At 51.4% G+C, this 120941-nt stretch overlaps 8 protein-coding genes and 2 long non-coding RNA genes across 33 annotated transcripts; 6 read left to right on the forward strand and 4 right to left on the reverse strand.

The window, feature by feature from the left end:
• Window positions 1-1998: 1998 nt before the first annotated feature.
• Window positions 1999-7879, reverse strand: LAG3 (lymphocyte activating 3). Its single transcript, XM_057556454.1, has 8 exons — window positions 7293-7879; window positions 6841-6988; window positions 6196-6455; window positions 5280-5543; window positions 4608-4883; window positions 2836-3078; window positions 2420-2547; window positions 1999-2139 (listed from the first exon to the last, which is right to left on the reverse strand). Exons 1-8 carry the CDS (start codon window positions 7348-7350, stop codon window positions 1999-2001), a joined length of 1518 nt encoding a protein of 505 aa, XP_057412437.1. The 5' UTR covers window positions 7351-7879.
• Window positions 7880-9096: 1217 nt separating this feature from the next.
• PTMS (parathymosin) lies at window positions 9097-13798 on the reverse strand. The gene is made up of 5 exons (XM_057556455.1): window positions 13279-13798; window positions 10263-10334; window positions 10019-10094; window positions 9817-9878; window positions 9097-9652 (listed from the first exon to the last, which is right to left on the reverse strand). Exons 1-5 carry the CDS (start codon window positions 13321-13323, stop codon window positions 9602-9604), a joined length of 306 nt encoding a protein of 101 aa, XP_057412438.1. The 5' UTR covers window positions 13324-13798; the 3' UTR covers window positions 9097-9601.
• LOC103009466 (uncharacterized) lies at window positions 10289-22336 on the forward strand. Its single transcript, XR_009009704.1, has 3 exons — window positions 10289-10576; window positions 11377-11465; window positions 21331-22336. It is a non-coding gene; the product is annotated as an uncharacterized LOC103009466 (long non-coding RNA).
• A 736-nt stretch (window positions 22337-23072) lies between these two features.
• On the forward strand, window positions 23073-27757 carry MLF2 (myeloid leukemia factor 2). Its single transcript, XM_007170142.3, has 9 exons — window positions 23073-23273; window positions 23852-23929; window positions 24180-24306; window positions 24560-24595; window positions 25230-25283; window positions 25679-25807; window positions 25972-26131; window positions 26760-26972; window positions 27215-27757. Exons 2-8 carry the CDS (start codon window positions 23880-23882, stop codon window positions 26945-26947), a joined length of 744 nt encoding a protein of 247 aa, XP_007170204.2. The 5' UTR covers window positions 23073-23273; window positions 23852-23879; the 3' UTR covers window positions 26948-26972; window positions 27215-27757.
• A 14045-nt stretch (window positions 27758-41802) lies between these two features.
• Window positions 41803-77410, reverse strand: COPS7A (COP9 signalosome subunit 7A). 5 transcript variants are annotated; one of them, XM_057556935.1, is made up of 8 exons: window positions 77393-77410; window positions 47285-47489; window positions 45540-45615; window positions 45216-45304; window positions 43598-43800; window positions 42529-42634; window positions 42215-42366; window positions 41803-42051 (listed from the first exon to the last, which is right to left on the reverse strand). In XM_057556935.1, exons 2-8 carry the CDS (start codon window positions 47444-47446, stop codon window positions 42012-42014), a joined length of 828 nt encoding a protein of 275 aa, XP_057412918.1. In that variant the 5' UTR covers window positions 47447-47489; window positions 77393-77410; the 3' UTR covers window positions 41803-42011. The 5 variants fall into 5 exon arrangements, with proteins under 5 accessions (XP_057412918.1, XP_007170212.3, XP_057412916.1 ...); XM_007170150.3 differs by lacking the exon at window positions 77393-77410 and adding an exon at window positions 47971-48105; XM_057556933.1 differs by lacking the exon at window positions 77393-77410 and adding an exon at window positions 47944-48072.
• Window positions 69190-75691, forward strand: PIANP (PILR alpha associated neural protein). 2 transcript variants are annotated; one of them, XM_007170151.2, is made up of 6 exons: window positions 69190-69329; window positions 71500-71559; window positions 71804-72315; window positions 73077-73158; window positions 73934-74155; window positions 74471-75691. In XM_007170151.2, the coding sequence occupies exons 2-6, from the start codon at window positions 71543-71545 to the stop codon at window positions 74490-74492; spliced, it is 855 nt and encodes a 284-aa protein (XP_007170213.2). In that variant the 5' UTR covers window positions 69190-69329; window positions 71500-71542; the 3' UTR covers window positions 74493-75691. The 2 variants fall into 2 exon arrangements, with proteins under 2 accessions (XP_007170213.2, XP_007170214.2); XM_007170152.3 differs by lacking the exon at window positions 69190-69329 and adding an exon at window positions 69361-69811.
• Window positions 77411-79636: 2226 nt separating the features above from the next.
• Window positions 79637-99114, forward strand: ZNF384 (zinc finger protein 384). 14 transcript variants are annotated; one of them, XM_057556848.1, is made up of 15 exons: window positions 79637-79841; window positions 80042-80103; window positions 81016-81075; window positions 85892-85979; window positions 86487-86538; window positions 87484-87554; window positions 87843-88080; window positions 88316-88363; window positions 88566-88899; window positions 89745-89837; window positions 93339-93563; window positions 94264-94446; window positions 95935-96013; window positions 96802-96960; window positions 97523-99114. In XM_057556848.1, exons 6-15 carry the CDS (start codon window positions 87489-87491, stop codon window positions 97892-97894), a joined length of 1797 nt encoding a protein of 598 aa, XP_057412831.1. In that variant the 5' UTR covers window positions 79637-79841; window positions 80042-80103; window positions 81016-81075; window positions 85892-85979; window positions 86487-86538; window positions 87484-87488; the 3' UTR covers window positions 97895-99114. The 14 variants fall into 14 exon arrangements, with proteins under 14 accessions (XP_057412831.1, XP_057412830.1, XP_057412837.1 ...); XM_057556847.1 differs by lacking the exon at window positions 80042-80103; XM_057556845.1 differs by lacking the exon at window positions 79637-79841 and having other exon boundaries at window positions 79849-80103.
• Window positions 99115-101411: 2297 nt separating this feature from the next.
• Window positions 101412-109175, forward strand: ING4 (inhibitor of growth family member 4). 6 transcript variants are annotated; one of them, XR_449991.2, is made up of 9 exons: window positions 101418-101474; window positions 105175-105246; window positions 106963-107129; window positions 107310-107424; window positions 107594-107702; window positions 107952-108099; window positions 108380-108441; window positions 108546-108674; window positions 109012-109175. XR_449991.2 is itself a non-coding variant. In XM_007170163.2 (8 exons), the coding sequence occupies exons 1-8, from the start codon at window positions 101438-101440 to the stop codon at window positions 108583-108585; spliced, it is 750 nt and encodes a 249-aa protein (XP_007170225.1). In that variant the 5' UTR covers window positions 101412-101437; the 3' UTR covers window positions 108586-109175. The 6 variants fall into 6 exon arrangements, 4 of the variants coding, with proteins under 4 accessions (XP_007170225.1, XP_007170226.1, XP_007170227.1 ...); XM_007170163.2 differs by having other exon boundaries at window positions 101412-101474; window positions 108546-109175; XR_009009794.1 differs by having other exon boundaries at window positions 108061-108099; window positions 108546-109175.
• Window positions 105695-109934, reverse strand: LOC103013769 (uncharacterized). Its single transcript, XR_449990.2, has 3 exons — window positions 109657-109934; window positions 106519-106658; window positions 105695-106376 (listed from the first exon to the last, which is right to left on the reverse strand). It is a non-coding gene; the product is annotated as an uncharacterized LOC103013769 (long non-coding RNA).
• Window positions 109935-110036: 102 nt separating this feature from the next.
• On the forward strand, window positions 110037-117892 carry ACRBP (acrosin binding protein). Its single transcript, XM_057557600.1, has 10 exons — window positions 110037-110131; window positions 110371-110589; window positions 110792-110886; window positions 111353-111470; window positions 112142-112559; window positions 113031-113163; window positions 115481-115660; window positions 115750-115917; window positions 116943-117026; window positions 117589-117892. The coding sequence occupies exons 1-10, from the start codon at window positions 110089-110091 to the stop codon at window positions 117709-117711; spliced, it is 1581 nt and encodes a 526-aa protein (XP_057413583.1). The 5' UTR covers window positions 110037-110088; the 3' UTR covers window positions 117712-117892.
• The last annotated feature ends 3049 nt before the right edge of the window (window positions 117893-120941 follow it).

A 120941-nucleotide genomic window follows, 5' to 3' on the forward strand; every position in this document is an offset into this window, starting at 1 on the left:
CCTCCCTGTCCCCTTTGTGCAGGAGCGCGGGGACGTCCCTGCACAGAGCCTGTGAATCCTCAGTGACTCCTCTCAGAAGCCCAAAGGGCAGAGGGTGTCACCTCGTAGAGAGGAAGAATGTCACCCACGGAACTTTCCAGGAAACCCCTGCTCCATTAAAGCCTGGTGGCTTCCACCACGGCCGGCCGTGGAGAGCAGGTTGTGGGCAGAGCCGAGGAGTCTCCTTGGCAGCGCCCCTAGCCCACAGCAAAGGGGGGAGATGGTGCTTTGAAGGCCGCTCCAAGGGGCTTCAGGCCTCTCCTTACAGTGTGACCGTCCCTGGCGAGCCCCCAGAGCCTCCTTTCTGCGCCCCTGTGTCCCTGCCTGTGGCGAGACAAGGGTCACCACCGTCCTACGGCTGGGAACCTCAGAGGGCCTCAAATGGGTCATTATTCAGGCCCCTCCCCACCAGGGCTCTGCACGGAACGAAGGTGCTCGTCTCCCCATTCTGTCCCCAAGTCTCTGGCCATTGTGTCTCCACAGGGCAGGTCTTCAGCTTCATGGTTTGTGTCTGTGTCACTGCACACAGCACACAGGCTCGGGGGACAGTGGCAGGGCCTTTGCCACATCCTGTGTCTGTGCACCACCCCTTGGCGCCTGTAGACCAGCTCCCACCCGCTTGCAACGTGTTCTCCCTCCACTCCAGGGTGACAGCTCCCTCAGCCCAAGTCCAGAGCCCTGCAAACACTGCAGGCGGAGGGCTGGGTCCCTCTGTGTGTGTGTGTGTGTGTGTGTGTGTGTGAGTGTGTGTGTGTGTGTGTGTGTGTGTGCTCTGCTAAAGCACCGTCTACCCCGCCCAGAGAAATGTTCCCTCCTAGAGAGACAGACAGACAGAGCAAGGAGGCAGTCAGGCTCGTGGGTCTTCTCCTCCTTCACGACTGGATGCTCAGCACCATCACAGGTTTCAAAGCCCTTGTATTATCCAGTATCTGCACAACCCCTTTGGGTGCAGTATCATCCTTGCCCCATTTAATAGATGAGGAAACTGAGGCTCAAGGAGACTAGCTCTGGTCACATCAGCACAGCCAGGATCAGAAGCCAGGGTTCTGGACTCCTGAGGCTCTAGCAGCAGCCAGAGTCTGGTCGTCTGTTCTCTTCCCCACGTGGGGGGACTTTGTCCCCAGGACTCCCCTGTGTCAGACTTGGATCATAACTTTGCCAGGGCCAGGGTGATCTGTCCTGAGGGTGTACAGGGCGGGAGACAGTCGCTGGGTGCGCGCTCGTGCGCGGACCACGGAGAGTGCAGTCACAAAGGTAGAGCCAGCCCACGGGGCATCTGAGCTGCCTGGTCCCCGGTCCCCACACTGCTAATCTGCCTCAGCCTGCCCTGTGGCCTCCGGTGGTGTGTGACAAACAGAGACCACTGGGGGGCAGTGTGCTCTCGTTACTGGGACCAGACAGGTCGCCCAGGGCTGCGGAATGTAGGGGTGAGGCGGAGGCTGCCACCCAGAAAGGCTGCGAGACCCCATCTCCGGGAGGACTCGACCCGGCAGGGCTGAGTGTGTGTGTGAGTGTGTGTGTGTGTGTGTGTGTGCGCGCGCGCGCTGCCACCAGAGGGCCAAGGACCGTGCTGAGGTATGGCGCATGTGGGGTGGGCCAGAGGAGCAAAATAGAAAGGAAAGCGGGCAGCCAGAGCAACGTGAGCAGGACGGAGGAGAGGGTTGGAGGGGTGAGGGGTGAGGGCTGCTCGGACCTTCAGGAAAACGACTCCCCAGGAGAAAGAAAGAGCAAGAGAGAGACCAGGAAGAGAGAATCACGAAGAAACCAGGAACGGAAAAGGGGAAGATGCAAGACTGCCTGGGGAAAGTAGGTCAGAAGGCCAGGGTGTGAGAAGGGAGCCCCAGAGGCTGGGGAGAGACAGAACCTTCCCTCGGCAAGAAGGGGCCAGACTCAGGCTTGCTGCTGACGGGGAGTTTATTTGCACTGAACTGCGGAGATGCAGGGCTGCCCGGCTCCAGCTCAGGGCTGCTTCAGCTGCGGCTGCGGCTCGGGCTCGGGCTCCGGCTCGGGCTCCGGCTCGGGCTCCGGATCCTCTATCTTGCTCTGAGCCTGAGGTGGGTGAGTCCCATGCTCTAAGGCAGAGAATCTTCTTGGTCGCCACTGTGGGAAGCCAGACACGGAGGGTAGGAGAAAGAGGAGGGGGAAGGGAAAGGGAATAAGCTGTTCCTTCCCAGGCCCCTCCCTGCCCATATGGTCCCAGGCCTTCTCTCAGCCCCTCCGAGCCTCCTTTGGTTCCTTCAGGTACAAGGGGTCCCTGGAGTGCAGAGGCTCATGGAGAGGGGGCTCTGAGGGCAAGTTCAGGGGTCAACCTTGCTCATCTACCTGAGGAAGGGGTGCCAGACAGCACACCGAGGACTGGGGAGGGGGGCTCCCGGCTCACCCGTCTTCTCCAAAGGTGAAAGCTAAAGGCTCCAGTCACCAACACGAGCAGGAAGAGGATACCAAGGATGAGGAGAGGGAGGTGGCCTGTTTTCCGGGCCCCCGGGGCTCTCCCGGAACGTTGGGCACCTACGGAGAGAGGTCAGGATTGCAACAGCCATAGGGTCATGGCTGGAAGGACACCTTGCCATACCCCCATATGTTACCAACAATGAGACCCAGAGAGTTTAAGGGACTTGTCCAGGGTCACTCAGCTAATTATTGGCAGAAGTGGGTCAGGCCTAGACAAGAGCTGGAGGTCAGCTCCCTGGCTGGAGAGAAAGAGCGGGGATGGGGCGTGGTGTGGGGAGGAGGTCTGGAAGTGGGATGGAGGTGACTGGTCTGGAGTTGGGGCTATGGCGCTGTGGGGTCTCGGACCTGGGCGAGACAGCTCAGCGAGGTATACCGCGGTCCCGAGAAGCCTCTGCCCCTGGTACAGGTGGCACTGCCAGGGCTGAGAAAGGAGCCTGGCCTCCGGCATCAGCAGCCAGGGGCCTGGAGAGGTCCTGCGAGACCGCTCGTCCAGGGGGCTCCACACAAAGTGTTCTTGTCCGGACGCTGGAGTCACCTCACAAAGCAGTTTTCTCAGGCTGCCAGGTAATCCATGGGATTTGGGAGTCACTGAAAAAATTAGAGGGAAGAGATCTTTTGGGGCCCCGACCCTCTTACATGAAAGCATAGGCTCAACTCCCAAGTCTCAATCGCCTTGACTCACCTGGGCTCTGATTGGGTGAGATTGAGGGGAGGAGATCAGGGTCATGGCCAAATTAATCTTATCAAGACAAAGCTCTGGTCAGATCACTCTGCTGCCCCCAAACTTTCCAGGCTCCCTACTGCCTTCGGGGGACTGTTCAAACTCAAACTGGCCGGAATGATCACATGACAAATATTTCAGATTCGTTTCCATGACTTTCTACTTAAACGCTCAGAACCCCCATCGTTCAGGTGAGTTGGCCCCCCGGAGACCTTGCACTTTTCCTGCTTCCATGCTGTGGCTCACATCTGTGTCCCCCAAATGAATTCTATCCCCATTTCTGAATGTCTAGAGAACAGATCAACCGATCTAGAGACAGATCATCTCGAAGCTGTGCGGTGGGGATGGGCAGGAGGAGACAATTGATGAATGGCCTGGAGCTGAGCATGGTGTACAAGCCCCTGAAGGTTTGCTGGCACAGACACCTGAGTTTAGCCCCAAGTCTGGCACTTCCCAGCTCTGTGACTTTGGGAAAGTTCCTTCTCTGTAAAACAGGGACAACAATCTCTCTCCCGTTGAGCTGTCATGCAGATAGCTTGGAAAACTGACTCAAGACAGTGGACCCTCAAGAAAACCTTGGACAGAAAGAATTGGTAGGCTGTGCTAACTGACTGGGAAGGAGGAAGCTGAGGATGAGTAGGACATGAGTGGAGTTACTGACGGGAAGGTGACTTAGCAAGAGGATTGGGTGCGAGGAAAAGATGGGGCTGAGAGTGAGACAGGCGTGGGTACCATATCTATGTAGAGATACGTGGGAAGCAAGTGGAAATCCAGCACTGGTCTTCAGGAGATGTGTTGTTGGTAGGTTCATTTATTCATTCAACCAATATACATTATTAAGCGCCTACTGTGTGGTGCTACTATTTAGTGGCATAGGTGAGTACGGCAGACACAACCAAGCGGTGATAGCTACCAAACAATCAACCCATATTTTCTGAGTTTGTTTGGTTTTTTCTTCTATGTTTGTTTTATACTATCTTGAAAAGCCCTCGCTCAGTAAATATTTGCTGACTAAGGGACGGATTTATTCATTCCTCCCCAGTCCAGGCCACTTCCCGCAACTTTAACCCAGGCCCTGGCTCCAAAGTGGGCAAGGATTCTTGAACTATATTCCACTTCTCTTGAACCATTCAAACTTTTGCCACCTCTCCTTCTAACTTCTCTGACCCTCCCCCCAATTCAGAGCAGGGGAGTCCCTTACAGAAGAGTGGAACATTCATCCAGTGACTCAGGGGAGATTTTCAGTTTCTGTTCGTTATATGGGGGCGAGAAAAGAGGAGGCCACAAGGGGCATCCCCCTGCAACTTGTGCCCAGTGGCCTGGCATCATGAGGCGGACTTGCCCAGTCTTTGCCCAGCTAGCCTTCCCTTCCTGTCCTTTCCCACCTGGGGCTGACCTGTGATGACTGCCAAAGTGACAGTGGCACTGAGCTGCTGCCCCTGCAGGTGGACGCGGCAGGTGTAGGTCCCAGCCTGGGCCTGGCCCACAGCCTCTAGTAGAAGGGTAAAGTTGCCATGGTCTCCAGCCACCAGGAGGTCAGGGCCTCCCCCAGGAGGGGCCCACGTGGCAGTGAGGGAAGACTGGGTCTCCACACCCGGAGGCAGGCGGCAGGGCAGCTCCACCCTGGAACCGGCTCCAGCGTACACTGTCAGAGGGACTGGGGGCTCCAGGCCTGCAAAGAAAAGGGAGCCCCAAGTTACAAAGGGGTTGGAGCGCTAGGTCTGCAGGGAAGGGAGGAGGAAGGGTGGAGGAGGTGGTCCAGCTCTGAAGAGTGCTAAGGAGCAGAATAAGGTGGATGAACTGAGGATACTCAGAACCCCCGAGTGCGCGTGGGCCAGCAGGGGACCAAAGGCTGGCAAGTGAGGCCGGATGACCAAGGGAAACGCTGGAAGGGAGAAGCCGCTGAGAGGCTGCAAAGGGAAAGAGAAAGGAGTGGGACAGCGAGGCCCAGAGCAATCACAGGTGCCGTCAGCTTGGTTTGGGGGCTCATAAGTACGGGGGAGGTGACGGGAGGCAGGGGGGCAGGAAGGGATTGTGGTCAAGTGTGAAGGCAGACTGGAGGAGTTACCCAGAACAGTGAGGCTGTACGTGGTGGAGACATTGAAGCCATCTCTGTAGGTGAGGGTGCAGCCCCAGGTCCCAGAGTCCAAGGGGCTGACATGGGGCAGGAAGAGGAAGTTTCCGGCTAAGAGGTGATGGGGGGACTCCTGAACGGGGACTCTGCCTGGGCCCCGGAACCAGTGCACAGAGGCTGGGAGATCAGGGCGGCTGAAGGAGCAGTTCAAGATGACGGAACTGGAGGTCCACAGAGACCCGAGGGGGTTGGCAGTCACTGGGCAAGGACAGAGAAGGTTGATCAGGCCCACTTTCCCAACACATCAGGCCAACTAAGCTGGACGCTCCTGGAAACAGGCACCTGGCTGTAGATCTCTTTGTCTTCTCTCTCCCAACCCTCCTCCCACCCAACCAGCCCAGGGCCTGGCCCCTGGAGGTGCTTAAAATGCATGCCCAGGAGTCCCCTGCCTACTTCCCCTGCCCCCTGCCTCCAGTTCACTGGGCTTGGTCTACGCTTCCCCTTCTCCAGGCCTTGCTTGAGGATCCCCACTAAGCCCACCCCCTGAGCTACAGACTACAGATGTCTGAACGGAGTCACTCCAGCCCCGCACTCTCCCCTGGAACGGGTGCCTCCCCTCCTCCACCCTGGCACTCCCGCTGTGGGTCGGGGAAGGAGAGCTCAAGGGGTGATACGATCTCTCTACCGGGCCCTCCCCCGACACACGTGCTTCTCCGGGGGCACCTTCCACCCCGCAGGCAGGCTCGCCGGCCCCTTCCGCCCCTCGGGGCTCTCCATCAGGGCCTGGGGCGCATCCTTAGAAGCACAGCCAGCCTCTGCCCAGCCCTTCCTGCCTCCGGGGCGGCGGGATATGGGGCGCCCTCCTCCTAGCCCCGCTTCTCCCCACCCCGTCCCCCCACCCCACACCTACCCGCCGCCTGGCCCACGCGCAGACGGAGGCGGCAGGCGAGAGCGCGGTCCCCGAGGCGCACAGCGGCGTGGTACTCGCCGGCGTCGGCGCGTCGGGCCGGGCGCAGCCACAGCGAGAAGTCCCCGCGCTGGAGGCCGCGCTCATCCAGCTGCACGCGGGGCTGCAGGGGCGGCCTCCCGACGCGCAGGCCTCCGGGAGCCAGCCTCAGCACCGTGTAGCGGCGGGGCCCCGGGCCCCGGGGGGAGAGCGCTGCGGGCTCACTGGGCAGGAGAGAGATGGCACTGAGAAATCCGAGGGGAAGAAACCCCGGGGAAGAGGCCGTCCAACCACACTTTGAGGATGAGGAAGCCCACCCAAAGGGAAGATGTCTGGACTGCTAACCGTCCCGTTCCCCGCTCCGGTTGGCCAGCACCATCCACCACCGGAGAGAGGCAGGCGTGCTGGGGGATGCAGGTGTGAGGGGGGCAGGCTGCGGAGGAAGGGCAGGGGTGGGGGCTGCGCGGCAGGGGAGGCTGAGCCACTGGCTTCTGAGGGACTGACAGCTCCGGGGAGAACACAGAGGGCTGGCGTGGGCCTGGGACTGGAAGTCTGGATGCCTTTACTGCTGGATCTGGGGGTCTTGTTGCTGCAGTTTGGGGTGCATACCTGTCTGGTAGATGCTGCCAAGTGACTTGTCTTGTTCGCAGAAGGCTGAGATCCTGGAGGGGGATTGTGGGGCTGCAGGGGAGCTGGGCAGGAGCCCCCTCCTGGGCCCACACCACCGGGACCTCTGCCCCAGGGTCTGGAGCCTCCACTGGGGAGGAAAAGAGAGGCCAAGGGGAGGGGCCATGAGCCAAGAGACTTCAGAGCAGAGAAGGAGCCTCAGTGTTTTCTGAGGGAGAAACAGGGCTGAGGGAGACCTTGGGTTTCTGCCCCTTCCCTGCCAAGGGGGAGACCTAAGAGAGGCTTTGGGGGCTGAAGGACTGCCCCAAGAAAGGCGTTAGAAGAATCCACCCAATCTAAGGACCTTGGCATCTGTGTGGTCATCGAGAAATCCCTCCTCACCCCCTGCTGTGGGTCTGGAGGTCAACCCTCCCAGAGGGTGGTCCCCACCTTACCTGCAGCTGCCCACAGCAGTTGCAGAAGCAGCCAGGCCGGGAACCGAGCCTCCCGCATCTCCTCTGAGGCCTGGGCCACACAGCCCTCCAAAGGGAAGAGGTCAGAAAGTGGGGAAGGACTGATGTTCAAAAGAGAGGTTCTGCAAAGAGGGTGTTGGAGAAAGAGAATCTAGAAAAAGAGGAATGGAGTCCTGGAGAGAGAGGGAGGAACCAATGACCAGGGGCTGGTATCTAGAGGAAAGCCCGGCAGATCGGGCAGCCAGAGGGTGCAGTCAGGGTGGGGTGGGGGTCCCGGGGGACGGGGCAGGGCGCTGGCAGAGAGCAGAGTGGAGGTAAGGTGGCTGTCTTGAGCTAGAGGCCGTTCTGTTGCTCCCAGGGCCCTGGCCCCTGTCCTTCTGTCTTCCCTCCACCTTCTGCACTTCCCCTCCCCGTTGCCCCCCCCCCCCCCAGCACCCCAGAGCTCACGGTTTCGCTTCGCAGTGGAAAGTCTGAGGGGGCTGATTCCCAGCAGCATTACCTCCACCCCTGTGGTGGCGCTCCCCTTGTTTATTTCCTCAGTCCTGGGTGTCCCCGCCACCCTCTCCACTCCTCCCCCACCCTCTTGACTGTTCTCTTTCCCCAGGAACTTCTGCCCTTCTCTGCCTTGAACTACCCACTTGCCCATCTCTGAGCTGCCTCCCCAGGCCCGTCATACTTTCTTGGCAAGCCCTTTCCTTGGTACTCATCCCCTCCCTTATTCCCTTACCTTCCCAGAACTTCATTACCTTCATCTACCTGTCTCCCCACCCATCCAATGACTCCTAGAAGCTCTACTGTACCCTAAAAGATGGTAGGTCTGAAGGGCACCCCACACACAGGGAAAAGAATAGCTACACTGTATTGTGCCTTCATTATGTGCTGGGCATTGTAGTGGGCACTTTGTGTACAGTAACTCATGAAATCTAATATTATCCCCCATTGTACACATGAGGAAACTGAGGCAGGCTCAGAGATTTAAGGTCAGGTAGGGAGTGTGAAGACAAAAGCTGTATATGTGTCTGTGTGTGTGATCCTGACCCCAGGTGAGTTACAGGTGTCTTCTCATCTTTGGGGATGAATGGTATCAATGAATCACACACACCCCTCTACAGCTCAGGCCTCTGTGTAATCAGCAGGCTCTCCCAATCCAGAGGCTCTGAACTAAGAGAGGGCAAGGGTGATACGGAAAAATGCAGAAATCTTGCAGCAGGGATCTTCCCTCAGGAAAAACTGAGGCAGAACTAAGGAAGGAAGCCTGAGAAGGCCAGGGGGGAACCCCTGCTCCCCCCGCCACCCAGCCTGCGGAGCCAGAACTTGCAGCAGGCCTGGAACCCCAAGAGGTCCTGGAGTTCTCCCTGCTTGACCAGGAGTTCACTGCTCAGTGCCAGGCAACTCTCACTCCATCCAAAGAGGCTGAGACCCAGGTCTCCTGCCCTCTCCCACTTCAGGGGCGGGACTTCCTGTTTCTGAGGCTGTTTCTTTGCCTGGTTCAGCACAATAGGGCTGGTAGCTTTCCACTGGGCTCAGTAGTGTCTAGCCTGGTGTGGGTTAGCAGGGAAGGGTGTGTGTATGGCTGGGAGGAGCATCCCCAAGAATCCAAAACCAGGACGCGAGTCAGCTCTCAAAGACACCGCGTCCCCCCGTCCACCCGGAGCGTAGCTGCTCTTGTCTTCTCGCGGGGTGGGTGGTAGGAGGGTGCCGCTGATTTTTTTATAGAGGGGAGGGGTCCAGATAGAATGTGCCATCGGCCACCCTCCTCGCTCTGCCCGGGAAAGCAGGAGACAGGTTAAAAACAGAAGCGCGACCGTTTCTTTATTAAATTATACAAAAAGGGGAGGGGAGGGGGGCAGCTGTGGGGCTCGGCCCCAACCCTGTTCCCACCCCGGCCTGGCGCTGTCTGAGAGAAGGGGATCTGAGGGAGACCCAGGGATCAGGCAGGGTAGGGATGGGCAGGACGTGAGGCTGGGATGCAGAGGTTAGGAAGGAGAGGCTCCCAGAGGAGGGCGGGGTTGGCTGCGGGGATGGAGGAAGAGAGGAGGGAGAGGGAGGGGGCCACCGGGGACCAGCTGGGGAGCTCAGATGGAGCAGGTCAGGAGGTGGAAGATGGCAGTGAGGATGGAGGGGGCAGTGTGTGGAGGGGCGGCATGAGAAGGCTGGGGAGAGAGAGGGCGGCAGCTCTGGCGCGGGGCCCAGAGCAGGGAGCCAGGTGAAGAGCGGCTGTGCTCGGCTGTCCCTACCCTCACCTCCAGGCCCCCGAGGGGCCTCCCACCCCCAGCCCACTGGCAGGGGGCTCATGCCGACGCCCCATTTTCTGTCTTCTGCCGCTTGGGATCCGCTTCATCCTGTGGAGAGGGAAAGAGCTGGGGTAGCTGTCGCCTGGGAGAGGGACCGCCCTCTGTGCTGCTCCAGCCCCCGCCCTGCACCACCGGGATCTAGGTCCAAATCCAAAGGGCTCCCGGCCCTGCTGCATCCCTGACAGCCCCTCAGCCCACAACCCAGCCCAAACCTCCTCTTCAGCAGCTCTCTTCAGCGCGGGCCCTTCGTCCTCATCTTCTTCTTCTTCCTCATCTGAGGAGCCAGAAATGGGTCATTGGGGAAGGGCTGGAAGCTCCAGCAGAGACCCCCTGTGGCGGCCCTCAGCCCTGCTTCAGCTCTTCAAACCCACCCTGACGGTTCCTTTGAGCCCAGCCTTCCCTGCCCCTCCCCACCTTCCTCGTCTCCTTCATCTTCCTCCTCGCCATCCTCGGCAGTTTCTTCTTCCTCCTCAGCTCCGTTCTCCTCCTCCTGCGGACCGGGAGAGGGAGGTGTCAGGGTGGCCCTGTGCCTCCACCCACCGTCACCGCCAAGGGTAAGGGGCCAGAGGGCAGGGCGGAGAGGATGGGAGGGGTCAGGGAAAGGCGGGGCCCCCAGGAAGGGAGCTGGGGGCACGGTGGGCAGGTGACCCCTCCGCACCTCCACCACTTCTTTCTTTCGCTCTTTCCGGCTTGCCTTCTCCTCCACCTTCTCTTTCTTCTCCTTTAGGTCCTGCAAGAGAGAGGTCACCTTCCTCTCACCACAAACGATCTGCAGCCCTTAAGTCCCTCCAGGCCCGGTTCTCCCTCTGCAGTGACTTTAGAGGAGTGGGAGATGGAGAAAGTGGGCAGTGCGGCTTAGAGACTGAACAGAGGTCCCAGGGTCCTCACAGCCACAGAGGGGCTGAGACCAGACACCTTCCCCAAGACTCGAGGGAGGAGAAAAGTGACCAAGCCCGGGAAGAGGCAGCCAAGGTAAGCGCTCATCACCCCCACCAAGTTCTGCCCAACCTCACCGGCTGAAGAGTTCAGCTCAGCAAAGCAAATCCCCTCCATCTGCTCGCAGCCCTGACGCCCCACCCCCTCTGGAGGTCCCTCCTTCGCCTGCCCCCTCCCTCTGCCGGCCCTGCTCTGCCTTTTGTCTACCTCTGGGGCCTTTTCCTGAGTACTCTCTCCTGGGCATCCCTCCCAGCTTCCCTCTCAGCTGCGAAAGCCTTTGTTTCTGCCTTTGTGCCCCCCTAATCCTCAGGCTCGTACCTGGCCCAAGGCTACAGGAATAGGAAGGGCCCCTTAGCACCTGCCCACTCCTGCCCCGAGACAGTGCAGGTGGTTTCCTCCTCCCGACCACCCATGGTGCGTGCACCAGCACGGTGTGGGCCCTGGTGTGGCGTGTGCACTGGTGTGGTGTGTGCACTGGTGTGGCGTGTGCACTGGTGTGGCAGAAGGGTAGGAGTCACCGTTGCCAGCGGGGATGTAGGGGAAGCAGGATAAGGGAAACGTGGAAGGGAAACACTCTGGGACCTGGTAGACGTAGACGAAGAGACAGACAAGGTCTGTGTGGGCGGGATGGGAAAGTAGAGGGAAGGCCCCTGTGCAGAGTCCCCTCCCGCCACACGGCCCCTCTCCTTCCCAAGACCCCAGCAGGCACACCTTTGATGTCTTGTCCTGATGTGATGTGGCCCAGGGAGGTGCTCACAAGAGTCCCCTCTCTCGGGACACCACACCGGCCCTTCCAATTGAGATTCCAGTCCTCTCTCTACCCCACCCCTTGGCAGGCACTGTGGTGTCTCTGTGTGATCGGATCGGATCTGGTGTTGGTGTGCAACTCTGTGTATCCGATTCCACGGGGATGGAAGTTTTCTGGGTGAGTAGATCACCCTGGGAAGGTGTGTCCTTTCTGGAACAGGGTTGGGACAGGAGAGAGGTTTGGTGCTGGGTGGTTGGCCTGGAGAGACGCTCAATTCCCTTCTCCCTTTATGGGGAGTGCACAACGCTTGCCCCTCTCACTCCAGCTAGGTTTCTTCATGCCACTTCGCTGTCCTCATTTCTCTGCCACATGGTCGGCATGGCATTTCTACTACCTGGTGGGCTTTCCCCTACATCCTGGGCCTGGAGAGCCAGGGGATCGTCAGCTTCTCTCTGGGGGCCCCAGCGCCAGGTCTGCACGGCCCTGGCCTGAGTTTCTCATCGGGGCTGATGGAGGGAAGGAGAGTGAGTGCCAGGGAGGGAGGGAGTCTACCAGAGGCCAAAGTCCAAGGGGCCGGGCCCTCTCCTCCCCTATCTGGTCCTGTCCTCCTGGTCACTGTCCTTCCGTGATCCCTTTTCCAGGAGGGTATGTGACCTAGGTCTTGTGCTAGGCTGCTCTCTGGCCTCATTTGCTCAACACGGGCACACACACTGACACGGGCTGACACTGATTCACACACACGGCTACAGAGGGGCACCCACGCGATCCGGGGACACACGGCCCGGTGTTTGGGCATTCTGGCACACACACTCTTGAGACAGCACAAGAGCACAGTGGAGGCACTCGGCACTCACAAAGCAGCAACACGGTTCCAGAACAGCTACGTCTCCACACGCACACATGTAACTGACACGGGCAGTTCCCACACACTCGCTGGATTTCAGACATACAAAGACACCTACTCAGGGAAGTCACATGCCACCGCACAGCCCACCGGAGGGCCGCTCAGCACACCTTGTCAGAGCTCACACGGAGCCCCTGTCTCCCACTGCCTCGAATCCCATTGGTTCCTCCTTTCACTTCACCGGCCTCCAGGAGACCTCTGTGACCTCCTCAGCAACCACCCCCCACCCAAGGTCGGGCTCCCAGCCCCCAAACCCTGGCCGAATTAATTTCCCCAAGCGACACTCAGCAGGTTCCCTAGGGAAATTAGAGAAAGGCTGGAAGAGAGGCAAGGCCGAAGGGATGGGGCCAGGGAGGGAGCTGACGGGAGCAAGGGCAGCGCGATGCAATACCATGCAATGCTGGGCCCCAGCTTTTTCGAAGGCTGTTCCCGGCCCCCTTCTGGTTTTTAGGAATTCAAGATTCTTTAAGCGTGGGGGGAGACGCTGGAGGAGGGCTATGGAGACTAAGAGAGCTGAAGGCCAGTGGACGAAGGATGGAAGGAAAGGAGGGAAGGAGAAAATAGAGGCAGTAGCTGTCGGAGGAGAGAAGCAAGAGACTGTCGGGCCTCGAGGGGAGGGGCCGAGAGGAGCAGCCTCCCAGGAGAGTCCTGTTTACACCGGAGGCTCTCAAACCGCTTAGCGGAGGAAAGGTGAGGTCAGACTGGAAGGGAAGACAGGGGACGGGGCGCCGGAGAGGGGCGCGGGGGAGGGGGCAGGGTAGATGAGACGCGCAGAGCTCCGACGGTCACCGGCCGGGGTGGAGGCGCGCGAGCCGGGGCCGGAGAGGGGTGGGGACGGCGCGGGGCCGGAGCGGCCAGGCCGGGAGCCGGGCGCACGGCGCTCGGGAAGCTAGAGGGCGCTGGAGCGAGCCGCGCGAAGCGGGGCAGGCAGCGCCAGGCTGGGGCGCGGGGGGAGGGCGGAGCGGGGTCCGCCGGGACCCCGCACCCGGGCAGCAGCTTGGGGCCGTCGGGGGCGGCCTGGGGCGCACGACTGCGCGGAGCCCGGGGGGCGTGCGGGGGCCGGGCCGCCGCCGGCCCCGCCCGTACCTTGGCGCTCAACTCGGCCGCTGCCTCCACGCTCTTCTCCGACATGGTGCCGGGGCCGGGGCCGGGGCTGGCGGGGAGTCGGGGTCCCGGGGCCGGGACGGAAGGGCCCTGGACGGCGGAGGGTGGCCGCGGCCGGAACCTGGCGCGGTGGCGGCGGCGGCGGCGACAGCGGCAGCGGCGGCCGCTCGGCAAGCTGGGGCTCAGGAAGAGGCGGCAGAGGCGCGCGGGGTGGGGCGGGGGTGGGTCTGGAGCGGAGACCCGCAGGGCTGCGGCCGTCCGGAGGGCGGGCGGAAGGGCGGTGCGGGCGGTGGCCGGCGCGCTCCGGCCGCGGTCGCTCGGTCCTCGGCTCGCCGCCCCCGCACCCGCAGAGCTGCCGCCGACCAGCCGCTGCCGCCCCCGGCCAGGGAACCCGCTTATAAAGCGGCGCTGCCCGACGGGAGGGGCTTCCCAGGGGTGGGGCAGGCGGGAGCGGGGAGGAGAGGAGAGGGGAGGAGGATGAAAGCGGAGGTTGGAGAGGTGGGGATAGGAGGATGAAAGCGAGGGGAGGGAGCGCGCGAGAGGCGGGAGGGAGGACTACACCAGGAGGGGGAAATGGAGAGACTACGGTCGCGGCGAAAGGAGTGGGGCGAGGAGGTGGGAAGGGGTGGGGCTCCTGCGGGGAGGGACCTCTCCGAGTCCCGACCTACTGCCGGCGAATGTGGAGTGTGTCTTTTGGGGGAGGGCTGGAGGGATGGCCTGGATCCTACAGACACCCCACCAATAGCCTCGAAATTTTTGCCAAGGGGTGGGGTGGGGGGAAGCAGATGGAAAGGCCGGGCAGGTATTTGAGAAACCAAAAGCTTTAAAGAGGAGGAAGAGGGCTGGAGCTACTTCCACATCTCGCTGGATTTCCCCTCTCCTGCAGCATCTGCGTTCCCTGGGTGGCCTTGGGAGGGGTTGAGAGAGCAGAAAGGGCCGCCCACCCTCCATCCTGCCCTAGGCTGACTTTTGTGACCCCTGCTGGGTTCCTCCCTTCCGGGTTCTCGCTTGTGATCTGAGGGGAGTCAGAGGCCCTCCAATCTCCTTTCCCCTTTTCCATCTTCGACCTTTCTTCTTTGCCCATCCCACCTCACTTTTCTTTGCCTGGTCCTATCTTCATCCCTCCTCATCCATTTCTGTCTCACATCTCTCTTCTTCTGTTGCCCCTTCTCCACTTCTCACTTGCCCTCTTCTACCTTCCATCTCTGCCTTCCCTCTCTCTCCAGACAACACTGTTCTTGTCTCATCTGAGTCTGTCACCCGGCCCTACATCCTTAGCTGATTTTCCTCAACTCCTCTTCATGTCCTTATTTCCCACATTTTCCCTCTCTTGGTCTTTCTCATTCCTCTGCTGCCATCTTCCCCAGCCTTTCTGGATGATATCTGCTTCTTTTGCAGGGGGTTCCAGCCCACACTGTTCCACACACCCTCAGCTCCTCTCCCTCAGTCTCGGTATCTTTGGGTCATTTTGAGAAGCTTGGGGTTTCAGGAGGGGACAGGAGGCCTGGGGTGTGTAGCAAAGGTCAGGAAGGTGGATGGAATGGAAGGCTAGGGTTTGGAAAAAGATATCTTTGGTGTATGTGCACTCCTGTATTTGTCTATCATTAGTCTTCATCTTTTTATCATTTTCATTTTCTTAATAAAAAAAGACATAACTGACCAATCATCACCATTTAGTCTTTGAGTGCTTAAGTACCCCATCTTTTGGTCCCTTGGTGTCCACACCTCCTAATTGCTCTTTCGACTCTTCTATCAGTTTCTCAGTCTCTGTCTCCTCAAAAATCTTGGAGCCCCACCCAGGTTTCTCCTTGCCGACTTCTGTCCATCTTTCTCTGAGATCTTTCCATCTCTGTCTCTGTTTCTCTTGACATACTCGCTGATGTCTTTAGCGATCTCTGACCCTCTCCATCTCTCTACTCTCTTGCTTCATTTATCTCCCTCTCCCCCCTCCTCCCGGCCCCCCCCCCGCCCAGTCTCCCAGTCTCGCTCCCTCCCCGTCAGTCTCTTTCCTCTCCCTCCCACCCTCCTTTCCTCTTCCCCCCTTCTCCACCTAGCAGCCCCGCCTGCTGTCTCGGACACCCTGCTGGGCTCTTACCCTGTTGCCCTGGTAACCGCCCCCCACTCCGGTCATCTCCACTCCCCTCCCCCCCTCCAATCACCGCCACCAACAACCTCCATCCACCTTCCTCCTATTTTTCCTGAGAGCCAATAGAAACTCTGTTGCCAGGTGGAATGCTCATTTGAATTAGCCAATCCAGGAGCCTAACTGCTTGCCCTGCCTTATATGGGGATTTGAGGAGGGCCACTCCCCCCACTCCAGCCCCACAGGGGACCAGCCCCTCCACTGTCCTTTATCCCCGCCCTGGAGAGAGCCTGGGACCCTCCCTCTCACCCTTTTATAAGGGTCTGGCTTCCCATTTCCCTAACTGGGACCACCGGGGTTAGTGTGGGCTGTGGGTTGGACTGTGGGCTGGGCCTGAGGGCCGGGGGTGGGAATGAGGTGTGATTAGGGAAGGGGAGGCGGAGGGAGCCGGGAATTTTGCCCAGGGAGGGGTGTCTGGGAGCGGAGGCAGCTGCAGTGGAAAATTCCAGGGAGATGGAGAGGCAGAGAATGGGAATCCTGCCCCAAGGCCCAAGGGAGAGCCTTGAGAATCTAAGAGTTTGGACTCTAGGGTCCGCAGGGACCAAAGGAAAAAGTAGGAAGCAGGAGGCCTGGATCTAATTCCTTCCTGCATGGGAGAAGCACCCCTTAGCCCTCGCTCTCTGGTTGGACAACACATGTCTCCTGAAGTCTTGGCTTCCTAAGAAGAAAGCTACACACTTAGGAAGAATTTGGAATGAGTGGGATGCTGAAAGCCCACCCCCTATTCCTTGGGGTTGGTCTCTGGGCCTCTGGGGCCAAGACTGTTAAATGATGCCAGCCTGTGTTTACTACTTTCCAAAGAATGATTTCTGAGGCCTTGTGGAATTTTGCCTATTCCTAGAGTTCTTTTAGTCCACAATTCAACGGAGAATTTTCCACTGGTTGAATGGGGAAACCTGTGCCTTCTTACACATTTTCTGGAGGTGGGAAAAGGAAGGCCAGGTGAGAATAGGGGAGGCCCGAGCCCCCGTGGAAACTATGGCTTCGGACATCCCAGCAATTCCCTCACTACTCTGTAGAAGGTGTTCAACTCTATAACTATTTCCATCTCATTCTTAAGTGAATTTTTCCCCCTCTCCAGCTTCCTGGGTTTTTTCAGTTTGCCTCTTTATCTGATAGGTTAAGTGCTGAGGAAGGCATTGTTAGCTATCATTCAAGGATGGGAGGATAGAAACCTGAAAGTTGGGCCTCTCCACTCCTCACTATACTCTTCATCCCATTCCGCTCCCAATGACCTCGTTGCTATTCCTCATTTTTCCTTTGCTTAAAAAAAAAAATCTTTTCAAAACTCAAGAGAGTAGAGAGTTGAGAGGAGATGGATTCCTAGATTTAGTTAGGCTGGACTCCGTCCAATAAAATTTTCTGTGATGACGGGAATGTTCTATATCTGCAGTTTCCAATACAGTGGCCACAAGCCACGTGTAGTTACTGAATACTTGAAATGCGGCTAGTGCAACTGAGGAACTGCGTTTTTTACTTTAATTTTAATTAAATTTATTTATTTATTTTTTGCCTGCGTTGGGTCTTCGTTGCTGGGCATGGGCTACTCTTCCTTACGGTGCGTGAGCTTCTCATTGCGGTGGCTTCTCTTGTTGTAGAGCATGGGCTCTAGGCGCGCGGGCTTCAGTAGTTGTGGCGCATGGGCTCAGTAGCTCGCGGCATGTGGGATCTTCCAGGACCAGGGATCGAGCCCGTGTCCCCTGCATTGGCAGGTGGATTCTTAACCACTGTGCCACCAGGGAAGTCCCTTATTTATTTATTTTAAATAGAAGTCTACCTCATTCTTTTTTATTTTATTTTATTTTATTTTTCTGTCATGCTGCACAGCCTGTGGGATCTTAGTTCCCTGACCAGGGATTGAACCCGGGCCACAGCAGTGAGAACGCTGAGTCCTAACCACTGGACTGCCAGGGAATTTCCAATTTTAATTCAATTTAAATAGCCCTAGTGGCTACCATATTGGACAGCACCACTTCAGACCTTGGCCCTAAACTGCCTTTTCTTTTTCTATCTCGTTTCTTGTCTCCATCCCCAGTGTTCTGTACATGGAAAGTCAAAAGCAATTCTGGCTGCCATGTTGGAAGGTCACCTGGGCCACTGTTGTCATGTACTTTACCACAGGTGCATGATTGCTCAGGATTTCCACATTTTCACAGATGAAACAGACGATGTGGCTGACCCAGAGTAGAGGAACGTGAACGTGAAAAGGCTAGGGGAGATGGGACCAGGAGTGACAGCTAGAGGCTTATTTTGCCCAGAAGGTAAAAGGCTGAGGGAGGACTTAATAACCAGGAGGAGGTTATTCAGTCAACGGTGCGAACTGAACCCATGCAGGTGGCTCCGGTCTCAGGGGTCCTGTTCTCACTCAGTCTCCCTAAGCGACTCCATCATGCACCTCCACTGGTGCAAGTCCCACTGCCAACGCACACCTCAAGCCCTGATGACTCTCAAACCCGTATCTCCAGCGCCGGCTTCTCTCCTGAGTGCGAGTCATGACTCCAATTCCCTTCTGTCTTCTCTCCCTGGATCCTCCACAGCGCCTCAACCCCATGCCTTCCAACTGCAACTCCCCCGTTTTTCTATTTCAGTTAAAGATCCTGTCCCCCACCCATTCATTCATGCCAAGGGGTCATCCGAGATGCCGCCTCTTCCTTCCTTCCCTAGATCCTTCACATTTCACTTTCTAAAGGTTCCTTGAGCACCTCCTCTTCTCTCCAAGCCCAGTCCTGCCCCTGCTCCAAGGGTCAACATCACTCACTGACTTTAAGCTTAATTAATTTGGGTTTTCAATCATGATTTAAGAGTCGTTGTATCTTCAGCACCTACCGCTGTACCTGGCATATTGTAGAAGCTCAAAAATGTTTGCTGAAATGCATAAACTGCCTTTCTACCTAAGATACAAATAGACTGTTGTCATCTCCCTCCATAAAACCTTCTGATAGCTTCCGCAGGCCTATAGGATAAAGTCCAGAAGCAAACCCAGCCCTTCAAGGTCTGGTCCCTTTTAACCTCTGTAGCCTTAGCTCTCACCAAGTTTCCCTCAAAAGTTTTGCTGCAGCATTTTTTTTACTCCTCGTAGTTCCTCCCCAGTGGGGCCTACCTCTGTGCCTTTGCATTGATCTCACCTTCCGCTTGAAATGCTCTCCTGGCTGCCCTGCCCCACCCCCCGAGCCACTCACTCCCCCTTCTGAACCACTTTCGCCCTTTTAATATACATCTTCCTATGGCGGTCTTCATCCCAGGATTATCATGGATTCCATGTCGGCCACCGTCACCGGACTGTGAACCCTGTTGGGCAGAGACCACCATGTCTTACTTGTCTTTTCATCTCCAGCACCTTGCACTGTGCCTGGCGTATAGTAGGAGCTCCATAAATGTTTACTGACAGGAACTACCACACAGGTAGCACAAACTTCAATCCTTAAAGCCCGCGTTAATCACGAGACATCACGCTGCCTCCTTGGGGATGCCTTCTTGAAATGATCAACAGATGACAGGAAGTTCTTAGGACTTAAAACTCCACTGCTAATGCCAACCGTTAACATTAGCATACCTGCCCAAGGTGGTCAAACATCTAATATCTTACGGTCGAACTAGGCATGGGATTCACGTATTCCTGTTGTCCTCCTCCTGCTTTGGGTGGCTAGCTTCTAAAGGGAAGACTGTCCACTCAGTTATCCTGTGTAAGCATGGGGTTAGGATCACAATTTCAGCCAGACACAATTTCCATATGTTCTCAAGCTAATCCTATATGCACACAGTACAGTGTGGCAAGCAGAATGGTCATTTATTTCTCATTCAGTTGCCCAGGTCAAAAAACCCTGGGGTCATTCTTTTTTTTTTTTTTTCTTTTCCGGCCATGCCTTGCGGCTTGCGGAGATCTTAGTTCCCCGACCAGGGATTGAACCCAGGGCCACAGCAGTAAAGGTGCCAAATCCTAACCACTGGACCACCAGGGAACTCCCCCTGGAGGCATTCTCGACTCTTCTCCCTTGTACTGCAGCCAACCATCAGCAAATTGTTAACTCCGTCTTCAAAACATACCTAGAATCTGACCATTTCTCGCCTCCACTGTTTCTAACCTACTCTAAGCCATCTGGATTATGGCTACAGCATGCTAGGTCCTTCTGTTTCTGCTGTGGCCCCCCCCAATGGTCTATTCTCCGTACAACAGCCAGAGTGGTCCTTTGTAGGTCTTACAAAGTCCCACGGGATCTGGCTTCCTTCTTGCTCTGTGCCTTGTTTCTCACTACTGCTCTTCCTTTCATTCACATCAGTCTAGGCACATTGGCTTCTTTGTTCCGTGAACACACTAAGCATACTTCTGCCTCAGGGCCTTTGCACTTGCTTTTTCCTCTGCCCAGAATGTCTTAACCCCAGTCGGCTTAAGAGTCACCTCATCAATGAGGCCATCCCTAGTCACCCTAAAAGCAACCACCACCTCCCAGCTGCTTGCCTGTTCCTCTACCCAACTTCCAACCTGCTTTATTTTTCTCTCTGTGTATCACTATAGCTCCAGAGCCAGGAACAGTGCCTGACACAGTAGGCATTCAATAAATATTTGTTGAATGGATGTGAATATAAAACAAATTGAAAAGCTGGTTTTTAAAAACATGTTCCTGAGTCATTTTTCAATCTCACTCTGATCTGGTGTCCACTATACAACTCAGTCTCTCTACCTGGGGCAACTTAGTGCTAATTTTCAGGGTTTATCTCCCCCCCTCCCATACACATGCACATACACATACACAAATCACACCCATTCACGTTGGCTCAGGCTGGAATCCAGTCTCCCCTAACTCCATCATCGCCCCATCCTCACTCTGCTCCAATAGCCAACTGCCCTGGGATTTCTCCAGATGCGTGAGCTCACATCTAACAAGGGCCCCTTTTCTGTCCCAGCTCTACTCTCTCAAGGACTTCCTGACTTTGGCTCCATCAGATAAAGCAGTGAAGAGAAACCACTGTTTCTCTTCCTTCCCAACAATGCTTATCCCCTTTTGAGTTCAGCCTCACCCCTGGCAGGGCCCACCCTCCCTCCTACATCTTATCATCTACAGGAAACTCTGATGACTGAGGAATTTCTGTTCATCAGAATTCACTGGACAGAGATGTGAGAAAGGAAGGAAGGAAGGACAGAGGGAAGGAAGGAGGGAAGGAAGGAAGGAAGGAAGGAAGGGGGGAAGGAGGGGGAACGGAAGGGATGGGAAGGTGATGGAGAAGGAAGACAGACACAAACTGTGTCTGGGGGACAGAAAGGTTACTTGTAAAATTACATTCCTTCAATTCCTGGAGCGGATGGCTGCCTATATGGTCCATCGCTGGGCACTCTGAAAATGAGCTCTGCATTTCCTCCTTCATCCCCATCTGTTCAAGGATCTCTTTTTTTTTTTTTAATTTTATTTATTTATTTTGGGTGCGTTGGGTCTTCGATGCTGCATGCGGGTTTCTCTAGTTGTGGCGAGCAGGCTTCTCATTGCGGTGGCTTCTCTTGCTGCAGAGCACGGGCTCTAGGCGCGCGGGCTTCAGTAGTTGTCGCACACGGGCTCAGTAGTTGTGGCTCATGGGCTCTAGGGCGCAGGCTCAGTAGTTGTGGCACACGGGCTTAGTTGCTCCGCAGCATGTGAGATCTTCCCGGACCGGGGCTCGAACCCGTGTCCCCTGCATTGGCAGGAGGATTCTTAACCACTGCGCCACCAGGGAAGTCCCAAGGATCTCTTTTTAACCTGTGACAAAGCCCAGGTCATAGTTAGATGCTGAACTGTAATTTGTAAATATTCCTAGGAGAGGTAATTGATTTAAAATCATGCAAAGGTAAAAATGACTGATAACCAGATTTTTTTGTTTAATTTTATTTTTTTGGCCACACCGTGCGGCATGCGGGATCTTAGTTCCCTGACAAGGGATCAAACCCGTGCCCCCTGCAGTGGAAGCGCAAAGTCTTAACCACTGGACTGCCAGGGAAGTCCCTGATATCAGATTCTTAAGTCTTGGAAGGAAGAAGAGAAAGAGCTCTAGACACCTAAAGGCAGAGGATACCAGGTAATGGGAAAAGACCAAAGGAGGAAACTAGAAGCTAAGCTGCATCTCCTATGCATCTCTGCGGAAGGCTGGACATGAAATGAGGAGGGAGAGGCTGGAAGGTAAGGCCCACTCTTCCTTGAGTCTGGGCTGCAGAACTCTCCTGGGACAACTCTTGATCACATGTCAAAATGCTTTTGTTTGGGAGCAAGAGGAAAAGGGGCACTTGCATGGCAGCATGTTTAGAGATAGAGCATCTGGAAGATAAAAGATTTTACTAAGTCTCTTCCCCAGAAATATAAATGGAAAATACATTTTCTTTTTTTTCTGTCTTTGGCTTTAGCTTTGCCGGTCTGCCAGCTTCTAATAATTTCTCTCTGTTCCCCTCTGTCTCCACTATCGTGTTTTTCCTCTTTAATAATGATCAAGTCCAAAGAAACCTGAGAAGCCCCACTCCCACCACCTTTTCCTGAGTCACCAGGGACCCCCTTCACCTTCTTCCCCAGGGAAGTGCTGGGGATGGGAACAAGTCTCTCACTGTCAGGCCCGCTAACGTGGCTAGCGGCCAGTGTAAAGAACCAGGAGAGCTGGAGTCTGGAGGGGTCCAGTCTAAAGTCCACCCGGGACAGTCCAAGTCCCCTGACACCCAGGGGGAGGGCCCTTCTCTCCAGTTGGGCCAGATTTTATGCAAGACATTTAGTATGTCAAAGTGTCAGTCTTTGGCCTTCGAGTCAGGTCTCCTGGGCCTGTCTGCAACTCTGCGCCTGGGTGAGCTTGGTTAATGGAGCGCTCCACCCCTTTCTTCTCCCAAACGTTAGACCCTTGACCTACCTACCTACTTGACTCGAGGCAAGAAAAGATCAGTGCGGACTGGGAGCTCCTGAGGATACAGGAGTTAAAGAGAAAGCGGAGATTGGCATTAAACGAAAAGGTTTCAGAACTAGGGCCTCTCCCCAGTGTGACCCTTCACAGCAGGGTAACTGAGGGGGGGGCGGTCCGGGAGCCTCGCCAACGCCAGTTCCCAAGGGGCTGCACTTCTAGCCTGGCCGAAGAGCGCCATCTGGCGGCCGGTCCCCAACCTGGATTCTCTTTGCTCCAGCCCGAGTTCTCGAAGCCAGAGGAAGACCTGGGCAGAACTGTCACCTCCTCTCCTACGTCACTACGAGGGCCCCGCCCCTGCCTGGAACGCACCTCCTCTCGAGGGGACTGGCCCTAGCGCCTCCCCCGTAGAACTGCCGCCCTTCCTCCCTCTTGGGATGAAAGCTTCCCGGGTAGAAATCTGCTTATTGCTCCCCCAGGGATCCGCCCCACCTTGTGGGACCCGTGAGGAGCCCGCCCTCCCCCATGGAAATCTGCCCGCGTCCTCTTCCGTCTTCCTCCCCTCGCGGCTATGGACTCCTCTGCTCCTCCCTCACACCCTTACAGGGAGCCTCCTCCAGTCCACAGGACCCAAATCCAGGTTACTAACGAGGCCTCCCTCCCCTGGTCCCGGAAGACTCCGCGACTCCCAGCTCCGCGGCCCGGGAGCCAGCCTCGCGCGCGCGCGCCCCAAGCCCGCCCGTGGGCGGAGCTCCGCAGGCCCAAGGGGGTGGGCTGTCCCGTCGTGACGTCACTTCCGCCCGGGCCTGGCCGGGGCTTGGGCTCAGTGGGCCGAGGGGGGGCACAGAGGTGGCAGCTGTGCGAGGAGGCGGTGCGGGAGGCCGAGGAGCTCACGCCCGGACCAATTCCGCGTCCGGGGCCGCAAGCCCCGATCCTGCCGCGCACCGAGAGGCGAGACCGGCCGGATGGGCCGCTGAGTCCGGATCGGGGACCGGTGAGGCTCGAGCGGAGCGGGCAGCCGGTCCGGGGCGGGAGAGGCCTGTGGGGCTGCAGGGTCCCCGGGAGCCTGGGTTGCGGGGAGGGGAGCGGGTCAGGCCTGCCTCTCCTGCTCGCCCGGCAGGGAGGCAGGGTTTGGGGGGTGCCGCCGCCAGGCGCCGAGCGGACGGTGAGGCCCGCCCGGGGGAGGCCTGGCCGCGGCCGGGTGTGAGGAGGGGGCGGGGTGGGGGTCATTAATGCGGGCGGAGGGCCGGCACTGGGGATTCGCCTGCGGAAAGGTGGCGTCGGGGGAAGGGGAGTATGCTTCTGGCCAGGGCTTTGGGAAGAGGATGGCTCTGAGTGGGGGAGGCAGAAAACAGGCTTGGAAAAATTTTCCATGGTCCTCCTTCGGGGAGAGGTTTGAAGAGCTCTGCTTTCCCTAGAGGGTGATGTTGAACACCTGCAGAAGGGTCTCCCTGGAGTTTGGGGGGCCAGTTCCAGTATTTGGAAGGGGACCATGCGCTGAGAGTCCCTGCCCTGAGCGGGTGTGCGAAAAGCCTGGCCGCCTCCAACATTTGAGCCTCCACATCTTCACAGTGTGGAGCCCCCTGGAGCTAAAATCAGGATGTTCCGCTTCATGAGGGACGTGGAGCCTGAGGACCCCATGTTCCTGATGTGAGTATCCCCTCCCCCTCCTGCTCTAGAGCACGCATCCGCTCCACTTCAGGTCTCTGACTAGTTGAGCCAGACAGCTGGGCTCCTGTCGCGGGCACTGATCACAACTTGGTGGCCACTCAGCCCCAGCTCAGACTTCGAGGAGAAATCTGTGCCACTGGTTCCCTATGGCTCTTCTTTGGGGGAGGGGCGGGTGGGAGGTGCTGACTGCTGGCCCTTCTGCCACCCGCACTGTATACTCCCTGCACAGGGACCCCTTTGCCATTCACCGTCAGCACATGAACCGGATGTTGTCGGGCGGCTTTGGATACAGCCCCTTCCTCAGCATCACAGATGGCAACATGCCAGGGACCAGGCCTGCCAGCCGCAGGATGCAGGTAATGGTGCTGCAACAGACCTGAGACCTGAAAGGTTGGAGCATGGTCAATAAAGTGCTTGATTTTTCTTGTACAACGGCCAACTTAGCAAGTGGAGTGCCTTCTAGGAGTGGGGAAAGGGGTCTGGAGAAACAGACTTTGTGATCCCCTTTTGAGAGGAGGATGGTAAAGCAACAGAGGCCATGGGCTTGGTTTGGGATGGTAATGAGATAGGATGTAGTCCCTAATTTCTGTTCCTTACGTCTTCCTGTAGGCTGGGGCTGTCTCCCCCTTCGGGATGCTGGGAATGGTGAGTCCTCATCCCCTTGCATCCTTCCATCTCAGACATGCTCTATACCCTTAGATATTACTTCCAAATGTGCCTCTCCGGATAGCCTTATGAGTAACCCTGGAATCCTCATGTAGTGTTCACAGAGCTCTGGGCCTGCTGTGTGCTGAGTCCTGTGAGTTCACGATGGTAACTTACTGGCTCCTGTACTTCTAGGAGCCGTACCCATCAGGAAGATATAATTGCCTGATATAATTGTTCTTTTGAGGAAGGAGGTGCTGTTGAAAGGCGAAATAGAGATGGCTTGTAGAAGATTTTTCTACAGTTTCAGAACCAACCCCTTATAGGTTAGAATCCAGTGATATTGGCTTGCTTCCTAAAGGTAGGAGGAAATAGGGCAGCCAGGAGAAGGAACATGGGATCAGAGCAGCCATAGAGACTGAAGAGGAGGAGGGCAGCGGCATACAGGAAGAGAAGCGTGGAGAGAAGCACGCCTCTTCTGGTCCTGTTCATGAGGAATGAGGAAGAGCAGCTGCTAGATGTGAAGGAAAGGGAGAGAGGGAACATGTAACTATGTAGCCCGTGGGAGCCTGAGCGCGCCCACCTCTGATCGTGGCCCTGCTTCCTGACTCTGTGTTCCATCTCTTTGCTCCAGTCGGGCGGCTTCATGGACATGTTTGGGATGATGAACGACATGATTGGGAACATGGTGAGACTCTTGCCCCATCCCATCCCCTTCCCTGGCCCTGTTCCCAGTGATGGCTGGCAACACCTTGAGTCCCCAGAGGCGGGAGTGGGGAAGGGCGGCGTACTTGTGGAGCGTGCAAGCTGGATAAGGCCACTGGACCCAGAGAGTGCGGGCTCCTGAGTGGGAAGCAGCAGTGCACCTTATGAAGCGTGCAGTTAAGGCCCCATCTCTTCAGGTCCTTCTGGCGTATTGTTGGACTCAGAGGAATTTGGGGGGTAATGATGAGTCCTGATGTTTTGCTGGTTCTCACGGTTTATGAGAAAGATGTGGGCAGGCACAGGCGGCTGAAGGGAGGGATCCCTTCTCCGGAGGCGGACCCCTCCCCACACAGCCCTGCTGTTCCCTTCCCTCCTCAGGAGCACATGACAGCTGGAGGTAATTGCCAGACCTTTTCATCCTCCACTGTCATCTCCTACTCCAATACGGGCGCCGGCGCACCCAAGGTCTACCAAGAGACAGCAGAGATGCGGTCGGCCCCAGGCGGGGTGAGTTGGAGGGCTCCTCCTATCCCCGAGGAGGCACGATCGGATGGCCCCCACAGAAATCCTGGCTGCTTTTTTCAGGATTGGGTCCCGGGCGGCCTTTCTGGGCTGGTGTGGCCGGGCTTTGGAAGGAGCCGCTCAGTGTGCCATGCTCCGCCTCCCCGCAGATCCGGGAGACTCGGAGGACTGTACGGGACTCGGACAGTGGGCTGGAGCAGATGTCCATCGGGCATCACATCCGAGACCGGGCCCACATCCTCCAGCGCTCCCGAAACCACCGCACGGGGGACCAGGAGGAGCGGCAGGACTACATCAACCTGGATGAGAGTGAGCCCTCCTTCCCGCTGCTCGGCCCGCCCGCCTCCTGGCCGGCAGCCCCGGCCCTGGCCCCGTGAGCTAGGCGATAGCGGCTTGCTCTCCCTACCTCCGTAGATACTTCTTGGGCAAGGTTATGGATGAGCCCCACGTTCTTAACTCACTCGGAGCCTTTTTGTCAGCTTAGGGCTAAGTCAGTGCCGGCAGTGTCCTCACCGCGGAGGGCAAACTTTGTCACCTAAGTCAGATACTGATAGTAATCTACCCGTCTCCATCTGGATCCGGTTTTTTAGTTCTTCTTACTTATTTTTTTGAAGTCAACAAATATTTATTAAATACTTCCAGTGTGCGTGGGACTGCACTAAGTAACTAAGTAATTATCCCATTCCTGATTGCCTCCATGCTTCCAGGAGCCATGATTGCCTCCATTGCCTCCATGCTTCCAGGAGCCATGTTGAATCCAAAATTGCTAAATAAGTCGTTTCCCTTCCTCAGCACATCCCCCCACCCAGCCTTTCAGCCTTCGCCCTGGGTTTTGGTCGTAGAGCCTGTGGCTCACGGCCCGCGTGTCTGCCCCGGGTCTGCCCGGGGAAGCCAGGCGGTACACAGGTGTCGTGTGTGGTCTCCGTGTCCCCCCCAGGTGAGGCCGCGGCCTTTGATGATGAGTGGCGGAGGGAGACTTCCCGATACCGGCAGCAGCGCCCCCTGGAATTTCGGAGGCACGAGGCTTCAGGCGGTGGGGGACGGAGGGCTGAGGGGCCTCCCCGCCTGGCCATCCAGGGACCCGAGGACTCCCCCTCCCGACAGTCCCGCCGCTATGACTGGTGAGGGCCCCGGGCCCTCGGCCTCTCGTGTAAGTACTGAGGGGCTGAGGCCTCAGGCACGGGCGGGGGTGGGGAGCGTACGGTGCCCGGCCCTCAGCCTTGAGGCAGAAGCACCCCACGTGCCCAGCAAACACCGCCTTTGACAGTGGAAGTTTTAGTTGGTACGGAAAGACAGAAGAGTGTCCTCACCGGAATAGGGGATTAGGCACCACCCCTGGCTTTTATATTTTGTCTTCCTTTTGACTTGTGCTCATCTCTTTTCCCCCTCCAGGTACGGGCTGAGAGGCTGAGAAATCATCCCCTGAAATAACTTTTCCTCTTCAACTCCCACTCCCAATTTAATATTAAATTAACAGGCCAGCTGGCCCCCACCTCTCCCTGGGGGTCTCAGCGAGAACCTTTCACTGCCCCTTTACCTACGTTTTCCTTCTTTAATCTCCTTACCATGATGACTCCACTTCTTCTGTATCCACTAACTTGATTTTTCACTTTGCTGCCCCATCTCTGAAACTCCTTCCCTTCCCCATTCTACCCCTGCCATGCATCGAAGGGGCTTTTGGGGTGGGCTCTGGGTTTAGGGGCCTCAGCGACCCTGGATCTTTGCCCACCTCCTCCCCAGATTCCCCGCTGCAGGGGCCATAGCCCTGGTCCAGGGCTGTGTGTGGAGGGAAGGACCGGTTCCCAACCGAGTCTCCCTTCCCAGCCGCTACGCATCATAAAAATCTGCCCCACATCCTTCTCTGCCTTTATTTTTTGATTTGTGCAGCTTGTAACTAGGTGTTTATGAAATAAAGGAGAATGGAGAAAAGACCAAGTAGGATTCTGGCATTACTTTTTTTTTTTAACTTATTTTACTGAAGTGTCTTTCATCTACAGTGTTGTGTCTGGCTTCACTTTTGCTCTTTTCCCTGTTCAGTTTCAACCCTCCTGTCTCCTTCTGGTCACCTTACCTTCCCTCTATCTCCGTGCGTGGCCTTCTTAACTCAAGTTCAAGCCTAGCACCTCAGTGGTACCGCAGTGGGGCTGTCAGAGCTCTGGTGGGTGAGAAGCCGCAGAGGATGCGGCCAGGCTGGGCCGGGGGTGAGACCAGCGGCGGCTGTCCTGCCAGCTCCCTCGCTTTCACTGTACCTTCACTCGTTAGGGGGATTACGGGGCATACCTTTAGGCGCCCGAGGAGCTTTCTGCCCCTTGTCCTTGGGCTTCTTTCTGGCCTGGACTGTGGGCGGGAACACTTGGGGTGCAGAGCAGGAAGAAGCCCAAACAACCCCACTCGGGTCTTCAGAGGAGGGGAACTCGGGTCAGCAGCGTTCTTCAAACCCTCCAGGCCCAGTTGTTGAGAACTTGAGCCCAGGGAAGGAGACCAGGGAAGAAAACTAGCCTGGAACCTGAGCAGCACTGGACAGGCACGAGGCACTCAAATTTCTCAAGACGTTCCTTCCTGCTCGACCCGACTCAGCAAATGGGTCGCTCTGTTCCTCCTGGGGACTCTTCAGTGATGGCAAGTGCTTGTGAGAGTCCGAGGGCGGTTTCTGCTTTGTAAACATCTTCTGTCCTTGTCAGTTGGTAAATCAAAGGCAAAAACAGCCTGCTCGAGGCCCCAGGTCCTCTCAGGGAAGGGGATTTTCCCCACGTCCTTGATGGACAAACAGATTGAAGAGGATTTGCCCATCCTGATGATGTAGAAGCCATAAGGAGCAGAATATAGAAATCAAAAAGGGTCTGAGTATCTATAGAGTTTATTTCTGGGACATTTGAAAAAAATCACACGAGCCAAAGCGTTTCCAAGGGATATATATTAACAGTCTTTGTAAACTGTGACATCACACGAATGTTTATTTTTGATTTATATATATATATATATATATATATACACACACACACATGTATGTCAATGTGTGTATCCATCTATTTATTTGTATTTATATATTTATGTTGTTGTTGTTATATGCCTTACCATCTTGACTTCTGTATAAGGTCAGAAGTCTGGCTCCATGACGCAGCCTGAGGGGTAAGCATCAATCTCTAGCAACTCTGAATATTAAAGATGGTTATATGTTATGTTGATCAAGTCAGAAGCTACTCTTCTGAAAAAGGGACTGTTTGATTTGCCTTTAGACCAAACTGAAGAATTCATGTATTAGAGCAGCTCTAACTCATGTTATGCTGCAATGAATTAAAGATAAATTTAAATTAAAAAAAAAAAAAAAGGATTTGTCCAGTCGCTCAACAAGCAGAGACAAAGGTGAGCTTGGCAACCAGGCACTGACGTCCTGTCCAGGGCAGGTACTGAGTCTTAGTAAACAGGCCACTAACGATGCACCACCAGGGTCAACGGAACCAACCCAGTGGCTAAAAGAATCCAGGAATCCCAGAAGTCAAACAGGCAGAGAGGATTCCTCTCCGCCTGGGTCCTGAACTGTGGATGATGGAGCTCGAAGCGTCCACAGCCCTCAGCTTCCAGTGTAACCTATGCTCTGTCCAGATTGCACACAGTTCCTTCCTCTGGGGGTGGGAGGGGCTGTCGTCAGTCTCCTCGGCTCAGCTCTGCCACCAGCCCAGTCATGTGTCCTTGGGCAGGTCCCTCCCTTCCCTGGACCTCGGCTGTGAGGGTCCCTTCTCACGACAGCTCAAGCCCGACCTCTCAACCTGGATTCCATTCCCAGTGCCCGCGCTGCTGGGCACAGTTCGGAGTAGGGGCTGGAGCAGGACAGGGGCTGCCCTGGTTTCAATCCAGGTGAGTCATAAAGTGCTTCACAAGCTTTCCCATTTGGGTCCTGGCCTCAGACACACAAACCAATCAGTGTTCACCCCTGCCTCCCTGCTCTAGGGTGAGGACCACCCTGCAACCCAGCACGTATTCGTTGGGCCTGTGACAGTATTTTTCAGCAAGGGTACGTGGTGGGGCATTGGGTGTTAGCAAAGTTGAGTGAGATGCTCTAGAACCAGCTGCCTGGCCCTTTCCTGACCTGTCTACCATGTGGGGTGAGAGCCGGGGAGCAGACGCAGGAAAGGACTCTCAGGAAGAATGCTGACACTTTACTTCTAGGTCAGCCGTGCGGAATGGCCCCGCCTCATTCACAATGCCCATCCACAACCCCCCTCCCACCCAGTCCTCTGCCTGACAGGTGTCCAGGGGACATGGCCAGACTCACTTGGACTATTTCCCTCACCCCAGAAAATTACAGGTTGGGAGAGGCTGATACTTGGTGGGAGGCTGTGAATTAGAGGAGTGAAATTACGACTACAGACTGGTACAAGCAAGCCCGGGCCCCGCCGCTTACCTCTGACCCTGATGAAGAGTCTTAATCTCTCAACGTCGGTTTCCTGCTTTGTAAAATGGGCCTTTTTCTAGGCTCTGGTGGCAGTGGGGACATGGATTCATACCTCAGAATTATGAGAATTAGGTGAGTTAGTACAGAGGAAGCATTCGACACAGTGCACAGGATGGATGTCTGATTTCGCCCCCATTACCCTGCCTCTGTCCTGCACCTTCAGTGCTCTAGGGTGGCCCTCGTGCCCAGTTCCATCCTCAGGACCCCTGAGATACCTTCAGACACAGCCTCGAAATGGTCTTACTGGCTTTGCATGAGCCTCTGTTCTCCCAGCTACCGACTATTATCTTTCACCCTTTCATGCTTCACAGACCAACATGTGGAAGTGTTTGGGGCTGTGCTGACCCAGTCCTGCTTGCAGTTTGGGAGTTTTCCCCTCCTAAGGTAACAGGGCCTCGAGTCCTAGTAACACCCCTTACCCAATGCCCCCTTCCTCTGCCCGGTGCCCAAGTCCTATAAACAGGTTACCCAGAGAACCAGGAGCTGATCCACAAGAAGAACCCAGGGTCTGGTCTCCCAGCCCCCATATTCCAAGTCCATTTAACTCCACAGACCTGTCCTGCCTCGATGCCCTGAGTTTTAGAAATGGGTCATTCCCACGCTGAGGGAGCAGCAAGGGTCAAGGATTCCTTCTCCCAGGCCACTGCAGTGGGTCGGGGTAAGAAAAAGTTACCCTTAACCTCTCTCCCTGTTAGACATCAGTGGGTTCTTCAGACAGGAGAAGCGGGAACCAGATGAGGCGGCACTAGGAGGGAGAGATGAAGACGGGACGGTTGGGCACAGGAGGCACCAAGAGGTAAGAAACGAGCGCGGAGACGGGGCACAGGGAGAGACCTGGTGTAGCTGCTCCCCGAAGGAGCCTCCCAACTAGCCTCCATCCCCAGGGAGAGCCTGCAGGGGGCAGGGAGCTGGCGTGGCTTAAGGGAAGGGTACCTGAGGGGCCAGGGATGCAGAGGCTGGCAGAGCTGTGGTAAGAAGGTGGGCCTGAAGCCCCTCTGTACAGAGTGCTGACGGGCTCTGAGCCTTCCCAGCCTCAGTGTCTGGCCTTAAACAGTATCTCCAGGGGGACAGGGAGAAGCAGGAGTCCTTCCCCTTCTGGGCTCCGCCCCCCTCCCCCCCGCCCCCGCCCCCACCCCACTCTGGACCATCCCTGAGATGAGCTGGGTCAGCAGTCAGGGTTGCTTGAGCTTTCTCTGCCTTTTGTGATTCTTCTTCCCTGAAGACTTATCTTGAAGATGGGAATAGGGTGCTGCCCTGGTTTCTCCCAGCATCCATCCCATCCTCTTCATCTCCTCTGTCACCTGCCACCTGGATGACTTGCAGGTTCTGAACAATTATCCCCAAGACGTTAGTGTCCTCCAGCCGGGAGACCAACTAATTGTCTGAGGGTCTGTGGCCAGGACATTTGGACACATGAAGCTGGAAGATGGGAGAGAAGCGGGCATGAGAAAGGGCCGCAGAGGTGGGATTGAGTCTCTAAAAGAAGGAGCAGAAATACCCTGGGAAAGGTCAAGGTGACACTGAGGTGGGAAATGGTCTGATGAAAGAAAACAAAGCTAGATTCTTAGAAAACCACTGGTGAGGGACTTCCCTGGTGGTCCAGTGGTTAAGACTGCGCTTCCACATGGGGGGCACAGGTTCGATCCCTGGTCAGGGAACTAAGATCCCGCATGCCCCACAGTGCGCCTCCCCCCCCCAAAGAAAACCACTGGTGAACTTAGTTAAAGATATCCTAGATTCGGGGTGGGGGGATTCCCAATTCACAGGGAATGTGGCCCAGAAGGACAGAAGCTGATTCTCAATACAGATAGCACTTAATTCAAGCAAACCCAGTATATGATATAAATAACAATGTTAGAGTTGAAATAGACCTCTGAGATCGCCTTCTCTGGACGTTCCCCAAAGTGGCAGCAGATCAGAATTACCACCCCAGACCCACTAAAGCAGAATCTCGAGGTTGGAGAGAATTCCAGTGCAGCCTAGCAACGATTACAGATGCCATCCAAACCTGCTCCTATTTTATTGCTTAAGTGACAGGTGACTTGTTGAACACCGTACAGCTACCTAGCAGCACTCAAGAGCCAGGACTCAAAGTCCAGACTGACACAAATGACACTAATATGCTGTACAGCATGATTCACCATGGGGGTCCTTTAAATAGAAAGTTCCTGGATGATTTTTCTTTTTTTTTTTTTTTAGCCTTGTGGCATGCAGGATCTTAGTTCCCTGACCAGGGATCCAGCCTGTGCCCCCTGCATTGGAAGTGTGGAGTCTTATCCACTGGACTTCCAGGGAAGTCCCCTTTGATGATTTTTTAAAAAATATTTATTTATTTGTTTGTTTGTTTTGGCTGCACTGGGTCTTAGTTGCGGCATGCAGGATCTAGTTCCCTGACCAGGGACTGAACCTGGGCCCCCTGCATTGGGAGTGTGGCGTTCTACCCACTGGACCACGAGGGAAGTCCCCCCACTTGATGATTTTTTAAAATTTCAAATTTATATTAACATTTACCCAAGTAATAGCATAGTGTTTAAAACGATGGATGCCAGTAGCCCAGTGTGTCCGTTTTCTTCAATATTTTTTTTAACATACAATAAAATTTCTGTGTGTGAGTTCTTTGAGTTTGAACACACGCAGCTGTGTGTAAACATCACCACAGTCAGGATCACAACAGTTCCATCACCCCCAAATCCCCTCCTGCTGCTCCTTTGCGGCCACCCCTCCCTCCAGTCCTAACCCTTGGCAACCACTGATTTGTTCACCGTTGCTATAGTTGTGCCATTTCCAGAATGTCACATAATGAAATCATATACAGGCATACCTTGTTTTATTGTGCTTTGCTTTATTGTACTTCACAGATACTGCGTATTTTACAAATTGAACATTTGTGGAAACCCAGCATCGAGCAAGTCTGTCGGTACCATTTTTCCAACAGAATTTGCTCATTTCATGTCTCTGTGTCACATTTTGGTAATTTTGGCAATATTTCAAACTTCCTCATTATTATTATATTTGTGATGGTGATCAGTGATCTTTGATGTTACTATTGCAAAAATATTATGAGTTGCTGAGGGCTCAGATGATGGTTAGCATTTTTTAGCGATGAAGTATTTTTTTCTTAAGATTTAATTGTTTTATTTATTTATTTATTCATTTATTTATTTATTTATTTATTTATGGCTGTGCTGGGTCTTCGTTGCTGCACGCAGGCTTTTCTCTAGTTGCGACGAGCTGAGGCTACTCTTCATTGCGGAGCACGGGCTCTAGGCATGCGGGCTTCAGTAGTTGCAGCACACGGCCTCAGTAGTTGCGGCTCGCAGGCTCTAGAGTGCGGGCTCAGTACTTGTGGTGCACGGGCTTTGTTGCTCCGAAGCATGTGGGATCTTCCCAGAGCAGGAATCGAACCCCTGTCCCCTGCATTGGCAGGCAGATTCTTAACCCCTGGACCACCAGGGTAGTCCCCAGCACTGAAGTATTTTTAAATTAAGGTATGTACATTATTTTAGACATAATGCCAGTGCACATATAATAGACTAGAGTGTAGTGTAAACATTACTTTTGTATGCACTGGGAAAACCAAAAAATTCATGTGACTTGCTCTGGAACCAAACCAGCAATAAAGGTATTGCCTGTGGTATGTAACCTTTTGAGAGTGGCTCTTACACTCAGCATAATGCCTTTTAGATGCACTCACGTTGTTGTGTGTATTAATAGTTCACTCCTTTCTATTGATGAGTACTATTTTACTGTGTGTTTATAGTTTACCTGTCAAAGAACATTCCAGTTGTTTCCAGTTTTTGGCAATTATGAACAGGAGTGCCATAAACAATCAGGTACACGTGTGTGAACATGTTTTAATTTCTTTAGGAGTGAAATGGCTTGGGACTGCTAGGTCACGTGGGTAAGTACATATTTAACTTTGTGAGAAAATGCCAAACTGTTTCCCAGAGTGGCTGCATCATTTTGCATTCCCACCAGTAAAGTAAGAGAGTTCCAGTTGCTTTATATCCTTGCGAGCAGTTGGTATTGTCAGTTTTTATATTAGGTGTGTGGGTATTCTTTTATTCACAGTGAGATATTTATAGACATCTCACCATGGTTTTAATTTGTATTTCCCTGATGATTAATGATGTTGAACATCCTTTCATGTGCTTATTTGTCATCATTATAGCCTCTTTGATGAAGTGTCTAAGTCCTTCAGTCATTTTTTTCAAAATTGGGTTATTTTCTTATGGTTGAGTTTTAAGAGTTCTTTGTATATTCCGGTTAGAAGTCTTTTGCTAGATAGGGATATGCAAATATTTTCTCCCATTCTGTAGTTTATCTTTTCCTCCTCTTGGTGTGGTCTTTTTCAAAGCAAAAGTTCCGAATTTTGATGAAGTCCAACTTACCACCTTTTTCTCTTACGAATCATATTTTTGGTGTCATATCTAAGAACATTTTACCTAACTCCTGGTAACTAAGATTTTCTTCTGCTATCTTCTGAAAGTTTTATAGTTGTACATTTATATTTACATCTCTCTTCTTGGTTGTGTTCTGGTAGCTTGTAACTTTGATTTGGTCCATTTCATCTAAGTTGTTGAATTTGTGTGTAGAATTATTTGTAGTATTCCCTTACTAACATTTTAATGTCTGTGGGGTGTGCAGTGATATCTCCTTTTATTCCTGATATTGGTTATTCATATCTTCTCTCTTTTCCTTCTTTCTCTCTCTCTCTCTTTCTTTTTGGTCACTATGGCTAGAGTTTTATCAATTTTATTGATCATTTCAAAGAATCAATTTTTTGTTTCATTGATTTTTTAAAAAATATTTATTTATTTATTTGGCTACATCAGGTCTTAGTTGGTGCACGAGGGCTCTTCGTTGCGGCATGTGGGCTTCTCTCTAGTTGTGGCATGTGGGCTCAGTAGTTGCGGTGCGCGGGCTTACTTGCCCTGCGACGTGTGGGATCTTAGTTTCCCGACCAGGGATCAAACCCGCGTCCCCTGCATTGGAAGGCGGATTCTTAACCACTGGACCACCAGGGAAGTCCCAATTTTTTTCTTTTTTGGTTTTCATATTCATTACATTCTGCTCTTGTGTTTTCCTTCTACTTGCTTTCTGCTTATTTTTGCTCTTCTTTATGTACCTTCTCAAGGTAGAAGTGCAGATTGTTGACTTCAGACCTTCTTTACTAATACAAGAATTTGATACTATAATTTGTCCTATAATCACTGCTTTAGATGCATCTCATATTTTGATATTTTGTATTTTCCTTTTTGTTAAGTTCACAATATTTTCTAATTTCTCTTGAGACCACATCTTTGATCTCTGGGTTTAGAAGTGTGTTGTTTAGTTTCCAAGTGTTTGGCAATTTCCCTGTTATCCTTCTGTTATTGATATCTAGTTTTAATTACACTATGGTCAGAAAATATACTTTGTATGACCTTAAGTCTTTTAAATTTGCCAAGGTTTGTTTTATGACCCAAGATGTAGTCTATCTTGGTATAATAAATGTTCCAAGTGCACTTGGGGGAAAAAAAGGGTTTTCTGCTGTGTTGGGGGAGTGTCCTATAAATTTCAGTTAGTTCCTGTTGGTTGATGGCATCATTCAGTTCTATATACTTGCATATATTCACTTATTTTCTGTTTACTTGTTCTACTGATTACTGGGAGAGCAGTTTTGACATTTCTCTTTTACTATAATTGTGGATTTGTTCATTTTCTCCTTGATAACTATCAGATTTTGCTTCATGTATTTTGAAGCTCTGTAGTTAGATGCAGAGACATTTAGAATTATGTCTTCTTGGAAAACCAAAGTTTTTATCATTGTTTTTCAATGTTCTTCTTTATCCCTGGTAATTTTCTTTGCTCTGAAGTTAATTTGTCTGATATTACTATAGCCGCTTCAGGTTTCTTTTGATTAGTATTTGCATGGTACATCTTTTCCCATCCTTTTACTTTTAACCCACCCATGTCATACTTAAAAATGGCTTTTTTTTTTTTTTTTAAATGGCTTTTTTGATGGCAACATATAGTTGTACCTTGGTTTTTTTTAATCCATTTTGATAATTTCTGTCTTTTAATTGGTGTAGCTAGGCTACTTATATTTAGTATAATTATTATATTTGGATTTATTTCTATCAATTTATATGTATCTGTTTGGTCCTGTTTATGTTTATTTTTTAAAAATTTATTTTTTTAAAATTTTTGGCTGCATTGGGTCTTTGTTGCTGCGCGCAGCCTTTCTCTAATTGTGGCGAATGGCGGCTACTCTTCATTGCGGGGTGAGGGCTTCTCCCTGCGGTGGCTTCTCTTGTTGCGGAGCACGGGCTCTAGGCGCTCGGGCTTCAGTAGCTGTGGCTCAAGGGCTCTAGAGCGCAGGCTCAGTAGTTGTGGCGCACGGGCTTAGTTGCTCCACGGCATGTGGGATCATCCCGGACCAGGGCTCAACCCCCTGTCCCCTGCATTGGCAGCCTGATTCTTAACCACTGCGCCACCAGGGAAGTCCCTGGTCCTCTGTTTATAATTCCACTATGTCTGCATTCCAGCCTTCTTTTGGTTTATTTGGATACTATTTAGTATTCCACTGTATCTAGTGATTTTTTCACTAATTTTTAAGTGGTTGCTCTAGGGCGGGATTGGCAAGCTTTTTCTGTAAAAGGCCAGAGTGCAAATATGTTTGGGCTCTGCAGGCCACACAATATCTGTTACAACACACAATTCTGACACCATAGTGTGGAAGCAGCCACAGATGATATGTAAATGAATGAAGTGTAACTGTGTTCCAATAAAATTTTATTTACAAAAACAGGTAGTGGGCTGGATTTGGCCTGTGGACTATGGTGTACTAACCCCTGCTCTAGGGATTATAAAATACATATGTTCACAGTTCCCTGAGAACTTGCATCTCACCAATTCCTTTTAAGTGTAGAAACTTGACCATCACCCAGGTCCCTTTACTTTCGTTCCTTTGTGTTGTAGTTGTCACACGTATTACACCTAAGAGACTGAGAACCCCATTCAGTTAAGCTGTTTAGGTGAGATTCATGCTCACTCTGCAGGTGAGCCCAGGAGTTCACACAGAGCTCAATGGGGCTGTTCTCTTGATTTCCCTCCTTTCTGCAACATCCTGACACTTTCTGGTTCTCTGGGGCTTCCCTTCCCAATCTTCTGGCCCAAAGTCGGGCCTTTAGTTTCTCTACTCTGCTGGGCATTTCTCACTGTGTGTCTGGGCCAAGCATCAAGAGAACAGAGAAAGAAAAAAGCAGAGGGGATTTACCTCACATTTTTGGGACCAGAGCTCCTGTGGTCAGAGAGAAGGGTTCTCCTCCCTAGAGTTAAGTGCCTGCCAGGCCACTGTTGCTGTCATTGTGCTGCCGCCACCATGGTATTCCCTGGGGCTGGAGGTGGGAGAAGGGAAAAAGAAAAACAGGGGATTTCCCCACTCTCTGACCCTTACGAGTCCCTTTCTGCTCCCTAGATGTGCAATAGAAGACTCCAAAGGGAGCTCTTTCAGTTCACACCTCACGTACACTTCTAGGTTTTGGGCTGTCTTTGAGTCCAATCTGGGCAACACTGGAGGGGGGTAAATGGTGAACTCACCACCGGTTTAGTGGAACTTTGAATTCGAGTGGCTTGCAGGACCCCAGTTCCCCGACCAGGGATTGAACCTGGGCCCTCGTCAGTGAAAGCATGAAGTCCCAACCACTGGACTGCCAGGGAATTCCCTACTTTACTATTTACCATAGATCTCGGATAACTGCTCCATGCATTCTGCCCGGTAGCGTGAGAGAGACAGGGTGGTGTGTGCCTACTCCACTTATGATCTGTGTGACCCTAGGCAGGTTACATAACCTCTCTGTACCACTTCTGTCATCTTTAGAAGGGGATAATGGTGAAATTAATCTCAGAATGTTGTTGTGTGTATTAAATGAGTTTATATACATAAAGCACTCAGAACAGTGCTTGATCACAGTAAGTACTTAATAAATATTATTTATTAGTAATAAATAATATTATTTATTATTAGAAATTATCATAGAAATACTGGAAAATAGAGACAGGCAAAAAGACAAAAATCACCCAAAATCCCAATGCCCAGAAGTATAATATATGCATTATGGTTTGTATTATTTCAGATTTTTCAGTCAAGATATATTTACCAATTGATTGGACAGATGAACAATCAGTAAAAGTATAGGATTGGATTCCCCACGCATGCCCCACATTACACATTTCATATCAGGGGAGCTGCAGGAGTCCACAGGATGAAACCTTTCTGCCTCTAGGCCTTCATCCCACTTTTCTTCCCACTCAGAATGCTCATCCTCCCTCCCCTTTATCAGGTTAACTGCTACTTGGGTTTCTAATTTCAATTTAAAGGTCACATCCTCGGAGGAGGCTTTCCTGACCCCAGGCAAGTAGATCCCCTGGTAAGCGCTTTCATGTCACCTTATACTTCTTAGTACTTATCACACTTTTAATTATGTAATAATATACTTAAGAACCTCAGAAGACAGGACAAGTCCTCTCTCGCGCCCTGTACTCAAAGTTTCACCTTTGCTCATCATTCTCTTCCAGATGGTGACCCAGGGCCTCCTCACCCATCCTCCAAGGCCCTGCAGTAGAAGCCTTTACAGCTGATCTAAGGTGGCACTAATCTGGGCAAGTCTGCTTATATAAATAGGACATCACAGCTCAGAGCTGAGTCAATGAGGGTAGTGAAGTCCCATTTCCAGTCCAATCCCAGAGATTCTAATTCGATAGGAACTGGGGTCCAGGAATATGCATTTTCAAAAGCTCCCCTGATGATTCTGATGCCGGTGGACCAAAGAAACACTGCCTGAGGTAGGAAGCTTCTGACATGCCTTCCAGTGATCCCTGCCTTCTGACAGTCACTAGGCTGAACCTGGTGACTAGTAAAATTGATGGGATGTTTCTTCCGTGATTAGGTTACAAAAGACTGTGATTTCACCTTGCTGATATGTTCTCTCTGGCTCTTGCTCTGATGAACGGGGCTGCCTCTGATCTACAATCAGCCAGGGAATGAAGTCCTCAGTCTGACCACCTAGAGGTGATGAATCCTGTTGACAATCACTGGGTGTGCCCGGAAGTAAGTCCTTCCTACTGGAACCCTGAGATGAGACGCCCTCGCTAATACTGTGCTGTAGCCTTGGGAGGGACCCTGAAAACTCAGCAGACAACTCAACTTAGTTGTGCCGATTCCTGGACCATAGAAACTGAGATAATAAATGTGTGTTGTTTTAAGCCACTAAGTTTCAGGGTAATTTGTTACACAGCAAGAGAACTCATACACTGCCTAGACTTGCTCCGCTGAACTCCCTTCTCTCCACCCATGTTGGAAGTTGAACCTAAGCAGAGAATTTCTAACCTCTCTTTAACAGGATCACATGAAACATTGACTATAGACATTGCTTTTGCTCTTCTTGTGCATAAAGGTGCGCCCCAGTCCAGTTGTGGTTTTTAGCTATAGAGACTTTGTCTTCACCTTCTAAGTGTCACCTGTTTCATGTGCATGAACTCTGAATTCACAGGAAGGCAAGTTCTCTTCCTCTTCCTCCCTACCATAGTGGTCCAGCCCTAAGCTCCTCTGAGATTGCTGTACAGTAGGGATCAGCATGTGGGAATGTGCAAGTGGTGATAAGACTTTTGGTTGGGAGAATCTTCCTGGTGCCCTAGGCTTGGTTATGCATGGAATCCCTGAATCCTGAACCAAATTCCATGGTCAAAAACAGCCCACAAATAATCCACTCCCCCATCTCCAAGCCTTTGGAGCCAAGAGCCCTGTCTTTGTAAATCAAAGACAAATTGCATTTTCATGTCCTTGGGGCTGTGAACGGACCCTCGTCCCTCTTTGGGTGGAGGGCCAGGCAGTCCCAGCCCAGCCCACACCAGACTGTAGAGACACCCACTGAAGGCTGGCACTAGAGAGATCAGGGCAGTTGTGGAGTCATGGCTGGAAGCAGCTTATAGGAAAATGAGATACTAAAGTTCAAGAGAAAAATGGGGCCTGGGCAGAGAAAGGGGGCACAGGCTTGAAGCACCAGGAGTTAGTGACTTCTGCACAGTGGACGGTGTGGGAGGAAGAAGGGGTTTATTTCAGACACTTAGACTCAAGATGCAACAGGCTCTACAGGCTAGTCTAGGCCAAAGCTAAAGCGAGAGGCCAACAGTGTCAATTCCTGAGACAGGGCTCACTGGACTGTTCCCATTAAGGCTCCACTGCCCCGCAAGATAACAGGCTCACTCGGCCTGCTTTTAACTGAAAACTCGGGATCTACCCCCACTTCCAATTCTACAACTGACACCTTTAGGACCAGTAAAGAGTCGTCTGTCCTACATCTCCACCTAGAGGACGGCACAAGCTCAGGAGAGCAGCTCGGTCAACACTGGGACCCTCAGGAGGCAATCGCCTCTCATGCACGTGGGGGGCCAGCTGTCCCTTACATTAGAGCTTCCCAATTCTAGGGCGTGCGCAGCAGTGCCCTGAGCCAAGGAGACCAGTCCTCCCAGCATGCTGCTCGGACGCTCTGCCTTGGACGGGGACAGGAGCCCGACTGCTGCTTCTTACTGAGGTCTGAGAGTCCTGTGTGGTACTGATGCAAAAACTGAAGTTTACTATCAACTCTTCCGCCTACAATTCTATAAGGTGGAAGGGAACAGGCTGAACTCAAGCTCCTTGAGAGCAGGGACAGTGCCCATCACTTTGGACCTCCAGAGCCTACCACGTGCTGGTGCTCGGTAAGCATCCACTGCTTCTTAAAGAATGCCGAGATACTGAGCCATTTGGCCAAAGTCAAACGGCCCACGATCTGGGTCTCCAGTACCTGGTTCTTTTGTTTTTCCAGCACTCTGCTTTAGAGTGGACTGGGAATGAGCCTTCTTCCCATCCACAAACACCAAAGACAGAAGATACCCAGTTCAGGGCGTGTTTGTAGATAGACTTCTCATAGATTTATTTCTGTGTCATGTTATATATAGATATACGTATATATACTCTTTTTATACAATCTATATCCCCTTCCCTTCCCCACAAAACTCACAGAAGGAAGTATAAATCCTTCCAGGATTGCCATCAGGCTTTCTAAGACAGCCAGGGCCAAGAAAGAACCATCTCGCAGCAGCTCAAGAAACAGCTGCCCTGAGGCTCTGGGGTCACTGAAGCAGCAGCCCTCCCAGGACCCACGGGGAGGAGAGAGGACAGGGAACTGCAGAGTGACAGGATTCTAGGATGTGAGTGTCCAGTGACGCCTAGAATGGCTCCCAGAACTCTCAGGGTGGGAATAAAGGTGGGAGCCCTGTGGCTCTTCAGATGCTGCCCAAACAGGCTGGTGGGCAGGAGGCTGGGGCGGAGGAGGGGGAAGGGATCACGTGTGGGATACGCTGGAGACACGGCAGCCCCACCCACTCAGTGACATATAATAAACAGGGACAGATGCTGACTCCTAAAGAAACAGGGGAGGGAGCATGGCAGGGAGGAAGAGGGGACAATGGGACACACAAGAAAGTTACATGAAACAAAAAGTACCAACAAAAACATGACTTGTACTTGCCTCCCCCCCCACCCCCAGAGACGGTGTGATCTATGCTTGGGGGTGTGGGAGAGAAGAAGGGAGGTGACGGGTCATGAACCCAGGTTATCAGCTGGCCAGGGGCACAGGAAGGCTCTCTGAGGACTCCTAAGGGGCAGGCAGGCAGCTAGGACCCCACATCCCGGAAGAAACAACAGTCCCTTCAGTTCGACTTGGACCAAATCTTGGCGCTCCCTCGGAGCCTGGCGAGGGGAAGAGAGAGAGAGAGGCTGCAGGGAACCCGCGCAGCGCCGCAAGCTCCCCCTGTTCCCGACCCCCACGCGAGCGACCGAAGGGACGAGGAAGCAGCAGCGGGGCACCCCAGACACCGGCAGCCCCCGCCGCACCCGCTCACCCCTTGCTCACCCCTTGCCCTTTGAGGCTTTCTTGCTGGGCTGGCGCTGGTTGCTGCCTGGAGCCGCTTCCCTGAGCTCCGTCACGTGCTGCTCGGGGTCCTGAGATGTGGCCGCAGCGGCGGCAGCTGTTGTAACTTTGATGGTTTTCTTCAGGTTGGCAACCTACCAGGATGACAGGAGTAGGGAGAACAAGGAAGGTTCCAGAACCTGACAGCCCCTGCCCACCCGGTCTGTCTGCGGCCGTCACTGTCCAAACCCCTCTGCCCGGGACCACCGGCCCAGGCTGGGGGAGCTCGGCCCGTCCCCCCCCGCCCGCCCGCTCACCTCACTCTCGATCTGCTGCTTCAGGCCCAGCTGCTGCTCCTTGTGCTGGTTGGCGCGGCTCACCTGCTCCTCGATGCCGGACAGCACCACCTCGCAGCCCACACACCTGCGGGAATGAGGGTCGGCAGCGGAGGGCTGGGATCAGACTCACCAAACAGAGACTCGCAGAGACCCCTCAGCCCTGCCGTCCAGACCCCTGAGTTAGAAGCCTTGCCAGGGCACCTGGAGGCCACCTGCGACAATATTCCCAGGAGCCAGCAGGACACTCAGGTAAGATAAGGGAGGAGAAAGAAGTGCCCGGAGTGATGTGCAAGACGGGAGTAGGAACTAAAGCCAAAACAGGGTGGGAGAGGCCAAAGAGGAAAAAGAGAAGGTGCCTTAACGAACTAAAGTCAGACAAGAACACAGGAAACAGAAGCGGGAGAGGCCCGTGGCCTGTGCACAGGGCTGGTCACTGACCAGGGGGCTGCGTGCAGCGTGAGACAGGGACCCACACCCCAGGGGGTGCGCTCGAGAGTACCACCCCCCTCCCTCCCCCGGTTACTACACCGAGGACGCGCCTTCCGCCTCCTGCCCCCCAGGCCCTCCTCCACTCTTTTTCTCCCTCAGAAGCCTCTGGAGGGGCTTCCCTGGTGACGCAGTGGTTGAGAATCCGCCTGCCAATGCAGGGGACATGGTTCGAGCCCTGGTCTGGGAAGATCCCACATGCCGCGGAGCAACTGGGCCCGTGAGCCACAATTACTGAGCCTGCGCGTCTGGAGCCTGTGCTCCGCCACAAGAGAGGCCGCGGCAGTGAGAGGCCCGCGCACCGTGATGAAGAGTGGCCCCAGCTCGCCGCAGCTAGAGAAAGCCCTCGCACAGAAACGAAGACCCAACACAGCCAAATAAATAAATAAATAAATAAAATAATTAAATAAAAAAAAAAAGACGCCTCTGGAGGAACGAGCTCACTCCCCTTCATCCCCTTGGGTTCCACCTCTGGCACCCAGCCCAACTCGCCTCCTTCCAAAGCATCCCTCCCTTTCTTGGGGCGAGCAGAGAAGGGACGGCGCCGGGACACAGGTCTCACCACTCCTGCAGGGTTCGGGCGATGGCACTGAGGTCCTGGCGCTGGATGTCCCGCCCGATGCTGTAGTCGACCTCCAGCCGCTGGTTGCGCTGGTCCAGGGAGCCGCGCAGCACGTCGGCGTACACGGCCTCGATGACGAGGTCTTCCAGCTGCCGCACGTTCCGCAGGGCCAGGGCCTCCAGCAGCACTGCGTATGGGATACACTGGGGCCCGAGGGCGGGCTGGGGCTGTGAGGTTCCGCAGCAGAGAAGGGCTTCCAAGCTTCTTCTTCCCTCCTTTCCCCCCCGCCCACCCTCCACTCTCACTCCTAAATCGTTTCCTCTAAGAGGCTGGTTCTAAGGTAAAATAAATAAAAGTACTCCCACCTGAGAAATAACAGCGTGAGAAGAACAATCTTAAATAAAAGACATACGCTCCCCTACTCCCTTCCCTCCCCGACCCCAGGGTGACATCTGCCTGGGTGTCCATCCTCTGGCCCAGCTCAGGACAGAACACGGACCTGGTCAAGATGAGCCTGACATAACGGGAGGACGTGGTGTGGGAGAGGTCTGGAGCTACTCTGTTTACCGTTTATATTCCGTCTACCTCCAAAGAAGCATCTTGCAGTAGAGAGCCTGGTTTAAGTAAAACCACGAGCATGCCGGGGAGTCAGTAACAACTGGGAGATGCAGGTGGGCGGAGGCGGATAGTTAACAAAAACAGAACCCAACAGGATATACAAAGACACTTCTGGGTTATGTATTTCTTTCTTTCTTTTCTTTTTTTTGGTCGCGCCGCGCAGCTTGCGGGATCTTAGTTCCCCCATCAGGGATTGTTGAACCCGGGCGACCGCAGTGAAAGCGCCAAGTCCTAACCAGTGGACCGCCAGGGAATACCCTGGGTTACGTGTTTCTTATTTTAGCAAACAGAAGCTGGCACCTCACCAGAAGAGAGAGCTTCATTCCAGCCCTGGATGCCGCGGCTGTTTGCAGAGGACTTTACAGCGGGGGGAAGAGGGGGCTGCTGCACGACAGTGAGCGGTATCCTAGTTGCTATTCTGACCCCAAACATAAAAGGTATTTTAATTAGAACTTAAGTTGGTTGAAAAAGAAAAACAGGGCTTCCCTGGTGGCGCAGTGGTTGAGAATCTGCCTGCCAATGCAGGGGACACGGGTTCGAGCACTGGTCTGGGAAGATCCCACATGCCGTGGAGCAGCTGGGCCCGTGAGCCACAATTACTGAGATTGCGCATCTGGAGCCTGTGCTCCGCAACAAGAGAGGCCGCGATAGTGAGAGGCCTGCGCACCGCGATGAAGAGTGACCCCCGCTTGCCACAACTAGAGAAAGCCCTCACACAGAAACGAAGACCCAACACAGCCATAAATAAATAAATAAATAAATAAAAATTTAAAAAAAAGAAAAAGAAAAACAAAATAGAAAACTAGGAGAATAATATTCAGCCCCAAAGGCCGCAGGTAACAGAGTTCAGACACAGACCTTGGAGGGGCATGGGGCGAGGCAGGAAGAAGCAACACGGTGGTCAAAGGCTGTCCAAGTGCCATTCCCTTCAGATGGACCCTCGAGAAGGGAGATACAGAAGGGTTCTCTGTGGCTCAGGACTGGGGGGACTGTCACTCACCTTGACTTTGGCAGCCAGGGTGACGACTGACAGGTGTCGAAGCTTATTCTTCTGAGCCTCTGTGAGTGGGGGAAGATTCCGGGCTTCAGCTAGAAAAAAAAAAGACAAAGAAATCCTGATTTCACATCTGTGGAAAGCCCTAGTCTCCTTCCCTTGCCTTTTTTTTTTTTTTTTTTTTTGGTTTTCCATGCCAATTCAGGTCTTGACCCTGACCCTGTGTACTTAAGGGATCTAAGTCAGGTATCCCAGGAATTTCTTCTAAGTCCCTCGGTAAACTGCCCTTCTCCCACCTCCAGTCTCCAGACCTCCAGCCCCTCCTGTTACCTAAGTAGTCAGCATATGTCCCGTAAGCAAACACCGTGAGCAGCCGAAACGTGGAAGCAAAGTCACTCTCAGCCAGCTGTGAGAACACGACGGGAGAGAAGAAGTGACAGGAAGGGCCTCTCTCTCCACCCTCCCAGCGTTACCCAGTTTGAGCTCCACTTTCTGGCCCCAGCTTTCCCCTCCAACATTAGCTCCCCAGCTCACCGAAAGGAACTCTCTGCATCTCTGATCACTCTCCCCACAGGAAGGCCTCATTTCCACCTCCAGGCCTTTGTTTACACTATCCCCCCAACCCACAATGCCCTCTTGCTCCATCTGCCTCCAATTCCTACCCTAAATTCAGAGTTGAAAACTTTCAGTGTTTAGTATCTAACACACACACACCACACACACACCCCAAACGTTGCAAACTGTGTTGTCTGGTCCTTAGAGTATATTTAGCATTTCTGAATTTGAATACCTTTAGGGGGTCTGCTGTACCCCCCAATTCACCAAAGACTTCTGCCTCAGCCTCACTCCCTTCACGGCTGCACGAACTGAGCAGGCACCGGGATTTGTGGCCTCTGCTTCAGACCGGCCTCACCTGGGAGCTTTCATCACCCAAGCCAGTCCACCGAGACCTCCTCTCCTACCACTGATCACCCACTTAGTCAACTGAAGCCCACCTAAGGTTGTTACGTAAGAATATCTTTCTTTTCAACAAGATTACAGATGTGGTCTCTGGTATCCCACTTGGGTCTAGCAGAACTGTGCGTGTAGTTGGCTCTGCTGATAAATAATCGCTAAATAAATGATTTACACATGGATATCCATTCATCTTCTCTCTGCAACTGGAATGTAAGTTTCAGAAGGGTAGCACTGCGTCTTGTACTTTTCTGGTATTCCCAGATGACTAGCAGGGTGCTAAACAGGCACCCAAAACATACTTCTTTTTCTTCACCCTGATTCTCTTTAATTCCACTGCAGAGGAAAGCAGGGAAAAAAGGCAGCCAGTTTTCTTTGGACCAGAAGGATTCCGAAAGGCTAAATTCATTGACTCAATCACTGGCACTCAAAAACTTAACTCATAGCTGTCCACCTACCACCATCATAGCATCTCAGGGCTTCGGCTGGTGTCATACATCTTGGCAACCTACTCACTCTGGACTTTAAACTCTTAACTCTGCCACTTCTGTGTGAACAGTTCTCTCTGCTGTGTTCCTAGCATCTTGCCATGTGTCTTTGGGAAAAAGATAACTTCTACCTTATCAAACTTAAGTGAATTAGCATATGGTGCAAACGGGAGAGAACAGGTCATGCCAATTTCACATTCATTCCTTCCACTTGTACCAGACTTTATACTTTCCCATAATCTCATCTGATTTCTACAACAATAGTGAGAGGCAGTATCAGGTCCATTTTTAAAAGAAAATTTAGGCCCTAAAATAAAAGTGACCTGATCAAGGCAATATGATTATTAAGAGCTACGACACTGATGGAGACAGGCTAGAATCAGGTCTCCTATTCTGAATCACAGGCTTTTTTGCTTAAAAATGAAAAATACTGGGTTTTACAGATCATTCATCTCCAAAGGGGAATTAAGAGGTTTATTTGCCTACTTACTTCTGCATGCGGCCAGTTAATAATCACCATATTCTTGTTCAACTCAATGGTTATGGGGTTGCAGAATGAGCCCTGCCCACCCGTTCTCAAATTCAAACTTTAGCCCCAAGCCTCCCTGGGTGCTATCCAGGCCAAGAACCCACCTCTCTAACATTAGGCATATCCAGCAGTTCCCCAAACACGTAGACACCAGGGGCCTCCAGCACCTGGTGGATGAGAGTGGCCAGCGCTGCCCCCTTGGCCGACTTGGCCAGGAGCAGAAATTGCTCCTGGTTCTGCCCTGTCACCTTCACCTCGGCACTCATGGCTGCACTGAGCTGGGGGTACCTGGGCTCAGGAAGTCTGGAGCTGCAAGGAAAAAGGATGTGAAGCTGGAGTTTCCTGAACTGGGGAGGATGGAAAGCACAAGGCCTAGGACCTCTATTGCAGAGGCACTGAGCCACGTTTGCAACGAGGAATCAGAGATGGAGCAGTCTAACACTTGGATCTAGGAATCCTAAATTCGGCCACTTCGATGGCAGCCTGGCTGACACAGGGTTGCCACGCCCACCTCCCCCATCCCTGGGCCTATCCCCAAGTCCCACCAGTGCACCCCATTGAACCCCAAGGCACAGGTCTTAGTGGGGGGAGGGATGTCACATAGTGTCCACCCCAACGACGACGCTCCCTCAAATCGCCACTGTGCCCCGCATGTGCCCCGAACCACGTGACCTCACCCTCGGGATCCTTCCACGTGGCTCCGCCCCCTCCCTTAAAGAGGCCGCCCAGGGACCGTGGGCTCCCGCCGGCTGCCCCGTCGTACTCTGGGTCAGACTCTGCGGACAGCTACCTGGAAGCTTCGTCTTCCAGCGCACCGGGCGGGGCCACCGATCCGTCACCTCCGGCAGCTGTTCCCAGCCTTTCCTGCCAACTCCCTGCAGGGCCGCTCTGGCCCCTAAACTCTATGGCTGGCTTCCGGCCGTACTTCCGCTCTTACGGGGCGGGCTTCGGACGCGACATGCCCCGCCCTTGCCTCTGACTGCTGAAGCTCCCATGAGCGAAGCAGACATTCTGCTCTCTGATTGGCTGTTGCAGAAAGAAGGACGGGCGCCTTTTTTTCGGCTTTTTTCAATAAAACTTTATTGTTGGACGAGTGCTAGACGCTAAAAGCGGAGGGAACTCCAGGTCTCAGGCCGGTCCCGGCAGTTCTAAGCAGCTTGAGATCTGGACATCTGGCTGCACGGGGTGCCTGAGGCGAGAGGAAAGCTGTGATCGAAAGAGAGGGGGAGGAGGAAAAAAGCCTAGTGGGATGAGGAGAGAGGACGGAGACAATCAATAATAGAAGTTGAGCAGCAGAGATCACCTGGGTAGCGCAACCACTCATTTTTTTGGAGGATCTAGAGAAAAGAGTGGAAACGGTAAAGGAAATAGTAATAGCTAGCATGTGTCGAATGCTTACTGTAGGTCAGGCATCTTTTAAAATTAAAAATGTATCCCACTGAATCCTCGTAACTTTACAGCATCCCCACTGTGACTCCAGAACACCATCTGTCATGATTACAACATGTACTTATAGGGTGATGCTTTCCTACACATTGACTTTTTTAATTCCCGGGAAGGAAAAAAACACTAGGTGGAGGGAAGGCATATATTGTTATTCTCATTTTATAGATCAGAAAATTGAGGCTCATAAGAATTCAGAGTTTTCCCTGGAACCCATGTCTTTTCAAACCTGGAGCCAACTTTCCAATTCACCGTGATACTTCAGGGGAAAAAAAATAAACTAACATTTCTATAGTGTTTTTTATTTCATACCGGGCTCACAGAAAGTCAAACGAGAGCAAAGTTAACGGTGACTTGGAGCCTTTGTGTGAGGCACTGAGCTAACAGCTTTACTTCATTCATTTAATGCTTATAACAATCCATTATTGTTTCCATTTTCCAAATGGAAAAACTGAGGCCCAGGGAAGTTAAGTAATTTATAAGTACTGGAAAGATAAAGGGAGAAAGAAGATAACTGAAGAAAAAAATCATAGAACTGGTAGACTGCTGGAGCTGAGGGGAATTTAAGCTCAATGTTTATGGTCCGCATGGCTTGGTTCATGATACAAAATGAGAAACAGAAACAGGGAAAGGACAAAGAGAAGGAGAAGAAGAAAATGAGGAAGAAGAGGCAGAGGAGGAGAAAGAAGAAGAAGAAGAAATAAATGAAAGAGCTGATACCTGAAAGTGAGGAGGGCTTCCCTGGTGGCGCAGTGGTTGAGAATCTGCCTGCCAATGCAGGGGACATGGGTTTGAGCCCTGGTCTGGGAAGATCCCACATGCCGCAGAGCAATTAGGCCCGTGAGCCACAACTACTGAGCCTGCGCGTCTGGAGCCTGTGCTCCGCAACAAGAGAGGCCGCGATAGTGAGAGGCCCGCGCATCGCAATGCAGAGTGGCCCCCACTTGCCGCAACTAGAGAAAGCCCTCGCACAGAAACGAAGACCCAACACAGCCAAAAATAAAAATAATAATAATAAATAAAATCAATTAATTAATTTAAAAAAAAAGAAAGTGAGGAGAAGGAATCAAAGGCATAATAAAGCATCCAAAGTTTGAAGGAACCAAAGAATTAATGAGTCCAACCGTATCCATTTAAAGAGGGAAGGAAAAAGAAAAATATAAGGAAAGAACGAGAAAAGAGGCAACATATAGTCTGTTATGTGCCAGGTCTTTATTTGTTCAACGTTTGAACGACTTTTATTATTATTTGGCCTTGTGACATGCAGGATATTAGTTTGCCAATGAGGGATAGAACCCTGCCCCCTGCAGTGGAAGCACAGAGTCTTAACCACTGGACCACCAGGGAAGTCCCTTAAAGACTTTATATTTTTAGAGCAGTTTTAGTTTTATAGTAAAATTAAGAGGAGGGTACAGAGATTTCCCGTATACCCCCTGCTCCCACACATGCATAGATAACCTCCATTATCAACATCAGACACCAGAATGGTACATTTTTTACCTAGGATAAACCTGTATTGACATATCCTAATCACCCAAAGTCCATAGTTTACCTAAGTGTTCACTCTTGGTGGCATACGTTCAGTGGGTTTGGAAAACTGTATAATGACATATATCCATAATGATAATATACAGAGTATTTTCCTTGCTGTAAAAATTTTCTGTGCTCTGCCTACTTATCTCTCCCCGCCTCCTACCCCTGGCAACTACTGATATTTTTGTCATCTCCATAACTTTGTCTTTTCCAGAATGTCATAGAGTAGGAATCATACAGTATGTAGCCTTCTCAGATTGGTTCCTTTCACTTTAAGTTTCCTCCATGTCTTTTTGTGGCTTGATAACTAATTTCTTTTAAGTGTGGAATACCATTCCATTGTCTGGATGTACCACAGTTTGTTTATAAATTCACCTACTAAAGGAGATTTTGGTTTCTTCCAAGTTTGGGCAATTATGAATAAAGCTGCTATAAACATCCATGTTCAGGTTTTTTATATGGACATAAATTTTCTACTCCCTCAGGTAAATACCAAGGAGCCCCATTCCTCGATCATATGGTAAAAGTATGTTTAGTTTTGTAAGAAACTGCTAAGCTATCTTCCAACTGGGCTGCACCAATTTGCATTCCCACCAGCAGTTAGTGAGAATTCCTGTTGCTCCACATTCTCACCAGCATTTGGTGTTGTCAGTGTTCCAGATCTGGGCCATCCTAATAGGTGTCTAGTGGTATCTCATTACCATTTTATTTTGCCTTTCCCTGATGACATCTGATGTGGAGCTTGCCATCTGTATATCTTCTTTGGTGAAGTGTCTGTTAAGGTCTTTGGTTCATTTCTTAATTGGGTTGTTTTCTTATTTGTTGAGTTTTAATAGTTTTTCATATATTTTGGATAACAATCCTGTATCAGATGTGTCTTTTGCAAATATTTTCTTCCAATCTGTGGCTTGTCTTATAATTCTCTTGATATTGTCTACCTCAGAGAGGAAGCTTTACATTTTAATTGTCTACCTTATCAATTATTTCTTTCATGTATAATGTCTTTGGTGGTACATCTAAAAAGGCATCACCATACTCGAGGTTATCTAGGTTTTCTCCTATGTTATCTTCTAGGAGTTTAATAGTTTTGCATTTTACATGTAGGTCTGTGATCCATTTGAGTTAATTTTTGTGAAGGATGTAAAGTCTGTGTCTAGATTCTTTTTTTTTTTTTTTTTTTGCAAGTGGATGTCAGCACCATTTGTTGAAGAGACTATCTTTGTTCCACTGTATTGCCTTTGCTCCTGTGTCAAAGATTAGTTGGCTATATGGGAGTCTATTTCTGAGCTCTCTATTCTGTTCCATTTATCCGTTTGTCTATTTTTTCATCAATACCATACCATCTTGATGACTATAGCTTTATAGTAAGTCTTGAAATCAGATAGTGTCAGTCCTCCAACTTTGTTCTTCTCCTTCAATATTGTATTGATTATTCTGGGTCTTTTGCCTCTCCATATAAATTTTAGAATCTGTTTTTTGATATCTATAAAATAACTTGCTGAAATTGTGGTTGTGATTGTATTGAATCTATAGGTCAAGTTGGGAAGAACTTATATTTTGACAATATTGAGTCTTCCTATCCATGTACTTGGATTATTTCTTCGTTTAATTAGTTCTTCTTCGATTTCTTTCATCAGAGTTTTGTAGTTTTCTTCATAGATCTTTTACATGCTTTGTTAGATTTATACTTAAGTATTTCACATTTTTGGGTTACTAAATGACATTGTGCTTTTAATTTCGAATTCCACTTGTTCATTGTTGGTATATAGGAAAGCAATTGACTTTTGTATATTAACCTTTGTATCCTGCAACCTTGCTATAATTGCTTATTAGTTCCAGGAGATTTTTGTTGTTGTTGTTGTTCATTCTTTCAGACTTTCTACATAAATGACTATGTCATCTGCGAATAAAGTCAGTTTTATGTCTTCCTTCCCAATCTGTATACCTTTTATTTCTTTTTCTTGCTTTATTGCTTTAGCAAGGATTTCCAGTACAATGTTGAAAAGGAATGCTGAGAGGGGATATCCTTGCCTTGTACCTGATCTTAGAAAGCTTCGAGTTTCTCGCTGTTAAGTATGATGTTAGCTGTGGGGTTTTTTGGGGTCTGTGTATGTTGTTGTTGTTGTTCAACTTTTTATTTAATCTTTACAACCCTTTGAGGTGAACATTAATATCTCATTTAACCTGTGAGGACACTGAGGATCACAGAAGTTAAATAATTTGTTGAAAGTCACCAGTATAAGTGATGGAACTGAGATCCAAATGCAAGTTTGTCTGACTCCAACACTATGCTAAGAAAGAGAAGAAAAAGCAGAAATGAAAGAGAAAAGAGAAGAGGGAGAAGGAGATCGTCTGAGATCTAGTCCTGATTCATTCAGCTTTACACTAGCTATGACCTTAAAGCGAATTGTGCCATCTTGTGGTAGCTCCTCTTCAGTAACTGCAAAGTAAGAGATTAAGGCCAGCTCTGATTCTGATGTTTTATGGTCCCGTGAGAGAGAGAGGAATAAGAGAAGAAAATGAGGGGACAATTGATAACTAGAAAAGGAGAATTTGGAGAAAGAAAGGAGAGGGGATGGACTAAAGAAGTGAGATTAGAAAGGGCAGAGAGAGAAGAGGAGGAGGGGTAGATATGAGAAAGAGAAGAATAGAAAGAAGGAAAAAGGGGAAAGTGGGAAGAAAAGTAAAGATCTCCAAGGGAGGATGGGAGCTAATTAAACTTAAGCAAAGATTAGGATGTAACATTTATTCATTCATTTGTTACTAAGTGACAGTTATTTACAAGGCCATGTGTCAGGTGCTGTGTTTTTAATGCTAAGGGTAGAAAACAAGATACACTGAAATAAAGCTAGAGAAGCTGTCTGATGTCTAAGGAGTCAGACACATAATAAAATATTCATCAGTGATTCAGAAGAATATATTTAGCACCTCTTATTGTCAGGCTTTTGTTCTAACTACTAGGGATATAGACAAAATAGCTGCCCTCTTGGTGTTTACATTCTTGCGGTGAGACTCAGGCAATAAATACATAGGTCCACACATAAGTGGTCAGGAGCAAATTATGAAGCAAAAAAAACAAGGAGGGGGGATGGGGAATGCAAGAGACATTTGCTCTTTTGTATATGGTTGTAAGGAAAGGCCTCTCTGATAAGGTGACAATGGAGCAGAGACTTTAAAAAAAGAAAAAGGAGCAAGTCATATGGATTTCTGTGGGGACAGTGTCCCAGGCAGAACAAACTACAAGTGCCAAGTCTCTGAGATGAGAACATACTTGATGAGTATGAGGAACAGCAAGGGGGCCTGTGTGGCTAGAGCAGAGTTGAAACAGGCTGGGACCTGGGACCCTTTGCTGCAGTGCTGCAATGCTTGCAACTGGACAAACAGCTCCTGGAGCTACAAAATATAAAGAAACTATAAGGGACTAAAAATAACCATGTGCAAGCACAGTTGGGACAAATTATGAACAAAAAGATACAAAAAGACCAAAAAACTCAACTGCCACTTCTGCAGAGCCAGGAGCAAAAACAGGGTACTGTGCATGCCCCCCCCCCACAAAACACCACCTAAGGGGTGAACAAAACACCTAAGCAGCCATTCTGTCCTGACCCCCCCTGGACACACCCCTACCTTCACCCTGTAGAAGAAACCAGCTCGTCCCCCCTTTCCGGCATTGAGCAATCAAGGGAAACTGCTGTTTGTTCTCGCCACCTCCTGTGGCTGCAGGAGCCCCAGTAAAGCCTTGCCTGAATTTCTTGTCTGGCCTCTAGCCAATTTCTATTGATCTGATACCCTAGTAAGTATCAGAGTGGCTGAGGTGGGAGAGAGAGCCCGGTGGCCAGGTCATATCAGGCCTTGTGGGTCATGGTAAGGACTTTTGCTCTTACTCTGGGTGAGATGGACACCAGTGGAGGATTTGAGCAGAGGGGTGACAGGATCTGACCCATATGTTTAAAATATTGTGATGCTGCATGGACAGAAACAACGAGTTTATTTAGGAGGCTACTCCAATGATCCAGGTGAGAGATTGTGGCGGCTTAAATGAAGGTGGTAGCAGTGGAGGTGAGAAGTAGTTGGATTCTGAATTTAATTTAAAGCTGAGGTGAACAGAATTTGCAAATGGATGAGATGTGAGGTGTAAAAAGAAAAGAAAGAGTTAAAAATTACATCCTACAGGCAAGCTGCACCAAGCTTTCAAAGTGCAGATCATTTTAACCTTATATAAAATTTTCCAGAAATTAGGAAAAGAAAGGACAGTCCATAGCTCATTCTATGGGGCCAGAATTACTGGTAACTTTGATAACTTTGATAACTAAACCAGAAAAGGGTAATACGAGAAAGGAAAATTGCAGGCCAATCTCAATTAACAGAGATACAAAAATCTTCAATAAAACAAGAGCAAACTAAATCCAGCAAAGTGCAAAAAAGATAATACACCAAGACTAACTTGAATTTATGTCAGGAATTTAAGGCTAGCTTAATATTAGAAAATATATTCATTTTATTCATCATTTTAATAGATTAAAGGAATAAATCACACAATCATCTCAATAAATACAGAAAAAGCATGTGATGAAATCAATATCCATATGTGGTAAAAAAAAAAAAATTTTTTTTTAGAAAACTGGAAGGGAACTTGTGGGAGTTCCCTGGTGGCCTAGTGGGTAGGATTCCAGGCTTTCACTGCCGTGCGGCCAGGGTTCAATCCCTGGCTGGGGAACTGAGATCCTGCAAGCCACACAGCATGGTCCAAAAAAAAAGAAGAAAACTAGAAGGGAACTTGTAAATCTGATAGAAGAATGCCTGGTACCACCAATTCTATTTAGTCTTGTAACAGGGATCCTAGACAGAGGAGTAAGAAAAGAAAGAAAGGAAAAAAAGGGTAAAATAATTAGATTAAAAAAGAAATAAAGCAGTTATCATTTACAGAAAATGTCAAAATGTGATTGCATATGTAGAAAATTCAAAAGAATCTACAAATAAATTTTTAGAATAAAAGTTTAACAAGGTTGCTTAAGAAAATATAAAATCAATTAATATATTTATATATGAACAACAATCAGATGATGAATGATTTTTAAAGTTACCCCTTGCAATACTATGAAAAATATCAATTATCAAGGTATAAACATAACAAAACATAAGACCCATATGCAGCAAATTATAATTTATTGTGAGACACTGAAGACCTAAAATAAATGGAGAGATATTTCACATTCATAGATTAGAAGTCTCAATATCATGAAGAAGTCAGTTCTCCCTAAAGAGATTCATAGATTCAGTACAATCCTAATCAAAATCCCAACAGGCTTTTTGTGTGAGTGTATAAAAGTGACAAACTGATTCTAAAATTTACATGGAAATGCAAAAGGCCAAAAATAGCCTCTTGAAAAAGAACAAGACTTGCTTTACCAGATACCAGGACATAATTACAAAGCCATAATAATTAAGATAGTGTAGTGTTGGCACAAGATAGATAGATAAATTGACCACTACAACATAATACAGAGCTCAGAAAAATATCCACACATACATAGACATGATTTATGATAGATTTGCACATTTGAGGAGGAGAGAAAAGACACAACATTTCAATGTTGCTGTGACAACTGGGTATCCATATGAAAAAATAAAACTGAACCCCTATCTCAAGCCATATACAAAAATCATTCCCTACTATGCTACAGACTAAATGTAAAAGGCAAATTAAAAGGGTTTTAGAAGATAATGTAGGGGAGTTCCCTGGTGGCCTAATGGTTAGGATACCAGGCTTTCACTGCCAAGGGCCCCAGTTCCATCCCTGGTTGGGGAACTAAGATCCCACAAGACGTGTGGCATAGCCAAAAAAAAAAAAAAAAAAAAAGATAGTGTAGAAGAATTTATTCATGAATTCAAGGTAGGGAAATCTTTCTTAAGACAAATACACTAACCATAAAGGAAAAGATTGATACATTTGACTGCATTAAAATCAAGAACATCTGTTCATCAAAAGACAAACCACAGGGGGCTTCCCTGGTGGCGCAGTGGTTGAGAATCTGCCTGCCAATGCAGGGGACACGGGTTTGAGCCCTGGTCTGGGAAGATCCCACATGCCGCGGAGCAACTGGGCCCGTGAGCCACAACTACTGAGCCTGCGCGTCTGGAGCCTGTGCTCCGCAACAAGAGAGGCCGCGATAGTGAGAGTCCCGTGCACCGCGATGAAGAGTGGCCCCCACTCGCCACAACTGGAGAAAGCCCTCACACAGAAACGAAGACCCGACACAGCCAAAAATAAACATAATAAATAAATAATAAATAAAAATTAAAAAAAAAAAAAGACAAACCACAGAATAGAAGGAAGAATTTGTAACATTATCACAAAGGATGTGTCCAGGATGTATAAAGAACTCCTACAAATGAGTGAGAAAAAATCCTAACCATAAAAATTATAAATGGGAACTAAAGAGTTGTACTAGCAATTCACAAGAGGAAATCCGTAAGGTCAACAAACATATGAAAAGGTGCTCAACCTTATTAATAATTAGACAGATGCAAATTAAAACCATAATGAAATATCGCTGTATACACCAAAGCAGCCTAAGCTAAAGTCTGAAAATATTGTGTTGACAAGTACATGGAGCAAGAGAAACTCTCCTACACAGCTAATGAGAGGACAGGTGGTTAAACCACCGTGGAAAAGCGTTTAGCATTATCTAATAAAGTGGAAGATGCCCATCTATGATGCCGTAATTCACTGCTACACGTATAACAAGTACACGTAGTATTACATGTGTGTCTTCAAAAACAGACAAAAGGAACTATATTGTTAAGGCATGTAGACACATACAGGGAAATTATTAAGAAAATCAAGGAAGGGCTTCCCTGGTGGCGCAGTGGTTGAGAATCCGCCTGCCAGTGCAGGGTACACGGGTTCGAGCCCTGGTCTGGGAGGATCCCACATGCCGCGGAGCGGCTGGGCCCGTGAGCCACAACTGCTGAGCCTGCGCGTCTGGAGCCTGTGTTCCGCAACAAGAGAGGCCGCGACAGTGAGAGGCCCGCGCACCGCGATGAGGAGTGGCCCCCGCTTGCCACAACTAGAGAAAAGCCCTCGCACAGAAACGAAGACCCAACACAGCCATAAATAAAATAAATAAATAAAAAGAAAATCAAGGAAGTGATTGCCATAAAAGTCAAAATACTACTGATCTACCGTGAGGAGGGAATGGTATATGACGGAGTAAGATCACAGAGGTCCTTTTTGAATACTGGCAAGACTCTTTTTATTTATTTATTTATTTATTTATTTATTTATTTATTTATTTATTTATTTATTTTTGGCTGTGTTGGGTCTTCGTTTCTGTGCGAGGGCTTTCTTTAGTTGTGGCGAGTGGGGGCCACTCTTCATCGCGGTGCGCGGGCCTCTCACTATTGCGGCCTCTCTTGTTGCGGAGCACAGGCTCCAGACGCGCAGGCTCAGTAGTTGTGGCTCACGGGCCTAGTTGCTCCGCGGCATGTGGGATGTTCCCAGACCAGGGCTCGAACCCGTGTCCCCTGCATTGGCAGGCAGATTCTCAACCACTGCGCCACCAGGGAAGCCCTGGCAAGACTCTTTTAGTTGGCCTAGATAGTGGTTACATGAGTATCCCCTCTCTAGGTATTCCCTTTATAAGTATTCAGTACATTTTATGTTCTCATTGCATTTATCTTTATGTGTTATATTTCACAATAAAAATTGGCTTTGAAAAGCATTTAATTCAACAACCACATGTGACAGAACTCTTAGCAAACTAGGAATAGAAGGGGGCTTCCTTAACTTGATAACATTTAATAATAAAAAAAAAAACTACAGCAAACACCATTCTTACTGGGAAAACGTTGGAAGTGTTTCCTTTAAAACCAGGAACAAAAGAAAGAAGCCAGCTATTACTGTTTGTATTCAACATTGTACTAAAGGTCCCAGCCAGCACAAGCAGAGGGAATTAAAGGCACGGTATTGGAAAGGAAAAAGCAAACTGCCATCATCTGCAGATGACATGACTGTCTTTGTAGAAAATTCCAAAAGTCTATAGAAAAATTAGTATACATAGAAGAGAGCTTATTAAGGTGGTTAATAAGCTAAAATCAATTGTGTTTCTATATACCAGCAAAAAGCAATTCGAAATGCAATCTTAAAAAATACCATTTACCATAACAGAAACGCAGTAAAGTACCTAGGAATAAGTAAAACAGAAGATGGGCATTATCTGTATGCAGAAAATGATACAAGTTCATTGAAAGACATTAACGATCTAAATAAATTGAGAGATACCCCAAATCCATGATAGGAAGTTTCAATAACAAAAAGGTATTGGGCTTCCCTGGTGGCGCAGTGGTTAAAAATCTGCCTGCCAATGCAGGGGACACGGGTTCAAGCCCTGGTCCAGGAAGATCCCACATGCCGCGGAGCAACTAAACCCGTGCGCCACAACTACTGAGCCTGTGCTCCAGAGCCCGTGAGCCACAACTCCTGAAGCCCGTGCGCCTAGAGCCCGTGCTCTGCAATAAGAGAAGTCATCGCAATGAGAAGCCCGCGCACCACAACAAAGAGTAACTAACCCCTGCTCACCGCAACTAGAGAAAGCCCACGCGCAGCAGTGAAGACTCAACGCAGCCAAAAATAAAAAAAATTATTTAAAAAAATACTAGCCAGCTATAGAGCCTTTTTTTTTTTTTTTTTTTTTAAAGAATGACTCCAAGATTTTTGCCCTGATCAACTAGAAGAAAGGAGATGCCATTTATTAAGAGAGGAAGTGCTGAGGGAGGGGCAAGTTTGCAGTTGAATAGAAAAGTCTGGGAGAAGGGAAGGGGCTGAGCGGGAGATTAAAATTTAGCAGTCATCAGTAAAAATGATATTTAAAGGCCAGAGACTGTAATGCGATCCCCTGGGGCGGGACCATAGGTGGAGGAGACAGCCAAGATGTGCCTGTCAGGGAGATGAAGAGGAACTAGCAAGGAAGACTGAGAAGGAGGAACCAGTGTGGTAGCACAAAATCAGGACAGCGTAGTATCATAAAAGTCAGGTAAGAAAGTGCTTCTAGAATGGGACACGATCACCTGTACCAAAGGCTGCCGATCACCAAGTAAAATGACGCTGATAACTGACCTCTTGATTTGGAAACATGGAGGTCACAGGTAGCCTTGACAAGAGGCATTTCAGCATAGTTTGGGCAGAAGCCTGATGGGAGTGGGTTCAAGAGAGATCAGGAGGGCGTCCATACGTCAGGATACTATGGAGATGTGTGAAAGGATGACAAGGCTCCTTATTCATTGATATGGCAAGATAACAAAGATACACCAAGTCAAAAAGGAAAGATGTAGAACAGTGTACATGGTATGGCAACTCTATGTCAAATACATGGGGGAATAAGAACTTGCATTACTGTTTGCTTGTGTGGGTATAAAAAGACTCTGGAAGAATATGTCGAAATTAGTCACACTGCAGGCAGAAGATGGGAAGTGGACAGATAGTGGATGGGGTGAGAATGAGAATTTTCACTACATACCTTTTTGTATATTGGAAACATTGTTTTGCACATGGGAACGTATTACCAATTCAAAATAATAAGTTATAAAAATTAAAGTTTAAGTTAATAAAAGAGAAAGAGAAGGAATGGGAGGAGAAGTGGAAGAGCTGGTGAACAGAGAGCATCTTCTGAGATCTTTGCTTGTAATGGGAAGCAGAGAAGGGCAGACACTGGAGGGGAAACGTGAAGCTAAGGAGGGTTTGTTTCAGGCTTAAACTGCAAGAAGTTACAGTGTGTTTACGTGCTGCTGGGCACAATCAAGCAGAGAGGAGGAGAGTGATGTGGCAGGAGAGGGAGGGACAGTCACTGGAGTGATGGCTTTGGGTGGTTGAAAAGGCGTGGGATCCCTCACAGAAGGAGAGGTGTGGCTGGGATGCGGCAGTGGAAGTGGGGAAGTTCTCTTCTGCCTGCTTCTATTTTCTCAAAAAAGCAACAAGCGAGATCATCAGCTGAGAGGGAGAAGGGTTCAGGAGAACCGATATTTGAGGACAGGAAACAGACAGAAATTTACCCTGACAAATACTGGGAAGTCCCAGTGAGCCCAGAGATAATGATAAAGATACCAGCAGAGCCAGGCACAGGGAGAGAATTTATAGACTGTGGAATGTGAGAAGGTCCTCAAATTCATTTGAAGACACATGTATCACTCTGTGTTTCATTGTCTCCCTGGCTCCATTCTAAGTTCCATGAAGACAGTGATGACTTTGTTCTTTGTTCTCTCCACCATGCCCCAGACTGTAACACAGTACCCAGCATGTAGTAGGTGTTCAAAAAATAGTCACTGAAAGAATGAATCAATCAGGAATATGAGAAGTAATTCATAATGACCCAAAGTCTTCAGTGTAAAAGTCACTTACACCGCTATTGAATATTCACTTGATAAATTTGACCCACACCCATCATATCCTCAGGATGCAGCTGGGGCTCACTGGGGCCCAGAATTTGCACACCCTGCCTGACATGGCCTGGTTTGCATCCAGTGTGCACCGTCTTTCCCGGCCACTGGGAGACACTAGGAGGAGGGCTCACTCACTGTCTTCTGACCTCGGAATGAAGGGCTGTCAGGGACAGACAAGCAGGAGGGCAGCCACTGCAGATGCCGGTCAGAACAGCAGGTTTCCTTCCGGGAGGCGAGTGTGTCAGGCTAATGATAGTAATAACGCAGGGGATGAGGGGTGAGAGTCTGGAGGGGCAGGGGTGTAAGCAGAGACTTGGCTTAAAGCATTCTGCACAGGGAAGAGATCAGGGAGAGCAGGCAGATAGACTGGAAAGGCAGGTGGAGAGCAGAGGAGAGAATGAAGAGCTTGGAGTGGGCAGGGGTCCCAGGTGAAGTTCGCTAAGCAATAAACATTGAGCATCTACTATCTGCCAGGCGCCAAGGGAGGATACAGGGTAAACAAGGCAAATGAGGTCTTTGTTCTCTAGTGTATGTGGGGGTGGGTGGGGTCAGACAATAAACAGTAAACAAATATAAGATCATTTCAGAGAGTGATGAGTTGGAAAAACAGTGAAACATACTAATGAGACAGAGTGGGTGGCTGAATGACAAGAGGGAGCCAACTAGGTGAAGATGCGGGGGGGCAAAGGATTCCAGGAAGAGGGGATGAAAAGTACAGGGGTGCCAAGAGGATAATTTCAGATGTTTAGAACATCAAGAAGTCTGATCTGGCACATTGTTTGAATATTGAGGAGTAGGAGTTGGAGGGCCTCTCCTAACAAGGAGTTCAGATTTACTCCAAGCACAATGAAAAGCCACTCAAATATTTTAAGCAGGCAAGAATATGATACAATTTGATTTTTAAAACGTTACTAGAGGCCTACCTGCTCTTTGGTGGGGCTAATGGCATACTCTGGGAAGGCTCACACCAAGGATCACTTTCCAGAACTTCAGCTGCCAGTGTCCTTGTCCCCACGGTGAGCCACAGCCACCCGCTGCCTCTGCAGGAGACCCTCCAACACTAGCAGGAGATAAGCCAACATTTCCAGTTAAAGGTGCTTAACCCCAGTGCTGAACTTTCTTTAGAGGAATCCAATCAAAGGGGCTTGGATCCACAGCCAAATCACTGCCCACAACTGGTGAAAGGTGACACGAAGTGTGAAAAGTTCGCCTGTTTTGAAAGGAATCTCAAGAAAGAATGGCTGAACTAAAAACCAAGCTGACATGAAAAGTGGAGCCAGGAGGAGGGATAGTGACAGGACATTCTAGAGCCTCCTAGGGGCTCTTATCAAGAATAGATGCGTTAGAGAGCAGACAGCAGAAGCAAGAAGAACAACAATCCTGCAGCCTGTGGAACAAAAACCACATTCACAGAAAGATAGACAAGATGAAAAGGCAGAGGGCTATGTACCAGATGAAGGAACAAGATAAAACCCCAGAGAAGCAACTAAATGAAGTGGAGATAGGCAACCTTCCAGAAAAAGAATTCAGAATAATGATAGTGAAGATGATCCAGGACCTCGGAAAAAGAGTGGAGGCAAAGATCGAGAAGATGCAAGAAATGTTTAACAAAGACCTAGAAGAATTAAAGAACAAATAAACAGAGATGAACAATACAATAAATGAAATGAAAAATACACTAGAAGGAATCAATAGCAGAATAACTGAGGCAGAAGAACGGATAAGTGACCTGGAAGACAGAATGGTGGAATTCACTGCTGTGGAATGGAATAAAGAAAAAAGAATGAAAAGAAATGAAGACAGCCTAAGAGACCTCTGGGACAACATTAAATGCAACAACATTCGCATTATAGGGGTCCCAGAAGGAGAAGAGAGAGAGAAAGGACACGAGAAAACATTTGAAGAGATTATAGTTGAAAACTTCCCTAACATGGGAAAGGAAATAGCCACCCAAGTCCAGGAAGCGCAGAGAGTCGTATACAGGATAAACCCAAGGAGAAACACGCCAAGTCACATAGTACTCAAATTGGCAAAAATTAAAGACAAAGAAAAATTATTGAATGCAGCAAGGGAAAAATGACAAATAACATACAAGGGAACTCCCGTAAGGTTAACAGCTGATTTCTCAGCAGAAACTCTGCAAGCCAGAAGGGAGTGGCATGATATATTTAAAGTGATGAAAAGGAAGAACCTACAACCAAGATTACTCTACCCAGCAAGTAACTCATTCAGATTCGATGGAGAAATCAAAAGCTTTACAGACAAGCAAAAGCTAAGAGAATTCAGCACCACCAAACCACCTCTACAACAAATGCTAAAGGAACTTCTCTAAGTGGGAAACATAAGAGAAGAAAAGGACCTACAAAAACAAACCCAAAACAGTTAAGAAAATGGTAATAGGAACATACATATCAATAATTACCTTAAATGTGATGGAATAAATGCTCCAACCAAAAGACACAGGCTTGCTGAATGGATACAAAAACAAGACCCATATATATGCTGTCTACAAGAGACCCACTTCAGACCTAGGGACACATACACACTGAAAGTGAGGGGATGGAAAAAGATATTCCATGCAAATGGAAATCAAAAGAAAGCTGGAGTAGCAATACTCATATCAGATAAAATAGACTTTAAAATAAAGAATGTTACAAGAGACAAGGAAGGACACTACATAATGATCAAGGGATCAATCCAAGAAGAAGATATAACAATTATAAATATATATGCACCCAACATAGGAGCACCTCAATACATAAGGCAACTGCTAACAGCTATAAAAGAGGAAATCGACAGTAACACAGTAATAGTGGGGGACTTTAACACCTCACTTACACCAATGGACAGATCATCCAAACAGAAAATTGATAAGGAAACACAAGCTTTAAATGACACAATAGACCAGATAGATTTAATTAATATTTATAGGATATTCCATCCAAAAACAGCAGATTACACTTTCTTCTCAAGTGCGCATGGAACATTCTCCAGGATAGATCACATCTTGGGCCACAAATCAAGTCTCAGTAAATTTAAGAAAATTGAAATCATAACAAGCATCTTTTCTGACCACAACGCTATGAGATTAGAAATCAGTTACAGGGAAAAAAACGTAAAAAACACAAACACATGGAGGCTAAACAATACGTTACTAAATAACCAAGAGATCACTGAAGAAATCAAAGAGGAAGTCAAAAAATACCTAGAGACAAATGACAATGAAAACACGACGATCCAAAACCTATGGGATGCAGCAAAAGCAGTTCTAAGAGGGAAGTTTATAGCTATCCAGGCCTACCTCAAGAAACAAGAAAAATCTCAAATAAACAATCTAACCTTACACCTAAAGGAACTAGGGAAAGAAGAACAAACAAAACCCAAAGTTACCAGAAGGAAAGAAATCATAAAGATCAGAGCAGAAATAAATGAAATAGAAACAAAGAAAACAGTAGCAAAGATCAATAAAACTAAAAGCTGGTTCTTTGAGAAGATAAACAAAATTGATAAACCATTAGCCAGACTCATCAAGAAAAAGAGGGACAGGACTCAAATCAATAAAATTAGAAATGAAAACGGAGAAGTTACAACAGACACCGCAGAAATACAAAGCATCCTAAGAGACTACTACAAGCAACTCTATGCCAATAAAATGGACAACCTGGAAGAAATGGACAAATTCTTAGAAAGGTATAACCTTCCAAGACTGAACCAGGAAGAAATAGAAAATATGAACAGACCAATCACAAGTAATGAAATTGAAACTGTGATTAAAAATCTTCCAACAGGGGCTTCCCTGGTGGCGCAGTGGTTGAGAGTCTGCCTGCCGGTGCAGGGGACACGGGTTCGAGCCCTGGTCTGGGAGGATCCCACGTGCCGCGGAGCGGCTGGGCCCGTGAGCCACAATTGCTGAGCCTGCGCGTCTGGAGCCTGTGCTCCGCAGCGGGAGAGGCCGTGACGGTGGGAGGCCCGCGCACCGTGATGAAGAGTGGCCCCCGCTTGCCGCGACTGGAGAAAGCCCTAGCACAGAAACGAAGACCCAACATAGCAATCAATCAATCAATCAATTAATCAATAAAATAAATAAATAAATAAATCTTTAAAAAAAAAATCTTCCAACAGGGCTTCCCTGGTGGCGCAGTGGTTGAGAATCTGCCTGCTAATGCAGGGGACACGGGTTCGAGCCCTGGCCTGGGAAGATCCCACATGCCGCAGAGCGGCTGGGCCCGTAAGCCACAACTGCTGAGCCTGCGCGTCTGGAGCCTGTGCTCCGCAACGAGAGAGGCCCGCGCATCGCGATGAAGAGTGGCCCCCGCTTGCCACAACTGGAGAAAGCCCTCGCACAGAAACGAAGACCCAACACAGCCAAAATCAATCAATCAATCAATCAATCAAACATACGCATCTGATTCAAGATCCTCATTAAAAAAAAAAAAAAAAAAAAAAATCTTCCAACAAACAAAAGTCCAGGACCACATGGCTTCACAGATGAATTCTATCAAACATTTAGAGAAGAACTAACACCCCTCTTTCTCAAACTCTTCCAAAAAATTGCAGAGGAAGGAACACTTCCAAACTCATTCTATGAGGCCACCATCACCTTGATACCAAAACCAGACAAAGATACTACAAAAAAAGAAAATTACAGACCAATTATCACTGATGAATATAGATGCAAAAATCCTCAACAAAATACTAGCAAACAGAATCCAACAACACATTAAAAGGATCATACACCATGATCAAGTGGGATTTATCCCAGGGATGCAAGGATTCTTCAATATATGCAAATCAATCAATGTGATATACCATAATAGCAAATTGAAGAATAAAAATCATATGATCATCTCAATAGATGCAGAAAAAACTTTTGACAAAATTCAACACCCATTTATGATAAAAACTCTACAGAAAGTGGGTATAGAGGGAACCTACCTCAACATAATGAAGGCCATATATGACAAACCCACAGCCAACATCATTCTCAATGGTGAAAAACTGAGAAGCATTTCCTCTAAGATCAGGAACAAGACAAGGATGTCCACTCTCACCACTATTATTCAGCATAGTTTTGGAAGTCTTAGCCATGGCAATCAGAGAAGAAAAAGAAATAAAAGGAATACAAATGGGAAAAGAAGAAGTAAAACTGTCACTGTTTGCAGATGACATGATACTATAAATACAGAATCCTAAAGATGCCACCAGAAAACTACTAGAGCTAATCAATGAATTTGGTAAAGTTGCAGGATACAAAATTAATGCACAGAAATCTCTTGCATTCCTATACACTAATGATGAAAAATCTGAAAGAGAAATTAAGTAAACACTCCCATTTACCACTGCAACAAAAAGAATAAAATACCTAGGAATAAACCTACCTAGGGAGACAAAAGACCTGTATGCAGAAAACTATAAGACACTGATGAAAGAAATTAAAAATGATACAAACAGATGAAGAGATATACCATGTTCTTGGATTGGAAGAATCAACATTGTGAAAATGACTATACTACCCAAAGCAATCTACAGATTCAATGCAATCCCTATCAAATTACCAAGGGCATTTTTTACAGAACTAGAACAAAAAATCTTAAAATTTGTATGGAGACACAAAAGACCCTGAATAGCCAAAGCAGCCTTGAGGGAAAAAAACGGAGCTGGAGGAATCAGACTCCCTGACTTCAGACTATACTACAAAGCTACAGTAATCAAGACAATATGGTATTGGCACAAAAACAGAAACATAGATCAATGGAACAGGATAGAAAGCCCAGAGATAAACCCACGCACCTATGGCCAACTAAGCTATGACAAAGGAGGCAAACACATACAATGGAGAAAAGACAGTCTCTTCAATAAGTGGTGCTGGGAAAATTGGACAGCTCCATGTAAAAGAATGAAATTAGAACACTCCCTAACACCATACACAAAAATAAACTCTAAATGGATTAGAGACCTAAATGTAAGACCGGACAGTATAAAACTCTTAGAGGAAAACATAGGAAGAACACTCTTTGACATAAATCACAGCAAGATCTTTTTTGATCCACCTCCTAGAGTAATGGAAATAAAACCAAAAATAAACAAATGGGACCTAATGAAACTTAAAAGTTTTTGCACAGCAAAGGAAACCATAAACAAGATGAAAAGACAACCCTCAGAATGGGAGAAAATATTTGCAAACAAATCAACGGACAAAGGATTAATCTCCAAAATATATAAACAGCTCATGCAGCTCAATGTTAAAAAAAACAAACAACCCAATCCAAAAATAGGCAGAAGACTTAAATAGACATTTCTCCAAAGAAGACATACAGATGGCCAAGAAGCACATGAAAAGCTGCTCAACATCACTAATTATTAGAGAAATGCACATCAAAACTACTATGAGGTATCAGCTCACACCAGTTAGAATGGGCATCATCAGAAAATCTACAAACAACAAATGCTGGAGAGGGTGTGGAGAAAAGGGAACCCTCCTGCACTGTTGGTGGGAATGTAAATTGATACAGCCACTATGGAGAACAGTATGGAGGTTCCTTAAAAAACTAAAAATAGAATTACCGTATGACCCAGCAATCCCACTACTGGGCTTATACCCAGAGGAAACCATAATTCAAAAAGCCACATGCACCCCAATATTCATTGAAGCACTATTTACAATAGCCAGGACATGGAAGCAACCTAAATGCCCATTGACAGAGGAATGGATAAAGAAGATGTGGTACGTATATACATTGGGATATTACTCAGCCATAAAAAGAGACGAAATTGGGTCATTTGTAGAGACATGGATGAATCTAGAGACTGTCATACAGAGTGAAGTAAGTCAGAAAGAGAAAAACAAATATCGTATATTAATGCATATATGTGGAACCTAGAAAAATGGTACAGATGAACCGGTTTGCAGGGCAGAAATTGAGACACAGATGTAGAGAACAAACGTATGGACACCAAGCGGGGAAAGCGGCAGGGGGTTGGGGGTGGTGGTTGGGGGATGAATTGGGAGACTGGGATTGACATATATACACTAATATGTATAAAATGGATAACTAATAAGAACCTGCTGTATATTAAAAAAAATTACTAGATACTGTGAAGACTAGTTTGTAAAGGGCAAGGGCAGAAGCAACAAGATTATAGCAAGATTATAACAATGATGGAGAGAAGGAGATGAATTCAGGACATATTTTAGACGCAGAGCTCACAGAACTTGCTGATGAATTAGATACACGGTGGGAATCAGTGAGAAAAGGGAAAGGGAGGAAGGATGTTTCCTAGGTTTTTAGCCACAAAAACCATCATATCCCAGGATGGGGAACAGAAGCCATCATGTCCCAGGATGGAGAACACTACTGGGAGAGAAATGGATTGGTGGGGCGCAGCAGTGGTAACTCGAGACATCTATGTGAGCCATATGAGCTTTGTATGGCTATTAGGCATCCAAGTGGAGATGTCAAGTAGGCTGTTGGATAAATGAGTCTGGAGCGCTGGATATAAATTTAGGACTTGCTGACATTTACATAGTATTTAAGCCCTGGGACTGGATTACATCACTGGACAGAGAATGTGGAACAAGAAGGGGGCCAAGGACTAAGCCCTAAGAAGCTCTAACATTTAGAGGTCAAGCAGAAGACGGAGAAGGAAAAGCCAGGGAGGATGAAGGGAAACTAGAAGAGTGTGGTGTCCTAGAAGTGCAACCCAAGTAAAACAGGGTAACCTGAAAGAGAGGGGGGGCGTGTAGGACAGGATGAGAGTGGGGGCAGGGGAAGCCCATTTAGACAGAGAGGTTAGGGAAGCCCTGGCAGAGGAGGTGACATTGGATCTAAGTGAAATTTTAATGAAATGAGTGAATCATTGTGAAAAGCCAGGGTAAAACATTCCAGGCAGTGGGAACAGCAAATGCAAAGGCCCTGTGGCAGGTTAAGCCCTTCTAATTCTAGTAACATAGATCAGGTCCAGTGTGGCTGGGGCATGAAGAGTGTTAGGAGGGGCGGGGCCAGGTTATACAGGGCCCTGTAAGTCACGGTGAGGAGTTTGGATACCCTGAGCGCTAGAAAAGCTGAGTAATGCAACTCGGTCTACCTATTTTAAAGATCGTTTGGTTTGCTTCGGGGAGAATACATTGCAGCAGGACCAGAATGGAATCAGGGGATCAAGCTGTTGGGATAATCCAAGGTCTCCACTGCCACCCTCACCCGCACCTCATCCCCGGCACTCAGCACTCTCCAGCAGGGGCGAAACAGAGTTGGGGGTCACAGAGCTTTGGGTGACTCAGAATCTCAGAGATTGACTGGGGCAACCACGGGTGTCCATGGAGTCGGGGTGAAGGGTGGAGAAGCCCGCCACCGGAACCCGGGGAATCGGACGGTGCTCACCCTCCGCTGCCCTCTCGCGTTCTCCACCTGGGACGCAGCCGGGCGCGGCTCCCCAGGCGCGGCAGCGGGAGGGTTAAACCATGCGGGAGGGGGAAAGGCGGAGACCGAGCGCTCCGAGCTGCCGCGCCGAGCCCCGCCGGGCCGAGCGCAGCCCGAGCCGAGCCGAGCCGAGCCGAGCCGAGCATCTCCCGCCGCCGCCGCCGCCCCGCGCCCCGGGCGCCCGCCCCCACCCTCTACAGCACCCCGCTGCCCTCAGAACCCCCCGACCATGCCCAGTGCCCCACCCGCTCCCGCGACCCCCCAGCCCGGCGCAGCCCCGAGCTCCCGCAGCTGTCGCGCCGCCGCGCCAGGCATGCAGGTGAGCGACAGGGACCCCCACGCCCCCGCCCGAGGGAGCCCTGCCCTGCCCTCCCCGACTCCGCGCCTTTCGCCCCCCGCCTCTCCCGGCGCGGTTCCTCGCCCGGCTCGAGCCTCCAGCCCATAAGCGCGCCTTCCCCACCACGCTTTCCTTCGCTCCGCGGGTCCCGCCCGACTCCATCCTGCCCTCCTGGCGCAGCTGTCGCCGTCCCCGCCGCTGCCTTCCTCCCGCCCTGGGCTCAGCCCCCGGCTCCTTGCATCCTCCTGCCTCGGCTTCCCTTTCTGCTCTCGGCGCTCCCGCCCAAGGAGACCCCTCGCCTACCTCCTGGTCCTCGTCCCCCGCCCCCCTTATCGCTTTCCAGCCCTGTCCGGGGAGCGTGGGCCTGTGGGAGGGGTGGGCTCGCGGCCGCGCTGGGGATGGGGCCCGGTTCCCCCAGCCCGAGGCTCCCGCCCCACCCCCAGCTCGTCTCCTGCGCACAACAGGTCGGTGAGGAGCGAGGGGAGGGTGGGGTGGCGCGCCAGCCGGGGGACTTGGGGCTTCCTGGAGGGGGTGACTAAGGGGTGCGAGGTCGGGGGACTGGAGATGACGTTGGTTGGGGAGGGGGAATGCACAGGCGGAGAGGCGAGTGGGTCCTGGAGTCAGCTGGCCACAGACGTCCCTGGAAGCCCTTTTCCCCTCCCCTGGCTCACACGCCTTCCTCTGTCCCTGCAGCTTCGCTCTTTTCCCGGTTCCGTCTCCCTTTTTCCCACCAGGCCCCCATCCCTGCCTCTCTCCGCAGCTCCGTATCCCTTTCCGTTGGAAGAAACAATTTCCATCTCCTCCATCTTTGCTGTTCCCGTTTTCCATCCCCCGTCCCTTCCTTGTCTCATTTTGTCCTCAGTACCATGTTCTCTCCTTTCCCCCCTTCCTTCCTCCCCATCCCTGGTCCCCTCCATCCCTCTTTTTCCTTCCCCTTCCACGATCTCCACTTCCCATCCTGCCTGGACCTTTCCTTCCTCCTCCTCCTGCCCTTCCTCCTTCTTCCCGGCTCCTGTGACCGCTTCACCCCCTCAGCTTCCCTCCCTGACCTTTACTCTCATCCTCAGCATCCTCCAGCTGCCGATCTTCTCTGCGCCCCCCAGTCCGTTCTTTCAGGACTAGCCCCCTTCACCTGCTTCCTCTTCACCTTCCTCTTCCCTTCTCACGCCTCACCAGCCTTCCCTCTCTCAGGCCATCATCCCTTCACATCTCTCCCCACAGCCCACTTCCCCAATCCCTTCCCCAGACTCCCCCACCTTACTCCCCTGTTATTCTCTGAGAGTGCCTAATGTCCAGATTTAGACCCAGAATCCAGAGGACGCCAAGTGTCATATCCTCATTCACTGGGGAGCCTGCTGCCGCCGCCTGGATCCACCACCCTCAGCTCTGAGAACGTGTCCTCTTCTTTCAAAGCATCCATCCCAATTCTCCCAGGACTCTTCACCCAGGAGAGCTACATTTGAGGGGGTGGCCTCTCCCCAACTCCACCTCCCCTCAGAGGGCACCTATGCATTTGGATGATCGAACATTGAGCAAATATTATATTCTGTAGTTTTTCTCCCGCCCACCTCTCTCTTTCTCTCTTTCCTTCCATCCCTCCATCTCCTCTCCCCCTGCTCCTGAAGATGAGATTCCTGGGGCCATTCAGTCATAAGAGAAATGCCTCAGACAACAAGTGGGGTGGGCAGGCTGGGGTGCTGCCCCTGTGCAGCCACGCACGTTCACACACTCACTCAGATTGCCTTCCTCTTCCCTCCCCCACTCAGACTCCCTCCCTCGAGCGGTAGGTGCTCAAGGAATCACAAGGTTCTTGGCTCTAAATTAAGATCTAAGAAAAGCTAGGAGCTGTGGGCAGAGGAAGTGAGACGGAAGGAAGCCAGAGAAGTGAGAGTAGACCCTGGGGTGGGGAGGTAACAGGGACCTGGGAAGTTGTGTAGATGGGGGCTGGGGGCTAGACAGGGGACCACTCTGGGGGTTCCCCTCCCCGCTCCCCACCCCCCGCAAGAGGATGCTAGGCAGCCATGGGTCCTGGGTGGCAGCAGCATAGCTGGCGGCCACAGCTGGGAGGGGAGATGGAGGTGAGCTGGTGGGTGAACGAGCTGGGGAAGTACTCAGGGCAGGGTTGGGATGTGATGACCCCTCTCTCCCCCAGTAAAGGCTGAAAATCTGGGTCATCTCTGAGGAAGATCTCGGACATGGAGTCCAGAATGTGGTAAGTCTGGCCCAGCAGGGGAAGCTTGGAAGCCACTTTCCCTGGGGTCTTGGCCCTTTCCCTCCTAGGCCCACTCCGGGGCCTTCCATCCTGAGGGCTAGACCCTAGGAAGATGGGAAATGAGACCAGTCTTCCCAAGGCCCACCTACTTTTTGCACAGAGTCTTGGAGGGAGGCAGCCTGTCTTCTGCACACATAAGCCCAAGATGGCCTTGGTTTCACCCACTCTCTCTCCCTTCCCACAGGCCTGCACTGCTGCTGTCCCATCTCCTCCCTCTCTGGCCACTGCTGTTGCTGCCCCTCCCACCGCCTGCTCAAGGTTCCTCCTCCTCCCCTCGGACCCCGCCAGCCCCAGCCCGGCCCCCCTGTGCCCGGGGAGGGCCCTCAGCCCCACGCCATGTGTGCGTGTGGGAGCGGGCACCTCCACCAAGCCGCTCCCCGCGGGTCCCAAGATCACGTCGGCAAGTCCTGCCGGGCACCTCGCCCCCGGCCACCCCATCAGGCTTTGAAGAGGGGCCACCCTCATCCCAGTACCCCTGGGCTATTGTGTGGGGTCCTACAGTGTCTCGAGAGGATGGGGGGGACCCCAACTCTGCCAATCCTGGATTTCTGCCCCTGGACTATGGTTTTGCAGCCCCGCATGGGCTGGCCACCCCACACCCCAACTCAGACTCCATGCGGGGTGATGGAGATGGGCTTAGCCTTGGAGAAGCACCTGCCACCCTGCGGCCGGTCCTGTTCGGGGGCCGCGGGGAAGGTGAGTGGGAGTTGGGGAGGTTGGTAGGGATTTGGGGCAGTGGGGGGAGGCTGGCTGAAGACTCCAAAGGAAGCAACAGAGGTCCTGTCTGTTAGCTCCTTCCACAAATGTGTCGGGCACTAACGCTGGCACAGGAGGCCGAGATGCAGATGCATCTGAGCCTCAGAGGAGCTCAGGTCCACTGGAGAAGACGGATGTGTAAACACTCGGGGATGAGTCAATGTAATAAATGCTCTAATGGAGGCGCGCAGAGCATGTTTTTAGGCCGAGAGAGAAGGGAGAGAGAGACTACTTCTGCCTGGGGATCAGGACACCTTCCAAGAATTGACATTTAAGCTGGACCTTGGAAACAGTGGGAGTATTCCAGGCAGAGGAAATGAACGAGCCCTTCGGGGTGACATCTCAGCTCAGGGAGTGCTGAGATGGGGCCAGTGGTCTGGGGGTGGGGCCAGGGTGGAGATGGACATTTCCACCCCCTAGTTTCTGTGCAGAGAGAGAAATTCTCTCTGACCTTGGAACCTCCTCCTCATCCCATATATACAGAAGATTTGGGGAAGTGGACAAAAAGGATTTGGGAGGAAAAGGGCTGAAAACTCTGGGGAAAGCCGATGATAAAAATAAAGCGGTGGGGGGGGGGGCTCCAGAGAAGCAGAAAGAGTTGGGCGATGTGGCTTCGAACGGCAACACTCCAACCCCATCCCCAGCCTCTCTCGGCTCCCCCACCTCAGGCCTCCCTAAGAATTTCTCCCTACCCCAAGCAGGTGTGGACCCTCAGCTCTATGTCACGATTACCATCTCCGTCATCATTGTTCTCGTGGCCACTGGCATCATCTTCAAGTTCTGGTAAGCTGGGGTGGGGGGAAGAGATGCTGGCATCCCCAGCAATGTTTGGCTGGAAGGAGGGAAGGAGCCAGGGCGGCAGTTTTGCTGGCGGTGGGATAGGAAGTGGTGGATTAAGGCAAGACTTTGGGAAAAGGTAGGAAGGACTCGGGTGGGGGACGCTCTGAGAAATGGGTGCAGATTCCTTCTGGGGAAACACAAGGGTGATGGGGGGGGGAGTCATTTGTGTGCACGGGGGCTTTGGTGGCTACCGCTTGTCCCCGTATCCTCCAAGACCCATTCTGCAGAGCCCCTTCTCAAGGCCGCCTGGGGAGGAGGGAGAAAAATCCGAGCTTTCTTTGCACACACTTAATATCGGGTCGCTCAGTCCTTCACACTTTACTGCAAGAATCATTAGACTCAGGTGTCCAGGTCATTAGCTGACTTTGAACTAGAACTAAACCTGCCAGGCGCCTGCTGCGGAGGGAAATGGCTCTGCTGGGTATGCGTGGGGGAGAGGCGGTTCTGGGGGACTCTGGGTGTCTGTGGGGAGGAGCTACTCATTCTGTGGATCTGAACCAGGCGAGAGGGTGGCTTATATTCCCGAACCCCCTGGCGGGGAGAGGAAGTGGTTTTGTGGACGCGGTCTCAGGACACGGGGCTTAGGGACCTGTTAGAGGCTGGTTTCTCTGCTGTAGGATGTTGCGGGTGCCTGAGGGAGTCTGGGGGTGACCAGCGCTGGAGGCCCAGGTTGGGGGCTTCCTGAGTGTGTGAGAACCTCTTTTCTTCTGGGCATCAGCTGGGACCGCAGCCAGAAGCGGCGCAGGCCCTCTGGGCAGCAAGGTGCCCTGAGGCAGGAGGAGAGCCAGCAGCCCTTGACAGACCTGTCCCCAGCCGGGGTCACTGTGCTGGGGGCCTTCGGGGACTCGCCCACCCCCACCCCTGACCATGAGGAGCCCCGAGGGGGACCCCGGCCTGGGATGCCCCAGCCCAAGGGGGCTCCAGCCTTCCAGCTGAACCGGTGAGGGCAGGGCAGAGGGCTGGGAGGGCGGGCAGGGGAGGCACCTCGGGGCTGCGATTGTGGGATTGGGGCACTCCCTCCCGGGTGGGTGGAAAGGAGGCAGACCTGCCCCCCCCCACCCCGGGAGACTGTACCCCTCCTCTCCGGGGGGACCCTTCCATCTCCCGCTGTCTGTGGATCTGTGTCCTGTTCTCATGCTGCCATTTAACTCCAACTCTGCCCTCTTAACCTTGATCCCTTTTATTTCTTGGACTGCCCTCTCGATTCTGGCCTGCCTCTTGGTTCCTGACGGTGCCCTTTCCCTTTTCCTCTCAGGATTCCCTTGGTGAATCTGTGATCCCCCCCAAGGCTGGGCTGCCACCAAGCAGGGGGCCAAGGGGCCGGCACAGCCCCCATCCCGCTGAGGGCAGGGCGGCCGTGGGCGCCTCGGAACACTCGCTAGCCCGCGGGCGAGCGCACCTGCTCAGCCTCCTTTAGGTGGGGGCCTCACATATCTGTGGCTTCTGGCCCCCGGCCCCGCCCTGGCACACTCACATGAGAGCCTTGCACACTCACCTCTCCCCTCACGAGCCACTGCACACACTCATGCTCTTGTACGGCCAGTCTCCCTAGCCACGTCTCTCCCCTCCGCGGATCCCTCACGTCCTCCCTTTCGTCTCACACTGTTCCCTTTGTCTTCTCCCACGCCCCACCCATCGCACAGTGGCCCATCACTCAGAGGTCAGTGGGTGACTCCCGTGGACTCTCGTGTGCATGTCCCGGCCCCGCGCTGTGGCGTTGTGTGTCATGCTCACACTCTCGCCTCATGAACACCCACTGATTGAGTTTCTGTGGCCCCTGCATGCTGCCCCAGAGGTGGGTGGGGGGTGAGCTGGGGGCTCCTTGGGCCTCCATCTGTCACGGTCCCATCCCGCTCCACGTCATGTGTTTCGCTGTCTCCCCCATCCCGCTCCGAGGACACGAGCACTCCTTATCCTGAGGGCTTCCTGTGGGAATGGGAGTACTGAGGGCCCAAACTCCTACCCCCTCCACTGCTAAATTCTGTTGTCTGGGAGATGGCTTTTGGGGAGTCACCTGCTGCACTACATGAGAAAGGGGCTCCCATTTGCCCTCCCCTGCCTCCCAAGTCCTTCTGTCTTGTCTGTCCTGGCTGTCTGTGTGTGTCACTCTGGAATTCAGAGCCCCCTGAGCCAGTCCTCCACTTCCTGGCCTCCCTGAGGGCCTCCCTAACTCCACCTAGGCTGCCAGGGACCGGAGCCAGCTGGTTCAAGGCCATCGGGAGCTCTGCCTCCCAGTCCGCCCCTCCCTCCCTCCCTCCCTCCTTGGTTCCTCCACTCTCCCTCCTTTTGCACCGCCCCCCCTCAGGTTTGTCCTGACTTCTCATGGCTTTCCCACCTTCCTTCCTACTTCCCTCTCTTACCTGGCTCCTATGCTGTGATATATATTTTTGTATTATCTCTTTCTTCTTGTGGTGATAATCTTGAATTCTTGTGGGATGTAAGTTTCAAAATTTTCAAATAAAGCCTTTGCAAGATACCTGAGTCCCCTGGTTCTGCCTTATGAGCCCCACAGAGAGGAGAGGAGCAGGGGCGATGGGCAGCTAAGAGGGAGGAAAAGAAGGATGGGGGGGTGCGGGTAACCCCTCCAGACCCGATGTGACCTGGCCTGCTCTGACCCGGGGTTGGGATTCGGGGGCTTTGACTCGGGATGGAATGGAAGGAACAGACACTGAAGGGGGCAGTCTTGACAAGGAGCAGCCGGAGCAAGAGAGAAACTGGAAGAGTGGCTTGTTAATTGCTAGAGAAGGTCAAGAGAGACCACGAAAAAGGAGGCAGAAGAAAAGGGAAACTTATGTAGAAGCACAGGCGATGGCGCAAGCAAGAAAAGGAAGAGGAGAGCGCGGATAGACACATGGAGGTTGAAGGGCAAAAGGAGAAGAAAAAATGGAGCAACGGGCAAGTGATGAGAGGGAGCCGCAGTAAAGAGGCTGGCTGCCCTGCTCGCTTTATTTGCAGCCTTGCTCCCTCACCTGCCCCCGCCCACAGCTGTCCCCAGAAGCCCCGCGGTTAGCTCTCAATAGCTTTCCCCGCTCTGCCCTCTCGGAGAGGCACTGCTGGGGTGTGGGCGTGGAATCGAGGGGTGCGTTTGGAGGAGGGAATGCAGGCTGCCCAGCTGGGATCAGTCACCTCTGAGCCCCCAGTTCTAGGTCTGGTTCTCGTAACAGCCCTGCAAAAACCCACACGGCAGCCTCTCAGCTGTTGCTAGGTTCTGTTGCCATGGTAACCACCCAGGTCCCATTTCTCCCCCCACCCCCATCTGTGCCCCACTTGCTCCCTGGAAATGGGGGCGCTCCAGGGAGGAGAGGAGACGGTCACGTGCAAGAGGGGGGCTGCCCTGGCCTGTGTTGGCCTCCATGTATTTATTTTTGCAGCTAGAATCAGGAATGTCTACGTATCTGTAGGTGGGTGCTTTAGGGGTTGGGGCGCTTTACTGTGTACTCAAGTGAAGTGTGGCTGAGTCCACGAAGCACACAACGGTGAGCGAGGTGGACGGAGTGTATTTCTCAGGATCAGAGCAGTATGTGGGTTCGGGTCATCAGACTCCCTAAGAAAAAGAAGAAAGAAGCATATCCGGGCCAAGGAGTGATGAACCAGCTAAAAGCAGAGGTGCGAGGCAAACATGCTGCTGAGGCGGGCTCAGAGTCAGCCCAGTGGGACCTGAAGAGACCCCAGCCCGAAGCTGGTGGAAGGGAGAGGGCTGGATGAGACCTGAGGGTGCAGGAAGAGGTGCTGCTGGGATGGGCTGGGGGCAGTGAGGGACGGACCTGAGGAGGAGGAGGAGGAGGAGAGGGAGGAGGAGGAGAGGGAGGAGGAGGAGGGGGAGGAAGAAGAGGAGGGGGAGGAGGGGGAGGGGGAAGAGGAGGAGGGGGAGGAGGATGACGGGAGAGGAAGCCTCATTAACCTTTCCCTTCCTTCCCCACAGGAATCTAGTCCTTGTCAGGTGGGGGTTGGGGGGAAGAGGAGGCACAGAAGGGGAAAAGCTGAAGTGCCCGGGCAGCACATGTCTCTTATCACCTTCCTCTTCAGAGGGACAGTGTGACCCCAAGGCTCATCCATATGCAAAAGGCACACATGAAGGTCCCTAATGAAGAGGGAATTAATTATCTCCTGAGTAGACTGCTGTTTCTCTAAATTTAAATAAATTAAAATATACCAGCAAGACACAGGAAATTCTTACCTGTTCCTTCTCCCTAAATACCCTCCTTCCCCATGGAAAGTCAGATGGCAGGGAGAGACAGAGGAGAAAGACGTCCGAGTGTTCTGAGTTGTCCTAAAGGAATGATCCCAAACTAAATCCCACTGTTATGCAAACCAGGAAGAGTCAGGAGGCCCTGGGGAAGGATCCTAACTTTATCTCATGTAGAGTTGAAACTGAAACTATGGGGCCTCGGGAGGTCCTCAGGAGGCTCCAAGTGGCAAAGCAGAGTCACTGCTTAGTCACAGACCAAGAACACAAACAGTGGCCATACTACCCCTTTGCTTCTTGGAGGCCACCCATCACTACCGGCACCAGCATCTCTCATCTCTGTGCTTTCTTTGCCTCCTGAGCTGTGCATCAAATGACTAAGCCAGGCTTCTCTTAAGCATTTTTCTGGAATGCTTACCATTGTGGCTCAGACCAAACCAGGGAGTGGGGAAGCCCCCAGGAGGAGGGATCTCCCAGGCAGAGCTCAGGGTGTGGAAGTGATTCAAGATGGAAACAGTGTGCCAGCTGGAAAACCCCAGGCTAAAATTAACAGCCCTCCTCCCCCTACGCCCCACATTTATCTCTCTAAAGCTTTTCTCTAAGGAGTTCAAAGCACTAAAACTTGCTTCTTATAGCAAGGGCAGCAGCAGGGTTGACAACTGGAGACACCGAGGCCCCGGGGGGTGCCAGTTATTGTAAATAGGAGAAGAACAGAAAGAGAACCAGGACTTACAGTGATTACCACCATTTTGCTCCCACTTTTCGATCTCTGCCCCCAAAGTCAAGGTTTCTCAAATCATCGATCTCTAACCCATACAGCAACTACGTCTGGTCACATCTGAGCCCTTAAGACCCTTATCCTGCCAACTGTCACTATTGGGTTGACACAGACAGGTTACAGAGTCCCAAAATGTGATAAAGAGAGCGGACGCTTTTAAAAAGATACAATTACAAATACATATCTTCTATTTAAACATTTAATTGGAATTGTTATTTTTAGGTGTCTTTTGCTACTTCCTGGGGAAGCTGTGACCTTGGGAAAAACCACTTAAGTCTTCAGAGTCTTATGTTCATTATATGCAAAATTTGGCATTACAGTTATTCCTATCCGGGTTATTTTAATCTCTAAGCAAGGAACTATTACTGTTAATAGGAGGCACTTTGATTCTGTTTCACTCAAAATAGAGCTGAGCCCAGAGGGATTCTGGTCAGATCTGGGACAGGCTGGTGGCAGCATTCATTTACTCAAATAACATGTATTTATTTAGCATCTACTGTGTGCTCAGCAAAGCAGTGGGAGGGTACCATGTATGAGATAGTTTCTTCCGAGTTGCTGACAAACTTGCTGAAGAGTCACATATATGAAACAGTTAAAACAGCCAAAAAAAAAAAAAAAAAAAAAGTACGGACTACATGCTGTGGAAATTCGGAGAACGAGACCGTTGGAGCAATCAAGGAAGGCTTCCTGAAAGAGTTCACATTAATTGTTCATTGATGCAACAAACGTTTACCAACTGCTTACTAAGTGCCAGGCTCTGAGGATACAGCAGCGAACAATTCAGAGTCCTTGCCCTCGTGGGGCCGATATTCCAGTGAGAAGAGGAGGACATCCAACAATATAGAATCAGGTAGAAGTGAGTGCTATATTTAAAAGTAAAGCCGGGTGAGTAGGCGATAAAGATGTGGACGAGGGCCACAAGAACTTAGAGACCAAAGCAAAGAGAGTAAGGGGTGTGGTTAGGCAGGGGTCGGATTCTGAGGCCTGGGAGGGGTTATTAGTTACGCTTTGGGCCTAAGGAGGGACCTCAGAAAACTACTGACACATCCTTTTCCTTTCTTTCATATTCAAAGGATTGAGACATTCTTGAGAGTATATAAGAAAAAAGAATGGTAACTCCCTACGTCTGCCTATCGCCCCTTGGGGGAAGGGAACCAGGACCCGTCTTTTAAGAATCCATACCGCCCCTCGTACCTTGATGCATAATTCATGAACCTGTCGCGTTCCCACCCTCCCACTTCCCCCGAAGTCCCTTCCGGAAGCCCGGAACCGCTGTCGTGAAGGTTCGGCTCCTGCCCTTAGCAGAACCCACCTTCACTTCCGCTGTGGCGTCACATCCCTGGAGGGTCTTACCGCGTCCCCGGGCAGAAGCTACTTCCGCCCCTACTTATCGTAACTTCCGTCCTGAGTATGCTTGAGCGCTAGCCGCGCCGGATGTGCTCTAGCCGCTCCCGGAAGTGACTCGACCTTTGCATTTTCCCCCCCTTTCCCCATCGCCACCCCCCCAACATTGCTATTTCCCTCCCTCCCCCCTTTTCGTTTCCGGCGCTCCCGCCTTCTCTCAGCCGCGGCTCAACTCCGAACCAGTGGGGGGAGGGAGGGAGGGAGGGGGCGTGGAGGAATCGGGGTTCTCGGGAGCACGAGCTGCGGCACCACTTCCGGGTGAGTGTTAGGGGAGGGAGGGAGGGGGCCACCCACTGCCTCGCGCCCCCGCCCTGCGGGTGTCTCGCGCACGATCCGTGCGTGTGAGTGTGTGGGTCTGTCTCGCGCCTAAAGTGCGTGCCCGCGCGCTCGCCTGGCGCTCTCCCCCTCCCCTCGCCCCCTCCGGGTCCTCCCACCGCACTCGGCTCCCTCCTTCCCAGCAAACGCCGCCCCTCCCGCTCTTTGGCTCCGGCTCTGGCGCCGCCGCAGCCGTCGCCGCCGGGTGAGTCTCGCGCCGCTGCAGCCGGCGCGCGCCGAACTCTCTGCTCCTTCCCCCTCCCCTTTTCCTTGGGGGGGGGCGGGGAAGGGGGGGTCCACGATGGGACTGTACGTGTGTCCGTCCCGGAACCGGAAGTGGTTGTGGAGGAGCGGGCGATGGGGAGGAATGGGGGGGTTTAGGGGGCGGGTGTCTGTCTGGTGGGTGGCAGAGTTCAGCTTCCTAGAGAGGAAGGAGGGGCGTCCCAAAGAAGGGTCTTAGAGGAAGGGGTGGTGGGCGACCTCAGGAGAAGGCGCCCAGGGGCTGTCTCAGGGCAGCGAAGGTGTTTGGGGGACAGCCGGGGTCTCCAGTAGCTAGACCACTGTGCAGGCTGAGGGAGGTACTTCTTGGCGCAGGGCCTTGGGTAGGCAGGGGCGAAGTCCTCGCGGGGGGGCGGGGGAGGCCAGAGGAAGTGCCTGGGCCTGAACTGGCACTGTGCCTGACACAAGGGCTTGTGCATCCCCCCCCGGGTCCTCAGCTTTGCCTTCTGAGCCAGTCCTTGAGATGCAGGGACGCTTCTCTTCTTCCAGCTCTTCTGTTCTCTAACCATCCCCACACACACCCCCCCCCGCCCCCGCCTCCGGTTACCTGCGGCCCCGGGAGACCAAGAAGAACCAGTGTCTGAGCCCAGGGTTGGACCCCACGCACTGGTGGTAGAGTTCATCTTAGTTGCTGGGAATTGGATGTATTTCCCTTGTATCCACATAGGGGGTGGCCCTGCACTCCTGTTGTTCTATCCTTGCATCTTTGGATTGTTGGTCGGGGGTCCGCCTGCCTTCTGGACTGAGTGCTGATGGTCAAAGAATTCCTGAGGTTCTCCACAGTTCTCCGGTGGCTGCACCCTTACCGGCCCCTGTAACCCAGACAATTTGTTTGCAGAAAGTTCAGGAGCCCTGGAAAGGACAAGGAATAAGACGGCAGGAGGAAGAGAGAGAGAGGGTAAGACAATTTGGGGTTAATGACTTTTCCAGTTTTGGGGGGCGAAGGGGTCATAATCAAATGGCCCTTTTGCGGACAGCGTCACAGAATTGTTAAAGTAATAGCAATTGTAATACTGGTGTTTGCTGTGGGAGAAAAATCAGCCTCTTCGTATTATCTCTTGAGGATACCCAAGAAGTTTTGTGCAGAAAGTTGGCACTGTACCCCATCACCTTCCATTCCCACCAGTACTCAACAAGAATGAGTTGTGAAATGCTCAAGTGAACTCACTAAGCAGTGTTGCATTGTGTCCAAAGGAGAAATTTATTCTGCTTTGGAGATAAATGGGCCCTAGTTGCCAGTGTAGCCTTTGTGGCATAGCTAATGGAATTGCTTTCCCATGTTTGGAACAAGCAGAACTGAGTTTAGAGTGGAGTTTGTATCCTTAACGTTGCATCAGTGTTTGGAGTGGATCTGGTGAGTGATTAGAATCCGTGGCGTGGTGTTATTTGAATTTGATGTGACAGGGTGAAGTTTGGGGGGAAAAAACTGATTCGTGGGTAGTTTGAAGTAAAGTGGATAAAACTGTATGGAGTAGACTCCAGAAGTAGCTCTGGAAGAATTCAAAATATGAGGTTTGATGGTGATTGAGTTTTAGGTTGCCTGAAAATGACAATATATCAACCCAAAAGAGTTTGAGTTCAGAGCTTATAATCTTAGAGGTGTCTTCTGAGAACCAATTCCAGGCTGGTTTATAAAATTTATTCCCCATAGGTTTCTGAGCCAAGTTGGTGATTAAATATTAGGTGCATATTCCCTCTTCTCCAGACTTTTTTTTTTTTTGGTTTGTTTTTTCTTTCCTGCCTCACAATGCACAGATCCGTCAGTTAACAGTGGAATGGGCAGGGTAAGGGGAACCACTATGGCGTTCTTCCTGCAGGGTGCAGGTACAGTGGTCCAGTGGTGCCCAGGGTAGAAGGTGCTGGCTCAGATTGCCAGCTTTGTGGTGGTAGTGGTCCTGATGGTCTCTTTGGGCATGGTGTGATGGTCTTTCCCAATAGAATTGGGATAAACCTGTTCTCAGTTATTTTGTACTTGGGGGAGTTCACAGTAGGAAGTCCCCAGATCCTATTGGGATGGCCCTTCTTGAATGCCCTTAGGACCTGAGAAAAAGATTTGTTTCCTAACTGAGGAAAAATGGTCCTGTGTGTTTCCTCAATTCAAGTCCTTAGCTAATATTGCAATCTTTCTGCAGTTGTGCATTTTGGAACAGTTTTTCTCAATAGAGTGTCTGAGATCCACGTGTCAAGTTCTTTTCCTTTTTTCTTTTTTTTAATTAATTCATTTTTTTAGTTTTGACTGTTGGGTCTTCGTTGCTGCGCGCGGGCTTTCTCTAGTTGCGGCGAGCGCGGGCTACTCTTCGTTGCGGTGCGCGGGCTTCTCATTGCGGTGGCTTCTCTTGTTGTGGAGCACGGGCTCGAGGCACGCGGGCTTCAGTAGTTGTGGCACGCGGGCTCAGTAGTTGTGGCTCGTGGGCTCTAGAGTGCAGGCTCAGCAGTTGTGGCGCACGGGCCTAGCTGCTCCGCGGTATGTGGGATCTTCCCGGACCAAGGCTCGAACCCATGTCCCCTGCATTGGCAGGTGGATTCTTAACCACTGCGCCACCAGGGAAGCCCCTCAAGTTCTTTCTGTAGTTGAATTTGAGTTGATTGTTCTTTGCATTTCTCTTTCTTGTTAGTGCTTCTAGTTGGTGATTAGTAAGCTGGGGGCTATAGATCTGATACTTTTGGGTAGTTCATTTATAATTATGTGGTCTCTGTGTAATTTCTACTAATTGTCACTAATAGTTCTCATCAGATGGAAGTGTTTCTCTAACTCTCCTCAGGAGTACTTTGAGCATTTTATTCTTTTTCTTCTGTGAGTTGTCTCCATCTCAATACCATGTGCCTTATGAATTTGTTTTAGGGGTTTTATACTCTTCCATCCTCTACCCAAGTAGAAATTTAGGAGAGTCGTAAATTACTCAGAGTCATTTACTGATGTAGGGCCTAAACCTAGATTCTGGAAGCCTTGATTCCTTGGTCCATCCTCTGGCGACTAAATTGGGTTGGTGTATTTCGTGATTTCCTAAAGGTTGGTTGTGTGAGAGAATGTTATTTTCTTGAGAAAAGAAAATCATGCTTTACTTTGGGGGAAAATAATGTAAAAATTGTAAGTACCGGGAAAGAAGTGGTGGTCTTCAGCACTTCTACGAAAACTGCAATGCTGGAGGCAGTGATGTCTTTATCCCTGGACGGCTGGTAGCACTGAGGAAGGATGGACAGATGGACAAAGCTCTGGTGCAAGAGTTCAAGTCCTCCTATGTGTTTCATGGACGTAACTTAATATTGTCTTTTTTCTTCACCTTCTCAGTCTTCCAAGGTTTCTTTTGAGATTGGAAAAGGAGTATGTAGTTCCTGAACCTCTTGAAAGGAAAGTGCTGTCCAACTTAATTATAGTAAACGCCTCTTCTTATTGGAGAACAGCGGAGGCATGGTGCGGTAGTAAAGTTGGAATTAGAACCCAGATTTTCAATCTGCCAACAAAATCTTTCCATCTACTGTGTTTTTCCTTCTTTCCTGAGTTTTGGGGCTATAATAGAAGCCTGCCTCTTCCTTCCCAGTCTAGGGTAAACCCCTTCTGGTTTGTTTTTAATGTGTTGGCATAATCATCAAAACTGATGCTCTGTGGGGAATTTCCTGGTGGCCTAGTGGTTAGGATTCGGTATTGTCACTGCCATGGTCTGGGTTCTATCCCTGGTCGGGGAACTGACATCCTGCAAGATATGCGGCGTGGCCAAAATATAAAACAAACAAACAAAAGAAAACTGGCGCTCTGTTTAGAGATGAAGTTTCCCTGTGATATCGTTACTTTCTTCGGGTTTTAAGAATGTTCATATGGGCGTACCTGGATGTCAGGGTGGTTTGGTGGGCGTTCCTCCATGCGTGATAGAGAGTTGAAAGGAGAAGTGGTAAAACAACAGTTGGCAGGTATTTGAGTGAGCTGGCGTCAGGGCACCCTGTGACACAACCCCAGGGGGCGCCATTTACATCACATTCTGGCATCAGAACAGTGTTGACCCTTTTTCCGGTGTCATCCTGCAGGCAGATACTGCTTCCAGTTGGGCAAGCAGGGCTCCCCGTGCACCCCCCTTTTGGGCTGACGTATTTATCAGGAGCCCACAGACACGTTTATCATTTTGTCCTAGGAGCAGCTGTGGTTCTGATCTTCAGCTTTGTTCTTTTAAGAACCAAAGCAGAGTGAGAGACTGGGTATCCAGAGAGGTGGAGGGGCCTTTTCTTCTATTTACCCCTTCTGGACAGTCTGGCCTTTTAATTCAGACCCCATCATTCTAAAATCAGTTTTCTTGGTGGCCAGGTGAGGTTTCACTGGATGTGGACAGAGAATACCATCTTTCACTGCATTTTGCTGTCACTGAAAACGTCGTTTTTGGTGTTTGCTTTTTTTTTGGCAGCCATGCTGTGGCTTGTGGGATATTAGTTCCCTGACCAGGGATTGAACCTGGGTCCTTGGCAGTGAAAGTGGGGAATCCTAACCACTGGACCACCAGGGAATTCCCTGAAAACTTCATTGTTGAAAGCATTTATTGAGAACTACCTGAAAAGTATATAGTCCATTTCTGGAAATAGTCTAAATTTTGATTTGTGAATCAAGCCCCAGCATCAGAGAGCATGTACTTAAGTTGGTCTCTTGTAGGACCCTTTCCTAGCTTGCCTTTGGTCCTGGGTTCAGGTCCCTGCTCTGCTATTCACTGTTTGCCTCCAGTTTCCTCATTTGAAAAATGGGCAACACAACATTATAAATCAACTATATTTCAGTAAAATGTTTTTTGAAGAGAAGGAAAAAAGAAAAATAGGGATTGCACTATCCTGCTTCATAGAATTGTTGTGGGATTAAATGGTGTGATGGTTGTAAAGTGCTCAGAACAGTACCTTGAACACAGTGGGCTCTTAATAGATGCTAATGGTGGTGGTGATATTGTCCTCCAAGTCACTTCGTGCCCCTTTGTAACAACCTACAGGCCGTGTTTGACTCAGAAACTGCTTCCCCTGAGCCCCTGGCGGGACACTAAGAATGGATGTAGTTTGGGCATGGGGAGGAGCCTTGTTCGCCAGAATCCTGAGGACAGCCTTATTTTCAGGCTCTCACTTCCTCCCTCCTAAATTTTCACATCCGTAATGCGTTTACTTCCTTGTCTCTTTAGGGGGATATTATGATTAGATCCTCCTTTCCTTTACTCTCCAGCCTGATTCTCTACTGCATTTCCACCACAGCTGCCACCCTTGTCGATTTCATGCCTCTCAGCTAGAAGGTTAGAGGGATGGGGGCTGTCGGAGCCCTTGGCTTGGCTTTCAGGGTCTGTATGCGTAGTCTGCTGCCACTCGGTTCACCAAGTATGGAATTGCCTACTGGGTGATGGGTCCTGTGTTAGAGCCTGGGGGCAGTTCAAGATGTGGCCCCCGCCTCCCCCAAAGCTGGGCAAGATCGGGTCCCCTTACACTGTGATCTCACTGTTTCTCAACGTCCATTGCCCACGGACGGCCTGAGGCTCAAGGCCCTTTATAAAGCTGGCAGGGAACTGGGTGGCACCTGTGTGGAGAGTGTCTCGTTTTATTGTGTTTATAACTCGGGGAGCAGGATTTGTCTGTGCCTGACCCTCAGGGCATTTACAGTTGAGTCTCATTTGTGTGAAGCTGTGGTAGCCACAGATTTGCTAGTCTACTTTGCTACTTTGGGGGAAAAATAGGCTGAAATTCAGTTCTGCTTCCCTTTATAGGTTTTATGAAAATTCAGAGTGTTGTTCAATAGAGCAAAAAATGTGATGAGACTTCTGGAGAAGGACCAGGAACACCGTTACATTTAGAGTGAGATCTTTTGCTTCACCTCCTTTGCTGAAGAACTTTCCTGGTTTCCTTAGTCACTGCTTGAGACCCAGTTTCTCTGCCCAGTCTCCCCACCCATCTCTTAGAATCCCTGGTGTCCGCCTCCAGCATGTCCTCAGTGGGGCCATGTGTGTGACCAGGCTACAAGTGACAGCGTCCTGTGGGCCCTTCTGCCCCTCCTGGAGCCTGGCCGCTCTTGGCCCAGAGCAGCACCGCCACCGCGGTGTTAATGTTTATTCCCCCCCTCCTCACTTCCCCTTCCCACCGGTCTCCTCCTCCCGCTTCACCTGCCTTCTGCCAGCCTGGATCTCTCCTGGTCCAGGCTTTTGGGAAGCTACCCTGGACCAATAGCCTGCAATTAAGCCTTGTTAGGAGACGCGATCAGAGTATGAAAATGAGTGGTGGGATGTCTGGGTTCCGGACCCATCTGTGACTTGCAACATGATTCTGAGGGATTCCTTTTCTTGCTTCTTATTCTTCCCTCCCCAGGTTTTAAGCTTACTTGTCATCCGCGTACAGAGGAGAACTTGAACTCTTAGAGGTATAGTGTTTGAGAACTACAGAGGAGTCTGGTAATGTGTGTGTGTTCTGACCCACCATTGTCCCTGTTCTAAATCCCTTTAGGCGGAGATCTGGGGTGCTGGTGTTAGAAACAGTCCCCGTTCTTTTTTTGGCCGTGCCATGTGGCTTGCGGGATCTTAGTTCCCCGACCAGGGATTGAACCCGAGCCCTCGGCAGTGAAAGCGCAGAGTCTTGACCACTGGACCGCCAGGAAATTCCCTAAAACCCCTTTTAAAACTGGTAACTCCTAGGTTCTTACTGCTCAGTCCAGTGTGTGTGGTACCCAGTGCAGCATCACAGATGTTCTTAGACCTTGGTGGGATCCATGGGGCGTGGGCCCCAGATATCATCTGGTACCCCAAAGACCTTGATTCTGATTCTCGCCAATTTCATTCTTTAATTCTCTTGGGCATTTTGTATTCTGGCCTAGAACCTTTTCAGGCTACAGGGAACTATAGACATGTCAGTTGGAACCCTTGAAATTTTTTATTTCAAGGAAGATGGATTTGAGGGATGAAAGGAGAGGAACAATGATAGGTACCCTGGCTGTTTTCAAGCCGACTGGTGATCTGCTTTGTGTGGGCCTTGGGCCCATGCCTTCCTCTCTCATGACTTCAATTTCTCTTTTTGTCAGCAAAAGAAAGAAATACCAATTCTGTTTATTTGGGGTACAGGAAACATTGTGTGGGTAAATGAGATGTGTGTAAGTTCTTTCACCAGCATCTGAACTGGGATAGCCTCTGTTGGATGGGGATATAGTGGTGAGTGGCTCTGACCAAAGGGACTAATATGCTAGATCCTGAGGTCTTGACTACTCATTCCCAGCCCTGTGGGAAGAGACCAGGAGCGCCTCAGCGCCCCTTCCCCATTGCTCAGCTGCTTCAGATTATTCCTGAGTGTGATGTGGTCTCGTTTCCTTCTTCAGGTAGAATGGAAGAATCTCACTTCAATTCTAACCCGTACTTCTGGCCTTCCATCCCCACGGTCTCAGGACAGGTAGGTGGTGTTTGGTTTTTTGCTCCCGCTCTACTGTGTACTTTTTTCAGCTCTGAGTAGCAGGTTCTATTACCGTGGACACTGAAGCAAGATAAATCCCATGCTGTTTCGCCAGGCCCCCTATCGTTGAGAATTACACAGGGTTTCTGTTCAGCCTCTCTCTGGAAGCACAGATATTAACCACCCGCCTTGTGATCCCCACAGAGGACGGACAGTGCGAGGTGCCGAGGGAGCGGACCGACTCGGGACTCTCCCTCATAGGCCGCTGTCCCGTTCCTTTCCTTTCAGATCGAGAACACGATGTTCATCAACAAGATGAAGGATCAGCTGTTGCCAGAGAAGGGCTGTGGGCTAGCTCCGCCCCACTACCCCACCTTGCTGACAGTGCCTGCCTCGGTGTCCCTGCCCTCGGGCATCAGCATGGACACGGAGTCCAAGTCAGACCAGCTGACCCCGCACAGCCAGGCATCCGTTACCCAGAATATCACGGTGGTCCCTGTGCCGTCGACAGGACTGATGACCGCTGGTGAGCACCCTTGCTCTTCTCCAATCTGAGGTGTTGATCTTCCATGATCAGTACCCCAGGCTGGAGGGCGCCAAGGACATGGGGAGTGGGATATGTGTTTGATTACTCAATCAGATTTTTATTAAGTGCCTACTGTGTGCCTAGCAATGCGCTAGGCATTGTGGGCGATACAAAGAAGTAGAAGATGCGGTCCCTGCCTTTGAGGAGGTGACATTCTTTCCTTCTCTGAATCAAGGAGTCTCCTGTTCTCAGAGGTGGAGAAGAGAAGGGAGTCAATCAAGGGGTAAATCTCACTGTTACCGGGGGCGGGGTGGGGACAGGGGTTAGGAGACCATTGTTTTTCTACAGGGTTTGGGGTTTCCTGTATACTCTGGGCTGGGGGGCGGTGGTGAGGGGTTAAGTAGACAATGATCTGGGGAGAATGACGTAGGACTAGGATCAGGGCTGGGCAACGTGACACCATCTCCTTTTTCTCACAATCCTAGGTCCCGGCTTGGTTATCACATCCCCCTCAGGCTCCCTCGTGACCACAGCCTCGTCAGCTCAGACCTTCCCCATTTCGGCTCCCATGATTGTCTCAGCTCTTCCCCCTGGCTCACAAGCCCTGCAGGTGGTCCCTGACCTCTCTAAGAAGGTAGCATCGACCCTAACAGAGGAAGGAGGCGGCGGCGGCGGTGGCGGTGGCACTGTGGCCGCTAAGCCCCCCCGGGGCCGAAAGAAGAAGCGGATGCTGGAATCGGGGCTGCCTGAGATGAACGACCCTTACGTCCTCTCCCCTGAGGATGACGATGACCATCAGAAAGACGGCAAGACCTACAGGTAAGGATCAGAGCTGGGGCAGGATGGGGCGCGGCTCTCTCAGCTTCCCTGCCCCCATGGGGCTCTGCGCTCTGGCAGCTTCCACCTCAGATCCATGTGCATGTCAGGTGTTCTGTTGAGGGGTAGGAAGGTGGAGCTTCTGGCCCTTCTCTGGCTCCTCTTCCCCAGGATGCAGACCCATTTCACCCCTTCCTTTTTTGAGGTCTTCAGCATTGACTTATTTTGGGGTGACGTAATGGAATTTCTCTCTTGTAATGAGGCTTTAGACTGGGTTTGAGACTCTTGTCTCCAGCTCCTTTTTGGTTTCTACATTTTCCATTCCTATTTTTCCAAGAAACATTTCTGGTAAGCCCCTAGCCTTAACCGGTGTGCTATCCACCGGTTCTTGGGCCGTGTTTGAGCATTGAGCCTGCCTGACCCTGCATGGTTGGGATGATGGGAGGGGTCTGTATAAAAAGGTGGAACGAATAGGATACCTCCCCTTCCCCCCCGTGGAATATATGCTTGTGAAATGGCTGTTTGCTCACTTTCTCATTCATGGAAGTTCTTTTGATCCTCCACTTCCTTTAAGTCGTCCATTGCCAAAAAGCATTATAAGCATATTTGCATGTGGTACTATACAAAAATAATTACATATCTAAACTCCCTGCCCTTTGAAAGGTGGAAATCTTTTAATCCCTTTGAGAACCGTCAAGGGCCCTAGTGGGTTTGGGGAGTCTGGTCCCAGTGTACAGAGTGGAATAACCACCGTCACAGCTTTGACGCAGACAGGGGTAGATGTGCATGGCTGGGAGACTGGGTCTGTCCTTAGTGTACCGAGATGGGCAATGTTGTTCCCATTTTAGGAGCGAAGGGAACTGCGGCACAGGAAATGGACAGAGCCTTGGGCTCATGGATTCAGTTCCCGGCTCCACCACGAACTTGCTGTGTGACCCTGGGCAAGTCCTTTTCCCCTCTCTGGGCCTCAGTTTCCTCATCTGTAAAATGGGGAGAATTCTGTTTATGCCTCCCAGTTGTTGGGAGTATATATCAAATGAGATTTGAAATGTTGGGAACTTCGAAAGAGATGAGAAATAGTCATCGTTTAGCATTTACTTTTATGTGTTGTACACTTCTACCATGGAGAGTTCAGAGCGTTTAAATCCGTCTTTGTAAGTCAAAATGAGGGGAGTGTTGCTATGCAGAAAGTATTGAGCACTGCAGAATTCCAGCTCATAATCTGAAAGTTCACTGCAGCTTTATTATTACAGGTGTACCCCACTTTACACAGTAAAAGTGTTCCTGAACAATGTTTACATCATATCATATTATAAAGGTACTTGACAAGTTTGGTTCATTTAAAGGTATCATTCCATAAAATGAAAATCCCTTTTAAATTTATTTTGTAGAAATTTGGGTTTCTATGTGTTGGCTTAAAGTGAGGTCGTTGTGACATGGAGCTACACCTGAACAAGACCGGTTGTTGCAGGATCGGGGGGAGGGCCCCCCGACACTCTGTAGGGCCCTTCACATGGATCAGCGCCATCTGGTTCTGCCGAGGTTTCTCTCTCTCTGTCTTCCGGACCCACATTAAAGCTATTTCTGGACTTCCCACACTGTGCATGTGCACAGAAATGTGAATATACAACTGGAGGGCAGCCCTGATAGGATTTTCCACACACTACCTCCAGGTGACTAAAGAGAACTCTGAATTTAAGGGGGACTGATGATGTTATAGGTAAACGGAATTTCTTCAGAAACTCAGAACTCTGAGGCTCCAAAGGAATTTTTTAATCACGAAGAATCCCTGTTTTGATGCGGGTGTGGGTCAACCACATCCATTCCTGTGGTCTGTGGCATTTGACTGGGTATTGGGGGAACTGGGTTCTTTTTCTCTGGGCAAGTCAACTTATTTCTAGTAAAATTTGAAGACCAATCGTGGCCCTCATCTATCCTGTGGAAATGTTTTGAGGGAAAATCAGAGTATCTGAAAGTGTTTTTGAACATCTTAGGGAAAAAAGGGTTGATAATTCAATTCAAAGCGGTTACTGTAACCAAGGCCATTGCCTTGCATGCCTCCAAGGGAGCGCCCTTGTGGTGTCGGGTGTGAATGGTGCCCCCTGGAGCTGTGCGCCCAGCGACACGGCCGCTGCCCACGGCCACAGCTCTCCTAATCGGGTTTCTTTCCCAGCACCTGACACCTTGCATTAGGCTTGTACTTATTTGGCTTCTCTGTAGTTTTAGTGTTTAAACATTTCTGGCAGATGATAGGATGGTCCAGCTTCCCCCTGGATACCTCTAGTGTGAGGAGTCTTAAGGTTAGGTGAGAATGAATCACTCTTCGCCCTTTGGCAGATTGCTTTACCTTTCTGAGCCTTGGTGCTCCTTTCTGTAGAACAGGGATAGCACTTGTCAGGTTGTTTTAGGGAGCGGAAACAATGTGTTTAAAGGACCTAATTGGAGCCCGGCAGTATCAGGCACAACAACAGGTGGCAACTATTACTACCGTTATTATTATGTTGTTATTATGATTATCCTTATTATACTCATACCTCTGGAGACAGCTCATTTTGTTGCCAGTCCATTATTGATGAATTTAAGTTTTGCAGATTCTTCCCTAGTTGAAAACTTTGAAGAAGAGGGTTATTTTCTCTTCTATAATTAATTTCAGGTTAAGGGGTGCAGTTATGTGTTCAGCATTCACAGGCAAACTAATGAGGTTTTGTTTGAGCTAAAATCATTCCACCTGTCTGAGAAATCTTAGTGGAGGGAAGTTATTTTGTAACTCTAGTGCAGTTCCTCTCCAAGTGACAATGTGTCTAGTTTTCTAACCTCAGTTTTAGTGGAATATATAGTAGCATGAGCTCATTCATCACTGGTGCTACTAACATTAACGCAGTTTTATTGTTAGAGAATGCTTGGCTTACCATTGACTATCCTGGGTGTTTGCTGGCCCTTTTGGGGGGTTATTTATCTCTCCATTTTACAGACCAGAAAATTGAGGTCTAGATTGATGAGCAAGCCTGTAGCTGAACCCTGAGTAGAGCCCCGGTGTCCAGACTTCCATTGGCTGTGTCCTTTGGACCCTGCTAACTATAAACAGAACCTCCCACCCTCGCCCACAGTGGTTGGGCATCCCAGACAACAGCCAGGGGTTGGTAAACAGGTAATGGGATTTCTTTCAGAATTACCAAGTGACTAGAGAACTAGAAATGGGCCTCAATGATTGGATTTTTAATGGCAGCATTAATACAGGAACCATACCCCCAAGTAACAGTGGTCTCTTCTTCTCTGAGGAGCTCAGAGTTCTTTTTAGTCTGCATCTCAGTTATTCTCTGAATATTCTCTTGGGATCAGGAAAAAAGCAGAAGTCACCTTTCACCATCCTAAGCCCCTCTTAGAGAAGTTGGGGGGGACCCAGAGAAGAGGGACTTGCCCCAGTTGCCTGGCTTCTAGGCTGCGGCCCTTGCTACCAGCCCGCATTGTGTGCTGGTGAGTTGTTTGAGTGATAGGGTTCCAGCTCACATATAGATAGCTTTCGCCCAGTGAAGTCTGAATAGTTGTGACTTATCTTGCCCACAGGCCTCCTTATTTGATATTGTTGGGCAGTATCAGAGCAGGAAGAAGGATTACCAGCTCAGATGATGCATGAAAGTATATTCAGATGATACCGTTGTCAACCCGAAGTGCTGGCATTGTGCTAGGAAAGGAAGCTCAGTATTTTGCCAGTCTTTTTCTCCTTAATATTTGAGGGGTACAACCCACTCCAGCAGTTACGTTGGCTCATTGCAGAAGTAATTCTCACTTGATTGCCAAGGGGCTGGGGGCTGGGGGGAGTCGGTGGGACATCAGATACAGAGCAGAGGCCAGACATTTTGGGAAAGCTCCCTCCACAGAATCCTGATAATTCTTCACCTCGTCCCTCTAGAAATCACTGGCAAAAAGGAGAAAATCTGAGAGAAGACAATTATCTGAGGAGACAGAAAAGTCCTCTGAGAAATCTAGTCAGTTTGTCCTCATTGTCACCTCAGGAGCTTGAGGATTACCTGAGGGATGTACTTTCTCCACGGGAGACTGGGGAAAAAGGTTCTTTAAAAGTCTGAAGTCAAGTTACAGGCAGAAGGAAAACAGAAGTTAGGTGATATTCCTGGTCTGGTGAAAGCCATGTCAGCCCAGGGCCTGTGATGAGATTTTCCTGTCTTACCTGGTTGAATTCTTGTTTATGTACACACTTAGGGAGTCCAGGCATTCAGCAATCACTTATTAAATACTTGTGTTGGGCTGTATTAGAAGTGCAGGCTGTAAGATAGATAAAATAGAGCTCCTCCTCTCGAGGGCCTTGCGCTGTCGCTGGAGTAGAAGAGAGATCAGATAGGCTGGCACCTTTGGAAGTGGCGGGGCGGGTTCAGCAACGCTCTCTCAGTGGGCAGGGCCGTAACCGCTGCCCTCCCTTGGCCCAGGTGCCGGATGTGCTCCCTGACGTTCTACTCGAAGTCGGAGATGCAGATCCACTCCAAGTCACACACCGAGACCAAGCCCCACAAGTGCCCGCACTGCTCCAAGACGTTCGCCAACAGCTCCTACCTGGCCCAGCACATCCGTATCCACTCGGGGGCCAAGCCCTACAGTTGTAACTTCTGTGAGAAGTCCTTCCGCCAGCTCTCTCACCTCCAGCAGCACACCCGGTAAGGCTGCTCTCAGTCTCCGCCCGACTCCGTGCCGTGGACCCCTCACCCCGAGGCCACGTGGCCCATGCCTCCTCTTTTCTCCACATGTTTTCTTTTGTCCCTTTCAACTCTGCCCTTTGGGAGCCTCGATTCTCTCCCACTGCTGTCTGTGAAAACTAAACTACATATCCCTGCAGCTTGGGGGTGGTGCCTGGAAAATTGTGCTCTCCGGTCCCAAAGTCTGGAACGATTTGTGTGGCTTCTCTCTGTGTCTGTGTTTGGAAGTCTTCTGCAGAGCAGGCCCTGCTTTTACTATATGCTTCAGTTCAGAGCCAAGGTGTGCATTCAACCTCAGGTCCATGGGGAACAGGCGGTGTTGGTCTTTGTTCAAATTACTGTTTGGAAGCGGGGTGTCTGTGGTGAGTGTGTAACCTTGGCACAAAGCAGAGGGCTGACAAGACCGAAATCTTTGAGGTTACAGGAGCCAGGGGTGCAGCTCTTCATCATCTCACTGCCATTCTAGCCACCGACTTAAGATCAGCAGCAACCTAGATGTGGGTGTCCTCTTCACGAGCCTCTCCAGGCCGGCGTGGGTTTGAGGGGGAGGGAGGAGGGGTACTCTCATCCGGCAAGCAACATCATTTCACCCAGCGGAGAGCTGAGCCCGTGGTGTCGAACCGCTCCCTCCTCCCCCCTTCCCTCCTCTCCTCTCCGGCAGGATCCACTCCAAGATGCACACGGAGACCATCAAGCCCCACAAGTGCCCGCACTGCTCCAAGACCTTCGCCAACACCTCCTACCTGGCCCAGCACCTCCGTATCCACTCGGGGGCCAAGCCCTACAACTGTTCCTACTGCCAGAAGGCCTTCCGCCAGCTCTCCCACCTCCAGCAGCACACACGGTAAGGGAGAGTGGCGGGCTACTGCCCCCGCCCCGCTGGCATGCCCTCCCCACCCCCGCCCCGGACACACACAACAACCCGCATGCGGGGGGCGGGGGAGAGACCCGGCTGGAGGAGAGAGCTGGCCGGAGGAGAGCACAGCTGGCACCTGGGAGGAAGACCAAGCAAGACTGGAGACACAAGTGGATGCTCAGAGAGCCTTTCTGGGGCAGAAGTAGCGCCGAGGAGACACAGTGACTGTGGGACATTCCCTGATCCGAGGGAGGAGGAAACTCACTGGGAGCAGAGCCGACGTTTCCTTCCCTCGTTTCCCTCCCTGGAGACACCTGTGCACACATCCTGCAAGATTCTCTCCTCGATGCCAAAGCAGGGCCATTTGGTTGGAGAAGACCATCCCTCTAGCCCTTAGGGCACCGATTATGAACGGGAGATATAATCAGATTTCAGCTGGGTACCAACCCAGCGACACCTACAGCACCAAGCAAGGCTCCAGGGGATGCCAGGAGTACAGATGAGAACAAAGTGCAGCGTAAATATTCACAGAGGACTGGCAAATGAAGCGAAAATGCTCCCCCTCCGTAAGGATGCGCACTTTGTCCCGTGAATCTGGAGTGGCTCGGAGGTGAGCCTGCTTCCTGGAAGAGCTGATGGTCTCCAGTGGGATCTCAAGTTGAGCTGGAGTCCAGACTCCTGCTGGCCACAGGTCTCCTCTCCCGGCTGCTTCTGGAGGTGGCGATCCCTCTTAAAGTGGTCCGACAGCTTGCTTCTCGAAGAGGAGGAATCGGGCTTTCCTCACAAGGAGACGTGTCCTGCGAGGTTTTCAGGATTTTATACCCGGGATCTCGAAAAGCACCTGGTCACAGAGATGCTTCTGAAGTCCCTGCCGAGGAGCAGGGGTCCGCCGACCTTCAAGTCCTTGGCTCGTCTTAGCAGAGGGCCCTATAGTGTTTGGAAAGAGGTCAGATCAGTACTAAACTAGGCATTTCCTGCTCTTAGGGGCTGAGCCGGGAAAAGCCCCAAGGAGCTTCCACCGGCATCGTTGCTGCCGCCCTTCACAGTTCACATAACTCTGTGCTTTTCTTTGACCCCAGAACTTTCTCTGCGACTGGTGCTAATAAGGCTGAGGGGGTAGTTTCTGGCTGTATGTTGGGGGCCAAGGGAGAAGTGTTATGTGTTTCTTTTTTCTCGCCGTGTGTTTTATCTCACGTTTCTGAACTCTCGTGAGAGCCGGTGACTGTAGGAGCTGCCTTGGCTGCCAGATCGTGGCCTCCCTGCGCCTTGGCTGCCAAGCCCCCGGCCCTCCCCCAGCAGAGATGAGCCCAGCTTGAGCGGAGTGGTGCGGGCAGCGAGCAGCAGTCGGGCCCGCTGGCCTGAGCCGGCGTCTCCTGGAGGCCCACCCTGTGCTCCCAGAGGAGGCCTGTTAAGGCGCTGGTCCCTGAGCGGCCTTGCTGATGTCCTTCCCCTTTCTTCTTCTCTCGTCCCGTGCAGAATCCACACCGGGGATAGGCCGTACAAATGTGCACACCCGGGCTGCGAGAAAGCCTTCACACAGCTCTCCAACCTGCAGGTAGGTGTTCCACCCTCCACACGAGGCCTTGAGTCTAAGACTTGGGGTCACAGTGCCGTTTGACTAGTACAGTGGTTCTCAAACTTCTTCAGGGCGCTTTACATTCTTAACAGTCACTGGGGAGCCCAAAGAGCTTTCGTTGATGTGGGTAACACCAAATTACGTAGACATTATGAAACTGAAAAACTATTTAGTAATTTGTTTAAAAATAACAAACCCCATTGTACATTAACATAAATAACATATCTCTTAACCTCCCTCCCCGCAAAAAGAAGTTTAGTGAGAAGAACGGCATTGCTTTATGTTTATGCACGTTTCTCTAATGTCTGGCTTACTAGAAGATGGAGAGAGTCTCTTATCTGCTGCGTTCAGTCTTTACGATATTACACATCATGTAATCTCTATATAGTCATGAAAGAATGAGAGTGAAAAGGCAAACAGTGTCTTATTATTATTATTATTATTATTATTATTATTTTGAAAATAGTTTTGACCTTGTGGGCCCCCTGAAAAGGTCTTGGTGTTCCCTAGCAATCCCCACGCCTCCCTGTGAGAACCACCGGACTAGTGGGACCAGGCGTAGCCGCCATCCTGACTTGAAGGATCCTGCGGGATGCTGCTTCCCTTAGCTGGTAGCGTCTGAAGATTCATTTGAAGCAATTTCTGTTGCCTTCGGACGGAAGAGAACCCAGGAGGCCTGGCACCCGGTCCAGGGCTTTCCATTAAGGTCAAGGAGGCAGGAGGGCAGAGTCTGACGCACCCATCCTGATTTCTCCTTATTTTCTCAGTCCCACAGGCGGCAGCACAACAAAGATAAACCCTTCAAGTGCCACAACTGTCACCGGGCGTACACAGACGCAACCTCGCTGGAGGTGCACCTGTCCACGCACACAGTGAAGCATGCCAAGGTGTACACCTGCACCATCTGCAGCCGGGCATACACGTCGGTGAGCACTCGGAGCCCCCCTCCCCTTCCCCGCAAGCGGCTTCACCCCGCCTTTCTGGTAAAGAGCTGCCACAGTGAATACACCCCATCCCTTGCTCCAACTTGCCAGGATCAGTAAAGAGAACAGAAATTGAAAAGACCCAGAGCTAAGGAATTTGGGGGATGCCTGGTCCCTTAAGCCTATAGCGATTGCTCAGCAGTGATTCTTCATTTTACTTAGACATAGGACAAAAGAAAGCGTCTTGAAATCGTGAGAGACGAGAGATTTCAGTTAGATGTTCTCCATTAGACTCCAGAAGAAGGTGGTCAGGTTGTTCCATTCAGAGATCTTTGAGAAAGTGACAGCTTTCCCCGTGCCAGTTGAGTGCCCACGGTTACCCTAAAGGCCCCCCCCCTTGCCCACCCGGTGTGAGCACTGAAAGTGGCTCACGGGGAGAACCTGGCTGGCTCCAGAGCACCTCTGTATGAGCCTCGTTCTGTTCAAGGTAACAGCCCAGGGTGCTGGTTACAGGGAGCTTCCTTCCTTCTCTTCCTTCCCTCAACCCCTCTTCCATCCCCCTCAGGAAACGTACCTGATGAAGCACATGCGCAAACACAACCCTCCTGATCTCCAGCAGCAGGTGCAGGCGGCGGCGGCGGCGGCGGCAGTGGCCCAGGCGCAGGCGCAGGCGCAGGCCCAAGCGCAGGCTCAAGCGCAGGCGCAGGCGCAGGCCTCCCAGGCTTCGCAGCAGCCACAGCAGCAGCCGCCACAGCCTCCGCACTTCCAGTCCCCGGGGGCGGCCCCCCAGGGCGGGGGTGGCGGGGACAGCAACCCCAATCCCCCGCCCCAGTGCTCCTTCGACCTGACCCCCTATAAGACGGCAGAGCACCACAAGGACATCTGCCTCACCGTCACCACCAGCACCATCCAGGTAGAGCACCTGGCCAGCTCGTAGAGACCTGTGCTGCCGTCCCCCGGGGAGAGGGGAAAGAGGCTCTGGTCCCTTCTTTCTCCAGCTCCTCTTGGTGGGAAAAGTCCTCTTCTTCCTTGACAGGCCACGGCTCCATCTCCTTGGGCCTCAGGCATGGCCTTCTCTCACAGGATACCATCCTTATTGTCTCAGCTCCTCTTCCGAAGGAACGTCAGCCCTCCTGAATGGCAGAGGAGTACTGAGCTGGCCGCGTAATCCAGCAGCCTCCCGCCTAAGCATAGCTTTTAACATTGGGGGTTGGTGCTCAGGGGAGGGGTTTGCTATGACCTCATAGAGACTTTTCCAGCGTGGGCACTTACTCTCTCCTCATCCTCGTAATCCTCCAAGCTCGGGCTGACAGAGGACTAGAGGCTGGCACTCGCAGACGTCAGAGGAGGGAGCCCTAAATGCAAGCAGCCTCCTGTTCTGTTCTTGCCTGCGAAAGAACAGAGGTTCCTCCCGTGCCCCTGTCCCTGGGAACCGTTTTCTTCCCCTCATGATCTCACCTCACTTCCTACCTGATGCTGGAGGGAGGTCTGGGGCGGGTCAGACCCCCTTTATTTGTAAAGGGGCGAGGGCCGAGATGTGGTCCCCAAGGGGCCGGAGATCCCCAAAATGGCCGACGGTGGCTTAGAAGTGTGGGTTATGGTTTTCCTTGGAGCCTCTCCCCCTCTCTGCCAGCCGAGGCCCTGTGCTCAGTCTCCCCGTCCCCAACCTAAGGAGCTGCGGGTTCTTTATGAAACCCCACAATAAGGGGGCTGCAGAGAAGGGAGAGTTCGGGGCAGATGCAAGGACTGGACTTAGCTCCCTAGGTGCCGCGGTCAGTTGCCGGACACGGATTTATATATAAATATATATATATAAATATATATATACCCACTCATCACGGCCATCTTTGTTGTAACCATTTCTGTGTTTATAAATGCATTATCTCTGAGAATTTTCATATTTGATGTTTTGTTTATTTTTGTCCCTTTTGTTTTTCTCCACCCTGTCTTCTGGCCAATGGCATTTTTATTTCCTTTCGTCTTTTTTTTTTTTTTTTTAAATCATGGCAGATTTCAGAGAAAAGAGAAAATGGAAAAAAAAAATCAGGAAACCAGTTGTTATAAAGTAATTTAAAATGAGGAAAAAAAGAAAAACTTATGTACAAAACCAAGGGGTGTTTTTAGAACCTTGTATAGAAATAAATTCGTGTAAAAGGATCAGAGGCAGTGGAGCTACTGATGTGAGTATAAGCGTGGGAAACAGCTACCTGGGGAGACGTTCAAGGCCAGTACTAAGGATTTACAGTAGAGTGTGCGAACGCTAAGAACGAATGCTGTGTGATGGGGCTGTGTGTGTATCCCTAGCCATAGAAGGGCACAACTTTGAAATTTCTGAAGTGAAATCTTGCTTTATGAGGGTTCCTACGTACAAATCCTGCTGTGAGGACTGTCGCCTAAGGTGTAAGAGCAGGGTTTCAGTCGTGTGTTAGCAAGACACCTCGAAGCTCTCCCTATTCAGGAAATGGAAGCACGGCCTCCTGGAAGGACCTGCACTGCTGCCAGAGCATCCGTGGGCTCAGTGCTAATTCCAGCTGGCATATCCTGTGGCACCTAAAACCAGAGGCTTCCAGTGGTGGAACCCATAACCGGGATTGAAGAACGACACAGGACAGTTGTGCTGAGGGGTAGAGCATGGGCGGGAAACCTGGACTTCCGCCCTGGCTCTCCCATCAACCAGTGTCGGCTGCAATGCTGCTTCAGCTGTTAAATGAAGGGATTGGGCTGGATCACCTCCAAAATTCCTTTCTGAAAATTAAAAATCTTTAAGCACTGAAGAAGTCGTGACAAAGCTCCCACGTCTGACAACGTGGCCATCCTGTGTGGGACTGCTGGGCAGCCATGCTCGTTAGCTGGTGGCGTGTGGATAGGCAATGGAGTAACGCCTCTTAGCTTAGGGCTCTGGCTCTCGTGTGGGCATCCAAGATAGTCTCAGTCTGTGGTGTGACGCTAACGACTGTATCACATATGACCAAACGTGCAGTGTGTGTTAGTCTCCTGCATATTTACTACTTTTCCCCCTGTTCTCACCAACTGTTGAATTGACATTGAGAGCCCTACCTTCATCACAGGTATTATTACAACCAGCATCTCTTTTGAAGGGTTCCCTCACACTTCAACAGCAACAACCCTATGAAGTAAGCAGTGTTCCAGGCATTTGATAGAGAAGGAAATAGGCACGGAGATTAAATTATCCAAGGGCCTACCGCTTGCAATTAGAGGGACGTCTTCTAGATTCTATCGCTCTATCTACCACCTGATCAGTAGTAAACCTGGGGTTTCACCTTGCCCTTTTTTACATATTTGAGCTAAATTATGTGGCTGAAATGTTTCACTGAAAACCTGCCATGTGGGCGTTCCCTGGTGGCCTAGTGGTTAGGATTTTGGGCTCTCACTGCCGCCACCCGGCTTCACTCCCTGGTGGCTTCGCTCCGTGGTCGGGGAACAACCCACAAGCCACGGCACAGTCAAAAAAAAAACCAAAACAAAACCCCAAAACCAAAACCTGCCATGTGACATTAATACTTAAGAACGCGTGATTAGGGGTGACAATGATCTCCAAAACTCTCCGGCTCTGGGCATTGAGTTCTGCGTCCCTGGTGTGGTGGCGGCCTGTCGTGCACTTGGTGACTTTCCATCCGGACGAGGAGCGTAGTTGTCGCTGTGATGTCGCGGACCAGGGTGATAGTGGGCATCCAACTGGCCCCGTTGTGACAGCTCCGTGCCCCAATCCTTTCAGAATCATGGTGCCAGTTAACATCGTACACGAACTCGAATAAAAAGGGAGACAAACAGGAGGGCAAGGCCAGAAGCACTCTGTCACTTTACAAGCGAGAACGTCCTCAAGTGACAGGAACCCTGACAAAAGGTGTGGAGAGTCGCAGCTTTATTGTGTGAGTAGTTCTTTGTATTTATAAGTAGAGTTTATAAATAATCAATTGTTTCCACGTTAAAACATAATCCTGGGGAGTTGGTGTTCGCGCGAGTGAACAGAAACGGGGAGGATTTAAACTTCGCACCGCCAGGCGCCTCCTCAACTTCCCTAAGAAACTAGCGACTCGGGAGAAGGCACCTGCCCTGGTCGCCAGCTTCACATTCCGCCAAGGGGCCGATTCACATTCCCCAGCTGCTCAGAAGGACTCTTTGTGGACTGAAAGCCCAAAGAGACAGGTTTCCTTGCTCTCACGCCCGCACGTCCCCGTCCTGGAGGGGATGGAAGTTTGAGCGAGGACGCAAAATGGCGCCCTCGGCCGCGGCGGCCACCGCCGCCGGCCCCGCACCCGGCCGACCCGCCACGGACTACTGTCTGCGCCAGGCGAAGGCGACTCGGCGGGCCCTGTACTCAGACCGGAAGTTCCCCTCGTGAGGGCGGAAGTTCCCCTCGTTAGGGCGGAAGGGCTCCAGGCCGGGTAGGAGCGCTTCGGCTCCCTTAGCGTTCAGTCACTTCCGGGGCGGAGCGGAAGTTGCTTTGTTTTGCTTCAAGATGGCTGCGGGGATGTATTTGGAACATTATCTGGACAGTAAGAGCAGGCTGGAGGAGGGGGTCAGGGGTCACAGACGGGTCGGGGGGATCGGGGCTGAGGAGCTCTACGGCCCCGAAGTCTCGGTGGTCAGAAAGTCACAGTCGTGAAGGGTTGAGTGAGAGAAAATACTGGAGGGTGTGAAGAAATAGGGGGCGGGGCACCGGGGTCGAGGCCTCGCTCTGGGGTGTAGACGAGGGAGGGGCTGCGCGGCAGGGCTGGGGGACGGCTCTTGAAGGGCTGGTGGGCATAGCCGGGAAGATATTTGCTGCCCCCGTCTGCAGGGTCTCTGGCCTCAGCATATATCATTTTCTTAAAATCGTTCCGAATCGGTCGTTTTCGTATTGATATATCATCCACTGCCATTTGGAGCAGCGATGAAGATCTGCTCACGGCTCCTCCAACCAGTTCTTTTGAAGAAACGGCTTCTCCTGGGGATGGGGGGTTACGAGTGACCACTGTCAGATGATGAACTGGAAGCCTTCTCCTCTTGGAGTAAAGATCCAATTCCCATCAAATGGAAATCTGGTGTTATGTTTATGCCATTTGTGTAACCTACCTCTTCACAGAGTCTGTCACCCTATGCCCTTACATTTGCCTTACCGTTGAGAGTCATTCATTCATTCGTTTTTTGAGGTCCTGCTGTGGGTCAGACATAATGGCAGGTACTGGCGATATACAAGAATGAATAAGACCCGGCTCTTGCCCTCAAGTGCTCATAGTCTAGTAGAACACAGGTTCTGCTAATATTTATAAAACAGTGTGACAAATGAAATAATAGAAATACATTAAAAGGACAGTAGGTAACACTGGAGAAAGAGGGGGCTCATTACCTGGGGGTGTAGGTAAAGCTTTACAGAGGATGTGATGTATAGAAACTTGAAGGTTGAGTGCGGAGAGGGAGAGGGAATTGCAGGTTGGGGAAAGCAGCAGCAAAGGTGTTATGATGGGTTTGTGGCAAAGCCAGGAAAAAGTGAGGCCAGAGTGTTTGATGTATAGGACTCCGAGGTGGAAGACTAGGAAATGAGACTGGAGAAGGTAGCTGGGGCTAGGTTGTGCAAGGTCGTTTAAGCCAAGCTAAGAAGCTTGCACGTTATATTTATTTACTTGTTTGTTTGTTTGTTTTAGCTGCATTGGGTCTTCGTTGCTGCCCGCAGGCTTTCTCTAGTTGTGGTGAGAGGGGGCTACTCTTTGTTGCAGTGCGCGGGCTTCTCATTGCTGTGGCTTCTCTTGTTGCAGAGCATGGGCTCGAGGCGCGCAGGCTTCAGTAGTTGTGGCACGCGGGCTCAGTAGTTGTGGCTCGCGGGCTCTAGAGTGCAGGCTCAGTAGTTGTGGTGCACAGGCTTAGTTGCTCCGTGACATGTGGGATCTTCCCGGACCAGGGCTCGAACCTGTGTCCCCTGCATTGGTGGGCGGATTCTTAACCACTGCACCACCAGGGAAGTCCACCAGCGTGCACTTTAAATAACGAGGAACCAACAGATTTTCTAAATAGAGTGATTTTTTTTTATATAAAGGAAAATAAATGTACGATAAATTGGAGCATGATGACATTGGTAATAGGGAGATCAGTTAGTGATAACAGTCCTGGTCAGAGATGAGGACCTGATCTCAGGGAGTGACAGAAGTGTTTAGGAGTTAAATATGACAGGATTGACTGAATGACTGGGTGGTTGAGAGAGAAGGAGGAATCTAAGGTGACTTCTCTATTTCCTGTTTGGGAAGTGAGGTAGACAGTAAATCATCAACAAGATAGGAAATTCAGGAGTAACAGTAACATATTTATTCAACTTAGATCTAAGCATAGGAATGGTCATTGTATCTGTAAGAGTAAATGAGATGGAGATCATTCAGAGAACACAAGTGAGAAGATTAGAGGATTAAATTAAGTGTAAGCTCAAGAAAATATTAACATTTAAGGGACTGGCTAAGGGAATGTCAATGATGGAATTGCTAGAAAGTATGTGATGAGATTTGGAATCTTGAGAGGAAGGAAGTTATTCGAAGACGAGAAGATGGTGCCAGATGCTGCCAGCGGAATTTTTTTAGGATAGGACTAATAACCGATCATTTGATTTGGTAAGTCATTGATGACTTAATCTCAGTAAACTGGTGGTGGCGGACCTGAGTTTATAGGTTAAAGCAGTGGAGGCATTTTAAAAGTTGGAAGTGGAGTCATGCGAAGAGATTTTTCTTTTATGAGAGAGACTTAAGTGTTCATGCATTTATTCAAGTATTTATTGAGGATCCTCTGTATGCATATCATAGTGCTAAACTCTAGAGAAACAGGAAAGCAGACAGATACATCTAACCCTTCTGGAGAGCTGGGGAGACATACCAAATAACTAATTACACAATTACTTATTTAAGTACGTTGGATAAGAGCCCAAAAGGGTAGACATAGAATACCACGACAGGGACTTCTCTGGTGGTCCAGTGGTTAAGACTCCGCGCTCCCAACGCAGGGGGCCCGGGTTCGATCCATGGTCAGGGAGGGAACTAGATCCCACACGCTGCAAATACAAGATCCCACATGCTGCAACTAAAAGGTCCCGCACGCGGCAACAAAGATCCCGTGTACTGCAACTAAGACCTCGCGCAGCGAAATACATATTTAAAAAAAAAAAATAGCATGACAGCATCATCCAGGGCACCTGTTGGAGTCTGGGGCAGTCAGGGTTGAGCTGAACTTTGAAGAATGAACAGGAATTTGTAGGCCAAGAGGTGTGGTGGAGGTGGGATGAAGACTGGGCAGGGCATTCTGGGCAGAGAGAGTAGCGTGTGAAAAGCCAAGTGTCGTGAAGAGCACCGGCAAGTTCAAGGCACTCAGAGGAGGCCAGTATGATAGAGCAGAGAGAGCACAGAGAGGGACTGACGTGAGTTAGGGCTGGTGTGAGGGAAGCAAGGGCCAGAAAGTGCGGAATAGGACTATTGCAGTAGGAGGTTACTAGAGGGTTATAAATAGGATAGTGACTTGATCAGATCTGCATTTTTTATTTTTTTTTTATTTATTTTTTTTAACTTATTTATTTATTTATCTATCTATTTTTGCCTGTGTTGGGTCTTCGTTTCTGTGCGAGGGCTTTCTCCAGTTGCGGAGAGCGGGGGCCACTCTTCATCGCGGCGCGTAGGCGTCTCACTATCGCGGCCTCTCTTGTTGCGGAGCACAGGCTCCAGACGCGCAGGCTCAGAAATTGTGGCTCACGGGCTTAGTTGCTCCGGTGCATGTGGGATCTTCCCAGACCAGGGCTCGAACCCGTGTCCCCTGCATTAGCAGGCGGATTCTCAACCACTGTGCCACCAGGGAAGCCCAGATCTGCATTTTTTAAAGAATATTCTGGCTATTGTATGGAGAGCAGATTGGAAGTGTGTGTGCGATGAGTGGTGGAGGATGCCAGGAGGGTATTTGCAAGCTGAGGGCAAGGAGCTTGGAGACAGAGGTTGAAAGGAAAGGAAAGGGAACGGCTGATTTGTAAAGTCACTGAAGGGAGGAAGGGTGGGAAAGCTGTGCAGAGATGGAGGGGTTAGTTGTGGAAAGAGGCGGACGTGACCTCTCCTGAGAGCGGAATGATGAGTGCTGTCACAGATAATCCAGCGGTTTGAAGGAGGGAAAACTGAGTGCTGTTCTGGACCTGTTCTTTAAACGCAGCTGTAGGGCCTAGGACGTCCAGGGAGACTCAATTTCTCCTCTTCTCCCCAGGTATTGAAAACCTCCCCTTTGAACTGCAGAGAAACTTCCAGCTCATGAGGGACCTGGACCAAAGAACAGAGGGTACGTACAGAGTAAGGAGTCCAGTGTATAGTGAGTGTGTATGTGATCATTTCTGCTTTTGGTGTTACCGTATCATCTGGTCTGGGTTGCTGCAGCTTCTCTCTCTCTCTCTCACTCTCTTGCAATTCTTAAAAGGAGAGTAATAATGACCCATATTTGTGTGTCAGCTTTTCCATAACACATGGAGTATTGTGACAGTGCCTCAAGAATTCAAAGATGCTATGCTCTTTATATCTCCCTCAAGAAGAATTAAAAAAGCCAAAGTCATTCCTAGAATCATTTCTGTTCTCCATGTGCAGTATGTTTATGGGAAGATTAGGATGTTTCTACTCCATTGGATTGTTAGTGTTACTGTCACAAAATTCACTGTGGCTTTAGACTGCAACTCATGTTGGTAGACAGGAACTTTGCTGCATGAGAAGATCTTAAAAAGAAAGAAAAAAAGAAGGAAAAGCAGCAATTAACAAACATCAGGATCTCTACACTATATTCTTCAGCCGTACAGAAGCACTAGGTACCATCTGTGGCCTTGCCTGGACATTGAGCGAGTTTGGCTGCATTGAGGCATTCATTTGGAACCTGAGGCCACGCTACAGTGGTCAGGTTTGTCTCGTCAAGGTTGAAGGTGTTTGTTGGAGCTATCCCCCCACACCTGCTGAAGGATATATAGGTGCGTCCTCATGTAACTGTGCCCAAGGATGTAACAAGCTGTTGTTAGAATACCTAAACCTGTGATTTAAGTTACTCTTGGTAAGTTTACTCTTGAAAAGGTGAACATCATCTAAAATCCTGGACGTAGGCCCCTGAGAACTCCCTGCCGAATGCCGAGCACCAGCTCTTTGCTTTGTAATACAGTTCCAGCTCTTGAGTTCATGCACAGAAAGACCAGGTGGAGATTACTGAACTACATACATGCTTTTCCAGCTTCCTCCAAGGGCCTCGAATGAAGCGGGGCGTAAACCTAGTGTGCGCGCAGGTCTTCCCTGTTACCTATTGCTGCCCCGTGTTGCAGTCATACTTTTTTCTCCATCGACATTTTTTGTGAGCACTACCAAATATTGGGCAGTGGGCATCTAAAGTCTCAGTGTCTTGGGACGTCACCAGCCTTGCAGAAACGTTTGGAGCAATATCTAAAATGAACAAACAGAAAAAAAAGTGATGGGATAAGCAAGTTGCAAACGATGAGCAAAACAGGGTGGGCAGTAAGTCAAAGAACTGTGCCGTGAATGGAGCAGGGCCTAATTGTAAATGATGAGATATAGATGTACAGACCTGGAAGCCAGCAGCAGCAGATGACCCAGCCTGGTTTGTAGCACTCAGAGCTGTCGTGGGATGTTTTCGAGACGAGAAACCAGATGGCTTTTGAGACAAAGTTCATGGTTCAAGAGGCAGCAAGCCCTGCAAAGAAGCATCTTCAGACAGCGACAAAAGCACACTTCGTATTAGTGCCAGGTGCAAAGAATCCCTCATTATGGTTCAATAAATTCAGTTCCAACTATGATAGCAATGTTTTCAGCACCCGAAGGCACCTTTGAAACAAATATTGTGAACATGTTGCATTACTTGAGTACGTGACACAGTACCTAGGAACGTTCAGTACGTTTTAATTCGAAGGTTATGATGGTCAATGGAAAAGGTCCAAGGAGCAAGAGGAAGAAGTGTGTTCCACCTAGCCACTCAGGGGCCATTGTGACCAGGCCTCTGTCTCTGTTGTAGACCTGAAGGCTGAAATTGACAAGTTGGCCACTGAGTATATGAGTAGCGCCCGCAGCCTGAGCTCCGAGGAGAAATTGGCCCTTCTCAGACAGATCCAGGAAGCCTATGGCAAGTGCAAGGGATTTGGTGACGACAAGGTGCAGCTTGCCATGCAGACCTATGAGATGGTATGGCCCTGTTCATGGCTCCCCACCTGCCTCCCGTCTATTCCTCGGGGTCCTAGACCCCCTCCTTCAGCCGTGTTGGGATCTGTTTTGGGTCTGGGAGATCCACAGAATCTGCCTCAGCCTGTTTTCTTTTACTGGAACCAGCCTTGTAGCTCCTCCTTCTCCTTCCTTCCCACCCAGGTGGACAAACACATTCGGCGACTGGACACAGACCTGGCCCGTTTTGAGGCTGATCTGAAGGAGAAGCAGATTGAGTCAAGTGACTATGACAGCTCTTCCAGCAAAGGCAAAAAGAGTGAGGAGGGGGGCGGGGCTGTGAGAGGTGGGGTAAGGACTCTGAGGGAGAAGCCAGCCAGCTCCTCAGCTCCAAGGGAGGGCCACCGGGTTGGAGGAGGGGCAGGGGGAGGGGGACTTAACCCATCCTTCTGTCTCCCTGCCTTCTGGCTTCCCCCCCTCTTGCCTAGAAGGCCGGACTCAAAAGGAGAAGAAAGCTGCCCGTGCTCGTTCCAAAGGGAAAAACTCCGACGAAGAAGCCCCCAAGGCCGCCCAGAAGAAGTTAAAACTTGTGCGCACGTGAGTGTGTCAGGGAGCATTTTGCCAAGGGACAGACTCTTTCCCGCCACCTCACCCCAGCCACAGTGCCCCTTGCCACTTTGCTGTCTTCTGTGCCAACAACTCTCCTTGCCATTTTGGTATCTGCTGGATACAGAGGAGAAGCCACAAATCACTAGCCCCACAAGGACCTCCTCTGCTGGCTCTGAGCATCTCAAGCTGTAGCTTCCCTTCCTGCAGATGACACTTTCTCTTCCTCTTGGCACGCAGAAGCCCTGAGTATGGGATGCCCTCAGTGACCTTTGGCAGTGTCCACCCCTCTGATGTGTTGGATATGCCTGTGGATCCCAACGAACCCACCTATTGCCTTTGTCACCAGGTCTCCTATGGAGAGATGATTGGCTGTGACAACCCTGATGTAAGAGCTGTTTTGCCTGAGGATGGGGGGTTCTGGGGGACATGAAGGGAGTTGGGTACAAGAAGGGGGTAACGGTTGAATAGTGGGACTTCGGGATAGGAGGAAGGTAGTTGGAGTTGGTTGGCCTTGGACCCTTCAAGAATTCTCCCAAGGGATGGAATAAGGGAGTACTCCTGAGGGATGGGGGGGAGGGAATGGAGGGTGTGTGTGAGGGTCTCTTCTTTCCTCTGCCCCACCCTGGTCCCTGAGTTCTGCTTCTTCCATCCTCTTCCTTTCCCAGTGTTCCATCGAGTGGTTCCACTTTGCCTGTGTGGGGCTGACCACCAAGCCTCGGGGGAAGTGGTGAGTGAGAGCTGCGGTGGGGCTGGACTGTCGCGAGCTGAGTGACAGAGGGCATCCTCCCTTTCGCTCACTCTCTCCCCCTTCTCTGTCACGTTCCTTTGTAGGTTTTGCCCACGCTGCTCCCAAGAACGGAAGAAGAAATAGACAAGGGCCTTGGATTCCAACGCAGTTTCTTCCACGTCCCCTGACCTGGGCTACTGGGGAGAGGGATGCCTGGCTGGGGTCAGGGAGAGGTGGGTGGCGCAGACTTGTCATCCCCTCTCCTCCCCTCCCCACTCCTGGTGCTGAGGCTGCACCCAGACCCTGGTACGGGGGTTGCTGCAGCCACTAACGGTATGTGCTCTCATTCAGCCCGCCCCCTTCAGAGGGAAGGGGTCTTGCCCACTGTCCTTTTGCCTCCATGCTGAGGTTGGTGCTGTATTTTTGAGGGATGGTCCTCTTTACTCCCCTTGCTTTGTATTTAAGGACTGGGGCAGTAGCATGGGGCCCTCCCCCAGCCTCCTGATCCCCTCCCCTTGTGGGGGGCCCATGGCGTGATAAACTTTCTTCACTCTCTTCCTGCTTTTCCAGCGGGGGCTCCTCCAGATCATCTGGGCTGTGGCCCTGGCTGAAGGGTCACCCCTTCCTCTGTGCCAAGAGGATTCGTCCTGGTTTGTGAGTGGGAGGGGCAGGGTGGAGTGCAGATATCTCATATGTAAAGGAATTGGGTCGGTGAATAAAAGCTGTACATGTTGGCCTGCTGTGTTTATTGTAGAGACACTATTTTAGTATATGTGCTAAGCATATTTTGCATCCTCTGAGTTGGCTAAAAGGTGGGAGGATGACATGCCAGAAGTGGGACAAGATGTGGAACCAGAAGTGGTACCTCTTCCCCAGAATCCACAACTTCTCAACTTGGGAACCACCAGAGCTGCCTGGGGACTGTGCCTCAGACCAGGGGTTTCCAAAACCTTTAAGATTCTGCATCTTTTCTCCCTCAGATACCTTTCACTTAATTTCTAGTAAATGTGTATTTTGCGGTTTATACGTGAGCAATTATACTAAGTATCAGCCTGACTTATTTTAAACACAAAACAGAAAAACACGTAGTTTGCCCTACACCAGTGAGCTGTCTGGCCCGCCTCCACCAGGAAACCACCTCCTTAGACTGAGCCCCCCTTATGCCCCATCTCCTCCTCACCCGAACCCCCTCTTGCTTCTCCTTCGGCTCCTTACCTGGAGGCGCCCTCTCCAGACTTTGTGATGTACGTCCCATCTCTGCCCGCCTCACTTCCAGGCCTCACCCCCTCTTGGGCAGATTGTAAAATAGGGCTAATGACAGTATCCACTTTATGGGATCACCTTGAGATGAAATAGCTGTCACACGTAAGGAACAACACGGGAGCTCCGCCATCCAAGGCAGCGAGTCAGTGATCACTCCTGCCCTCCTTGTCCTCTCGAGCTGGAGCGTGACACGCGGGGACCCGCACCCGCCCTCCAGCCGAGCCGGGCCCAGCGTCCGTTTCCCCGCCCCCCGGCCTCCGCGAGGCCCGCCCCGCCCTTTGTGACGTCGGCTGCCTCGCACCCGCGGCCCCCGCCCGCCGGCTACCCTGGCTCGGCCCGTTAGAGGTCGCTCGGTCCGGGGAACACGGGCGACCGTCCGGGGCCATGAGGCAGCTCGCCGCCGCCTCCCTTCTCTCACTCCTGAGGGGTGAGCGCGCGTCCGCCCCCGGAGCCCTCCCTGCACCGTCTCTGAACCGCCTTCCCCGGGGCCGGCCGCTTCCAGCCCCTCCCACCGCCACCCCCCACCAGCCCTCTCGCCCTCGCCCGCGGGCTCGGCGGCCAGACGCCCCGGTCCCCGTGTGCACGGCCCCGCTCCCCCGGCTGCGTCCGCCCGGCCCGGCAGGTGTCGGAGGTGGGTCCATCCGTGGTCTGTTCCCCGCCCCGCAGTGCTGCTCCTGCCTCCGGCACCGGCCCCCGCCCAGGATGCCCTCTCGACCTCCACTCCGGGCAGCCCCCTCTCTCCCACCGAGTATGAGCGCTTCTTTGCGCTGCTGACCCCAACCTGGAAGGCAGAGACCACCTGCCGGCTGCGCGCAACCCACGGCTGCCGGAACCCCACCCTCGTCCAGCTGGACCAGTATGAAAACCACGGCCTGGTGCCGGAAGGTGAGGGCCCGCCTCGAGGGCCAGACCTGTGCTCGCTGGACCCGGGGCGAGGGGGTGGCTGGCACCTCACCCTGAGCCCGCATGCTGGGCTCTCCAGACCCCAGGAGCCCACCACCCCGTCCCGCCCCCTCCCAGAGGGCGTGCCCCCTCCCAGAGGGCGTGCCCCCTGGTGTGTTCACCGCCGCCGCACGCCCTTCCCCAGGCGCTGTCTGCTCCGACCTCCCTTATGCCTCCTGGTTTGAGTCCTTCTGCCAGTTTACTCAGTACCGTTGCTCCAACCACGTCTACTACGCCAAGGTGAGGCCGGGACAGAGGTTGGATCTGGTGTCAAGGATCAAGGGACAGTGGGTGGCAGTGGCTCCAAGCCAGCCTTAGGTCCTCCCTCCCTGCCACTTTGCCATCATTTACCCAGATTATACGTGCGTACAGTCTCACCTTGGGCATTCAGACTGTCAGAACAATCCTGTTACTGCAAGAAAAGTAGGGAAGAGGGATGGGAGGAGGCAGAGATAAGCCCTTCCAGCAGGTCAGTGATGTCATTCAAGTCAAATGCAAAAGACTGAAGGCAGGCGTGTGGGCCAGACGGGAGTCTGATCTTGCAGGGGACCCTTTCTCAGGTCTAGAGAGTTCCACCGGGGGCCATGTCCCCTCATTCCCGCCCAGGAACTGTGAGGGGAGACCCGAGGGACAGGGACTGAGGATAAGCAGGAGTAGAAGTCCGCCCTTTGGGAAAGGCGTTCCCACTTTGCTTCTCTCCTTGCAGAGGATCCGGTGCTCCCAGCCAGTCTCAATCCTCTCACCAAACACTCTCAAGGAGGTGGACACTTCCTCTGAAGTGCCGCTCACGACGATGACCTCCCCCAAGTCCTCCCACATCACAGGTGAGACCCTCCCAGCCCCCGGGAGACTCCCAGCCTTTCCTCCCACGAGTCCCAGAGCCCAGGGTTTAAGGCATCAGTGGGAGGGACATGGGGAGATGAGTCGGTGGAGGTGGCCACGGGCAGCTATTTACATAAGGGAGAGCCTGCTTTTTCTGAATACAAGTTAGGGCTTTCCTGTCCCAGGATGTTTTCTGACATTATGTACATTTCTGCCCTGAACCGATTTTTCCTAGCTCCCCAAAACCTTCTTGCATTAAGAAGTGCTCTGAGACTTTTCTCAGCTAACATCTTCACTCTAGAAAGGATTGGTTACTAGGTATTCAGAATACTTGGTGTTTCCTAAGTGAGGGGGACAAAAGGTGGTATTTGAGGTGGGTTAAGGAAGAGGACCACTTGTAAGGGAGGTGGAAAGGGGACCCATAACACCGCCACCACTGTCGCCATGGTAATATTCTTTTATTTTGATATTTGTATTCTTTCCTGTGTTTTTTATGCTCGACTGCGTGAATATGTGTAATTTGGGCTGCCTTCCTCTGCCTTTGTGTTTATGTATGTGTTTGTGTGTGTTTATGTGTTTATGGGCGTCCCTCTGCGAGCAAAGACTCTGGGGGTCAGAAACCTGACCGTCCCTTTCCCTCCTCTCTCTTGGTCCCTCCCACACCCTGCTGCAGCCACAGAACGACAGGCCTTCCAGCCCTGGCCCGAGCGGCTTAACAGCAACGTGGAGGAGCTGCTACAATCCTCCTTGACCCTGGGCGGCCAGGATCAAGGGCAGGAGCACAGGCAGGAGCAAGGGCAGGAGGAGGAGGCGGAGGAGGAGGAGGAGAAGGAGGAGAAGCAGGAGGAAGGACAGGGCACAAAGGAGGCGCTGGAGGCTATGTCTGGGTTGCAGGCAGACCCAGAGCCCAAGACCCAGTCTGAATTTGCATCCTCCAACCCTTTCTCCTTCACTCCCCGGGTGCGGGAAGTGGAGTCCACTCCCATGATGATGGAGAGCATCCAAGAGCTCATCCGATCCGTGCAGGAAATGGATGAAATGAATGATGTATATGAGGAGGAGAATATCTGGAGAGCCCAGAGCCCCGGCAGGTACAGGAAGTTCTGTCTGCCCCACCGGCCCTACCCTCCCTGCTCTCTTTGGGAATGAGAAGCCCCCTTTGCCAGCCTCGGCCTCCAGACCCACTCAGATCTGCCTGGGCTTCAGGTGCACCTAGCCGCTGCCCGCCTCGCCTGCTCTGTGGCCGTCATGGGCTTAAGCACTGCCCCAGACGTCCGTCTCTACATGAAGTAGTAGGGTGTGCCCTGAACCTAGAGCTGCCAGACTTGGGTTCTGGGGTTGTCTCTGGCCCTGATGAGCACTGCAACTTTTACTTCCCCTTTCTGGATCTCAGTTCCTCATTTGTAAAAGGAGGCAGTTGGTCTGGAGGCCTCCAAGGCCCCATCCAGCATGCTAAATGTGTGTGACTAAGACTAGACGCTAAGGGGAGGGGAAGAGACTGGGTGGGCTTTCTGCCCCCACCCTCTGGCCCATCCCTCCCAGCCGGTGCCACCTTCTTGCAGTCTCCTGCAGCTGCCCCACGTGGAGGCCTTGCTGGCACTGTGCTACTCGATTGTGGAGAACACCTGTGTCATAACCCCTACAGCCAAGGCCTGGCAGCACTTGGAGGATGAGATCCTCGGTTTCGGGAAGTCGGTATGCCCACCATGCTGTTTAATGGCTCCATGCTCACCGGGCATCCTCTGGGCCTGGGGAGTGGGGGAATGGGCGGGGCTACATAAAGCCCAAGGCATCGTTGGAGAGATTCTCTCCACGTGAGAATCCCTTCTTTGGAAGGGTATCTCCAGCTCCCCTTAGAGGAGGAAGGCACAAGACCGAGTCTGGAATCCATTTATTTCAGTCCAGAATTCATTCTGTGGCTGCGCCTTGTTAGGTTTGAGTCATCTCCTGAGCCAGTTCACCACCGGCAGGACTTGGCTTTACCTTAGATGTAGCTCTTCTTTCCAGAGGGATCATAGAACCCTTTCCGGGGATCTGTAGAGAGATCGCAGCCTCGACGTGTCCTCAGCACCCAGCAAGTCCTATTCCCAGGAAATAGGACTTTCAAAAAGTGCAAGTTAGCAAATGTTTGTTGAGAGCTGGTATGCCACCCATTCATCCGTTTGTTCAAATATTGATCGGGCTAGGTATTTGAGATGTTAGCAACTCTGTCCTAGGTATTTTAGCAATGAGTACAACAGATCCCATCCCCTGTCCTCCTGGAGTCCGGTGGGAGAGACAGACGCGGAAACAGGGAGAACGGTGTGGCAGGATCAATGCATGACGGATAAGTACAAAGTGCAGAGAGCAGATGGAGAGCACAAACGTCGCGTTGGGCAGGATCGGAGAATTGCCTCTTGGAGGAACTGATGTGTAAACTGAGACCTGGAGCTAAAAGAAGTTAACCAGGGGCTTCCCCGGTGGCGCAGTGGTTGAGAATCTGCCTGCCAATGCAGGGGACACGGGTTCGAGCCCTGGTCTGGGAAGATCCCACATGCCGCGGAGCAACTGGGCCCGTGAGCCACAATTACTGAGCCTGCACATCTGGAGCCTGTGCTCTGCAACTAGAGAGGCCACGATGGTGAGAGGCCTGCACACCGCGATGAAGAGTGGCCCCCGCTTGCCACAACTAGAGAAAGCCCTTGCAGAGAAACGAAGACCCAACCCAGCCATAAATAAATAAAAATAAATAAATTAAAAAAAAAAAAGAAGTTAACCAGGCAAAGGAAGGGGTTGGTAGAGGTTCCTGCTAAGGGGTTTAGTATCAATATGTGCAAAGTCTCTGAGGCAAGAAAGAGAAGAAATTCCACGTGGAACCGAAAAAACAAGCACACTGCTGCTCCCGGCCCGCAGGGAGCCAAGAGCAGGGATTCAGTGGCATTACAAAAGGAGTGTGGTAGGTGCTGGAGAGAAAGTTTTTCTGGGTCTTTTTGTTTTTGTTTTGGAGTGGAGGAAGTTCAGGAGTGGTGGAGGGCTCACTGGATTTTAAGGCTTGGTTGAGGGAACAGTAAGGAGACCGTTTTACCTGGAGATAGAGTCGAAGAGATAATAAGGGTCATGACGTGAAGAATCCCGAATGGCAGTCTGAAGCATTTGTATTTAATTTGGTAAGAAAAGAGAATTCAATCATGATTTGGGGTCGGGGACATGATGATGCGTCCCCCGGGTGCTGTGAGGAGGAGCAAGCAAGGCGACGTAAGAGATTCTGTGACTGTGACATGCTGACGGGACGGACTGGCGATGCTGCAGGGCGAGATCCTCCTTCCTCCTGGAAGGCTGGGGAGACTCGCTCAGTGCAGAGAGCCCCACCGGGAGATGATCGGCTCCACGTCCAAAATGTCATCCAAGAACTTGGAGGTTCTGAACCTAGGTGCTCGGGCAGAGGACAGGTTTTGGAGTTGGAAGCACCAGGACCAGTGCCTCAGCTCCACATGCACTAGACGTGGGTTTGAGCAATTGACTCAGCCTCACGGAGCCTCGGTTTCCTCGTCAGGCAAACGGAGGCCTGCTTAGTACCTATGCTAGTTGAAGGTTCCTGTGGAGACCAAAGGAGATGATGGCATTTATCGCCATGGTGCGCAGCACCGTGTCAACTCTTTGTGAATATTAGCGTTATCATTAGCGGAGAGGAAGGGAGGGTTATGAGTCTTTTTCAGACAGGCTAAGTTAGACGTCTGTCAGGCACTTGGCCGTGGGGATTTGGAGCTCAGGAAAGAGATCAGAAGTGATGGTAAAGGTTTGGGTGTCACCTGCAGGGAGATGAATGTTACCTGTGAGTAGATAAATTATCCAGGAAGAGGGTGAAGAAATAGAGAGCCGACGGGAGGTCCTTGAGGACCCTTGGGGAGGGGGGCAGGGAAAAGCCACAGGAGCTTCTGGAAAAGACTTAATGCGGAGACATCCTGCGGAGCGGCTCTGGAGGGCGGAAGCGGGGGAGTCTCAGCCTCAGTTCCTCAGCCACACTCCTCCTCAGGTCTGTGACAACCTTGGGCGGCGACACGTAGCTACATGTACCCTCTGTGACTTCTGCTCCCTGAAGCTGGAGCAGTGCCACTCGGAGGCCAGCCTGCAGCGGCAGCAGTGTGACAGCTCCCACAAGACGCCCTTCATCAGCCCCCTGCTCGCGTCCCAGAGCATGTCCATCGGCACCCAGGTACCGAGCACGGTGGCCTGCAGCGGCCGGGGGCCTGGGGCAGCAGGGGGGCCAGGACGCCCACCTCTCCCCTGTGCCCTGTGCCACAGATAGGGACCCTAAAATCGGGCCGCTTTTACGGGCTGGATTTGTACGCCGGGCTGCTCATGGACTTCTGGTGTGCCCGGCTGGCCACCAAGGGCTGCGAAGACAATCGAGTCGCCAGCTGGCTCCAGACTGAGTTCCTCAGCTTCCAGGATGGGGACTTCCCCACCAAGGTCAGCGCCTTCCCCAAAGCTCAGCCCCACCCTGCTCACCCCGGTTCCTTCCGGTCCCTTGCTCTGGGGAGCCCTAGGATGTGGAGGGGGGCTTGGGCCCCTGGCCTCACTGAGCCTCCTGCCTCTCTCCAGTAGACCCCCCGGACCCCCAGGAGAGCAGGATTGTGCTTAGCAAAGGAGTAGGAATCTGGAGGGCTGGGCGGGCACAGGGCATGGGGGCATGAGACAGGTCTGGTCCCAGCTCTGCCGGTTACCTGCAGGGGGTGGGGTGGGGGACTTCATCTCTGCCCCAAACGGCTGGTGACAGTGACCCAGTGCTTCCCTGCCTAAGTCTGGAGGCTCCTTCCCAAATCTTCCAGTGCCTTCCCTCTCAATGGGATCAACTTTGCTCCCCGACCCCAGAGTTATCTCCCCCCCATGGAACTAGCTGCTGTAGCTGAGAGCCCGGCCCCTCCCTTCTGCGGTTTAGCAGGAAAAATCAAGACCAGGAAAAGCAGAGGCAGCTTAAGAAAGGGCTTTTATCTGAGCCGAGGGGTCTCCTCCCAGCTCTTCTCCCTGGGCCCCTAGATCTGGAAGGGGTCTCGGACCGCCTCAGCTGCTCCCCTGGATCTATAGATGGTCAGGCGAGGTTCACAGAGGGAAGTGACTGCCCCAGGGTCATACACTAGAGGCACTTCTGCCCTCTTCCGGACTAAACCGCCCCTAGGAAGCTCCCTGAGATGGGATCACTGCTTGGGCCCCTTCCCGCGTTCTGGACCCTTAGTGCCCCTTCCCTGGCCCTCGTCCCTCGGCTGCTTTCCCAGCTAGCTGACCAGCAGGGCACCCCCTTCTCAGCTCCAGCTCCTGGCTTCTTCCCAGCAACTGAACCATGGCTGAGGGTGGGACGGGAAGGGCAGAGGGGACACCCCGGGTGCAGAGGGTCTGGTTCTGTGCTCTGGTCCTGCCATCGTGGGCGCGCTCTGCAGGGCTGGTGTCTGTGAGGCTTCTGATATCTTCCCACCTCCCATCCCCTGCTCCTGGCTTAGATTTGTGACACAGAATATGTGCAGTACCCGAACTACTGTGCCTTCAAAAGCCAGCAGTGTATGATGAGAAACCGGAACCGGAAGGTGAGCCCCTCACTCTGCCGCCCCCCACCCCCACTGCCTCCCATCAGCCCCAAGGGCTGGTCCATTCTGGGCCCCCCGTGGCATCCAAGCATCAAGGGTGTGGAGAGTGGGTGCATCTCCGGGCAGAGCCTCCTCCGTGGAGCTCTGTCCCCACTCCTCCCGCCTTGGGGTGAGCAGCTCTCCCAGGCCCCCAGGCAGAGGGTTCCAGGAGGGAGGGAGGCTGCAGATCAGAGGCCCTGTGGATACGCCAGGAGGGAAGAACCCCCAGCCGGGTTGGGCCTGAGAGGCTGAGGCCTCAGTCTTGCCTCTTGCTCTTACTCACCAAGTCGTCTGAGCCAAGTCACTTCCTCTCCAGCCTCAGACTCCTCATTTCTGAAAGGGGTCGGGTGGGGGGGCGGTTCGGGCTACGTGGTGTCTCTCCCCGCTTTAAAAACCCACATCTGAGTTTCCTCCTGCCCTCTGCTCCCTGTGCCCACGCCCGCCCACCTCCTGTTCTTGAATTTCCGACACCTCTGGCTCCTGGCTTTCGTGCCCGGACCACGTGCGCCCAATCCCCGTGCAGGTGTCCCGCATGAGATGTCTGCAGAATGAGACGTACACCGTCCTGACCCAGGCCAAGAGCGAGGACCTCGTGCTTCGATGGAGCCAGGAGTTTAGCACCTTGACTCTCGGCCAAGCCGGCTGAGCTGGACTCTGCCCTCTCCCCACCCACTTTCCACACCCTCCATTGCTCTCAGACCCCAGGTTGTCTCTTACTTGGCCCAGACTCATGTTTCCCTCGGGTTGGGGCAGCCGTCCCGGAGAGGTCTGCGATGGGAACTCCACCTACCTTAAAGGACGTCTTTACATAAAATGTGTGTTTTCAACCTGTGTGGACTGTTCTGGTTCTGATCCCCCCGTTGGCCCTGCCCCCCTGCCCCGGGGGAGTCAACCCTCCAACCCCTGGATCCATCTGCAGGCGAGGGAACCATGGGGATGGTACTCAGGGAAGCAGCCCTCTGCCAGGAGGAGAAGCCCTGAGAAATCAGAGTTGGATTGAAGAAGGTCACAGCCGGTGTCTTGGGGACCATGTGGGCCATGGGGGCGTGGGTGTCTCCATTTCTGAAGCCCTGATCCCATGATCTCAGATGTGAGTGCAGGATTGTCCCTCCGGAGGGCAATCTGAATGAGATTGTGTCCAGGGGGACCAATCCCAGACAGTAGGGTAGAACTTGCTCTTCATAGTAGGAAGGAAACAACTGGGCTGGAGCTCAGGAAACCTTTGCTGTGACATCCGGTCATGGGCCCGATGGCCTGAATGTGGGGAGGAGCTGCATCTCGAAGCATCGGCCTTTAATAACCTGGGATCTCCCAAAACGTGTTCAGGGGACACACATGTGTGGGGAACTATACAGCATTTAAAAGAAAACATTTATTATGGAAAAGCTCAAACATGCACACGTAGAGAATAGTGTAATGCACTCCCATGCACCCTTCACCCAGCTTCGATTACCAACACGCAGTCAACCTTTTAAAGGCGTGTCGAAGGCTCTGAGAAGCCCTGAAATAGAGAAACCTGTTCGACTTAGTGTTTCCCATACTCGTTCGACCGCACTGTCCTTTTTCACCTACCACTCAAAGCTTGTTTTCGAGTACTGAGCGCAGACAACCGGCCCGGCCCCATTGATCCTGAAGACAAGGGGCTCAGCCCAGGGTTCAGAGACTAGGGGCTGTCCTCTGAGCCCTGCTCCCCCTCCCCATCTGCCGCCCCCCACACAGAGGGAGGTATAAACCACATGTGGCAAGATCGAAACCACCTGCCGGAACCCAAAGGAGACATGTCGCCAGGGGGAACTGCCGAAGACAGCGGGAGGCTGGGGGTTAGTCATCTGGCATCTGTGGGTGGGTGTGCCGGTTAGGCTTCCCGGAAACTGCAGGGAGTGTGTGAGCCGTGGGGGGGCATTAGTGGGGGGCATTAGTGGGGCAGAGTCGGGGCTGCACTAAGTGCCATGATCTGCTGGGGTTTCTTCTCTGGCCAGTCCGTGGAGGCCACTGAGGGCACTGCTTCCTCCTCTCTCTCTCTCCCTGCCCTGCTCGGGGTTGGGTGCGCGCAGGGAGCTGGGATCTGCCGAGATCTGCTGAGGTGCGTGCGTCCCACCCACCGGGAACAAGTCCTACCAGCCCAGCCCGGCCCAGAGCAGGCAGAAGCAGGCTTGGAGCAGCGGCTGAGCCACAGTGGCGAGCACAGGTAGGGGGGCGTCCCAGGTGCGGTTGAACCTCACAGGGGCACGTGGGGCAGCACCCCTTCTTTAGAAACGGGAGACGTGGGTGGGGATGGAGGTGAGAGGGGGCCCTGGGCCCTGGGAAACCTTTCTGAATAAAGAGTTCAAAGGGACGGCCTCAGGCAGGCAGACCTCGGACAAGCGGATGATGCCCCCTAGACCTGAGGCACCGACGTACCCTGGGGCCTGTATGTCCGGGGGCTGTGTCTGCCCCTTCACCCGTTAGGCCCCCGCTGTCATGCTGAACCCCAGATCCCAGGCCACTGAGGAGGGAGGACCCTCTGGGGATGGTTTCCAGCCCTTTCCCACTCTCAGATAAGACAACCCCTGACCCTCTCACCCCAGGGCTGAACCTCTGCTGGTGACAATGAACTGATCTGATTAAACTCCACAAGCGGGTTCAAGGCACAGATCTGCTCTCACAGTTATCCCTCCCAGCTAACCAAAGAGTTCTAGTGGTGCCTTAGAGAGATACTGCCTTCACCCAGTGCGTTTTCTTTATAAGAAGATTAGGGACTTCCCTGGCGGTCCAGTGGTTAAGACTCTGCGCTTCCACTGCAGGAGGTGCGGGTTTGATCCCTGGTTGGGGAACTAAGATCCCGCATGCTGTGCGGCACAGCCAAAAATATACATATAAAAGATAAAAAATAAAGTGTTGGTAAAATTAGTTAAAGAAAAAAAAAAAGAGGATTAGACCAGCTGTCTCCAATGTTCCTACAGTCTGGTAGAATGTGGCCCATGGGTGTCATGAAGTGGATAAAATTTCAGGTACTGACCATGGGGTTGGGGGGGTGATATTGGAGGGTGGGTGAGGCCTTCTGATACCTCTGCGTCACACCACTGAGGGCAGCTGCCCACCTGTCCCCTGGGTCTATGGGGGCCTCTCTGACGGGAAGGGGCCTCCCATCAGGTCACATCTCCAGTCCCTCAGGATAAGCTGAAGTTGTTGCCGAAGAGGAGATGGAAGCAAGGCTTGAGGAGGAAGCAGAAACTTATTCGACCCGCGAGCCTCACCTCCTGGCCGCCCAGAGACCCCAGGGCCCGGCTGTGCCTCTGTCTGATGCCCCCAGCGTGTAGCCCTGCAACACGGAAGACTTGCATGCCCAGGCCCGCGGGGAAGGGGGCAGCAGAGGCGTGAGGGCTACGTGTGGAGCTCGCTCAGTGCTGCCCGAGGTCAGGGTGAGGGCCATGAAGCCAAAGGCTCCAGGAGGTTTCTCTGAGGCAGCGGGACCCAGCCAGGTCCCAAAGCAAGGACCACTCAGAGCACAGGGCTGCGGAGGGAGGCTTGAGCCCATCTGAGTCTTGATTGGGACTATGTTTCCTGTTTTTTTCAGCTCTTGACAGCAGGGTGGAGAGACGTCTGCAGGTGGGGAGGTGACAGCCATGCACTGGGGAGACTTAATTATGGAGCTGTAGGTCGCCTTTGCTTTCTGCCTTTTCCTAGAAAACATTTCGGGAGGGATGAGATGAGAATACCCAGGGATGGTGCTGGAAAGGCAGGAAGAGAGGCTCAGGTGGGGAAGGGTGGGGAGAGGCTGGAGCAGGAATCTGGGCTGGAGAAAGCAGAGCAGGCTGGATCAGGGAGGAAGGAGGATGGAGAGAAGGTAGGACACCCGGCAGGGGGGAAGAACGTGGCCCCGAGGGCAGGAGGAAG

This window comes from Balaenoptera acutorostrata, chromosome 11 (genome assembly GCF_949987535.1).
Source record: "Balaenoptera acutorostrata chromosome 11, mBalAcu1.1, whole genome shotgun sequence".
In the NCBI taxonomy this organism is placed as follows: domain Eukaryota; kingdom Metazoa; phylum Chordata; class Mammalia; order Artiodactyla; family Balaenopteridae; genus Balaenoptera; species Balaenoptera acutorostrata.

What these genes read in the sequence shown, in the direction of transcription:
- ZNF384 (XM_057556848.1), top strand. Translation starts at nt 87,489, where the DNA reads ATGGAAGAATCTCACTTCAATTCTAACCCGTACTTCTGGCCTTCCATC. An exon ending in AACTTGCTGTGTGACCCTGG is followed by an intron (nt 89,838 to 93,338) that starts GCAAGTCCTTTT and finishes CCCTTGGCCCAG; the next exon opens with GTGCCGGATGTGCTCCCTGA. An exon ending in CACAGCTCTCCAACCTGCAG is followed by an intron (nt 96,014 to 96,801) that starts GTAGGTGTTCCA and finishes TTATTTTCTCAG; the next exon opens with TCCCACAGGCGGCAGCACAA.
- ACRBP (XM_057557600.1), top strand. Translation starts at nt 110,089, where the DNA reads ATGAGGCAGCTCGCCGCCGCCTCCCTTCTCTCACTCCTGAGGG. An exon ending in CCACGGCCTGGTGCCGGAAG is followed by an intron (nt 110,590 to 110,791) that starts GTGAGGGCCCGC and finishes GCCCTTCCCCAG; the next exon opens with GCGCTGTCTGCTCCGACCTC. An exon ending in TGAGAAACCGGAACCGGAAG is followed by an intron (nt 117,027 to 117,588) that starts GTGAGCCCCTCA and finishes ATCCCCGTGCAG; the next exon opens with GTGTCCCGCATGAGATGTCT.
- COPS7A (XM_057556935.1), bottom strand. Translation starts at nt 47,446, where the DNA reads ATGAGTGCCGAGGTGAAGGTGACAGGGCAGAACCAGGAGCAATTTCTG. An exon ending in ATATGCCTAATGTTAGAGAG is followed by an intron (nt 45,616 to 47,284) that starts GTGGGTTCTTGG and finishes GTGTTCTCACAG; the next exon opens with CTGGCTGAGAGTGACTTTGC. An exon ending in AAAGCCTCAAAGGGCAAGGG is followed by an intron (nt 42,052 to 42,214) that starts GTGAGCAAGGGG and finishes TCCCCTCGCCAG; the next exon opens with GCTCCGAGGGAGCGCCAAGA.
- PIANP (XM_007170151.2), top strand. An exon ending in GTTCGGGGGCCGCGGGGAAG is followed by an intron (nt 72,316 to 73,076) that starts GTGAGTGGGAGT and finishes TACCCCAAGCAG; the next exon opens with GTGTGGACCCTCAGCTCTAT. An exon ending in GGCATCATCTTCAAGTTCTG is followed by an intron (nt 73,159 to 73,933) that starts GTAAGCTGGGGT and finishes TCTGGGCATCAG; the next exon opens with CTGGGACCGCAGCCAGAAGC.
- PTMS (XM_057556455.1), bottom strand. Translation starts at nt 13,323, where the DNA reads ATGTCGGAGAAGAGCGTGGAGGCAGCGGCCGAGTTGAGCGCCAAG. An exon ending in CGGCCGAGTTGAGCGCCAAG is followed by an intron (nt 10,335 to 13,278) that starts GTACGGGCGGGG and finishes TCTCTCTTGCAG; the next exon opens with GACCTAAAGGAGAAGAAAGA. An exon ending in AGAGAGCTGCTGAAGAGGAG is followed by an intron (nt 9,653 to 9,816) that starts GTTTGGGCTGGG and finishes CCCTCTCCACAG; the next exon opens with GATGAAGCGGATCCCAAGCG.
- ING4 (XM_007170163.2), top strand. Translation starts at nt 101,438, where the DNA reads ATGGCTGCGGGGATGTATTTGGAACATTATCTGGACA. An exon ending in TTTGGAACATTATCTGGACA is followed by an intron (nt 101,475 to 105,174) that starts GTAAGAGCAGGC and finishes TCTTCTCCCCAG; the next exon opens with GTATTGAAAACCTCCCCTTT. An exon ending in ACCAAGCCTCGGGGGAAGTG is followed by an intron (nt 108,442 to 108,545) that starts GTGAGTGAGAGC and finishes GTTCCTTTGTAG; the next exon opens with GTTTTGCCCACGCTGCTCCC.
- MLF2 (XM_007170142.3), top strand. Translation starts at nt 23,880, where the DNA reads ATGTTCCGCTTCATGAGGGACGTGGAGCCTGAGGACCCCATGTTCCTG. An exon ending in CTGCCAGCCGCAGGATGCAG is followed by an intron (nt 24,307 to 24,559) that starts GTAATGGTGCTG and finishes GTCTTCCTGTAG; the next exon opens with GCTGGGGCTGTCTCCCCCTT. An exon ending in CCTTCGGGATGCTGGGAATG is followed by an intron (nt 24,596 to 25,229) that starts GTGAGTCCTCAT and finishes TCTTTGCTCCAG; the next exon opens with TCGGGCGGCTTCATGGACAT.
- LAG3 (XM_057556454.1), bottom strand. Translation starts at nt 7,350, where the DNA reads ATGCGGGAGGCTCGGTTCCCGGCCTGGCTGCTTCTGCAACTGCTGTGG. An exon ending in GCGCGTGGGCCAGGCGGCGG is followed by an intron (nt 5,544 to 6,195) that starts GTAGGTGTGGGG and finishes GTCCTTGCCCAG; the next exon opens with TGACTGCCAACCCCCTCGGG. An exon ending in CACTTTGGCAGTCATCACAG is followed by an intron (nt 3,079 to 4,607) that starts GTCAGCCCCAGG and finishes TAATTTTTTCAG; the next exon opens with TGACTCCCAAATCCCATGGA.